This window comes from Myotis nattereri (genome assembly GCF_964212035.1).
Source record: "Myotis nattereri genome assembly, chromosome: 1".
In the NCBI taxonomy this organism is placed as follows: Eukaryota; Metazoa; Chordata; class Mammalia; order Chiroptera; family Vespertilionidae; genus Myotis; species Myotis nattereri.
In genome coordinates, this window is record NC_138075.1 from 41,256,030 (window position 1) to 41,400,208 (window position 144,179).

Consider the following 144,179-nt stretch of genomic DNA (forward strand, 5'->3'; position numbering starts at 1 on the left):
ACCAGATCTCACTCCTGGTTGGAGAGTGGTGGTATCACTGAGGCCAAGGGCTGCTGGCTGAGAAGCATAAAGTTGTGGGGACACAAAACTGGTACCTGCTGGGGGAGGAGAGGCCTCAAGCTCCCCAAGGCTTGGCCCATTGTTCTGTGCACAGAGCGACTGCTAACTGTTGTGCCAGAGGGCTGGCCTTGCAAGCCCACAAGTTCAGCTTTTACTAGTTACGCCTCTGCCTTGCCCCATTTCTCTGCAGGCATTTGTCCTGTGCTCACGATCCATGAGCAATCATTGCTGAGTACTTACTGTGTTCCCAAGTGCTATGCTGGCCACCAAGGAAGATGAAAGAGAGCCCTGTCCAACTGATGTTCTCCACTCCCTAGAAGATTATAGTGAGACACAAGGTTCTCATATAATGAGCCATTAACTTCAACAGCACCTTCTCCGGTTGGCAATGCACCTGTGTCCTCCAGCGAGCTTCTCGCTGGTAATTGACAATTTACTTGTCTACTGCTCCACGAAGTCAGGGACCTCAAACACCATCAAATACTAAACTGAGGCTGATAACAAGGGAACAGGAGTTAAGAGAGGAAAGAGATCATATTCCCTGAAGTCATTCAGAGGCAACATGGAATTCAGACTAGGCCTTGAGAAATGGGCAAGATTTATCTATGCAAGGAGTTGAGCAATGGCATTCCAGCAGGGTAACATCACAAGCAAAGGCATGCAGGAAGGATTATAAATGTTATACTAACAGGAGGCAAGATGAATCAGAAGAGAGTTTAGAAAACAAGGTAGGATGAGCAGGGTGGGCCTCGACAGCCAGGTGTTTGAGGGGGGACCCATGTTATGGGGTGATAAGAGCAGAATGAGCCAGACTCTCTGTGCCTCTGAGTGTAGTGAAACCTGAGTTTACATCAGCGGGTCTGGCCAGATGTGTTTGGCACCACTTGTTTTTGCCTTTAACCTTTGATCTCTCCTCCCCCAATAGGAGCAGTTCAATGTCCTGAGACCCACCAGTGGGCTGGTGTGGCACAGTGACCTTACTTCAATGCCTAGGTCCAGGGATAGATGGGCATGCGTCTTAGGAAGCGTTTCACAGTCACAGATACAGTCCGGGACTTTTGCCGGAGCTGTTATCTTTCTTCTTTGATTGTTAAATCAGTGAGATGTCAGACTGAGGCTGCTGACTCTATCCTGATGCTGCAGGGAAAGAGTGTGTCTGAGAATTAAACCAGCACAGAGGAAAGCAGAGCCAAGGACTGAGAGAGACACCTGAGGACATCACCTGAGCACCTGGATCCAGCTGAGCCTGAAGTCGCACCTATTTCAGAGCTCATCAGTCATTAGCCAGTTTCAGTTAGTTTCCTGCCACTTGCCACCAACAGGGTCCTGATTATGGTAAGTGGGGTGGCTTAGAGTGGAGGAGAGGAGAGTGAGAGTGGCCACACCAGCCGGTTGTGGCTGGAACTCAGACATGAGGCTTTGAGGGTCTCAATCAGGGGCCATGGAGGTAAAAAAAAAAAGGTGAGTCAAGAGTTGAGAAGGCACTATCTATCTGTCCCTCTCTTTGAAAGCTATACAAGCGGTGTGTACCGTTTCTTCATCATCTCTTCCTTCATGGGGCCCTTGCTCTTCCATTTGGTTTTGAGGCAAGTGAATCTGATATTCTTATCCCCATTTTATAGCATGAGGAGGTTAAAGAACTTGCCTCAGGTCACAAGAGAACTCTCGGGTATGACTCTGACTGTCTAGCTCCTGCTAGAGGAGCTCTTGTTTGCTTGTGTATGGTAGGGACTGAAGTCACCAGGCACGATCTTTCTGTCCCCTCAGAGGGAAATGTATCCCCCCGCCCCACACACTTCTCTCATGGACACAGAGAAACAGTAGGCATTCTTACCGAGGAAAGGCCTGGGAGCCCGTGACCCCCTTCATTAAAAATAAACTCTGCTTGAGTCTCCTGGTTCTAAATAGAAGAAATGTAGATTTGGGGCAGAACCGAAGGGAAAGGGATTTCCCTTGGCAACTTATTTGCAATTTGTGGATTGGAGCTGACCCAGCTCCAATTCCCACGTCATTGTGAGCGCTGAAATGCGATCTAAAGCTTATTAAAGAACCAGAGCTGGAGGCAATCCCCCCAGGGGGCTCAACCGAACAGGAGCAGAGTGAAACCCACCAGCTTCCTCCTCAGTGTCTCATGTCCAGGCGCTGCCCACATTCTCCTCCGTGGTTACATGTTCGCTCCCAGGCGCCACTCCTCGCGCTGTAGGAGTTAGAGCAAGCATATTCAAATTGGCTGTCTTTCCTTGGATGTTAGGAAAAGCTACCTAGTACAGTTCACCCTTGAACAACAGGGGTTTCAACTGCAAAGATCTATGTGGGTTTTTCCCCCCCAATAAATATGTGCAGTATTTTCTGTTCCTTATGATTTTCTTAATAACATTCCTTCCACCCCCTGGCAATGGGCAAGGAGACACCTGATTGGTGGTGTTGCTCTTATATCAGTCAGGGGCAAAGCAGATGCACAGTCCTTAGTTCATCCTAGCTTGATGCCTGTGTCCGGGGCCAGAGCTGCTTCATGCCTGAGGCACATAAAAAAACAACAACATTCCTTCCACCCCCCCCCCCGCCCCCCACGCTTACTTTATTGTAAGAATACAGTATATAATACATATAACATACAAAATATGTGTTAGTTGATTGTTTATGTTATTGATAAGACTTCTAGCCAACAGTAGGCTATTAGTAGTTAAGTTTTGGGGGAATGCAAAGTTATATGTAGATTTTGACTGCATGGGGTGGGGGGGTGGTCAGCACGTCTAACCCCTGTATTGTTCCAGGGTCAATCATAAATAGCTAATGGAGAACAGCACTTTCTGGTCTTTTTATATGTTTTTATTGATTTGAGAGAGAGAGGAAGGAAGAGGAAGGGAGAGGGAGAAAGAGAGAGAAACATGGATGTGAGAGAGAAACATCCATTGGCTGCCTCCTGCATGCCCCCTACTGGGAATCGAGCCCACAACCCAGGCATGTGTCCTGACTGGGGAATCAAACTGCAAGGGACAATGCGCAACCAACTGAGCCACACTGGCCAGGGCTTTTTTTTTTTTTTTTAAGAAAAATCCCCATGTGGCATACCTTCAGCCTGTTAGAGTAGGAATGCAGCTCATCTGTCTTCATGGTCTAGCCCAGTGGTTCTCAACCTGTGGGTCGCGACCCCTTTGGCGGTCGAATGACCCTTTCACAGGGGTCGCCTAGACCATCCTGCGTATCAGATATTTACATTACGATTCATAACAGCAGCAACATTACAGTTATGAAGTAGCAACGAAAATTATTTTATGGTTGGGTCACAACATGAGGAACTGTACTTAAAGGGCCAGAAGGTTGAGAACCACTGGTCTAGCCCAGTGGTCGGCAAACTGCGGGTTGGCAAATCACGGCTCGTGAGCCACATGCGGCTCTTTGGCCCCTTCAGTGTGACTCTCCCACAAAATACCGACTTCTGCCACGAAGTTTCAATCGCACTGTATGTGCGCGCCTGCACGTGGTATTTTGTGGAAGAGCCACATAGAAGGGGCCAAAGAGCCGCATGTGGCTCGCGAGCCGTGGTTTACCAACCATGGGTCCAGCCTATCAGAGCCCTGATGCATCCCCATCCCCTTCCTCTATGCCCATGCCCTGTACCTGAGATGTACAGGGAGAAAGGCTTGTAAAGAGCCTCATGTGTGTTTTTTGTTCCTTAGGGCACCTCTACTAACAAAACCCTAAAGAAAATCAGTGAATTCTCATTTCCACATTCACTTTATGTGTCATTATCCTTCTCAAATTAACCGATGGGCGAGGTGGTTCATAGGCCTTTGCAATAAAATTGACTGCATTTGAATTGAGTCTGAAAATTCCATTTATTAAAACAAATAAATGGTCCATGTTGGATGAAAATGTACACATCGCATTCAGGTTTCCCTGCTTTAACATTTCTGTATTTCCCTCTCGTTGAAAGACACACTTCCATGGATCTTATGTAGGAAAAATGTGAACAATTTTTAGGCTGGGAAAACATTGATGTATATTCACAATGTAACAATTCACCATTGCCAGGAGCAGCTAGAAGCAAATATTTTTTAAAAGAGAGAGAGTACAAATATTCCTTAAGACAGCATGCTGATTTCTCAAAATTCTATTTGTGAATGAGTGTATGAAGAAATGGTTTAAAAATTTTCCTTGGTAAGCACTCTCTTTCAAATATTGTTAGCAAATTAGCCTCTGATCAAAGTACTTATTTACAACCTCTGATTTAAATAAAATAGTATTTGGTTTAAAATGGAAAGAAATGAAACTGGAGTTAATATTGAGAATGATGCAATTTTTCTTTTTTTTTTTTTTTACTAAATATGAGGGTTATTGTTACTGGCTAACTAATTCTATGGCAGATTTCATTACTATCCAATACATTAGACACAGAAATTAGGACCTTTAATAATTAAACTAAGTTTCCCCTTCAGATAAAATTATGCTGGTGAAAATGATTGTTGAATTTCTAAAAGAATTAAAGCTCTTCAGAGGCATGAGTAATAAAAAAAAGCTTCCCCCCCCTTAATAAGTAAAACTATCAATAAGCCAAAACTCATATAAAAACTCTGGTATTATAATTCCATGCTGTGGGACGCGCCATTATGAAAAAGCCAACACGCTTTCCTTAAACTTAGATGGGCTGTGTATTTGCTGCCTTCTCTCTCCTTTCGGAACCAAGGTCACATGAAGTTTGGAACTTCCTTTACTTTGAATTCCCAGAGCTGTGTTGTGGTGCTTCCTAGAGTTTTCATTCCATTTTCATTGCTCCAAAGATCTAGATTTACGTGAAAATATCAATAGTCCTTCTGAGAAAAATAAATGGTGTGGATTATGAAAACCATCAGGGTCTCATAAGGATGCCATCCCCAGCAAAGAGTGCTTATTCACACTTGTTTTTATGTGACTACATATTCAGTTCATGTTTTGATTCATATTACAAATGGATATGGTTTTCGCTGATTCCACAGTATTACTCAGCTAATGGTACAACAATGCAGTTGAATACATACTCCGCCAGGGTTTTTCTCCTCTAAATCTTCATCTGTGTCCTACTGACTATAACAAAATCCCAAAGCTTGAACAGAACAGAAGGATCTGGTTACAGAAGTGCATTCATTCCTTTCACAAATATTTCTGTTTTCTCTTTGCCCACTGCAGGTGTGAGCTTTAATTGGATGCATTTATGCTTTTACCAGCGTGCCCATAAAAAGGAACTAAGGGAAATATTTACCAAGTCTGTTTCAAAATCTGTCCTTGGCGTAGTAAGTCTTTTTATCTTCTCTTTTCCTTCCTCTCCACCCTTCTTTGTTTTTTAATGGGGGTAAGGAAAGAGAGCAGAATACAGTTCATTTGGAAGTGGTCTTTTGGGTTTCTGAAGCAAGCAAGAAGATGTAAGAGAGGCTCTCTTTAGTCTGGAGATGGCACAGAAAAAAAAGTGATAAAGGCTTCCAGGGCCTCCCATTACCGATGGAGGCCAGAGCTGCCATGAAAAGTCATGTTCAACGCCACCTCTTGGGATGAGAGGGCTCTAGCTGCAAGGAAGTGGTAAATAAATACTGAGAGACTCTAACAAACAAGATGGAGAACAGAAACAAAGAAAAGATTCTAGTGAGAAAAAAAAAATAGGCGAGTGGCACCCAAAGACCATCTCAGTGGAAAAAGAAGCCAGGCCCTCCCTGGTGGAGGTGGCTGCTGAGGCCACACCCGCCCCTTCTCCCAGGAGGGCAAACAGCAGGGATCCTGAGAATGGGTTTTCTCTGGTGCCATGGGGTCATTTCTCCTGATACTTGAAAAAAAGAGGGGGGCAGGTTTTTCTTAAGAGCACAGAAGGAGTTCTTTTAATCTAGAATTTCTGAGATTCAGGGAAAGAAGGAATTTACTCTTACTCTATGGCAAACGCACCTCCCAACCATGTTGGATTCTTACCTCTCCTGCTTTGGGTTCTGGAAATTGTGTTGGAGAGGCGTTTACACTGAGAGGAAAACTAGGAGGTGTTTTAGGCATGGCTAAGGTGCTAAAGTAATCTCAATTTTCAAGATACTGAGTTTTTCTCCTTCCCAGCTTCTTTTCTCGCTCATTCCTTTTCCAAACGTTAGAGAAAAACAACAAAACTTCTGAATGGATGTTAACACGGACATTTTCATGCAATATTACTCAAAAATTGTCACAAATATATGAAAGCACCAGTCACAACACATGATTTACTTTAACTTGCAGAATCAAAGCTATCATGTACAAATGTTAGGAATAGTGATACGAGAACACAGACAGCCGGCCTTGTTTTTGTTATCGCCATGAGGATAAACCACGGGGAATATCTCCCTGTACATTCTTGGAGTTCAGTCTCCCAGACAAGTCCAGCCTTACCTCTGTCCTACTCTAATGGGAGGGTTGAGAGGGAGGGTCAGGGAGAAAGAGGAAAGGAAACGGAAGGCACACAGACTAGACATCAACGCCATTAAACCGAACCTCGGTTACACCGGACAACTCAGCTGATCAAAGGGTATCTAAAGGCCATATTCATTCCAAGAAGGTCATACGTATCTTCGCTCAGTTCAGCTATCTGTTTGATTTTTTTTTTTGATTTTTTAAAATATGAAGCAGAAATAGAACATTTTGGGAGGGACAGCAGGAAAGAAATGACGCGGATTTTAAATTTACACAGTCCCCTCCTCCAGGCAGTTCTGCAGACATCAGAGCTCTTAACTCAGGGTGTGGATTGGCTTTCATTGTCAAAAAGGGGACCAGTTCTTTAAACATGCATAGCCTGGAGTTTCCGGGGTGGTTCTCCTCCCTCTATTTAAATGCTGTGGGCTGGAAAGGTGCCCACTTTGCTAAAAACTCTACATCAGTGTCCCAGGAGCCCCAGGGCCCTTCAGGTTCCTTATGGAGACTTAAAGGATGGCGCAGAAAAACTTCTTCTCCCGGAATGGGTTCTCGGAAGCCGGAACAGGAGTCAGGAGGGGGTCTTCCTTGGCATGAGCTTCACAGTAGGCCATCAAGTCTGCAGCTGCCTTGGATACCTGGAAAGGAAGACAACAAGCGAAACTTCAGAGGAGGCATGGATGCAGGTGCAGCCCGTCAAGGCCCAGGCTTTGCTGTCCAACTCCCCTCAAGAATTCAGGTTCAAATCCTAACTCCACCACTTACTAGCTCAAGTGAAAGTGAAGCAAGATACTCAACCTCCAGAAGCCTCTGTTTCCCACCTGCGGAGAAGGGAGTTGGTGATCTTGACCTCACAGGATTGTTGCAAGCAGGTCCAGGACAAGGGTGCAGGGGATAAGGCACTTAGGGCACAACATTGAAGGAGACGCTCGGGGTCAAGGTCATGCAAGTCTCAACTCTGCATTTGTACAGCCCTGAGAGTGAGTTATCCAACTTATTGGCATTTGATTTTTTATAGTATTCTCTTACGATTCTTTTTACGTGGTATTTGTGTGGAATCAGTTGTCTCTTCTTTCGTTTCAGATTTTACTCATTTGAGTCTTTCCTCTTATTTATTTGTCTGGCTAAAGGTTTGTCAATTTTGTTTATCTTTTCAAAAAAACCAGCTCTTAGTTTCACTGATCTTTTTTCTATTGTTTTTCTGGATTCCATTTCATTTATTTCTGCTCTAATCTTTGTTTTTTCCTTCCTTTTTGCTAATTTTGTGTGTAATCTGTGTTTTTTCTTAATCCTTACTTGAGGATATGTCTTTATCAATTTTTTTTAAGAGAGAGAGAGAGAAAAATGAACCCGCAACCTAGTTATGTTCCCTGAGACTCGAACCTGCGGCCTTTTGGTGTACAGGACGATGCTCCAACCAACTGAGCCACCCTGGCCAGGGCTATGTAAAGTTAGGTTATTTTAGTTCTTTTTTCCCCTAATGTAGGCATTTATCACTGTAAACTTTCCTCTTAGAACTGTTTTTGCTGCCTCCCATTAGTTTTGGTATGTTGTGTTTCCATTTTTTGGTTTGTTTCAAGATACTTTTTAATTTCCCTTTTTATTTCTTCTTGATGCATTGGAGGGTTGTTAGGAGTGTGTTGTTTAATTTCCACACAGTTGTGAATTTTTCAGTTTTCCCTCCTGTTATTGATTTCTAGTTTCATACCATTATGGTTGGAAAAGATTCTTGGTATGATTTCCATCTTCTTACATTTGCTAAAACTTGTTTTGTCACCTGTTATTGAACTTATCCTGGAAAACGTTCCCTGTGCACTTGAGAAGAATGTCTGTTCTTCTGCTGTTGGATTAAATATTCTGTATACATTTGTTAGGTTCATTTGGTCAAATATGAAGTTCGAGTCCAACATTTGCTCTAATTTTCTGTCTGGAAGATCTATCCATAGTTAAAAGTGGGGTATTGAAGTCCCACTATTATTGTATTGTTGTCTATTTCTCCCTTCAGGTCTATTAAAATTTGCTTAATATATTTAGGTGCTTCAGTATTAGGTTCATACATATTTATGATTGTTATATCCTCTTGATGAGTTGACCCCTTTATCATTATATAATGACCCTCTTTGTCTCTTGTTATAGTTTTTGGCTCAAACATCACTTTTTAATTGGCATTACATTGCTTATAAAATATTTTTATTGTGCTTCTATTTTGTTCCAGACATTGACTTAAGTTTTCTCTTTTGATCTACACAATAATCTGAGGTAGAAACTGTTATCCTCCTTTTATAAATGAAAAATTGAAGCTCAGCACATTGCATGGGTTATTCAATGTCATATAGCAAAGTGCACAGCAGAAGAAGAACTTGAACCCTTATTGTTTGCCATCCACAAACAAACTACTCAACTGCAGGGTTAGTTCTAAAGGTTGATTAAAATTCTTTGCACATCTTTATGAAATGCTACTATGACAGAATGAAAGGAAACATGCTGTTCTTGTCTTAGCTCCTCTAAATGAAAGCAAAGAACAGACTTTCAGAATCTTGATTACTTTTTTTGTGTGCCTTTTACTGTCTGAGCCATAGTCATTATTACACCAAACAGGAGCTTAGCTAGAAGCAGCAGAAACTGGACAAAATCGAAGGAGATGCTCATGGTCAAGGTCATGCAAGTAATATGTAAAACTCATTTGTTAAGAAGAGACCCAGCACCATCATTACTTGTTTGCAATTCTCACACACAAATATGTGGCAGAAACTCTCAAAATCTTGTTATGAAACAAAGTGCCATTCTGGGCAAGATTCATAGCTTAGGGTTGCTCATCTCTTGTATTTGAACATTTGAATGATTTCCTTCTCAAAATATATTTTGTGTTTTATCTTGTTTCCTCAACTAGATTGCAATCTCCTGTGGGTGATAGTCCAAAACAATGTCAAAATTCTAGCAGTAATTAGGATAATTGCTAATATCTATCTGCCCTTGTTATGTGTCAGAACTGTGAGAACCACTTTACCTATAGTATCTCATTTAATCCCTACAACATATTTTCTAAAAAATATTCTGATGAACCATATTTCAATATAATTAGTTTCATTTGTAATTTGAAAACATTAATCTGAGAAGGGGACCATATTCTCCAACAGGCAACCCAACAGGTTTAGGGCACAAAAAATGTTTAAGAATTTTAACTGTGCCAGGAATAGTATTCTCTATATGCAGCTAGAAAGACATTTAAAATATATAAATTGGCTCCTATCATTCCCTCTTTAAAACTTTCAATAGCTTCCCATTGTACTTTGTAGAAAACTAGAACATCATAACACAACCTGTGGGTCCCGCCTGCTTTGGGCCTACCCAGTGCTCCAATTCCACGTGTGGCATTCTTCCCTCCTCGCACAGGTCTCCTCTAATTTCACATGATCTCCAAGTTCTTCTCTGCCTCAGCTCCACACATACAATTCCCTGAAACATTCTTCCCATCGCCTCAACAGGCTGGCTCTCTCTCTTCCTGCAGGGGGCAGCTGAAATATTGCCTTTGTGGAGTCTTTACTGAACACTTCACCCAAGAATGACTTTCCTCATTATTCTCTCTCAAAGCACCCCATTCTTTTCCTTCATAGAACATCACTTACCACAGTATATAATTATAATCATGCTTGTTTATTTTCTTTTTAATATATCTCTTTCCCTTTAAGCACGATGCTCTATGAAGGCAGGAACTGTCTGCCTTATTCACCACTGTGTAATTGGTGCCTGGCATGTTGTCGACACTCAAATAATTGCTGAAAGAGTTCTCAAATGTAATCTTATTCAACAAATGTTTCATTCAAATAATATTTACTGAGTACGTAATATGCCAGACACAGTTCTGGGGGCTTGGGATTAGGGAATGAAATTCACAAAGATTCCTGTCTTTGGGGAACTTATGCAGTATTGCAGACTTCCAATTCTGATTCTGATAGAGTCACAGAGACCAATTCAACCTTTCTGCTTAAATGTAAAGATATGACAAAATATATGAAAAATTGGTTTTTAAATGTTATATAAGAGGCATCTTAAGACAGTAATCCCTGAGAGAATGGACACAAGACAAGCCCTATGGTTGCCCTAGCTAACTGCCTGAAAGGGTTCCCAGGCCACAGCACAGATAGGCAGTACCAAACAGAGTTCAGAAATGTCCCTGAGCGGAGGTGAAAGTAACAGGGAAGAAAGATCTGGTGTGTGTGGTGGTGATGGGGTGGTAGTGGTGGGGGTGGGGGTGGGTGGAGAGCACTCATGCTCTGGAGGCCTTCAGAGGATTCCTTTGAGTCTTCAGCTGAACGCTGATAAGCAAACACGTGGGAGAAAACTGCTGGAAGCGGTGCAAAGAATTCCAGAAGGATCAAGTGAAACAACCCCTGATGAGCACCCAAGGCCCACTTAGTCTTGGTGTCCATTGGTCAGAAAAACCTCACAACAAATGGGGGGATGGATAGAGTCCTAAGAAGGGTATTGCTTCAGTAGTGGTGCCAAATGGGCATAGGTTAAAGGCTGCTGGGGACTCACCTATCAAAGTTTAGAAGTAAGCCTTGACTAGATCAAAATGTTTCCAAGTAACGTAACTGCACCCCAGAACAAAATTAAAATATTTAAGGGAATAGAATATTTAAAGGAATACAAAAAAACGTCAGCATGCCACAAGAGAAAACTCAGTGTCTAGGAAAAAAAAAAAAAGACCAGGCATGAAATAAGTAGACAAAAAAATCTCTCCCATAACGAGGAAAAAAATTAATACAAAGAAAAACCCCAGAATTGACATTGTAGTTAAGGATAATGTTAAAATAGTTATTGTAAATATTGTCCATCTAATAATAAAGATAAAGGAAAGAAAACATGGTAAAAAGAGGCATGGAAGATATTAAAAAGACACAAATCAAATCCCTGAAGGTGAAAACTACACTACATGAAATTAGCAATAGATCAGATGCTGCAGAAGAAAAGATTAGTAACCTTGAAGGTGACAAAAGGAACTCTCCAAAATGAAGCAGAGCAAAAACAGACTGAAAAGACATAAACAGCACACTGAGCAAGGAGACAACTCCAAGTGACCCAAAAATAGGTGTAGTTGAAGTCTCTGAAGGAGAGACGAGAAATGGTGGGTAGAGAGGAGGAAAGAAATATTTGAAGACATTATGGTGGAAAATTTTCCAAATTTCAAATTTGATGAAAACCGAAAACCCATAGTCTCAAGTAACTCAACAACCCCTAAATGAAGGATGATGAATCAAACTACTCCACAGCACAGCATAATCAAATTGCTTACACAGTACTTGAGTGGGAAAATAAAGAGAACAGAAAGTAAAACATGATAAATTGCTATAGATAATGTTAGAAGGTACTGAGTTTTATAAGAAAATGAAAAGTGAAGTAGGGTAAGAGGGATTGAGAGTGTATGTGGTGATGATGGTGAGGAGCAGGTTACTTAATTGAGAAGGTAATCCATTGAGAAGGTAATCAGTCTTTAGGTAAAAACATACAGAATGGAAGTTACAGTAAGAAATAGGGAGCCACTGACATATTGTACAGGAGCACTCTGAATGCTGTGTTGAGAACAGGACTCTATGGAAGTCAAAGGTAGAAGCGGAAACGACCCTGGATGCTATTGCTGATCCAAGTGAGAGGTTGGGGACAGTGGTTCAGAATACTGTAATAGCAGCAGAGGTGGTAAGAAGTTGTATAATTCTGAATTAACAGCATTTCAATGTAGAATCACCAGGATTTTTTTGATGGACTAGAGGTACAGTGTAAATCTAAAAGAAAAATGAAGAATAATTTTAAGTGTTCAGCCTGAGCAAATGAAAAGATGAAGTTGGCATCATTTCTACTGGTTAAGGCTGCAGAAAGAGGTTTTTGTAGGGAAGATCAGGAGTCAGTTTTGGATAGGTTGACATGGAAACATCTACCAGTCAGTGAGATATACAATGTTACAGTTGTGAGAGAGCAAGACTAGAGCTATAAATTTTGGAATTGAGGCCATATAGAAGATACATAAAGCCTTGGGAATGACCAAGATCATCAAGAGAGTAAATTTAGATAAAAAAGAGAAGGGCAAGGACCAAGCCCTGGAACACTTCAATGGAAGAAGCTGAGGAGCCGAAGAGGAATCCGCAAAGGAAATTTAGAAGGAGAGCCTGTGAGAGTAGAGAGTACTGAGAGCCATATGAAGAAAGTGCTTCAAGGAATAAAGAGACGTTGACCATATCAAATGCTGCCAGCAGGTCAAGTGAGATAAAAACTGAGAATTGACCATTAGATTTAGAAATCTGGAGTCATTGGCGATATTGATGAGAGAAGCTTCAGTACAATGGTGGGAGGAAAGGCCTCACGGAAATGGGTTAGGAGCAAATGGGGTTTCCTCCTCCTTCTTCCTAAAAAACTCAATGCAATCTGAAAGGCATTGGGTGGACCAAGCAAGGTAGGTTTCCACACTAGGTCAGGGGCCAGGGTGGATGTCAGAGCTCGAGCGGGGCGAGGAGAGCATACGTGCAGGGGGGCACCGCGGAGGAGCCTGGAGCCTGAGTGGGAGTAGAGGTTGTGGAGTGGGAGAATGGCTCCCTGCAGGGGAGTTGACCAAATCAGTGTCGGTAGTTATAAATACAGAAAGCAGGAAGCTGGAACTAATCCTGGGATGTAGGACAGGGCCTGGTGTTAGTGTGAAGTCATGGTTACATATACACATATATAGAGTAAAATAAATAAATATAGATACAAAAGTGTGTGTGTGTGTGCGTGCGTGTGTGTGTGTGTGTGTGTGTGTGTGTTCTCCAGCTCTGTCCACTAAGATGAAGTAGGAGCAACAACACTTCAGCGATGAGCACACCTGACATCCACAACATGATTTCTAAAGGCCATTCTCAAAGGACCTTGTGCTCTTTGGAGAAACGGATGACTTTAGGGCTGGGGCCGGGAAATAACCAGAGGATCCTAGGACATCCTTTTGTGACAAAAATTAAGAAACACTTCAAGAATGATGGGGGCATGTCAAAAGGACACAGAAGCGAGCTTTCAACATCAAAATAAATGATGATGGTAGGTTATAGACCACTGAATAAAAGAGGAAACCATGGATTCCTATCAATATAATGAAATACAATTTTAAAAATTAGAATGTCTGATGAGGAACGGGATAGTAATAGTCTCAAATTCCCTCTCCCAAACTCCAAATATTTATTAATATAAATGGAAAAGAATAATTTTACACGAAGAAACCTGGAAAACACCACCTTAATCAAGTAATCAAAGTTAACATTACTAATAAGTGGCAATTTGAAATCGTACTCCACTGATAGAATTTAATGAGACAAATGTCCCATCAATTCTAATATACGAATGCCACAGTTTTGTTACTTAAATTTAATCATAAAGAAATATCAGACAAACCCAAATTGAGTTACAATCTATAAAATAAATGGCCTGTAATCTTCAAAAGGGTCAAGGTCACAAAAGTCAAGGACATCTAACAACTAGAAGTAACACATAACTCTGAACTGGGTCCTTTTGCTAAAGGGACATTGCTGGGCTGATTTGTAATACTTACATGGGGTCTGAATTTTAGAAGGTAGTAATGTATCAATGTTAATTTCCTAATTCTGATTTGATTATTGTACTGTGATCATAGAAGAACATTCTTACTTGTAGAAAATACACACTAAAGTATTTAGAGGGATAGGGCATCTGTTGACAACTTATTCTCAAATGGTTTAGGGGTGAAAAATTCTTTCCACTATATTTGAAACTCTCCTGTAACTTTGATATTATTTCCAGAGTAAAAATAATTTTTTAAAAGAAAGGAAAAGGAGAATTTAGAGACAGCGAATACAGACAACTTTTTCAGGAAGTCATGCTATACAGCAGAACAAGCAAATGAGGCAGTTGCTGGGAGAGAAAGTGGGAGATTCCAGAAAAAAAAAAGTACATTTTATTTAAGAGGGAGAATTAACATCATGTTTGTCTGCTGTTGGGAATGATGAAACGAGAGCCAAAATTACTCAGGATGGGCAGGGGGTAGGGTGAACTTTGGAGCAAGTCCTTGATTAAGGAGATGAAACTTAACAGCAAGTGAGGGAATTTACTTCTGCTAACAGCAAGGATCTCCCCAGACCAGGGGTGGGCAAACTTTTTGACTCGAGGGCCACAATGGGTTCTTAAACTGGACCGGAGGGCCGGAACAAAAGCATGGATGGAGTGTTTGTGTGAACTAATATAAATTCAAAGTAAACATCATTACATAAAAGGGTACGGTCTCTTTTTTTTTTAGTTTTATTCATTTCAAACGGGCCGGATCCGGCCAGCGGGCTGTAGTTTGCCCATGGCTGCCCCAGACTGACAACTGCTAAAACCCTGCTATCCAGCAAACTCACCAAACCAGATTGGGGCTAAGAACCAGGAGGAATTGAAGGGGGGACTCTTAGATAGTCCCAATAAAGGCCACCAGACTGTGTTGTTAGGCTCTAAAGAAAAAAAAAGGAAAAAGAAAGGAACCTACTCCAGGCAGACACCCTGACAGCTCTGAGGAGAAGCAGTTGTCTATACGCATAAAAATCAGACCCAAGAACGTAACCGGCATGCCAGGATATAGCTCTGTCTTCATTACACCCTAAAATGGACGCAGGTTTTTTTCTTCTTTTAAGGTGCCTAAAATGATGTAATTCCACCCCAGTCTATCTTTTGAGACACATCTTCAAATTGCTGTTGCAAAATGCTTGCAAGCCATCAGGCAAAGAAGTCAGCACCGACAGGCTGCCACTGCCTGTACGTAGTGGGGAGTTGTTGGCATTAAGGGTATCATCATGCAATAGCTCCTTCTTGAGTTGCTGGCAGTAATGGAGCCATGCAGGTTGACAATTTTAATTTGTTGCTTAAAAGAAGCTCAAAGATTTCACTGAGATGGAGGCTTGAAAATGGGACGTTATACTGAACACTGAACATTGTCACAGGGCTGGCAATATAGGTTTAAGGCAAAGAAACCGCAGAACTTCTGGGAAGAGATGACGGAATTTTCAAAATAGGAGAAATGAGTGGTCTGACTCCAAGGTGATATTAAATTAATGGTACATATCAATAGGATATTTTTAAAAAGGAAATAGAATAAATAATTTTTGAAACAATAGTCATCAAGAGAAAGTACCTTATATTTAATTTACTCTATTTAATAAAAGAAGAAGGACATTCAAAGTTACCCTCCAAAATAGTTATATTTTTTTTAAGAAGGGAGAAACCATCTGGCCTGAACACTAGGCTATTCAGAAAAATTTATTTCCCAGAGATTTCAAATTATCAAAGCTTTACAGTACTATTTCTCTAGCTCCAGGCACAATGCATAACTAAACAAGTACTTGGTACTTAACAAGTACCTATTAAAAATTTAAAAATTATATAAACTCTCATAAAAATTTAGCTTTCTGTTCAATTATTAATGTATACTTGATTGCATTTTTAAATTTTTGCTTCATTTTCAGCAAATCAAATGAATTAGGACTGGCCAGCTTTGAACACAGCCCTTTCCTCTGTAAGTCTCTGATAAACTATGCCAATTTTATTATCCCTTAAAATACTCTCAATTGCCCTTGGAGGAGGCTTGCATCTCACTCTGTCTAACAAGCTGAATGCAAGCACGTTGAGGAAAGAAATGTTAAACCTTTCAATTCAGTGCTGGAAAAATACTTAAAAAGTCCCAAACCTGGGATGTATGTCCCCTCTTTGGTACCAAGTATGATGACTAACTGGTCCATTTCTCAGTACAGCTTTCTGTGAAGTTCAATTCCAAACTGTCATGAGCCAATCACCAGAGAGATGATTTAATCATTAGAAGTGTTCATATTTGGTTAAGTAAGTTACACATATTTGCCAGTTAGGAAAATCAGTCTGTTCGTTTTATGTTGAACTGTTTTAAAAAGAAGACATACTATTAAATCCTGGCTACTTATAATCATACACATGACATAATACCCTTTATTTATCTGTGAAATGGTCAATTCTGCCCTTCCTTTTTTTTTTTTAATATATTTTATTGATTTTTTACAGAGAGGAAGGGAGAGAGATAGAGAGTTAGAAACATCAATCAGCTGCCTCCTGCACATCCCCCCACCGGGGACATGCTCGCAACCCAGGCACATGCCCTTGACCGGAATCGAACCCGGGACCCCTCAGTCCGCAGGCAGACGCTCTATCCACTGAGCCAAACCGGTTTCGGCTCTGCCCTTCCTTTTTACAGTCCATTACATTTTCTCCTATTGCCACAGTTTTATTTGGAAATACCTTAATTTTCAGAATTTCCAAACCACAGATATAATTGGAAATGTCACGTAGAATACAGTTCCTAATGTTTTGTCATATGACACTCTTCGTACAGGAAGTTAACACTATCCACCGAGAAAGTGTTTCCTGGATGCCTGGAGACCTCAGCGCCATGAAGGCAGCAAAGAAATAAACAACATGGTCTTTGGCTTTGAGGATTACATGGTTTAGTTGGAAAAATTTATCTGATGAGGGTAAATTAACTAGAAAATTGATTAGTAAGTATGGTCAGCATAGAGATAAAGATTCACGGACAAGTGAGGATTTGAGGGACCCCACTAGAGCCAGTTAGGTCTATTGGGATCACTTGGGAGAAATGAGGAATCAGTTTGACATTTTTATGTGGGGTTGATTTATGGAGCATCCAGTTAGTGAAGAAGTAACCACTTCACCTACTCTCCTGGCCTTGGCTTTCTTTTGCTCTCACATCTACATTATCTTTCATGATATAACATTTTTTTTTTCCAGTTTACAATGATTCTCTCCCCTCCTTAACTATCCATCCCCTGTCCATCGAGATGGATGGGTTAATTCCTAGGAGCCATGTCTGTACAATGTGGTTCAACTCCAAGGGCAGTTGACTGTAGCTGCAGATGGCTCATTCTTGCTAGAACGGAGATGCCACTCCAAGAATATGGAACTGAGACTAAAAGGGGTTGAATCCATCTCTCTCTTTCTTCATGGAGCTGGAACTGTGACATGGGATCCTGGGAGCCAGGGGACGTCATCTTGCGTCTGCCACATGGAATAGCTAGCCGAGAAGTCTATTCTTCCTCAGAAAAGGAAGAGGCAGACAGAGAGAAGCGGAGACATGTCGCAGAGCAGCCACAGTTCCCGACGGCCTTTCAATCCTCACGTCCACTGCTGACCCAGCTACATGTCTGCTCTTGGATCCTGAGATGCTCTCTGCCTTTTACAATCAATCCCTTCTTTTGGCTTAAGCTAGCTTGGGTTAGGTTCCTATTATTAGAAACCCAAAGGCTCCGAACACAGTGATGAATAAATAGATGTACTAAGTCCTGCTGTCCTTTACTTTTATGCTTGCTCTCAGCTCGCTCTCTCAGGACAGGGTTTCTTTCCCTTGCCTTAGTGTGAGTATACTGCTGTTTCACATGTCTGAGTGGCATGGCCTCCACAACACCCCCTCTGCCCCTTCCCCCACACCCCTGCCCGCTTCCTTTGATTTTAATTTTTGTTCCTGAATGAAATGCTAACAAAGAAACACAGAAAGGCTGGGAGTATAATTATACATGCCGGCAGCTTATGAATAGATAATGGGTTCCTTAGCCCACATCTCCCAGGATCTGTGATGTAAAGAGATAGGAAACAAGAAGGTTTAAAAATGAATATGCTATTGAGATCCTTTTACGGTAGGGCTACTCTATGCAGCCACATGAGATAAGGTCGCTCCCTGCTTAAGGGACCCTCAGCAGCCCCAGGGCCAGCTGTGCCCCTTACTCCCTGTTCCCTGTGGCCTCAGCCCCAGTAGGCACTGACTGATGTATGTAAAGCCCCTGCTGCCAGAAATGATGATTCGAACAGGTCACTCCTCCGACTAGAAAATCACAACCTGGGCTCTTCAGAGAGAAGCCCCTTCCAGCTGACCGTATCTGCACAGAGAGCAGGCAGAGAAGCCTGAATGCTCAGAAGCCCTGAAGGGACCCCTAAAGGCAGACAAGCACACCCTAAGCCAGCTAGCTGACAACTGTCAACACAGCCGCAGTTTGATCCAACAGCTAAACTAAAAATAATCTGACACTTCACCACAGCATACTGGCCTGGCTCTGATGTGCAGAGCAAAGGCTGAGACACAGGCTGCTGTAGCATTTCCAGCAATTTAATAATGACGTCACGAGGGATTCATAGATTTGAATGAGAAGATCACCCAGAAAGGCAGCTCCTTGGTGCTCAGTTGATTAGGCTGATGCTTTGTCTCTCTTTTAACAGCAATTTATTTGGTCCCTTTAGAAGCAGCATACAGAGGGGGTCAGGTGTGCTGTTGGCTTCTTTCTGATGATACTTGGTGATTATGCTCCTTGGATATCTTACTGGCACTACTGATAGGTCTTGCTCATACTTTGTGTAACCCTTCACTAGACAAGGAGATCCTTGAGGGCAAGAATCACGTCTTCATCTGTATTCATCTCTCTATCTCTAGTACCTAACAAGGCCTGGCAGTTTAGAACACTCTTACGAAAATATTTATTAGACTAGAGGCCCGATGCATGAAGATTCGTGCAAGAATTGGCCTTCCTTCCCTTGGCTGCCAGCACCACCTTCGCTCGGGCCGGAGCCGCCTTTCTGCCTTCCCACACTGCCCAGAGGCCCAGAGCGGCTGGGGTGGTGCAGAACGCCTGTGTCATCACCATGGCAAAGAAGCAAGCATCCCACCCCGCCCCTGGCTGCTTGATGCCTGTGTATGCAAATTAACCTGCCATCTTTGTTGGATTAATTTGCATACTCACTCCTGGGCATTGTGAAGGTATGATCAAGTTACATCTTTCTCTTTTATTAGTTTAGATAAATGAACAACTGAAGAAATGCAAAAGTACAACTTTGGGAGGAGGGTTTTAGGAAGTTTCTTGAAGGATATATGATTGGTCTGAGTCTTCCAGGAACTATAAATTCACTGCAGTTAGTAAAACAGTAAGGTAGAGAGGAGGAGATTGAATGTTCCAGGCATTTGAAATTCCCATCAAGGAATGAAGTGGTTCAGTATAACATATGGGCAAAAGGAAGGGGATGAAGCTGAAAGATGGGTACGGTCCAGAAGAACCTTGCATACTCTGCCAAAGAATTTGAATTTTATAATGTGATACATCACATAAGCAAAGTGAAGGATAAAAGTGATAAGATCACACCAATAGATGCATAAAAAACATTTGACATAACCCAACATCTATTGATAAAAACTCTCAGCAAAGTGAGGATTGGGGAACATACCTCAACATAACAAAGGCCATACTGGTATATGATAAACCCACAGCTAAGGTCACACTCAATAGTGAAAAGCTAAAAGCAGCTGATCAATGATTCTCTCTCTTTTTCTTTAAGATCAGGAATAAGATAAGAATGCCCACTTTTACTACTTTTATTCAACATAGGCATGGAAGTCCTGACCACAGCAATCAGACAAGAAAAAGAAATAAAAAGCATCTGCATTGGAAAGGAAGAAATAAAACTGTCATTATCTGCAGATGACATAATATTATATTTGGAGAGAACCCTAAAGATTCCACCCCAAAACTACTAGAACTAATAACTGAATTCAGTAAAGTAGCAAGATGTAAAATTAATATTCAGAAATTGATTGTATTTTATACACTAATAAAAACCAATCAGAAAGAAAAAGAAAACAATCCCATTTACAATTTCATCAAAAGAATAAAAATACCTAGGAATAAATTTAACTAAGGAGGTAAAAGACTTGTACTTGGAAAGACACTGAAAACGGTGAAAGGGATTAATAAGAAGCACAAATTGAAAGTCACAAAAACAGTCATTGGGATGTAAAGCACAGCATAGGGAATATAGTCAATAGTATTGTAATAACTATGTATGGTGCTAGATGGGTACGAGAATTATGGGGGTGATCACATCCTAAGGTATGCAAATGTCTAATCACTATGTTGAACACCTGAAACTAATAGAATATTGTATAGCAACTGTAATTGATAAATAAGTTTTTAAAAAAGAGTTTGAATTTTATTTTTCAGGTGATGGCAATCACAAAAAGATTTTCAGTAGGAGGGGAATATAATGAGATTTCTTATAGAAATTTTTCTTTGGCAACAACAGGAAGGGTAATTGAGATGAGATTTCAGAGATCAGCTTAGAACAGCGGTTCTCAACCTTGGCGGCACATTAGAATCACTTGGGAATCTTTTTAAAATCCTGATTTCTGGGCCTCATCCTGTGGAAATTCTGTTTCTTTGTTACTAATGTTGTGGTCCCACCCCATAACAAAGAAACAGAATTTCCGGAGGATGAGGCCCAGGAATCAGGATTTTAAAAAGATCCCCAGGTGAGTCTAATGTGCAGCCAAGGTTGAGAACCACTGGCTTAGAAGAAACCCTTGCAGTTAATAGTTCAGGTGGGAATTTAAAGGTCTGACCGTTGACTGAAAAGGCCTTTATCTGTCTTCTTCCTCCCACTGTCAGCTTTTGATCACCAGCAACACTATCAGAATCTCCTTCAGGAGCCAGGCCTGGGGATGCTGAGTAGTAAGAGAAAATGCCAACCACAATAGTTCTTCACCAACACTTTCATCTTAGTTGGGCCACCCCAAAAGACAAAGTGGACTTTTCCAGAAGGTCTATGAGCAGAAACCGACCCCCAACCCACACACACAAAAAGAACTGCAAAATTCCCCCTTTAAAAAAAATGATTTTTTTAAATATTATTTTTATTGATTTCAGAGAGAAAGGGAGAGGAAGAGAGAGCTAGAAACATCAATGATGAGAGAGAATCATTGATCAGCTGCCTTCTGTACACTTCCTACTGGGGATCGAGCCTGCAACCCAGGCACATGCCCTTGAATGGAATCAAACCTGGGGTCCACAGGCTGACGCTCTACCCACTGAGCCAAACTGGCTAGGGCTGCAAAATTCCTTTTAATGTCACAATCCTTGGGCACCTCACTTCTCTCAGCAACTATTGTGCCCACCCACCATATTGTACTTTTTCAGCAAGGGAGTATACAAGAAGAGGCAAAGGGAAAAGAGGAGAAGAGGAAGGTGGTAGAGGAGCGAGGCAGCTGGTGAAGGCCCTTTATCTCATTTGGGAATAAAGAAGAAGAATGAAAGCTGTTACAAGAAGAGTAGAAGCTGTTTACATCTTGTGGCCCATTAGCAGGACTCAGATTTTACAAGGAGATTTAGGATAGATGGAAAAGCTCATTCAAGGGAAAACCAGCTCTCCCTCCACTCTCTGGCATAAATCTGATGGGAGTTAAAAGGAGCTAATCCCTTTCCCTAGGACCCAGGTCCTCAGCCTCAGCTATACAATGATATTAACTATTAACTAATAACTAAAAAAATATGCTCATGCCTGAATCATACCCCAAGAGATTCTAATTGAATTGGTCTAGAATGCAGTCTTGGAACTGGTCCGTTTATAGAATTCCCTGGGTGATGTAAATGTACAGATGAGTTGAGAACCATTGCTCTAGACCAGTGATGGCGAACCTATGACATGTGTGTCAGAGGTGACACGCGAACTCATTTTTTTGGTTGATTTTTCTTTGTTAAATGGCATTTAAATATGTGAAATAAATATCAAAAATAAAAGTCTTTGTTTTACTATGGTTGCAAAGATAAAAAAATTTCTATATGTGACACAGCACCAGGGTTAAGTTAGGGTTTTTCAAAATGCTGACACGCCGAGCTCAAAAGGTTCGCCATCACTGCTCTAGACCCAGGGGCCACCAAGTTTTCTGTAAAAGGCCAGAGAGTAAACATATTGTGCTTTGTGGGCCACATGGTCTTTGTTGCAACTACTCTACTCTGCTGTTCTAGTGTGAAAGTAGCCATAGACAATATGTCAATTAATGGGCCCAGCTGTGTTCTTATAAAACTTTATTTATAAAAATAGGCAGTAGGGTGAATCTGGCTCATGAGCCATAATTGATTGCTCCTTATTCTAGAAACACACTCCAAAGGAAGTAAGTCAGAAATAGAGAAAATAGAAAAAAAATATGCTAGTTTATAAAAAAGGCATTTGGAAGAATGCCTAGTTTTATTTTAGTACAATAAGATATGTTTCTGAGGTCCATTTCATAAAATGCTTGGGTCTTCTGAGGAAATGAAGTTTTGGTAGTTGACAAAAATTCACTTTACCAACCCTGCAGTAGCTATCTGTTAATAATGACACTATGTCGGTCAATTTTACATTTAAAATCTGATAACAAAGAGTTTGAATTTAAAGTCTTGGTTCCATATGAGGTAGGCCCAACTTAAGGCAAAGTGTCAGGTTAGATATGGGGAGTAAAAGAAAGAAGAAAAAAAATAGACTATTAACTTCCATTAAACCTTTATGCTGTTTGACTTCTCAGGGAGATCATGTACGATGGATTAAAAAAATACAACAGCCCTGACCGGTTTGGTTCAGTGGATAGAGCATCAGCCTGCGGACTCAGGGGTCCAAGGCTCGATTCCAGTCAAGGGCATGTACCTTGGTTGCAGGCACATCCCCAGTGGGGAGTGTGCAGGAGGCAGCTGATCGATGTTTCTCTCTCATCGATGTTTCTGACTCTATCCCTCTCCCTTCTTCTCTGTAAAACATCAATAAAATATAAAAAAAAAATACAATAATGACCTACAATGGTGAATTAGAAGAATTAGACATGAAAGATGAACAACTTAAACTTAGAACTTAAATCAAGACAGAAAAAAATTAAAACCCTGATAAGAAGAGAGTCCTACAAGGTAAGGGAGGTGGGCTGGTGGACTGTGTTCTCCAATTTCCTTGGCTAGAATTCAGTTAGGGGCCTTTTATTTCTGTTTTGTTTGGTTGTTATTGTTTTGTTTTTAATTCTACATGCATAGCCAATTTTAATTTATACCATCGTATTATGCTGGAGAAATCTAGAGAAAGCAGACATTAGAAAAATGAACTTTTGCCGAATTATGAAGTTTCTCTTCCATCCTCACTGGTTTCATCACTCTCTATGGAAAAAGTAGTAAATGATAGGTTGCTGCCAAGCATGCTCCTTGTAGTCAGGGCTCGATGAGCGGTGTGGGTTATGTTGTCCTGACCTTTATCCTGTCGATGTTGGCTTCCATCTTCAGCTGTTCCACCAGCTTCCTGGCTTGTGCTATGCTGGCAGTGTTGTTGCTGGCCATTGGAGTGCCGGGTGGGTTTTTCAGACACCCTGAGAAAGAAAACGAGGAAGAAGAATGCATCAGAGACGTCAGGAGCTGCCAAATGCACAAGTTCATCAGAACCGAGGGATCTCAAAAGAGTGGCTGGAGCCAGGCCTGGCTACTCCAGCCCTCCCTCTCTTCAGTCCAGCCCTGCCTCAGACTGCCAGGTGGGCCAGAATATGGAGTTTGCTTTTCCAACTCCCCTGACCTTCTGCCCTTCCATCCTTATTTAGGGGCAAAAAATGAAGTCTGTGACCGAGTCAGCCCTAATAAGATGTGCTGCCACATTAATAAAGCAAGTTATTAACATGATCATAGTTTATTAAATGACTTCAAAATAATAAGGGTGAGTGTATACATTGTTACTGTTGTTATTTATAGGGTACGACTATTGTCAGATACTGTGGTAAGTGCCCTGGGAGGATGAGTGAAAGGCAGGTGGAGAGAGGAATGGGAAATTATGTAATCCTTCAGGACCAAAGACACCGAATTTACCATGTTTCCTTAACGGGCTCAAACACCAACTTTTTGGTTGACTCTAACCACCTAGGCCTATTAAACTGCAGAGACACTGCAATGGGACGTGTGGCTTTGCAGTGCCACTGATCCAGCATTGTTTCAAATAGTCACTTCTCTTCACTCTGTCTGACAGATGGCGTTCTTCACAACTACCCACTTTCCTCACAATTCTTCAGAAACACATCTATAATGACCAGGGGGAGGGATTGCCAGGTCTAAATGGCTAATTATGTCAATGGGTTCACGAATGGCATTCGAAATAAAGTAGAATAGACATTACTTTTTAAAATGTGAAAATAGAAGACAAGTGTTTAGAGAGCGGAGCTCTGTACCTATGTAGCTTGTGAGATGGCTTCTTTGCCCAGGCTCTGTCAGACCCCCTCCTATCCTTGACCCCGCCCCCTTCCACTTCTTATCCCAATTTCATTTTTCTTCTAATTCTTTCTTGGCCCACCGTCTCACTTTATTCTTGTTGTTCATCTCGGAATGCCTCCTATTTTATTTTCAGTGCCCATTTTCCCCGCCTTCTGATCCGGTCTCGCTTCTGCCAAAGTGCCATGTGCTATTTCAGGACCATCTGTGTAAATGTGCCCCTTGGGGTCACCGACCCCCAATAATGACGCACAGTCTGCAATTTCACTAGCCCTGCTGAGAGCTGCATGACTCAAGAAACGCGAAGCATCACAACACTGCTGCAGTCAACACGAGTTGAAGCTTGTTCTGAAGACATTATTTTAAAAACCGTGACTTCTGCTAGCTTTGGGGAGTATTTTTATTTACAGATAAAGTAGGATCAGGTTACCATCTAAAAAAGGAAAGAGCACTTGTATGCATGCGTATTAGCATAACCAGTGGACACAGACACTGGGGCGGTGGGGGCTTGCCTGGGGTGGGAATGGCTGGGGATGGGTGGGTCAAGCAGGGAAAAAGGAGACATATGTAGAACTTTAGACAATAAAGAAAAAAAGAAAGAAGAAGGTAGTTCACAGAACAGCTACAGCAGATGATAAAAACTTCAGTTCCCCTTAAAGAAGTCAAGGGTAAACAATATCTCTGGTATTGAAGGGGTAAAAAAAATAAATATATAAAAAAGGAAAGAGCAAATAAAAACCTGGGGAAGGAAGAATAACACATAATAAGTTCAATACATGTTTTTTTTTTTTACTAAAATCAAGAAATAATTTTTAATAACCAAAAAACCCCAAAAACAAAACAGAAACAAAAGACTATAAATTATTTCGTTAGGTTATCTAGTTCTTCATGACAAAAAAAAATTATGTATGACTCTGTAAACAAAGAAGTCCCTTTCTAGAGAGTGCTATTTTATAAAGAATACTGAAAAATAAACTGGAAGATAAGTTAACTGTTTTCTCAATTTATTTTCAAAGGGTTTGGAGAGAATAAAGTGGGAAGGAAGATGCAAGGAATTTTAAAGCCACAAAGATCTCTGACTCTGCTTTCATATGCTTGAAGACCAAGAAACATGTAAAAACAAACACAAAAATAAATAAAAGGAGGCTTTAACAACTGTGATTTCATCAGCATGGTTAGGGATCCAACGATCTTAGTGCTACAGAGAAATTAAGTATATGCCCCTAAATCAAACAAACATCTCACCAGTTTGCAAAACCTTACAGGGCCAAGATGGAATACTGACTTACCCAGCAGAGTGGCCTAACTCTTCCATTCATCCAGAGTTGGAAGCAGCCATGATCTACAAGCCCCTGGACACTGTTTTGTGAAGCCAAACTAAAATTTATCACACGAGAATACAGACTAGAATACAGACAATCACAGAATTACCAAATCCTCATGGGGCCTGAGGGAGCTTTGAAATTCTGGTCAGCTACTCTTCTGCCCTTGAATATAAATGAGATCACAAAGATCACAGCTTGCTTCCAAATACTCCTTGTTCTTCATCAGTAATATATATATACATACATACATATATATATATATATATACACATATGTGTATATATATATATATATATATATATATATATATATTTTTTTTTTTTTTTTTACAGAGACCACCCTCTTCCCACCTCCCACCAGAATCCTGAATTTTAACTGGGCATATTAAGCTCAACGATACATTCCCCAGCCTCCCTTGCAGCTCAGTCTAGTTAAATGACTTAAGCTTTGCCCAATGAGATATAAGCAGAAGTATCCTTGAAGGGAGGGGTATACCCTTTGCTTCCCCTTCCTCCTGCCACTGGCCTGGAGGGTAGTCATGTTGACCATAGAGCTCCATCTTGAACCTCTAGGCTACACTCCAGGGTGAGCAGGGAGGAGCTGGGTCCTTACTGACATGGTAGAGCCACCAGACCAGCTGTGAACTGGTTACCATCTATGTGAAGAGAAATGAGCACTGATCTTGTTTCCATCACCATTATTAAGGGTTTCTCTGCTATTGGCTAACAGATCTGCCATTAACTGAGTACATAACCCATTCTTTTCATTTGACTATCTAAGAAAGTCTATGTCTTAATGCCTGCTCATGTTCCTGGGAAAGCTGTGGATGTCCTGAGGAGACTGAGCTAGAAAGTCTATTGCTCTTGTAATACATTCCTATATATTTAGTAACGTAAATAATAGAAGTTTATTATCCTGTAGTTTTGGAGGTCAGGGATCTTAAATAGGTCTCCCTGGGCTCAATTCTAGGTGCTGGCAGGGCTGCATTTTTTTCTGGAGGCTCTGAGGAAAAAGCTCTTTCTTTTCCTTTTCTAGCTTCTGGAAGCTACCAGCATTCCTTGGCTCTTGACCTTTTTCCCCATCTTCAAAACCAGCGATTGTGAGTTGAGTCCTTCTCCTGTCATATCACCATAACATCTTCTCCAGTCACATTTCCCTTTGACTCTCTTCTGCCCCCTAACTACATTGGGCCCACCCAGATGATCCATGGTAATCTCCTGATCTTTAGGTCAGCTGATTAGCAACCTTAATTCCATATGCAACATTATTTCCCCTTTGCCATGTAACAACATATTCACAGGTTCCAGGAATGGGGACATGGACATCTTTGGGGGCCTTTATCCTTCTTACCATAGAAGGAGACCTCTGTGCAGGCAGAGAAGGGAAGTAGGAAGGCTGGGGTTGAGATGGGAAAAGAAGAAGAATGGGCAGGATGCCAGTCTAGACATGCTGGGAGAGAACATGGTGGAAATCGAACTGGACTTAAGTTTTAAGAGAAAAAATAAACATAGGCTTTGATTTGTGCTCCTTGTTTTAGGAAGATACATCCTGAATGTTCTTGTTTTACCATATGACCCAACAGTGGTCTAGCGCCCCTTTGAGAATCGCTTTGCACATTCTCCTTTTTCACATCCAGCTGCTTTCCCATAAAAGCACTGACAAAATTCCGCGCCCCCCGCGCCCCCCTCCCCCAAGACTGAAAACTGTGGAGTCCTAGACCGGTGTTCCAAAGAAGTATGTGTTTTCCTAGAAAGTGGCTGTGGTAAATAAGAAAAGTTGGCCTATCGTTTAAGCTTGAGGCATTGGGACAAAACATTTTATACTTACACACACACACACACACACACACTCTTTTCATCCCATAAAACTGAAACTCTATATCCAATAAACAATAACTCCCATTCTTTTCTCCCTTCAGTCCTGAAAAACACTATTCTACATTCTGTTTCTGTGGTTTTGGCTATTCTAGATACCTCATGGAGGTAAAATCATACACTTTTGTCTTCCCATGACTGGCTCTGACTCTCTTCATGTCCTCCAAGTTCACTAATGTTGTAGCATGTGTCAGAATTTCCTTCTGTTTTAAGGATGAATATTTCATTGTATCTATATAGCATATTTTGCTTATCCATCTATCTGTTGATGGATACCTGGGTCACTTCCATGTTTTAGCTACTGTGAATAGCACCTCTATGAACATGTATATATAAATATCTCTCCATGACCCTACTTTTCGTTCTTTTGGGTATATCCCTAGAAGTGGAATTGCTGGATTATATGTAAATCTATTTTTATTTTTTATTTTTTGAGGAACAGCCATACTGTTTTCCACAGTGGCTGTACCATCCATATAATAAAAGGGTAATATGCAAATTGACCCTAATGGTAGAACTACCAGGACTGCCCCTTGGTGGTCAGTGTGCTCCCACAGAGGGAGCTCAGCTCAGCCACAAGCCGGCTGATGGCTGCTAGCGCAGCGGCAGTGGTGGGAGCCTCTCCTGCCTTCTCAGCAGCACTAAGGATGTCCAACTGCGAGAGGGCGCAGGCTGGGCTGAGGGACCACCCCCCCCCCCCCGCCCCAACTGCATGAATTTTCATGCACTGGGCCTCTCGTTTTACATGCTTATAAAAAGTACACAAGGGTTCCAATTTTTCTTTATCCTCACCAACACTTGTTATTTTCTGTTTGTTTGGTTTTTTGATAGTAGTCACCCTAATAAGTGAGAGGTGGTTTCTCTTTGTGGTTTGATTTTTATTCCATAATGATTAGTGATATTGAGCTTCTTTTCCTATACTTACCAACCACTTGTATATCTTCTTTGGAGAAATGTCTATTCAAATCCTTTGCCCATTTTTGAAATAGTGTTTTTTTTGTTGAGTTTTAGTAGTTCTCTATCTATTCTGAATATTAATCTCTTATCAGATATATGGTTTATATTTTCTCCCATTCTATGAATTGACTTTTCACTTTGTTAATAGTATGCTTCGATGCATACAGCTTTTAATTTTCATGAAGTCCAATTTGTCTATTTTTCTTTTGTTGCTTGTGCCTTTGTTGTCATATCCAGGAAATCATCACCAAATCCAATGTTGTGAAGCTTTTCCCTATGTTTTCTTCAGAGTTTTATAGTTTTAGCTCTTACATGTAGGTCTTTGATACATTTTGAGCTAATTTTTTATATATAGGGTTAAGTAATGGTACAATACCTTTCTTTTGCATGTGGATATCTAGTTTTCCCAGCACCATTTGTTGAAAAAACTGTCTTTTCCCTATTAAGTGGTCTTGCCACCCTTGTTGAAAATCATTTGACCATATGTGTGAGGGTTCCTTCCTGTGCTCTCTATTCTATTCCTAAATTAATTCTATTCTCAGTTAATTTCTAAGTATTTTATTTTTTTGACACTATTGTAAATGGAATTTTTCAATTATTATCCTTTCCAGATTGCTCATTGTTAGTGTATAGAAATGCTACATGACTGTTTTTTTAATGGGGAGGAGGCAGCCTTTTGTCTTTCAATGCTACCTGAGTTGAGAGTAACTGCATGCTGTGAGAAGTGTTGTTGAGCAAAGGGTCCTGCACCTTGTGAACATAATGGGACCCAGAAAAGTGTTGACAGAGCCCTGTTAGAGGCTTAGGCAGTTTCAACAGGGAAGCAGATGCACATCAGATATTCTTGGCGAATGTTCCTGTTTCATTTTACATGTAACCCAAATTGGGCAGAAATGACTTTTTTTTTTTATAAGAGAGAAGGAAATTGTTCGAAGACACCAACTAAAATAGCTAAAAGGAAAAGTAAAATTCTGCCTAAAAGATCAGTCAGATAAAGCTTTAAAACACACATACCTCTTAAAAACAACTAAAAGCTTTTGGTTAAAAATAGAGGGAGCTTCATCTCTATGCCTCGCTCCTCTCGCACCCCATCAGCCCAGTCTTTGGACTGCCTTGTGATGCACTGGAGTTTACCTTTGCCGAAGCCCAGCCTGGCCCTGGAGCCATCAGAGGGCCACTCCAGAGATTCACCCAGTGGTGGACTCTACTTCTCCTCAAAATCGGTGGAGCAGAAGGAAATTGAGTCCGAATCTGGTTCTCTTGGGGGAAACTCTGAATTCCTGAGGTCATTTCTGGGAGTCAGCTGGGTTGATGAGCAAAGGTTGGGTAGTGTAGCTGGAGTGACACTCTGGTTCATCAAGCTGTTCTGAGCCCAGCAACTGGTAGCACTGTCAAGTGTTGTATCACCTGGCAATCAAGTTACGGCATAGAATTCGGGTGGCCACACATCTCTAAGTTTGAATTAGAGGATATGATACTGCACACCAATTCTTTCAGAATTCTATAGCCAAAAGCTCTTTTTAAAATTCTAATAATTTACCCTCTGGAATTTCCAAATAGGATTCAACCTATTCTCCAAGCCTCACTAGATTCATGGCAGTGGTTCTCAGTCAGCGGAGGTACCACCCCTTCAGAGGCATTTGGAAATGTGTGGGGTGGTCTGGGTTACGATAATAACTAGAGATGCTGCTGGCATTTAGGGAGCAGAGGCAGAAGCTCTCGTCCCCTGCAGAGTGCCAGGCAACCATGACGTGGGCTGCTCAAAAGGCCCATGCTACTCTCGATGGGAAAGGACACTGACAACGCAGCCACAGAGAGAGCCATGCATGAAAAATCCGCTCAAAGAAAGTACTCCGCGAGGAAAGTTGCAACCAACTGGGCTTTTATACTTGTGTCTTATGATCCCTATTACCGTTCCAGCGATGAATAAGTGTTACGTGCTCTTAATTCTCATTAGCATTATGCTTTATGGATGTTTGATTCCTGTTTATTTAAAAGAGAACAGTCAGAGGGCAGGCAGGGGAGGGTGGGTGGGAAGAGATCAGTCAGTGAACTTGCATGCATATATGTATATCCTGTGGACACAGACAACGGGGTGGTGAGAGCCTGGGGGAGGAGGGACGGAGCAGGCTGGAAGAGGTTAATGGGGGAAAAAGGAGGGACTATGTGATACCTTCAACAATAAAGATTAAAAATAAAATAAAAAAAATAAAAAAAGAGAACAGTCTCTTTCTTGCAATGTGCTGGTAGAATGAGATTATGCTGGGTTATATCTGCCGGTGAGCAAAAAGAATACAAACGACAAAACCCCCTAGAACAATAATAAAGCTTGTGTAGGACAGATTGGCAGGACTCCTCAAGAATGTCCTAATTATCCCACCTGAATTCCAAACCCAAGAATAATACAGAAGACATTTTTGTTTTTGTTTTCAGCTGATGAGAGGAACACCCCCACCCCCACCCCCACCCCCACCCCAGCAATAGGAGAGAGAGGCCTGTCATGGACTAATAACCATTCGATGAGCTTTCTTTTTCTAATGATACATCCAGCATTTAAGTTTCTTTCAGGAGGAACTTTTCTGTTAAGAAAACACACATTTTCTTGCCACTTAGGCTTAGGAATAAACACACAACCCTTTATTTCTGTGACACGAAGATAAATAAATGTGTTGCTAATGGGATTTTTGCCTTAGAGAGTGTAGGTTAATTGTGGAGGATCCCATTCTTTTAATACTTTAGTGGTGTTCTTTAAGTCAGGCAGCCTGGCACCCAGCAGGCTTCCCTATGGCCTTTCGTTTTAATTATAACTGTGTGTTTCTCAGAACTGCGTTTTGATATTTGCGGTAGGTGCTAAGGCGGTTTGATTTATCTGTTTTGTGTATTTACAGGTTCAGATTACATTGGCAATAACACAAACGACTTTAGGTCTAGAAAGCAAATGAGAGGTTTATAGTCTCTCAGCCACCTGATGATACCTGTCAGTTAGCCCTATCATTCATTGGTGAGGGCTTTTGAATTAGAGGACTAATTTCAAATGATTCTAATTAAAAATATTTCTGAGCTTCGACATTAGTCGCCTAGATAGATATCTTTGTTACCTGTTCACACCACAACCCAAGTTTAGCTTGGTCATTTTGCCACTCATCTGTTTTGATCCCTACACTAATTTATTCTGCAGCAAGCAAGGGCAACCTCACGAATTGATTAGATTACGCCTACAAAGGGTACAGTTAATATCCATTCCTGCGAAGGGCTTTAACAGTCAGAACGCCAGTGAATGTATGCATAGCAGCTGCAATGTGAAGAATAATAATCGTAGGATAGGCTGCCAGGCTTCAGCGTAGCTCTTTGTCAGGCATCTCTCTGTTACCAGTTGGCCACTTTGACTTGATACCGAAATAGCACATTTCAATCTGTACTAATAAGCACACACTAATTTCTTTTTGGTGCTTCAGCCACTAGGGATATTTTCAATCAATAAGGGATTTGTTTGTGAAGCGTGTTGCTGCTCCCTCAACACTTCCAGGCCCCAGAGTCTCAGGGTTGGAGTCCACCTTGGACGCTCACTCTTTCCCAATTATGTTTTAAAAATCGGAAACGTCATTAAGATATCTTTTGGGGGTCACCATGCGCTGGTCTCCTGCCTTACCTTCGCTCATATTTGAGCAGCAGTATGGAGACTGGAGGAGGAGAATGAAAACAGATGAGAATGGGGCAAGTGGGGGGACAGTGATGGGGGAGAGAATATCCACACAGACTTAGGCATGGAGGAGCTTGGTGATAATGGGTATGAAATGATACTGAACTCCACTGGGTGCTGACTGATATTTGAAGAGGAGAGGGGGGAGGGGAGGAGAGGGGAAAGGAGGGGAGGGGAGGGGGTCCAGGGAGATGAAGGAGGCACCAGAAAATATCCTCCCCTGGGAAGCCTCAGGGAGTTCACAGGCAGCCAGGATGAGAGAGCTGGACAACACAAGCTGGCGAAGGGGAAAGATGGATTTGTAAACAAATCAAAACAGGGGCCTTCTAAGTACCTCCCCACCTCCCCCATCTTTTAGTGCTTCTCATTTCCGGGAATTCAATTTTACAGGCCAAAAGCTCTGTTCTTTCACCAGAGGGCCAGAAACTCATATTAAAAATGAACATTAGCTTGTAAACCAGGAGCTTGCCGTGTGCCAGGAAGTGGGCCAAGTGCTTTAAAGCATTATTCTATTTAACCCTCACAATTCCAGGGCAGCAAGTAACCACCGCGTCCCTGGTTGGAGGAAACTGAGGTTTAGATGAAGTCAGAACATTGGTGTTTCTGAATCGTGCTCCCCAGAGAAAGGTTTCCTTCCAGCCCTCTCCATTCACATTTTTCGAGGCAGCAGACCGATCCTAATCTGGGGACTATGGTATATGTTTGGCCATTTCACAAACATAATAGCAAATTTTACCGTCTTTGTAGCTCAGGGAGAGCAAGTGGGAATGAGGCTAGTGTGCCAATAGGGAAGGAAAATCAAGGGAGTGACATCAACTTCAAGTCCACTCTGTACTATTTCTGTGAGGGTTTGCTGGGATATGGCCACTTGCCCAACAGAAGAAAGACAAGATCCCATCTGATTTCTCTCAAATCAGCATGGGAGCCATCAATGGCGTGTAGGTGGAGAGTAAGACACAGCACAGCTCCCCCATTCTACTGGGCTGCCGGAAACCATGGTTTGAGACGGCAGGTCTCTGCTTTCCAGCAAACTGCTGCTTCTGAAACAGCTTCTCTGTGAGACACAGCCTTCCTCTTGGAGAGAGCATCCTTGGTTAGCTGCTCTTAACGACCTTGACAAAAACACATCCCTCGAACAATGTTGACTGAAAGTCATGGATTTTACAGATTATGTAAAATGAAACAGGAATGAACAGGCCATGTTGCAACTTAAAAATGACACATAAGCTTTTCATTTTTATCTGGGCCTTGGATAAGGAAACGGCTTGTTATCCACACATGGGGCTGGCATTCTTAGGTGTTAAATGGGCTTTGTTCACATCAAGGAAAAAGGATTAGTATTTTGTATGGCATATGTTGGATCTTTCTCTTTCTTTTCTTTTTTTCTTTTTGTAAATATGGAAGCCCAGACCATGAACCAGTAGGATTCCAACAAAAGAGAAATAATGAGCTTGTTTCCATAGAAATGGCTCTGTTAACCTCCTGATGTCTAATACTCTGCAACAGCAGGCAAAGGGGATCTGACAGGCTGCGGTCTTCTGCATCCCTGTAGGACATTATCTATTGGTTAATTAATTTCTTAAAAAAACAACAAGGACCTACTGCTTCAATTCTAAATTCTCAGTGGATCTCAAGGTGTAGACAACCCCCGGAGTTTGTCCACGCTTCCCTGCCACTGTTCCAATGGCCCCTTAGGCTTACAAAATGGTAACACCGGAAGTCCTTTGATTGAGCTCCTCCACACAGCGCCCCCCTCGTGCGCCCACCCCCCCAGTAAGAACCGGACCTCCTCCATTCAGGTTTGTTTTTTAAACACTGTGTTGTCTGGGGATATTCCCCGTGATACAACTGACGGGTTGCACAAGAGGAGAAAACAGGCACTAGGCGATAGAAGATCTGAATTCTAGTGTATTCTGACATTCTCAAGCTGTTTTACAGTGGGAAAATCACTTAATCTTGCTGGAGTTCAGTGGCTCAGTTGTAAACTAGAAATAACAACTGCAGGATTGCATGAGTGTGCTTCATGCTTGTAACAGCGTGTTATAACTAATGGAGTGCTACACAAGATGCAGGCATGAATAGAGAATGACCACTACTATTTACTGAGCAACTACTAAGCACTGTGACCCAAGAATATGACATACATAACCTCCAATGCTCACAACAAGGAACCCAGGAAAGGAGTAAGGGACTAAGGCAGTGATGGCGAACCTTTGGAGCTAGGCGTGTCAGCATTTTGAAAAACCCTAACTTAACTCTGGTGCCGTGTCACATATAGAAATTTTTTGATCTTTGCAACCATAGTAAAACAAAGACTTCTAGTTTTGATATTTATTTTATATATTTAAATGCCATTTAACAAAGAAAAATCAACCAAAACAATGAGTTCGCGTGTCACCTCTGACACGCGTGTCATAGGTTCGCCATCACTGGACTAAGGCAAAGGGGAAAAACAAACAAACAAACAAAAACTATGATGATATCCAACTGTGACTCTGTTAAGTGAGAACTTAATAATAAGCAAGAACTCAAAAAAAATAAAAATCCAAAGGGAAGGAAATCTTTTTGGGGAGGAAGATGAGTAAATCTTTACATTCAATTTTGAACTTTCTGATTTGCCTTGACAATCTATGGAAGAGATGGAAATGATTTGAAAATCAATTATGATTTGGAATGAGCAAACAAGGATTTAGTGAGCGCTTCATGTGTGCGAGTCAGAAGCATATGCCCAGGTTACACACAGGGTTTCTAAGGAAACCAGCCACCGAGCAGATGTGCTACCCCAATCATTCTAGGAAGGCACTTTCTTTCATTGGTATCTTCTGGAGGCAAAGGCTCACATCCGCATATAGTAGCTACAGAATAAACCTGCAAGCCTAGCACCTGAGGCTAATTGCCTTCTCCCTCCTCCTCAGGCCGATCTCCTGTATGTAAAGGCCAGCAGAGCATCTGTGCACACACAGCGAGCACTTCCATCAAAATCTCCACTGCCTGCTGCTGCTGGCATCACCCGCCCTAGTCTTCAGCCAAGCCAGCCTTGCTCCCTGTTCTCCCGACACAGCTCATGTCCGTGGCGGCCATGATTTTGCCACATATCTCATCCCCCCTGCACGCTTGTAAGTGACAGCCCAGCTCCAGCCGCCTCTCGTCCTCTGAGAAACCTGCCCGGCAACGACAGAAGCCTCCTCAGTCCCTCAAGCCCACCCCAGCCCGGGAGCCAGTGCTAGCAGAAAACAAGCCATTCCTCTGCCTATTTTTAAAATTGCATGCCGACTGGTATTATCAATTTTTAGTATTCTGTCCAGAGTCCCTCCCATAGATATTTATAAAACGTGCCCTTCTATCCCCCAAATTGCGCTAAATTTTTCTGTCTTCGCTGGTTAGACAGGTCAAGCCAGGCTTTACCCTCGGGCTCCTGTGCGTGCTGCTCCGAGGTCTGCAATGCTCTGCAGGGCTGCATCTTCCCTGGGAGGGGCCGCACACAGCCGCTGCTTCCTCCTGCAGACCTGCGTCAGATGCTGTCTCCTCCTGATCACACTGTCTGAGTGCTGCGTCCGCCCCTGTCATTCCCCAGCACATCGCCCTGTTTATTTCCTTCAATGCATCACAATCACCTGGAGTTACTGAATTCGTTTATATATCATCAGTCTCTTTTCTCCTCTAAATGTAAACACGTCAAAGACCTTGTCTGTTGTATTTACAGAGAGAGCTCAATACGGATTTTAAACGGATGAAAGTCCTGCGCACCCCGGCACCCAGCCTTGGGTACATATATTACTTAGACGCAGTGGAAAATGTTTGTTACCTCGGGGGGGGGGGGGCGCACCTGGCACACAGCGTCAGGCGGGCCCCTCTCTAGCCCCACCAGATGTGTCTGGATGCAGATTGCGAACAATGGCTTTGGTTTGGTAGCAAATGTGCTATGAAGCACGTCCCCGCAAAGGGCACCACCCAGGGTCTAAATCTCCTCTGATCCTCAAGTAGCCCCACATTCTTGGGGCAAAAGATAAGCTTGTGATTTGCACTGTTTCCCTTTTACCATTTCCAGGCTCCTGCAAACAAGGGACACATCCTCAGGTAACCAGATGCATTCTGGGTTGTTTTTGGCAAAATATAAAGCATCAATACCTTTTCCCAGTTGCAAAGTTACACATATGCTCTGTTTGAAAGCGGACACATCAGTCCAATGTTGAAAGCTCCTCTGTAACGTTGGCCTCCCATCCCCCCTCCCTCCACCAACCTGTGACCACTCATCGCAGACAGAATCCCCGCGTGAGGCCACAGCTCGAAAACACAGCATCGAAGGCCTCGTCTCCCTTCTTTTTTAAAAAAATATATTTTTATTGATTTCAGAGAGGGAGAGAGAGCTAGAAACATCAGTGATGAGGAGAATCATTGATTGGCTGCCTCCTGCACGCCCCCTGGCATGTGCCCTTGACTGGAATCGGACCTGGGACCCTTCAGTCCGCAGGCCGACGCTCTATCCCCTGAGCAAAGCCCGCTCGAGTTTGCCTCCTTTTTATTAGTTTAATATCAGGGAAAGCAAAGGCCCATTTCCCCCCCAATTCGCTTTTAAAAAGAGTTTTTCTCATAAAACAAACACATAGCCATTATTGGGAAACGGAAAAACACAAGAGATTTAGAAAACAAAAAGCTCCTATAATCCTTCTGATGACAACCAAGTTAATCTTCACAGTAACTTTTCAAGTGCCTTTTGGGTGTGTACTGTCATGCTGGGAAGATAACATTAACTAACGTACATAACCATTTGCTGGGCCCCGCATAAATGTTGGCCTTCTGAGGTGCTTTCTCATTATCCACACTGCAAGATGGGTTCCTCCTCCGCCCAACATCCTGAAGAGAATGGAGTCATCCTAATGTTTCCCATTACTCACGTGTCCACCTTTTAAGGCTATCACATATCTCTGATATGTCATACAGAGGCGTTTTGTTATTATTTCAAACAGAGCTGTTTTTTAAAACTGCTGCTCTAGGTTCATAACATAAATTGCCAGGCCAGTATCCTTCTGATCATAAGGAGTGAACAGAGAAAAAAATGTAAGAAATTAAAGATGAAGAAACAAGGACCCCCCCTTTTTTTTCACTTTGTCACTGAGTAAGGACGTAGACAACCGCTGCCCACACCGAGTCAGAAGCACCCTGGGTGGCAGGAGAGGAGAGGCAAGGAAAGCGCCCTTCTCCACAGGACAGCTGTTTACTTGCCATCTCCAAAGGGTGAAAGGAACTTGTCTGAAATGTGGACCTGGGGAGGTCATCTTACATGTGCTTTTGTAAAGTGAGTTTTGTCTAAGTATAATTTCTATATACACACGAAATGTCACCGTTTTGGTGTGCCGATGACAGGGTTTGGTAATTGTGCATATATAGTCCCCAAAGCACTTCCATTGCAGACACTTTTCAGGAGCTACTTAACCACCTTGGCTGCTCACTGGCTTCCTTTTCTAACCTGCCCTCCTGGAATGAACACCTTTGAGACCAATCCCCAGGTACCTAGCGCAGTTCTGAGAAAGTAAAGACAATGAACTGGACTGAACTTAATTAATACACTCTGGAATTCAGAGTTATTAAATCTCAGAGTTGAGCAGAACCCAGAAGTTATCTTGCAGAACTACCTAATCACTGATTCAATACCCTTGAATCACTTGTGACACAGTTCAGAAAATACCTCTCAATGTATAGAGCCCAGAGTGGCACTGTGCTTTATTTAACATTTGGGCCAGTTTGGGCAGCCCCTGAGGGGCTCATGAAAGGAGGCCTCTTCCAGGATAAGAGTTCAGGATTTTTCTAGGAATGAGCAAGTTAGGAAATGGCTCCTCTGCAAATTTATGCCACCAATGCTTGATGAGCAGCTAAATATAAGACATTTGAAAGTCACTGAACCAAGATCCTTATTTCACAGATTAAAAAAATTTAAGGGCCAGAGTGATTACATGAATTGCCTTTTAAAAAGGGTAGGGGAGGAGCCAGGGGGAGGGGGACAAAGTGGGAGGGGCGGAATGAGGGACATATCTCAACAATAAAAAAAACAAAAACAGAACAGCTATAACCCAGTGTCAGAATCAAGGACTTAAATCCTGGTTCAAAAGTTAGATGCACTTTTCACTGTTTCTTGAGTATTTCTAACATTTCAGTACTCTCTAAATTGGAAGCATTATTAAGGTTCAGGTTCTAACTCAGTTGTTTCCCCCACCCCCAATGTGTGGTCACTACTAGGCAAAACCTATTAGGAAAATGGGGGGAGGGGAGAAGGGAGTCAATGAAGTCAAAGCAGTAGCCTGCTCTCTCTGCTGACCCCTCCCTACCCTATGCTGATCACTACTCAATAGTGAGACATTCTGATCTACTTAGACTAGAGGAATTGGACTTGATTTTCCCACCTTAGTTATTTTTTGTACTATTTTTGCAAAGAATGTAGATAACCAGCAAATTTGATTACAGTTTCCCTTATTAGTGAGTGAATAGTATTTGCTAAGCAGATCCCTGCACTTTAATAAAATAGGCTCATGTTGTGTGGAAGGAGAAACAGATAATTATGTAGATCCCTAAGGAATTTTTAGAAGACATCTCCTTTTAATAAATGTGGTCCTATTGATGGAAATTTGAAGGGAAAGACAGAGGTCTGTGGACGTAGCAGGGCCATGAGGATGCTCAATGAGCTGAGTCATGCTGCCCCAAGGTACTGAACCAATGTTCATGAAGAAATGTCAGAATCAGTGTGGAGTACAGAGCACTGAAATCTGAGGCTGGAGGTCTGGATTTGAGTTTCAACTTTGCTGCATAATCATAACTGAGTCATTTTACCCCTTTAGGCCCCAATTTCCCCTTCTATAAAATGAGAGATTTGAGGTGGATGAATGCTTGATTCCTTTTATTTTTTTTGCTAGTTGTTCAAGAGATATTAACATAGTTCCTTTCCTGTCACTGTTATCATGAAATCTCACAGCTCTGGGACTCTCTCAACACAGTTAATTCTCAACACAGCCCAAATTCTAAAATTGAATGTCTAAGGAAAGTGGGTAAATATGCAGAAAAGCCCTAAGATCAAGAGGACCCCAGCTGGCTGAAAGGAGAATTCAAACTTTCTATTCTCTCATGTCCATTTCCTACCTTCCGGGATCCCTCCCACTCTACTTCAATTCTAAGAATTCAGGACACCAATCTATTGAGCCTGCTGTTTCTTCAAAACACATAGATTCAGGAAAAAAATTTCCTATAATCTTTCCACCGATAGGCAACCAAGTTAATTTTCACAGTAACTTTTCAACCTGGTTAGGCACGTACAGGAGGCAACTGATGGATGTTTCTCTCACCTGTCTCTCTCTCTCTCTTTCTCTCTCTTCTCTCTCTCTCTCTCTCTCTCTCTCTCTCTCTCTCTCTCAAATTCTTAAAAACATATCCTCAGGTGAGGGTAAATAAATAAATAGATAATACCTTACAGGAAGTTAGCTTTAAAACAGGTTTCCTGTTGGGCCTCTAAATAGTGTTCTTTTTTTTTTTTAATATATTTTATTGATTTTTTTACAGAGAGGAAGGGAGAGAGATAGAGAGTCAGAAACATCGATGAGAGAGAAACATCGATCAGCCGCCTCCTGCGCATCCCCCACTGGGGATGTGCCCGCAACCCAGGTACATGCCCTTGACCGGAATTGAACCTAGGACCTTTCAGTCCGCAGGCCAACGCTCTATCCACTGAGCCAAACCGGTTTTGGCCTCTAAATAGTGTTCTTACCTATATAGGTTAGCTGTGGTCGGCCAACCGTGGCTCGCGGACCACATGCAGCTCTTTGGCCCCTTCAGTGTGGCTCTTCCACAAAATACCATGTGCGGGCGCGCATGTACATTGCAATTGAAACTTCGTGGCCCATGCACAGAAGTTGGTATTTTGTGGAAGAGCTGGTATTTTGTGGAAGAGCCACACTGAAGGGGCCAAAGAGCCGCATGTGGCTCACGAGCTGTGGTTTGCCGAGCCGCAGTTTGCCAACCACGGGTTAGGGGATTTGATGCTAACTTCTAAGTGATACACCCAAGGCTCATTTGTTTCATTTAATTTTAGGCCATCAACATAGAATGGTAGGTATAACTGTGGAAGGTCACCTTCAAGAACTCATACTATATTTCCCTCTGTTTGGGGAAAGCACCTCTGAGGCAAATCAGAAACAGATTTTCAGATGAAGAAACAATAGCGACAGCAAGTGAACTGACCAAGCTCACAGACAGTGAATACAAGGCAATTCTTATGTCTCTGAGAACTGGCACTTTCACTAGAAAACCCCAGAAAGTAGAATCTCTTCTTAGTAGATCTTTTCTATGAAAATGACTAATTTCCTTCATTAAGTAGGACCCAGGAATGGAGCTCAGATCCAGAAACATTTTGTGGCCCTGGAATAAAGCAAAGCTGATTCTGCTGAAGAGGAATAAGACTGTTCAAAACATGTTTGTACAGTGGGCTAACCAAATACACCCCAGGAAGTACACACCAAAGAGCCAGAAGAGCGATTCACGCCTGGTTAGAGCATTACTCGCTTGGCTGAGGGTTATTTAGAGTGTCATGCAGGTTGAGACAAGGTGAACAGGCCACTTCACAGATAGGGGAGGTGATTAGCAGTCTGTATAGAAACATATTCTGGAAGCCCTGGAGAGAGACACTGTCATTATGGGTGCGTTTAAAATGAGGATGATACATTTTCTTCTGGCTGGTGGGAGCAGATATTATCATCCTAGCAAATAGTTTTCCAGAGGCATTGAATCTTCTATAAAAATGTTCATTTATCTGTCAAGCTGGCATCAAAGCAACCCACGCCAATTATGACAGCCAGCCTCTCCTCTCAACGCCAGCCTCACATCCTCCTGTGTTTTCCACCCGGCCAAGCATAGAAGGATCCAGAGAGTCCCTGTGGCAAGTCTTCTCTCATCCTGACGAATATTTCCATGAAAATCAAACCAAAACTGAGTAGGAAAGAGAGGTAGACTTACGTTTAGTTTCAAGACTTGGATATTCATTAACCTCGCCCACACCCAATTGCTTTTGGCTCTGGCACGTAAGGCTTACAGTTATGACAATGTCTGGTATTCTTTCTTTACCTTTGCCTTGCTTGGAGAAGCCAATTCTGCTGCAGTTGCCAGAGAACTCTGTGATGTGTAGACACCCATTTTCAGAAACCTGGTGTGTTTGAAAGGCTGCTTAGTGAGTGACTCTGGATCCTTAGCATCCTCACATCTTTTCCTTCTTGAGCGAATGTTTGATGGGTCGTGCAGCTAGGAGCTGCACCCACCATTGGGGTGGATAGGAATGGGATGAACGAAAAGTCAGTGGGCCCATCGCAGCAGCTATTTAAAACAGCTGGGAAAGAAACAATACACACCCCTGCATCTGAGCCAGCTTACTTGCTGGGCCTGTCATGCAGGTGACTCCTGATGAAGCAAAAGAGCCCAATTCATTTTACAGAGGTCTAATTAATACTCTGACGTTACAAAGTCATTTGAAATTCCTAGAATTTGTTTCTAAACACCCTAATGTCAGTAATCTTACTTGCTTGTAAAATACTTTTTATTCTTAGGTGTTCCACCTATACACAAAGGACAGAACAGAATCTTTAGTAAAAGTCTCTTAGAACTACTGAAGTTATGGTGTAGTGCAAACAAAGGGAGTCCACGGCTGCTATGAGACAATGACTCAGTTCACACGAGGTACTGTGACGGTTCAAAGACGGACAAAAGGCAGACACCCAAGAGGGACTTCAGAGGAGACGTGGTATTTTCATGAAGTGTTTTGGTGTCACAACAAAACCTTAGGATTTTAATTACACAGGAGATCAATCATCTTTTCTTCCCATTGTTTTCAAAAAACAAAACAACCAAAAACAAAACACACCCAAAGACTTAGTTTTAAAAACTGTCCGTCTTTCTTATGTAACAGATCATTCTTCCTAAACACCTGTGTGGCTTTATTTAATCTCACTGGGCAATTAAACAGAATCCCACCACCCTCTGTGTCTACTTTCCTTTCAGAGCTCAGTGTAATCAAGAGATTTGGAACTTGCTTACGAATGAGACAGGTGGTGCTGGGTGCCCAGGCTATCATGGGGAACTGGACACAACCCAGTTTTCAAGGAGCTTATACTCTAAAGGTAAAGACAGACCCAGAAAGAGGCAATTTCAACATGGTGTCTGTGTGCTAAGACAGGAGAAAGTTCAGGAAGTACCTAGGAGGGAACCTAACCCATTTTTTTTTCCAGAAAGAGGAAGAAATAATAAAGTATATTTATAGTACTAAATACAGTGATCTGTTAGGTTAAATAAGAATTTCTCTCCAAGCCGAAACCGGTTTGGCTCAGTGGATAGAGCGTAGGCCTGTGGACTGAAAGGTCCCAGGTTCAATTCCGGTCAAGGGCATGTACCTTGGTTGCAGGCACATCCCCAGTAGGAGATGTGCAGGAGGCGGCTGATCGATGTTTCTCTCTCATTGATGTTTCTAACTCTCTATCTCTCTTCCTTCCTCTCTGTAAAAAAAAAAAAAAAAGATCAATAAAATATATATTTTAAAAAAAAAAAAGAATTTCTCTCCAAGTAAAATGGTGGTTGCCAGGGGCTGGGATGAAGAAAATGGGGGAATATTGTTTAAAAGGTACAAACATACAGCTATAAGATAAGTCCTGTGAATTTAATATACAACATGGTGACTGTAGTTAATAATACTGTGCTATATCCCCGAAGGTTGCCAAGAGGGAAGATCTCTCACACACACGTGCACACACAGTGGTAACTATGTGAGGTAATGGATGTGTTAACTTACCTAATTGTGGTAATTATTTTGTAATGTATTATGTCTTAAACTAGAGGCTTGGTGCACAAAATTCGTGCACGGGAGTGGGGGTGGTGGTGGAAGGGGCAGTGTCCCTTAGCCCGGCCTGCACCCTCTCCAATCCAGGACCCCTCAGGGGATGTTCGACTACCTGTGGGATCAGACCTAAACCGGCAGTCGGACATCCTTCTCTCAATCCAGGACCACAGGCTCCTAACCACTCACCTGCCTGCCTGCCTAATGCCCCCAACTGCCCTTCCCTGCTGGCCTGGTTGCCCCCAATTGCCCCCCCCCCGTCGGCCTGGTCACCCCCAACTGCCCTCCCCTGCCAGCCTGATCTTGCCCCTAACTGCTCTCCCCTGCTGGCCTGATCACCCCTAACTGCCTCTGCCTCAGCCCCTCCCCCCATGGCTTTGTCTGGAAGGAAGTTGGACGTCCAGAAGATGGCCAGTCAACCCAGTCTAATTAGCATATTACCCTTTTATTAGTATAGATAATCACATTGTATACCTTAAACTTACAGAGTGCTATACGCTAACTATATTTCAGTGAAGTTGGGGGAAAAAAAAGAAGAATCTGGTGCACAGAGTCCTCTGGGGAAAAAAAAAGTAAACACTGCTGTAAACTCGCTTTGCAATACCTGTGTAAAGGAAATTGTGGTTTAATCTTGAATAATAAAACAGTGAAGCACAAAAATAATAACTTATCTCCAGCTAATAAATGCAAAGCTCTGAGTGCTCAGTGCACAGGATATGATTTGTTCAAGTCACAGACTTCAAGGTAAACAAAATGTTTCAAGTGACAGTGAAAAAGGCATAAAACTCAATTTAAATATGCGACAAAAGCTGACAACAGAAGCCGAAAACAAAGATACCAACAGTTTTCTCCGGCTTTGGAGAAGAATTCTTATGTGATCCCTGGTCACCTGATCAAGACAGACTTAAATGATGTAGAATCATAATTTGAGCCAATGACATAAAGAATCAGACATGGCTGATTTGGGAAGTTTAATGTTATTTACTGTTATTCACACAGTGGGAGGTGGGTCTTAGTGGAACTAGAGACCCTGACTTACAAAAAATAAATCTGATTTTTAATGCTCTTACCAGTAAATTGGGAGAAGAGGTCAGAGAAAAGACATATGGTGATTGTAATTTAAAATGACATCAGCTCCAGATAAGCAATAGACATTTGATCCCAGGCAAAATTATTTACCATGTTGCTGGATCGACTATGCACTCAAATGGAATTATCTGACCAAATGGGACTGATAATGGTCAGAGACAAAAAATGAGAAGGTCAGCGCAGCCCAGGAAGGAGGAAAGATTCTTCTCCTAATTAATAGCCTGAGAGAAGGAGCCAGTTGAAGCGTGTTTGGCAACTTGCCTCAAGTCAGACAGTTGCACTTGTCTCCAAAAGAGCCTCCTCTCTCTGAACACCGAGGAGAGTAAGAAAGTTGCCCACATCCTGAGTTATTATTGATCAAGACATAAGTGAAAGTCATTTGATATGAATGAGCCTGAAAATGGAGAAATACAGATATCTGGTACCTAGAGCCAAGTATTTTTTCAAAAAGATTATCTTATGGTAATATTAATACCTAGACGATGATGAATGTTAGTTTATTTTACTGACTTTTAAAAAATAAGAGTGGGTAAAGAATAACACAAATAATCATTTAAAAAATTAGAAATCTCGGACAGGGAACGGTTTTGGAGCCACCATTTTCCTGTGTCAGTGGTAGTTTGGGGTAGGTCACAGCATGTGGAAGCATCAACCTTCTGTCTGCGTTTCTACCTACTGCACTCCCTGCCCCTGAGAAATTAGTCCAAAGCTCATTCGAGAGTCAGATATAAACCTTCTGCCTTTTTTTAAACATATGAATGTACTTTCTATGTCATATTTAGAAGGGAAGAGACAGGATATTTTTTAAAGGTAAGATGGAAAAGCCACTATTTTGCTTTGCTTTGCTCTTCCTGACTTTCTCCAAATAACTTAGATGCACTTTGGTGAAGCCTGGTGTTAGAAGCAAACAATGTCAAACTGATGATTTCAGGGGGATCTGGGAGACAGCAGAACAAATCAATGTATCTCATCATGGCCGACAACAGATTTAAGAGCTCACTAAACACTACAGATCCCTTTTAGAAATGACACTCTGTGTTCTCCATGTCCCTACACCTCATTCTTCTCAAACCCTTATTCAGCTTAGAAAACAAAATAAAAACACAACCGACCACGTCCTTGGAGTCTTTTCCTTTTGGGCCTACTCTGCCCTCACCTGTCCAAGTACATTTAAGGTTTCAAGGTCGAGTCTTGCATAAGAGAATCTGAGTGCTGGTCCCAAAGAAGGGCGTGTCCTCTGATGGTCAGAGGAGCCGACTCTGAGTGTTTCCTGTCTTCTGCTCATTGTAATTATCTTCACCTACAATGGCTACGCCGTGGGTTGGGAGGAAGTACAACAAGGAGACACAGTATCTACTCAATCCTATAGTTGCACTACTTAGTATTTAAGTAACTTGGCCAGTTAGTATATGGCAAATATACTAACTGGCCAAGTTACTTAAATACTCAGCCTCAGCTTTGTCAACTGTAAAATGGGAGCGTTAAAGTATCTAGTTCTTAGGATTGTTGTGAAGAGAAAATAAGACGACTCATGTATAAGGTAGAATAGTGCCCCATACCTAGTACTTGCCTAATGACTGCTGCTACCGCTAGGATGATGAACACCACAGAAGAGATGGCAGGCAGCATCACGAGAAGCAAACAAGAGCGTTACAGATGTTGAAAGGTAAGTGGAACCAGTGTTTACCTTCAATTCTTTACTCTTTTGATAGATCATTGCTTTGAGAACTATTTTACTCAGAACTTCATAGTCCGTGTCCTGGGGATTGCCTAACAATTTAAGATGAATCTCATCTATGGACTTTTTCCTTTATAGCAACTTGGGCAATCAGGAGTCTACCTCAAGGTCCTCTGCTGAATTGCAGGGCAGAACTTTGTTCTGGCATTTACTCACCTCTTTCTTCTTCCTTCTCTCATCTGATTTGCAATACTTTCAAATACCAGGTCCCTCACTGAGATAATGCTGTAGGCCTGATCTTCCTAAATGTTTCATATTTCAAAATTACCTCTTCCTATGCCATTCTTCCTCATCTGGTAACTAGTCTCAACTAAAATGATAAGTAGAGATAATGATATTTAAATAGTACTTCATAATTTGAGAGGACTTCTATGCACATTGTCCATCATTTTGACTTCATAGCTGTTCTATGATGGCAAAGCAGGCTTTTGAATGCTATCATTCCTATTTCCAGATTAGGAAACTCAGCCTCAGATGAATGACGTGGCTAGATCTGTAGTCCACAAGACTCAAGTGATCTTACATTAGGAATTCACAGCTTCTGATTTGGTCTGTAAAGCCAAGCAGAACAGAAAGCTAGTTGTTTAAAGTAATTCATACTAAGATGTGGATGACCAACTGCTTAAACCTATCAAGACATTAAAAAAAAAAAAAAAAGCCTGAAAAGGCTAATGAATTTAGCTATAGACTGAAAGTAAGGGTGGGGGATTTAGATGTTTTGAGTAGAGAGTCTTTCTGACCTTTGCTGCCCATACCTGCTGACCTGCATGCCAGCCCTAAGCTGAGAAGTCTCCAGGTGTCTGCTGAGGCTGAAAGGAGAGTAAATCTATGCCCCTAGGGAATCTGTGCGCCTTTCCTATCACAAGCAAGGGTTACGCTCCATTTTATCTTAAATTCATATACATTTTGCACTCTATTCCATGTTGTTTTTTTAATATATTGTATTGATTTTTTACAGAGAGGAAGGGAGATAGATAGAGAGTTAGAAACATCGATGAGAGAGAAACATCGATCAGCCGCCTCCTGCACACCTCCTACTGGGGATGTGCCCGCAACCCAGGTACATGCCCTTGACCAGAATTGAACCTGGGACCTTTCAGTCCACAGGCCGTCGTTCCATTCACTGAGCCAAACCGGTTACGGCTCCATGTTTATTTTTATGTAAAATTTAAAAGAATAAAATAGAGTGAAACATTTACTGTATTAATCCTGGTATATAGTAGCATTATCGCAGTTTAAGAAGGTGCTATGAAGTCCACTAAGAGTCCCACAAACAGATGTCTGTTCATTTAAATTTATGTCATATAAATATATATATATGTCACATATATAATATAAATCATATACATATATATTTGTGCATATATGGGGGAAAATTTAACCTTCTGATTTCATAGCTTCAAAAATAGTTGTGGATCACTAAGTCAACCCTCTCTTTACCGCCACAATTCAGATTCCAATGTTCATGTAATTCCTCCCAAGACCCAAGACCAAGCAGGGACCCTCGGAATCGCCCCCGCTTCGCTCTGGGCATCCTGGTGATGGCTTCCACAGGAAACGCGCCCCACTGGCTGACCCTGGCTGCCGTAGAGAGACACCTTAGGCAGCTTCCACTCATTTCCGACTTCATGCCTATTATTTTCGCTGCTCAGTTGTTACATTTCAACAGGGGGATTTTGTGAAAAAGAAAACCTCCTGTATACGGAAAGCCACAAAGAAAGGTATTTGGCAGAACGAACTGCTCTGCTGACAAATGCACGCCGGCCTGTTGAAGGCAGAGCTCCGGCCACTGGTGCGAAGCGTCCCGTCCCGGGGCCTGTGCACCCTCCGCCCCCCGCCCCCGCCCCCCGCCCCCCGCCCCCGCGCCACCCTGGAAATGAGCAGTTGCATCTCTGACTGGGCTCCATTGAGCATCCCACCCGCGGCTGCCCAGGAAGCACATACCACAAACAGAATGAAAGGGGCCTTTATGAACAGGAGCCGGTTACTCCTTAAACAGACTCCCACATAAAGACATTTTTGTTTCTGACTCTCGGGAAAACTGAGCTCCCTCTGAGCAGTCTTTGCAGCGGGAGGAGAAACTGACGGGGAAGGGGCTCCCTGGGGACGGGGGAGGGGCGGCGGGAGGTGCCAGGCCCTTTCTGCGGTGAAAGCTCCAGGGTTTGGCGGCGGGGAGGGCGTGGGGTCCAGGTGGTGGTGTCACTGTGGAGCGCGGGTGGCTGGACAGCCACTTCCCCCCAGAAAGGGATCCGTCCACGCAAGGAACATTTCCGAGAAATCTTAGTGCTCTGGGCTCCAGAAAAATCTCAGGGCACTAGCTAGGTGCTCTCTGAATAGACTTAATTTTTTATCTGTTTCTTCTCCGTTTCTTTTTCTCTAAGCAGCTACCATTTATACTTTACAAGATTCAAGCAATTTTCTGCCCATCATACTACCCTAGGTTTTTGTTTTTTTCCCCTAGAGAAGCAAAATCTCCTAAACCATTTCAGACATCCCAGAATCTGAATAAGTAGTATACAGAAAAAGGCTAGAGGTTCACAATTTGACTTATTTGGCTGTTACATGATTCAACACCCATGTGTACCTCACCCCTCTCCTACATGCAGAGAAACCAAAGATGTATAGTACAGGCTTAATTCATCCTTCATTTAACTAAACATTTAACAAAATTTTATCACCATCTCACTAAATCCAGGTGCTACTACCACTTATGAAGAAAATGCCCAGGAAAAATTAGTACAAAGAAAAAACGGTGGGGTTTTAGAGATTTGGATTCATTAAGAAATGGAGAGAAAATGATGCTTGTCGCAATTCTTTATTAGCTTGATTAAAACAGAATCTCTACAGCAGGCAGGCATCGGCTGAAATGAGTTCTTATCATTTTTTAAAGAACTTCTCATGATTTGAAAAATCCTTCCCAAGTTTAATTTAGGAGGTCTAATTATGTTGCTTAAAAAGAACAAAAACTCATTGCCCTGAGAGAACCCACATCTCAGCACCTCTGGTAATGGCATTGATCTCCGCTGCCCTGTGACCCTGGCCGCAGGCGTAACGACGGTATGAAGCAAGCACTAGTTTAATATCCTGTACACATCCCATACTGAGGGACTTAATTACCTGCCTGTGTTTGAAGGAAGAAGAGAGTCCCTGTGGATATCAAATAGTTATTGCCCCTCTATCAGCAATAAAAAGTTGTCCCTTTAAAACAAAGGGAGGTTTGGTAGGAATTGTGGGGTTGTAAATCTTGGTTCCCACACATTAGTCTGTCTGCATGTTTGCTCCAGTGTCTTGAGCATTCTGCATCTATTGGAATCCCATCCTTTCAGGATATTAATAATAGTAACACTTCTTACCTACTTACCATGAGGCAGGCACTGTTCTAAGTATTTTACTTAAATTAACTTGCTGCATTCTCACAACACTATGTCGTGGGTACTAATATTACCCCATGTTACATATTTGGAAATAGGTGCACAGAGAGGTTAAGAAGCTTCCCCAAGGTTACACAGTCAACAGGTGACAAAGCTGGGATTTGAACCCCCCCAATCTGGTTCCAGAGTCTGTACTTTTTGTCACTATACCATACAGCCTTCGAGGACTTTGGATCTAAAAAGACCTCAGAAATCATATCATCTTAATTCTCTTGTTTTATAGGAAAAAGAATGAGAGTCAATGGAAGTTAGGTGACTTTTCTTGGGACACAGAGCTAGTTCTTAGAAAATCCAGAGCAGAACCCAGATCACAAGCCTACATAAATGTATGATGTCTTGGTTAAGAAAGATCAGTAAAGGCAGTGACAAAAGCAAATTTCATGGTTGGGGCATTCTGGTCAGTTATAAAGGATGAGAGGGAAGGAGGGACTAAGAACCACTCAAGAGACACTATTCTAAGAGCGCAAAATCCCTGATGCTCTCCTGGACCTTTCCACTTACAAGTTCTATCCAAAGTAAGTCCCTGGAGACTTGACTTGGGCTGGTGAACAGACAATACAGTGTACAAATGCCGTGTTGTAGAACTGTGCACCTGAAACCTATATAATTTTGTTAGCCAGTGTCATCCCAATAAATTCAATAAAATGGAAACAAACAAAAACAAAGGAAGTCTTCCCTATTGCATCTCATGGCACCCTGTCCCTATCCTTCAGAGTCCTTCTATGTCACCATGTGTAATTGTATAGATAGTGGTATGTGTCTGTCTCACAGCCTAACTGTGAGCTCCAGGAGGTCAGGGGCTCAATCTGTTTTATTTGCCAAGAACCTGGTAAGTGATACATGCGCAATTAATATTAATTTGTTAAATGAACTTACACCGAAGACTCAGCAAACACAGTGTGAAAGATGATCTTAGGCTGCTCTACATTTTGCCTAATAAACCTCTGTTCTTCACTGCTCATTACCTGGATCACATCCACTACTCAAGCAGAACATGTGCAAATGGACAAAGTCTCCATCAGCAGAAGTCTAGTTAGCTTACAAATCTACCTTTCATTCAGGGTCAGAAACCTACAGGGTTGACTGATTATACTGTTAAATCTTGATCATCAAACTAAGTAGACGACCTGTCAGAAACATGTAAATGAAGGAATACGTGAGGAGGAAATGAATTACTTTTAAATTCTGAGGGTAACTCAAAGTAGCTGAGCAGAGTTTGCCAGAATACACTTCTTTGGGGACCTGCTTGAAAGATTAGAAAAAATAATTTGTGTTTGGCATGTCCCCATTTGGACTACACGTTTATACGTAAAGAGCTATTTCAAAAGACCTTCAGGATGCTCAAAAACAAATTATTCTTTTAACATTTTAAACATTACTCTTACAATCTTGTTTACGCATTAGTATATTATAATCACTTGCATTATTATTCACAGAGAAAAGGTCTGTTGAGTAAAATTAACTTCAATCAGTCGCCATCTGAAACAAAACGAACTGTGAATTAATGGAATTGAAATTAACAAATTTTTCACAGTAGCTGAATTATAAACAGTTTTCTAAATTCTATTTCCTTGAATTTCTTATATAGAATTTCTCCCAAAAGTGTAACACTTTTAACTCTTTCACAATGAAGAAAACATTCAAGTCAGTAGCATTAACTTTGTGCCTAAGTGATCCTCTGCTTTAGTTTCTATTCTATAGCTGGATCCAAGTAAAATCTGTCTTATTTTTGTGTACACATGTTACTTACACTGAGTGGCCAGATTATTATGACCACCCCATCAGTTCTTCATTGACAATTCCAAAAATATTGAATATTGAAAACTTCCTAAGCAAATACTCTCCAGGTTTTATCATTATTATTATTTGCATAACTAATTCACTTCATTGTACTGATGGGGAGGACATAATAATCTGGCCAGTCATAATAATCTGGCCACTCAGTGTATTTTGAGAAGCATAAATGATCAAAAAGAGAGCTCGCAAAATGCAAAGTGCTCTCTCATGGGGACCACGCCAGAGATGAACAACTATATTTTTATTTGTAGAAAATACCTTTGTGTAAGTTAGGATGGACAGATATTTTTTTTGAAATTTGGATTCAGCACTTAGCCTCATCTTATCAAAAATGAAACTGAAGAATCTGTTCCTTTTTAAATGAAAGAGATAAAAGCCAACTTTATATTTCAAAAAGGCTCCCTCTTGGGAATTTCTGTTTATGTAAGGACAGCTAAGCAGAACTGCGGGCAGCTGCTCTGTGCAGTGCGGACACTGCAGTGCTCAACAGCGTGCGTGACCACATCTTGGTGTCACAGCCAAATCTTATTAGGCCCCGAGCTCAGCAGGTGTCTGAGACACTGTCAAAAATGCCCGGCCAGTGTGGCTCAGTGGTTGAGCATCAATCCATGAACCAGGAAGTCACAGGTTCGATCCCTGGTCAGGGCACAGAGCACATGCCTGGGTTGCAGGTTCGATCCCCAGTGAGGGGTGTGCGGGAGGCAGTCGATCAATGATTCTCTCTCATCATTGATGTTTCTATCTCTTTCTCTCCCTCTCCCTTCCTCTCTGAAGTCAATAAAACTATATTTTTAAAAAAATGCTCTGGGGAATCGCTTCTATCCCACTGTTTTCCCCTTCTCACTCTGCCTTATTAGTCTGAAACTTAAGTCTTCTTCCTTTTTATTTTTGGAGAGGGAGGTGGTGGTTGCTTGGTCGTGTTTAAAATAATATAATGTGTCTGATGATTGATAAGGAAATGATCAAAAATTTAGATTTGCTTTTATAATTAAAATAATCATGGCTAAATATCTCAATGGTATGTCTTTTTTATACATATATTTAAAAAAGCCCAATTTTTACTTTCAGGGAACAAAAAAACTTTCTTGATTAATACTGAATTCCTTAATCGGAGGAAATTCTGATTTTAAAATACAGCACTTGCTAGATGTTAAGTAATGAAAAAGACACCAAATAAGGTTTAGGCGCCAATTCCCTAGAGCATGTTGCATCTTGAAGGAAGATTCCAGAGGAGATTGCAGGACAAGGAAACCAGTCCTGTCTTGGCCATTTGACAAATGGGATGCAATTTTCTGATGCTTTCCTCCCAGAGCTCAGCTAGTGCCTCTATGGAAAAATCACTCCTTCTTTACATATCTTCTCAGCAGTGGCTGGGTTTTGCTGGGAAGGGTGGTGACTGGGTGTTTTGATGCCAGAGCATTTGGGGACTGTCTCTACTTTGATAGAAGAAATTTTGGAAATGAGAAATCATTTTGAAAGCTTGCGGGGGCGGGGGCGGGGGATCAGCTGGAGATGCATTCCCATGCCTGGTGCTACCAGAGGTTTAGGGAAAATCATTAGGCCACGTCTTTCCTGGACACCACCTCCTTCTCTGCAGTAATACCTTGTTTTTTTTTTTAGCAGGCTTTGTCTCTAGCCAGTACCTGAGTTGGCCCTGAACAAGCCTGCAGTGCATTTAAAATCAGATCTCCATTAATGGGTGAGTTATGAAATAGATTTTGCTTCTTAAGCCATATAGCCAGAAAGCTTGGAGCACCTGGGCATCCAGGCCATGTTCCCTGCACTCTACCTATTTGGCTGGGCCTTCTGCCAGGCCTCAGTCCCCAATGACCAGGCCTTCCTCCCAGAATCTTAAATGCTGTTAGATAGGAGGTAGCTTCAAAGCTGGCAGAGTGGTAATTCCCTGTCCGTGGCACTGCACCCCTGGGATGCCTGCACGAACCTGGGTGTGGTCCGAGGCGGCCGGCCACACTGCAGGCAGCTGGGTCTGAGGTGCCCCCCCTCTGCTCCAGGCTTCCTCCCTTCTCACTGGTCCCAGGTAAGATGCACCAGCTACAAACCCTGATCTCCCCAGGAGAGTGTGCTTCATTTGATTAAGTTCCATTTTCTTTTTCAGAATTATTTTCGTGGTAAAATTTCAGCACTTTAAAATGTTATAATATTGGCATCCTAGAGACCGAAATATGAAATAACAGCACAAAATAGGTCCTTGTGGGAAGCCAATGTGCAAATTTTCCCACCAGGTTCTGCCAATTGTGCACAATTCTCAACTACTCCATTTATCTCCGGGGGGCAAATAGTGGGTCTATCCCAGCATCCATTCAATTTGTGTTTTCTCCTCCCTAAAATAATACTAGATCTAAAATATGGCTTTCCATCTAAAATTAGCCCTTCGTTAGCCACTATCAGGTACCAGTTAACATAAGGAAAATTCATACAGAAATAAAATGATTATGTCGCTAGAATGATGTATGATTGCATTAATTGAATCAACAGTTCTTTATTCATTCGGTGCTTGTTCTATGTTGTGTGTTGTGCAACAGGGGACAAAGAATTAAACAGGAAGAGGTCCCATTCTCAAGCAATTTATCTCTGAGGTTGAGTTTTATAATATTTTATAGTCCCACTCTATCCTTTGTATTCCTAATGCCTCTGTCTCTGAAAATGACAGTAATTATAGGTTTAGCTATAATAAAAAAGTGTAATATGCTAATTAGGCCGGATGACCTTCTGGATGAAGCAGGGGCTGCGAGGGAAGCCTGGGTCCCGGGTGCCAGAGGGAAGCGGTGCCAGCAGCCAGGGGAAGGAAGGCCTACTCTTGCATGAATTTCATGCATCAGGCCTCTAGTCTTACTATAAACATTGTTGTCACCTCTCATCTACTGCCACACTCCCAGGAGAATGAAAAAGCCTGTATGTGGTCTTCTGTGCTGTTTCTGCTTGAGAGAAGACCACAACATCTGTTACAAAGTTCTGAACACATATCTTAACTGCCTATATGTAGGCCAAAAGGAGTATTTCCCGCTAAGTGCATACTCCTTTCAAATAACTAATTTAGAGCAATACCACCTTTTTTTTTTTTTTTTTTTAAATAGCATTTTCTCACAAAACATTTTAGAAGAATATCAATTTACCGTTGTGGAGAAATTCTTTTAAGGGCTTACAATTTATAGAGGAAGGTTGTTTTTAAAATAAAAAATACACGTTAACTCTGATTGGGGATGGGTGGTATCAGCAAGAATTGGGGTTTGTTTGAAAAGTTGTGTGAGAGACAGACCCCATACTGACAAGTCTACTGAAGGTAACTGGTGGCTTCTAATGTGCCATTTCCCCCTAATTATCCATTTATTCCAAGTTCTTTTACCTGCCGCCTCTCTAAATCTGTCCTGTATCTGACAGCAGTTTAGGTGTCTTTGGTGAATTCATTAATGCTCTTTATTCTAATTCATTTTATTTGAGGCTCTGACAGTTGACAAGAACAAAACATTATGTTATGAGTCAGTCATAATTCTTACACTCAAATGTGTCCTTTCCCCTCATTACAGAGCAGAGGTTCAATATCATAAAATAAAAATTTCTCAACCGAAAATTATTTTTATCCGCTGTATTTACAAGGCTCTTTTCCTTTAAAGATGATGCCCTTATTCTAAGGAAAGAACAAAAAAGATGAAAGAGAGAATAGGGAACAGATAATTGAACTGATGAATACATCTGAGTGCTAAACATGACTAAAATGTCTTAACATCTGGGGCAAAATGGTGAATACTTTGGGTTACGTTGTTTTCTGACAAGATAAAGGCAAAGCATACTCATAAGTAGACAAAATGTCCCTGAAGTTAAACCCAAGGGAGAATTCCTGTAGTGACAGGCTCTGTGGCCCTTCCTGGTGGCAGTGTGCAGTACAGCAGGCCATCAGCCACGCACATCCGTTGTCCATTTGCCCTGCTTTATCAAGAGAGCTCCCAATCATACAATCTTCCGGTTTCTTCCAAAGCCCTGAGTACATGAGTGACTCTGGCCAATACTAAAGATAAGTTTAAGCCTATGTTACACTAAACAAATAAACTCCCTTCACATAAAATCTGATCAAGCTAACTAGCCCCATGGGAATACATCCAACAAGCTTCGTCAGCCAAGATCTCTCTCGGTTACTGGACCCACCAGATCAGGACTGCAAAGGAGCTTGCTTGGACTGCTTTAATTAGGTATTTCACTTACAAATGAATTAATTAATTAGTGATAAGCACCTGAAGCACATTACTCATGTGGTCTATGTAAAGCCTTACATAGATAAAAATTGCTGACATTTCATTACTATCAGAAAACATTACACGGGGCTTAGCACCCAAGATGATTTACCAAACCTTTTGCCCAAACAGTGTGCATTTATTCTAATCCTTCCTCCACTCAGGGCACTCTTGGCAGGAAGGCTTTTACAAGAAGATTCAGGAAGAGAGGGTGAAAGCAGGAGCTAGGGTTACTGTGGTCAGTGTTTCTTCAGCAGCATTTCCTGGGGCCTAACACCAGTGCCCCAGGTGTTGGTCCTCTCCTATCGGCCTTGATCTGATGTCTGTTATGTTGCCTGGTGATCCCTATGCAAGGGCACTGCCACGTCTGGCAGCCTCTAGCTGGAATAAAAGTGGAGACACACATACACATACACAAGAGCCAACATGGAACCACTACATTCTCAAGAAAGAGACGATCATTGCAACTTAAGTCCCTTCTGCAAAAGTATATACAAAGCAAGCCAGCAAAGGAGCAAACAGAAACCTTGAATTGTATACTTGATGCAGTGACTCCTAGTATTAAACACACAAATGGGAAATTCCTATCCAAGTAGGCCTAGTAAATATGGCAAATAGAATACAATTTTTAAATTAGATCAGAAAGAGTTTTGTGTGTCCTTTATAAAACTCATTCATGCAAATTCAAAAACATCATTTGGTTACTTGTGGACATAAGATGGGCCTAGGAATAAAAACACGTTTATCAAGACACTAAATGAATTCTTGGCACTGGTCTTTACTCAGGAAGCTACTGGAGAGATTCCCATCTGAAAATAATCTTGGGAAACAGAAATGTCTGAGCAAATAAATCAAGCCACGGTAAATGCACATTGCATTCTTGAACAGACTAACTGCATGTAGATAAGTCACCACACACAGGACCGTTCTACTCAAGTTTTAAAGAAAGTAATACTGAAATTGTGGAACTATTGGCCAAAGCACTTTTCAAATCAGTACATGTGAAAACTCAAAATTAGGCAAATCAAAAGTGTGAATAAAATCCATCGAAGGTTTACTCATTAACTTCTGTTAAGATATAGGACATAAGCCCTATTAGATATGAAAATGTCTAATGTCAATTTCTGGATAAAAGGAGTAAATTCCATGCAATGCAGTTGTTAATATGGTAAATACAGAAAACAAGTTAAGTAGAGATACTATGTACATTTGTTTCATAAAATACTGCCTTTTTCCTGACTATAAAATATGTCACTTGAAAAAGAAAGAATCTGGAAAACTCAGAGAGGTAATATGAAAAATATAAAAATCATTTGTAGTCTACTTTTTAGAGAAAATTTTAGGAATGTTTTTTCCATTATTTTTTATATACATATGAAATGAAACATGTGGAAAATATTTCATATATATGTGCAACATTTCTGTTGTTATTGTTGGATCAGTTTCAAAGGAAGACAGGGGTTCCCTCAATCCTAATGTTAGACTTACCCATGTAATTTAAAGGCTGTAACCTTCACTCCCACAGTAACCTTGAGCTCTGCAGTTAGTGATGCCTATTTCTTTATCTGGAGCTCCCCTTCCCCATATTCCCATGTTGCCCTTTCCTCCCACCTCTCCCGCTCCTGTGGCTGATGACATGGAGAAAAGGACCACTAATCCTATACTGCACTCCCATTGTACAGATCCCATCCATAGCAACTGTATCTTTAAAATTCTTCTCCTTAACCTTATTCTTAATATTTTTCTTTCCCCTAACTTATTATTTTTAAAAATTGTAAACATACAGAAAAAAAGTTGAAAGAATCCTATATAATAAAGAGCTAATATGCTAATTAGACCAAACAGCAGAACAACCATCTGGAAGAAGCCGGGGCTGCGAGGGGCTATGAGGGTCAGCTGAGGCTGCGAGGGGCTGCGAGGGCCAGCTGAGGTAGCCGGGGCTGCGAGGGTCAAGCCTCTTGCACGAATTTCATGCATCGGGCCTCTAGTAAAACAATAAACACCGATACACTAACCAAATAGATTTAACAGCTGTTCCTTCTGCTTTCTCTGTCCCTCTGTCTCTCTCCACCATGTGAAATTAGGTAGCAGACATCGTTAGACTCCATCCTGAACATTTCCGCAGTAGCATCCCTTTAAAAGCAGAGCACTACCATTACAGCCTAAAATAATTCCCAGGGAGTTAGTGAACTTCAGCAGCTTTACCTAAATATTTATTTGAGCTTTCCCCAGGCAACCTCCCACCTCAAGGAAACAACGCACAACAAAGCCAGGTGCCAGAGCCCCGAGCTACAGCACAGTTCCTGGCGTAAGGCTTTTGTAAAGGACTGCCCACATGATGCTGTTCCCTGGTGTGGTGACTTATTAGAAGAAAGAATCTAGGCTGGTAATCCTGCAGGGAACGACTCTCCTCTAGAATGTCAGATCTGGTCAATCATGTAACTCTGTTCTGAGAATGCCACCCCTGAGGATTTCTGGTGCCTGAAGAAGCCAGTGGTAATGGAAGTGAGCAGGACTCAACCCCCAAGAGCGCTTCTGCCTGCGATGGTGGCAGGCGCCCTGCAAAGACCCCTGGCCGCCCGCACTAAGCAGGGCACGGGAGCAGCAGCAGGAAGCGGCCATCTCCCTCATCTCACTGGGACCCGGCGGCTTCAGTGAGGGTGTAATGGTCTCAGGGCACACTCAGCATGTCCTCTGAGCCATGGGATAAGGGTTGGGGCGACAGAGTTAGGGAGGCAGGAGTGGGGAGAGGAAGGCAGAGTGGCTCCCAGGCTGCCCAAGATAGAAGGGAATCTTAGTGCTTTTTTCCTCCTTTTTCTGGCCATTCCTACTATATTTCTTCCTTTCTTTCTTTCTTTCTTTCTTTCTTTCTTTCTTTCTTTCTTTCTTTCTTTCTTTCTTTCTTTCTCTTTTGTTGTTGTTGTTAATTTTTACCTGAGAATATTTTTCCCATTGATTTTAAAGAGAGTGGAAGGGAGGGGGGAGAAACAAAGAGAAACACATCATTGGTGCCTCCTCTATGCACCCTAACCGGAACAAGCCTGCAACGGAGGTGCGTGCCCTTGACTAGAATTGAACCTAGGACCCTTCAGTCCATGGGCGGATGCTTTAACCACTGAGCCAAACCAGCCAGAGGCCCCCCGCCTAATCTTTCTTCCCCCCTCTCCCAGGAATAATTAAAGCTAACATTTCTATATGGCTGAGAGGCAGTGTAGCAAAGTGGTTAAGGCTGAGCCCCACTGTCCAAGGCTGAGTTTGAGTTCTGGCATGTACTAGCTGGGTGATGGTGGGCCAGTTACTTAACTTCTGTGCCTCCCTGTCCCCATCGGGAAAGTGGGGATAAGAACAATCACACATCCCTCCTGGGATCTTGTGGAGATTAAATAAGTTAATATGTTTAAGGCACCTAGAACAGAGCCTGGCCCTATTAGCTGTACTTTAAATCTACTAAATAATTATGTTCTACAAAGGCCTGTTTCTCCCTCAAGTCTTCTAATCCTGACAAAAACTCCATGAGAGAAGACTATCATTACTCCCATTTTAAAGCAAAGGAAATAAAGCTCAAGTAAGTTCATTCACTCTCCAGAATTTCTCAGAGAGTAAGTGGTAGTACCAGGTTTTGAGCCAGGGGTGGGCAAACTTTCTGACTCGAGGGCCACAATGGGTTCTTAAACTGGACCGGAGGGCCGGAACAAAAGCATGGATGGAGTGTTTGTGTGAACTAATATAAATTCAAAGTAAACATCATTACATAAAAGGGTATGGTCTTTTTTTTTTTTTTTAGTTTTATTCATTTCAAACGGGCCGGATCCGCCCGCGGGCCGTAGTTTGCCCACGGCTGGCTTAGGCAGTGGGTCTCCAAGGCCAAATACTCAGCCATTCGGCTCTAAGGCTTCCCAAATCTGGACACAGCAACACCAAGTTCATGCTCAGGGACTATTTCATTCTCACATCCTGCTCCTTAACCAATTTACTCTCATGCATCTCCCCCTCCCAAACACACACACACACACACACACACACACACACACACACACACACACAGTTTTCATCAAGCCTGACCTTAAGGGCATGAACCATTAAATCATGGCACCAGGCCATTTGCATTTTTTCTTTCACATGATTGCAAAAGCTGAGCTGACCGACTTGGTGTGTGGCACTGACAGGGCCCTGCCCCAGCTCCCAAGGCCCTGACCCGGTTCCCTGCTCACTTCCCCAGTGGCACTGCTAGGCACAGTCTGAAGCGAGGAGCAAAGCCCTCAGCTGTACGCCTCTTTGTTAAATAATGGCTCAGAACTGACTTGAGCAGCAGTGATGTATTAAGCTCAAGAACTAAAGGCAGAAGGGAGGGAAAGTAGGTTGTTCTGGAAGCTCCAACGCTAATTCCATGTAGACAGGTGACCCATATTATGTCAATTAAGGGCCGCCGTAGAGGCAGGCCGCAGGGGGCTTTTTAGAACATTCAACATTGAAAGGTAATGTGGAGATGGAGTACGGTTTGCGGAATGCACTAGGGCCTTTTCCTCTGTAATTCAATTAACAGAGTCAGGCATGGACTTCTGCTGGAATCCCCCCAGGCGGCTGAAAGGCAAAGTGGGGCACGGACTTTCAAGTCTATGAGGGGAGAAAGGTAGGCCTTGGCAAGGCTGTGCGGGCCCTGGAGTGTGTGCCGGTGCAACAGTGGGTCCCAGCCAAGGCCATTCTGCCCCAGGAAGCTCAGGTGGATAATGAGGGGAAGGAGGGCCGTGGCTAATGAAGCCGTTGGGGGTGTCTTACCCAGCTGACATCTCATCCCTCCAGCCCAATGTCCACCACTTTGCACCCAGCCCTTTGTACCTGCCCTTTTGAATATTCCCAAATCCTGAATTCCTTTTTTACAAACTGCTTCTTCCAGCAAAATATGTAGGCCCTGACTGATCTGGCTCCCAGCCCCTTCTCCAACCTCATTTCTTGCTAGGACCCCCTCTGGCCACACTGGCTTTTTGCAGCATTTCTGAAAAAACTGATTCCCACCTCGAGTCTTGGCAAGCGTGCTGTTACTTTATTTTCTGCCTGGCCTGGGTCTCCCAGCATCTCTCTTACTGCCCTCAAACTCATCCTTTAGATTTACACTTTCCTGGTTCCCTAAAATACTGCTCCTTTGTAGACATAATTACAGTTTGTAACTATGTATTTGTGATTATTTGATTATTGTCCCTCTCCCCCACTAGACTGGCAGCTCCATGTTGGTGCCTGCCTGGTCTCACAATTATATACCCAGAGCCTATGATAGCTTTTAGCCTACCATGGGTATTCGATAGTTATTATATATTGAATGAAGCCATGAATTAATGAATGGTCTCATCAAATAATGTGAAATATTAACCTTGTTTACATATTAGTGGCTGATGTCAATGTACTACTTCTCTCAGACACTAGGTGTGCTATTTAAAGGCTCTTGAGTCCAAGGTGTCAGGCAAAGGAATCGTGAGATTTTCAGGAAGGAGTTGTGCAGGCTGTTGGAAAGAACTGGCGAAGCTGGCTTGCTGTAATGCACTTATCTTCACGTCCAGGCTCTGAGTGCCTTCACTGATGCATAGAAACCGGAAGACATCAGTTATTTCGTTAAGAGGAAAGCTGGGTAAACATCCCAATGTTCATACCGAAGGCGAAGAAGCAACCCCTGGGCTCTGGAACTGCCTGCAGAACTCTGGGGGTTGGTGGGGTGCAGCCGCCTAGAACCAACCACTCACAGGGTCCTTTTCACTCTCTCTGATGTTACTCTGATCTCACCACAGGCCTTTTTCCCTCTTCTTTTTAAAAAAATACATATTTTATTGATTTCAGAGAGGAAGGGAGAGAGAGATAGAAACATCAATGATGAGAGAGAATAATTGATTGGCTGCCTCCTGAACGCCCCCTACTGGGGATTGTACTGCAACCCGGGTATGTGCCCTGACCAGGAATCAAACCGAGACCTCCTGGTTCATGGGTCGACACTAAACCACTGTGCCACACCGGCCATTCCCCTTTGTTTTGTTTTACGTTTCTCTGCCAAGTACAATGCCATATGCCTTCCTACAAAATGGCAGCAAGGTGTATCATTAGAAGCCAGGTGTTTGGGGCACTTTCATCACCACTGGAAAGAGTGTAAGTACAATATTTTTAGCAGACAATTCAGCAATATCTCGTAAATTTTTAATGTGCATACTCTTCACTCAATAATTCACTTTGAAATTTTACCCTGAAGAATTCTTACACAGCAGATATACTTACAAACATGATTCTCATTTTCTCTAAAAATGGGAGAAAATGTAAGTGTCCAACAGTATGGACTGATCAGACAATTCTGGACAGTTATTCTATTTGCTACCATCATTCAATAAAAGAATATGCAGCTAGTAAAAAATTAATTTATATACTGACATTGAAATATATCCACAATTGCCCTAACTGGTTTGGCTCAGTGGATAGAGCATCAGCCTGCGGACTGAAGGGTCCCAGGTTCTAGTCCAGTCAAGGGCATGTACCTTGGTTGCGGGCACATCCCCAGTGGGGGTGTGCAGGAGGCAGCTGATCGATGTTTCTCTCTCATTGATGTTTCTAATTCTCTATCCCTCTCCCTTCCTCTCTGTAAAAAATCAATAAAATATTAAAAATAAAAAAATAAAAAAGAAATATATCCACTATATACTATTAAGTTAAAGAAAAAAAGATTTGGGATAGTGTATAGTGTTCATTAAGTATCCTATATAATAAAAGGCTAATATGCAAATTGACCGAACAGCGGAATGCCGGTCGCTATGATGCGCACTGACCACCAGGGGGCAGATGCTCGACGCAGGAGCTGCCCCCTGGTGGTCAGTGTGTGGGGAACAAGACTAAGCTGTCAGTTGGACATCCCCGAGGGGTTCTGGACTACGAGAGGGTGCAGGCCAGGCTGAGAGACCCCCCCCCCCCACCCAGTGCACGAATGTTGTGCACCATGCCTGTAGCATTTTATAGTGATATATAGATATGTTATTAACTATGGTTATAAGCTTACATGAAAATTTAAATTTCTACATTGTACACTATTACCTATTATTTACAGGCTTTGTGACTATATTTTATTTCAATAGACTAATATTCAAGTTTATAGTTTTAAGCAAAAACATAAAATTTGTTTTGAAAAAGTCATTGTTATCCACTTGATCAACAGGCTGTCATCAGATACAGCACCAGACTTACAAAGAATACAGCTAACCCATTCCATGGTTTCTAGAAAAGCTGGTCAATGGGACTGTGGGAGCCAGCCTCCAAGATGACCTACAATAATTCCTGACCCTTGGTATTCACACCCTTGCTTGACCAATACAATGTGGTAGAAATGATGGCTTGTTATTTCTAAAATTAGTTCTAAAAGTCCGTGGCTTTCATCTCGGGCTTTCTCCCTCCTAGACCACTGGCTCTGGGGGAAGCCATGTGAGAGCAGCTGTACAGAGGCCCCTGTGGTGAGGAACTGAGGCCTCCTGCCAACGCCTTACACAAATGAGCTTTGGAAGCAGATCCTCCCGACAAGTCAGGCCTCCAATGACTGCAGCCCCTGCTGACATCTCAACTGCAGCTTCATGAGAACACCTGAGCCACAGCCACCCAGCCGACTCCGGGACCCACAGAAACTGTTAGAGAATAAATGTCTGCTGGTTGAAGACATTGTTTGGGTTAGTTTTTTATGTAGCCATAGATAACTAATATAGGACTGGATCAACTATATACTTTTTAATGCCTTTTCCCCAGTCTGCACATATAGCCTTTTACTATTTATTTTTATTGTTCACACTATTACAGATGTCCCCATTTTCCCTCCCTTTGTCCACCTCCACCCAGCCCTCGCCCCCTCTTCCCTCTGGCCATCACCACACTGTTGTCTGTGTCTATGAGTTATGCATATATGTCCTTTGGCTACTCTCTTCACCTTCCTTCATTCAGCCCCGCCACTCCCCTCCCCTCTGACAGCTGTCAGTCTGTTCCATGTATCCATGCCTCTGTTTCTACTTTGTCCCTCAGTTTATTTTGTTCATTAGATTGTCCATACAGCCTTTTAAAATTACCATCTTTATGCTCTAAACTCAGTCTCACACTGGTTCCTGCTTTGCACCAACCTCAAACGGGTAAACACCAGCACCTAAAGTCACGCTAGGGCACTGTGTTCTGTCCTCAGGAGGGACCGCCAATGAGGAGGGGAAGGGACTGAATCCAAGGGCAGACACCAGAGACATGGGCGCCTGGAACTGATTTGGCCTCAAACTTTCAAATTGAAATCATGTGCCTTTTAAAAGATGTCTGCCTTTTTAATCCGACCCAATAGAATTGCAGCTTTACTGATCCAGGCCGTGGTTCATATTCAATGTCACAAGAGAACATCCATAACAAAGACAAAAGGACAGATCAGCTGAAAAAGCAGCCCATTACTCCTTGCTAAGTGGGATCTCTGATGAAAGAAGAAATGGACTCCTTTCATAAGTAGGTTCATTCTGCATAACGTCGAGAGGGAAGTCAGCTTCCATTGTTGTTCCAGTCTTTTCTGCTATTAGTGTTTGTGTGTTGCCACTCGAGACTCATTTTCGATAGCTTTTCATCCAGCCATAAGCATCTGTTCCAGTAGTTCTAGGAAAGGCTTTTATGTTCTGTTTTAAAATGGCTTGCACATGTACGGTACATTTTGTATAACTGAACACAACATGGGTATGAACCACCACCTGAAAAATCAATGAGAGGTCAGGGAAGCATGGCCAGCATGTCCGGGGGAACCAGTCTCTGCCAAGGCACCATGGACTCGCTGCCCATGTGGTCCAAGGAGCCTGCGCAGTGGCTGCCAGCCAGCACGCAATGTAGGAGCTGTCACCCTGTGTCTCCAGTGTGGCTTAGGGAAAAAACCATGAAGTCCCTGCAAGGGGTTCTCAAATAGGCTCCATATAAACCATAGTCAATACATATGTGTTCTTCTATTTTGCAAATATAAGTAGATGACAGCATGATACATCAAATGCAAATTTGTTCAAAAGTTCTCTTCAATTAATAGCTTTCTTAATCAATGGAAATGAAAAGTATAGCTCCCATTATTTAATATTCCATTACTGAGATTTGTAAAATTTTATTTAAAGAAGACTTTCTCTTTCTTGTTCTCCACTGAAACGTAACTGCAATCTAATTCAGTTCTACCCACTCCCTGAATGTGAAAATTCAGTGCATTGATTAAAGCAAATCATGCTTTATGCATAAATTTACATTACAGAGTATACATTTTAAACAAAAAGAGCAGACTCATTTACATTAAGTATGGTACATAAAATGTACTGTATTGTTGTAATTCCTAGTCTGTCAAAAAAGTGATGTGGAATAGTAAATAAAGAAGGAAGGAAGAGGAAAGAAGGAACAGAGCAGGGCCCTTCAGGGCCACATGGTAGGAAAGGCAGAGAATAGAAACTCCTGCCTCATGTGGAAGAGTCTAGAAACTTCAGTGGACTAGTGACAGAGACACAGTTTACTTAGGAGGCTGAAGGAAAATGTTGTCTGTCTTAAGTCTCTGTCATACCTGAAGGCACCCTACCAAGGAATACCTCCTCTATCGCTAGGGGTTACCCATTTCTGTGACATATTTGGTTTCTGTTCTTTCTGAACTTGCCTATGGTTCAAAGTGAAAAGGTAAAGGTAATTAAAATGAATCCAATGTCCCTAAGTCTTCTCTAGACCAGCTCTGTATGATTTTGATGTTATTTCTTTTAAAAAAATATATGTTTTTATTGATAAAGGAATGGAGAGGGAGAAAGAGAGAAACATAGATGTGAGAAAGAAACATCTGTCAGTTGCCTCCTGCATGCACCTGGACCAGGGATAGAACTCACAACCTGAGTATGTGCCCTGACCTGGAAGAGAACCGGTGACCTTTTGGTACACAGGATAACGCTCAACCAACTGAGCCACACTAGCCAGGGCTGGATGTTATGTCTGACAAACCATCCTCCAAGATTCTTCAGCTCTCCCAGAGATTCTGTCAGCATCACACATCCTTTTGATACATTTCTTCTATGGAAAAACTTGACTCCTGGTAACTAATCATGCCCACAGTGGGTAGAACTAGGGAACAGAACATAGTTTTGAGTCTTTATGTCCAGCATGGGCTATCTGATTAGGATTTGGGTCACAGCCATTGTATCACTATCGGAGTTCTTCCCAAACCATAGAATTGGTAGTAGTTACTAACCTCTGACCTTGTGGGGACGTAAGTAAAAATATTGGATGTATCAGGTTCCTACCATTTTCTTAGGATTTATTGTGCTGATCTCCATTGCTTAAACAATAATATTTTTGTTGTCTTAGAAGAAAAAAGGGAATAAAGGATGTGAAAAACTCCACAAAAATTGAAAATCTTGAAGGTCTGTTCATTGCAACGGGGTAGTAAAAACAAGAGCCTATAAAAACAGTTTTTTTTTTTCTGCCTTGCCCACGGTTTTGAAGATCACAGAGATACTCAGCCAGATGTGAACACTTAAGTCTATGCCCCTACTGAAACCACATATGGCTATTCTCATTACTCATGATAGCTACGTTCTGTAAAGTTGCTGCAGACACTGAATTAACAAAACTGAAGCATTGCACTTAGGAGAAATATAGAGTTAGGTTCCTGGGAGCCTTTTGTCATAACTTTTGGTTAATGAATCAATACATAATCTTGCTTTATGTGTGTTTCTGTTTAAAGACACCTTATTTTAATACATATTGTTGATTCATTAACATTGACCTAGGGGTCAATTAACATAGCACTATAACTCATGCCTGAATGAAGTTTATCTGTGAGGAGGCAAGTAAATTGCAGAGAGAAAACAATCTTTGGTTTTGAGAAAATAAAATTTGGGTCAAATTTTAATGTGTTCATGATCTGTAGTGACTTTCTAAATTAGCAATCTGAAGGGAGGTCAGTTTTTCTTTAAGGATATCTATTATTCATTAGCAAGGAAACTTAATAAAAATTACATCCAACAGCAATTCATCCAAGAGGTAGATGTGCTGTTTTTAAACATGGCTGCAGCCAGAACATGCATTTTAGTGAAGATTTCATCTAAACTTCTGTTACATTCACATGCATCATTTTAAACAAGTGCATACTATTCCACTGAGCTGACAGATATTTTGATTGCTTCCCATTTTTGCTATTATACGTAGCTCTACTATAAACACTTTTAAAGAAAGTTTTCATTTTCCTTAATGTTGTTTCCTGAGGCTAAGTCCTCTAAATGGGTGAAGAAACTTAGCACCCTGATTGCTAGTAGTAAATTAACTAGGTCCTTACAGAAGTGGTGACACCTTTCTCCTTTCCCCAAAGGCTCTCCAGCACTGGTTTTACTTCTTAAATTCACTAACTTAATAGGATGACATTATATCTCATGATTGGTTTAGTTTGTATTTACTGAAGTATTGGTGAGGATAGAAAGTTTTTTCATGTATGGATTTAGTCATTCACTTCGCCGATTAACATTTCGCAAGTCTCTTCCAGGTGACCAGGAGGCCAAGCTCACTTCAAATAGTGTCCCTGCCCTTTGGGACCCTCTCCTCTGCCTATCTTTACTTTTACCTGAACTGCCTTATTAAAATTCAATTGGAGGTATATGCTGTCTTTTTAGCTTTGAATAAACACTTTATTATGTATATTTAAATAATAAATCTTTACCTATTATATTGCCATTCATTTTTTTCTTAGTTTTAATGGTTTGATGGAATATTTTTAATTTGTATATAGCCAGAAATGACTCATATTCAAAATATTTTAACAAATGGCAAGCTAAAATATTAATAGGTAATGTAATAAGCCAAAATATTTAACCAAAATATATTTAATATTCCTTCTATTTTATGAATTAATGACATCCTAATATATTCACAAGTGGTATATTATGGAGAAAATGATTCATCAAGATATTCTAGAAATTTCCAAATCACTTGTTGACTTTTACATCACTTGTTGTGATGATGCTGTTACCTAGTTAAGTGATGCCCCATAAGAACCACATCAATGACTTCACCCTATATTGACAGACATTAAATATTTAGTATCTTTGGTGCAGCTGGGCATACTGACGGCTTTTCACAAACAACAGGTGTATGTCTGGCTCCCAGTGCCACCCAGAGGGCCTGGGCCTGCTTTGCTGCCCTGCCAACTCCAGGCAGCCCTAGGGCAGGGTGAGGAGCTGCACACCCCTCCACTGTTGCCCCCCCAGGTCACTCAGTGGCTGCTGGGGCTACCCCTATCTGTGCTGGCACCCCTCCCAGGTCCATTACCACCTCCAGGGCCACCGGTGGCTGACATCATTAGATACTTGACAATCCCAATGACAAGATAATTTCTCTTTCCCAACTGATAGGAAAACATTTCAGTATTTTAACACATAATGCATGCTTTATATGAAATGATTATTCAGAAATGTCATTCCTGCAGATTTGACACCTGCTTAGATAAGTGATCCTACACATTCTCAAATATTTTAGGTGGTCAACTTGGCAGGATGTGGGAACACATTGAAATCATCCTTAAATGCTCCACAGTTGAACTTTGTACGCACTGGCTGAATATCTAACCTTTATAAACCAAACCCAAAGTCCATTAATAAGAGCATTTAAATACTGAGCTACTCTTCCCAGAATGAGACAACCAATAGATCCAAATCCCTTTAAAGCCAAGTCACTCTGATCGTCCCCGGAACCATCTCTACCCTCTTCCAGAGAACATCAAAACAAGGAAATAGGATTTCTTTCTGAGAGTAAAACTATTAATCTTGTTAAGAAAAATATTCTGAAACTCAGAAATAAGACAGAGAGGCTACTGCGTGCCCTATTGGTGTCATAGTAGGAGCTTGCCCAACTTCATCTGACACTGTAGACAACAAGATTTTTAATTTACTATTGATTAGGGCCCAGACCCTGCAAAGCTAGACTGTCACTTGTAGAAGACTGATAAGTTACAGATTATTTTTTTTTCCTGCTAGAAATGCACATTATTTGATCGAAAAAATAACCCCAAAGGTTATGCCTTTACAACCCCATGGGGCATTAATCAGTTTTGCATGTAACTTGGCAATGTTATTTCAGTGACTATATACATACTCCTTGTATTCTTTAATTAGGTTTTTCATTCACTGTTTCCTTTAACGAGTTCATTAAATCTTTGATGTGCTCACTATGTATCTGTACAAGATTAATGTTCTTAACATTTTTCAAAATTGACTTTGACAATCATAACTTAATGCTTTACAATGGAGATTTGCCAAGTCATCATTAAAGACAAAATTACTTCCAGAGGGCTGACTGGATTGATGGCAGTGACCTGGCTGTTAGGAAGGGGAATTGGTGGACCAGCAAAGGATGCTTCCTTAGTAAATGTCCATCCACCTCAGCGCTGGGCTTAGGGGATGTAGAGTCCACCCAGCAGGTGTATCCTGTTTTCAGTAGGTTAACAGCCTACTGTCACCCACACACAAGCCATATATCTAGCTCCCTTTTTTACATGTCCATGCTCATGGAGTAACCTCCAGATTATACGTTGGTTTCCCAGGCAGAGAAATGATTCAGTGTCAGGCCAACATGAGTAACCCACCCAGTCGGTAGTTTTGTTTTTCCTTGCAAACTGAGAAATTGTCACTGGCTTGTGGGTTTACAGTCCAGTTCTGTGTGGAGCCTGACAGCATGTGTCTGTATTGGGACTCTGGTTCCTCTCCTAGCTCAAGTTTCGAGGCTGACAGGCTGTGGCCTACCTCGGATCACATGATTTCACCAAGGAAATGTCAGCTGGTCAGTGGTTGCGGATATGTTTTCTGTTCACTTGTTTGTTTTTCATTTCCAATCCCTGTGGACCAATGCTTTTATAAAGTTTAATAAAAATATATTACTAGAAAAATGAAATTTAAACAAATAATAAAAAATGTAAACCCATTTTTATGATCAGATTCAATAGAATCCAAACATCCAAACTACTCTGTAATAAGTTTCTTTTAAAAGTATAAATAGTCTCTCCCTTTTTTTACACTTGCAAACTAATTTGTTTTAATTTTAAGTTTTTATTACATTTATTGTGGTGACATTAGTTAATAGGAGTGTATAGGTTTCAAGGGTACATGTCTAGGATACATGATCTCTATACAATAGTCTCTCAGTGCTTACTCTCAATTTATGTACTTATCTCAGGTCCAAGAACTACAGTCCATCTGGGAGCTCGTTAGAAACGCAGCTTCTTGGGCCTCACCCCAGGCCTACTGAGTCAGAAACTCTGAGGGTGGGACCCTGCAGTCTGTTTGACAAGACCTCCTGGTGATTCTGATGCATGCTCAACAGTATGAGCATCCCTCTCCTAGAATGAGTGTACATCAGAAGTCACAGCTTCAGTGGCAAAGGGGCCAGGCAGATACAGAAATGCAGTTTTGACAAGATGAGGATTATAAGGAAGGGTAGATTCTCTGGCAAATTGTAGCCTGGATGTCCCCCACAGAAGTATTCAAATTCAGACAGACAGACAGACAGACAGACACACACACACACACACACACACACACACACACACACACACACCTCTCTGGTCAAACACACCTCTGGCTAGCATGGGACCCTTTGATCTATGACCTTTTTGCAAAGATGGATTCATTGTAAACTCAGCCTTGATAAAATGATGAGTCACTTTCCCCTGATGATTGTGTAAGCTCAGAGTATTATATATGAAAGCCCAAGTGTATGAAGGCTATTCCTCAGGTCTTTGTTCTGCCACAATAATCTGTTTCCCTCTTTAATTCTCTATCATGCCATTTTAAATTGTGAGACATTATAATACATGTGTAATCATCCTTGATTATTTCTCTTTCCTTGATAGTTTTAAAGTTAATTCTTACCAATTAGTTTTAGAATAATCTTGCTATATTCCATGAAGTGTCTGATCAATATTTCAACTGAAATTGTTAACTATTGGTTGACTATTAGTTAACTATTAGCTCACTTGGTGACGGATCAGAAAAAAATAGGCTTTGGGTCCCCATCCCAGCTCTGCTGCTCAGAAAGTCTGTGGTTTTGCGCAAGGGATTGAGTCTCAGCCCGTGACCTGGCAGCAATAATGCCTCCCTTGCAGGCTGACCAAAAAATTAATAAAATAACATATGCAAGTCACCTGTCAGTTGGCAGGTACTCCAAAATACTATCTGTTTCCTTCTTCCCATTCTCAAACGCAACAGACTCCTTCTCTTCTCTATCCAACTAACAGTTTCTTTATCCCAGGGGAAAAAAGAAATGAAGAATAAAGCAATCCTGAAAGTAATGCACTTTTTCTGGTGTACTGCTGGTTTATAACCAAATTATTTTATATACAGTTATTTTTATTACAACTATTTGTGGGTGAGTTATACTATGGTCACAAAATATGACATGATGATATAATTTCTGATTTCTTAGTTTATTTTCTTAAGATTTCTCTTTTTTTTAATTTTTAGAAAGAGGAAGGGAGAGGGAGAGAGAGAGAGAGAGAGAGAGAAACATCAATCAGCTGTTTGATTGATGTTTCACCAGAGTGAAACATCCATCAGCTGCCTCCGCATGTCCCCTACCAAGGATCGAGCCCACAACCTGGCATGTGCTCTGATGTGGAATCAAACTGGCAACCTTTAGCTGCACTGGATGACACCCAACCAACTGAGCCACAGCAGCCAGGGTTAATTTAAAAGTTCTTATTAAAAACTTCCATGTGTTCAAGTAGATAATACATTTTTATAACTTCCTATGAGTGTGTGAGAAAAATATTTTCCACAGCAATGAAGAAAAAACACATATATTAGACTACACCCAAATTAAAAACTTGTGTGCATAAAAGGACACAATAAACAGAAAAGGCAACCCATGGAATGGGAGAAAATATTTGCAAATCATATAAGGGGTTAATATCCAGGATATAGAAAGAACTCCTACAACTGAATGATTAAAAAAAACAACCTGGTAAAAAATGGGCAAAGGACTTGAATACACTTTACTCCAGAGAAGACATACAAATGGCTAATGAGCACATGAAAAGATGCTCATGTCACTGACATCAGGGAAATCGAAACCACAAAATGCTACCTCACACCTGTTAGAATGATTACTACCAAAAAGACAGGAGACAAGTGCTTTTTCGGGATGTGGAGAAAAGGGAACCTTTGTGCACTGTTGATAGGAATGTGAATTGGTACAGCCACTGTGGAAAACAGTATAGTGTTTCTTAAATAACAACACTGAACTACCATATGATTCAGCAATTCCACTTCTGGGTACTTATCAAAAACAATTGGCCCTCGCTGGTTTGGCTCAGTGGTTGGAGTGTCAGCTCAAGGACTGAGGGGTCTCCGGTTTTAGGGCACATATCTCAGTTGCAGACTTGATCCCCTACCCTGGTCAGGGCACGTGTGGGAGGCAAACAAGTGATGTGTCTTTCTCACATCAATGTTTTTCTCTCTGCCCTTCCACCCGGTCAAAAAAAAAAAAATCAATGGAAAAAATATCCTCAGGTGAGGATTAACAACAACAACATGAGAACTGAAAGCAGGATTTTGAAAAGGAATGTGTATGTACATGTTCATAGCAGCTTATTCTCAATAGCCAAGAGATGGAAGCAAACCAAGTGTCCATCAATAGATGAATGGGTAAATAAAATGTGGTATATACATATAATGGAATATTAATCAAAGTAATGCAAAAGAAGGGAAAATCTGCCACATACTACAACACAGATGGACCTTGAAGACATTGTGCTAAGTGAAATAAGCCAGACGCAAAAGGACAAAGATTGTACATAATAAATATACTGTACCTAAATATTTACATGAGGCACCTATAGTAGTCAAATGCATGACAGAAAGTGGAATGGTGGTTGCCAGGGGCTGGGGGCAGAGAGCATCAGGGCATTATTGTGTAATGGGTACAGTGTCAGCTTTGTAAGACGAAAACAGTTCTGGAGATGGGCAGTGGTTGCACAACAGTAAGAAGGCGCTTAATACCACTGATCTATACACTTTTAAATGGTTAGAATGGTAAATTCTGTTATGTGTATTTTACCACAATTTCAAGAAAAAAGAAACCTAAAAAAAACAACACAAAAAAACCAGATGTGGTTTTTCTACTCTTAATTTTGATATTCATCATAATTCTGCCTTACTGTTGGTAACATTCTTGCATCAGTTCCAATGGAGATGTGGGCTGGGGATGGCCCCATCCTGAGGGGAGGGGCTTGCTCAGAGCTTGCTGGCTGAACGTTGGCAGATTCCAGGCCAAATAAGAGCTGATGGGCAGAAATGAACTGGGACAGGGAAAAACACGGGCTTTCCCCCAAAGAGCCCAGACGCAAACTCTTAATTGTCAGCAAGATGGTGAGGACCAGCAGTACGCTGCGGAGATGGGGGAAGGTCTCACAGACAGGCTTGGACACAAATCTTTGACAGTCACTCCCAGGGTAGGGCCAGGTTTCCAGAAAGCTGACAAGGCACTCCCAGGGGCGGAGATTTTATCATAGCACCTCCCTTCCCTTTCTTGCCCATCTCCTCACTGCTGCTGAAGGGGAAATATAGCAGAACTTAAGGGCTTTAGTAAGGAGTGGTCTGGCTCATCCTTCTTATTTTATTTCCACCAAATCCTCGTGATATTGTGGCGGAACCTGAATGTCCCAGTGGGTGCTGTAGTGGACTGTCAGGGAAGTCAGGGGACCGTGATGTGGCCCCAGAAGCAGCTGTCAGGGAAGCTCTTCCCTGTGGTGGCAGAAGCCCCCTATATCAGAGGCGGCAGTGACAGAGCCAGAGGCTCTGCAATACAACAGGCATCTGTATTCAATGCATATCCTACCGGTTTTAGTTATTTTTCATTCAGACAAAGAGCTCTCCCCAGTCCTTTGTGGCTATTTTGTTCCATTGGTCTTTTGCTGGAGCTGTTATTTTAACAATTTTCTCTTTCTTTTTTAAATGTAATCATTTTAGCTTTCTTTCATGTTACTATTTTTTTTTTTTTGTATTTTTACTGTTATTAAACAGGGATGAGGAAACAAAGAACTATGAGGGCAATCTTTTCTCCTGGCCAGGTCTGCAGCATTCATTCCTTCCTGTACCTCAACACATATCTACATCAGAGAAAGAAAGGAAGAAAGGGAGAAAGGAAGGAAGGAAGGAAGGAAGGAAGGAAGGAAGGAAGGAAGGAAGGAAGGAAGGAAGACTATGTCCTTTCTGTATAATTTAAATATTTTATAATCATTTGTAGGCAATAATATCAGTCTCAAAGACAGCTTCAGGAAGTGGTTGGAATAAAAACACTCCAAACTTTTCAGAATATGAGATCTGTAAACTAGAATCTGTGGTCTCTAACATATGTAACCACAGGGCAGAGACAATTCACTTGAGCAGCCCAGGCCACAGATGGAAAAGAAATGAAAAACAATACCTAGAGAGCAAGAATCTTCTAGAAAACAGCCAGAGAGTGGTAACTGCATAGTCAGAGGGTTCTCTGATTATAGAGCCCTGTTCCTACTGGCCCGCCTCCCAGCAACCTCATTTCGAGGCAGGGCTTGAAAAGAATGTGATTATCAGGCAGATATTTCCCATGGCCTTCCTTGAAGACATTGCTCCTCACACATAGAGGACCCGTGGCTGTCATAACCTTAGCTCCATCTGGCCTTTCACCAAAGGAGGTCCCTGCCCCCCAGAACCAGAGAAGAAGGGACCACAGGCCACCGTTACAGATAGGCTTATGTCCCTGCAAAGCAAAGTTGATCACTAATTCACCACCTAATAACTTCTCTATCAATTCAACTCCTCAGTTTATTTCTCCTTCTTGAAGTTGTCACTAGAGATCAGATTCAACGGGCTACTTGGTTCCACCTTCATATCCTGCTCCTCCGACACCTTCCTTCTAACATCCTTTCTACACCATAGGTTTACTCCCACAACTCCCCTGGACTCGTGCAAGGAGGTAACCCTGACTCCTACATCTGTTTCCATCCCAGTGAGCTCTAGGAGCCATCGCTTCTACAGCTGCCTGACCCGAGGAAGCCTCTTTCCTCTTCAGGATCATCAAGCCAAGGAACTCACACATTTCTTGACTCTACGTGGATGAATGCTGGGACCCCACTGTATCTCAATCCAGATAAAACCTGACTGTCCCACTCTACTTGGTGTTAGTAAATCAGGAGTGCACAACATAGATTTCTAAATCTCAAAAGACCAAAGCTCTTCCCTGGCCCTAAGTGTTCTTGGAATACACCACACAATACTAGTAAGTCAACCTTCATTCTTAGAATGACATCCCCCAGAAGAGAGACTCCATGTCCTTATGGTGTTTCATTAATGTACCATAGTCCTGCCTTGTATTTTAATATATGACCTTTTGGTTTAGGTGCATCTGTTTTGAGCCATAATAAAGTTTAGATCTGTTAGGATTATTACGTTTGCGCCATCATTTATCATTCTTTATTTCCTCTTATTTTTACTATTTATTACTTTTGCTTAATACATGTTATTGGTATTAATTAAATGAGATATATATATATATATATTCTCTTCTCCTTTCTTCTGAAATATGTTTGGAGGAAAGCACTGAGTAAACCTACTTCTACTTAACCCAAATCTAAACACCAATAAACACATACACACGATTGTGACAATCATCAAATACATGTTTTTTTCCTGTTGGTTTCTAGTTATAGTCATAATAAGCCCAACATTCTTAGGCTTCTCTCCACGAGTAAAAGGGAACTCGAGTATGGGCTTCGGCCCTTCGCCTTCATATCTCCTTCTCAGTTTCTGGACTGTTATTCTGAAACTTCTAGTTTTTCTTGTAGGTCAGAAAGACATTCTTACTCTACTACGTAACAAAGCAAGTTACTTAACCTCTCTGAGACTGTTTTCCCATCTGAAACAAGGGGATCATACCACCAGGGTTTTTAAAGATTAAGTGAAATAATGTTTTTGTAAAAAAAAATGTAATACATAGTAGCTGCTCCCTAAATATCGGTCCCCTTCCTCTCTTCCTTTAATGCTTTAGATCACAATTTAATTCTGCAATGGGACTGTGATCAGAAGCATTGATCCTTCCTATCTAGTGTTTTTAATCTCCCATCTTGAGAGTTGATAAATCAGCCACCATATAAAGAAATTCCTGTTTTGGACCCAAAGTATCAGATCAGAGATTCTTTAGGGTTGGTGGGATCTGTGAAAATATTTCTTTAGTTTTCCCACATGAATGACATCTTGCCTGGATAATTTTTTCTATAAAAAGAACTGCAGATGTTTCATTTCCTTGGGGGGGTTCATGGTCTCAGTTGTGACTACAGCTGAAAGCAGTGTGTTATCTGGCTTTTCCATCCAGATGTTTTTAGATTTCTTCCTTACTGAAATTTGAAAATGTTATAAATAATGTCTTTATATCTTTCTCTAGATGTTAGTTTCCACTGATAGGCTAACACTTTATACTTTAAATTGTTGATTATTTAAAATTCATTTTTTTCTATTGGCTCATGTATTCTTATTATTTCTAGGTTAAAACACAGTACTCACTTCTAGAAGTGAGTCATTTTGGTCTGCCATTATTTACTCACTTTTACGTAAGCCTTGTAATTTTGTATTTCATTCTGTAGTTAATAAGCATCATCATTAATTAACTATTTAGCAGTTCTCATTGTAAACTCTGTACTACTTGTAGAAATGTTCTTAATTGTGATATTGCCATTTTTACTACATGGCCTTTGTTTCATGGCCCTAGATCTTGTTTCTTGTTTAGAGAAATTTAAGTCATTTTTGAATTCTGACTTTTGGTTGTTCCATGTCAGACAATTTTTTTGAGAGAGAGAGAGAGAAATAGCAATTGGTTGTTCACTGAAGCTTATTTTCCCATGCATTCATTGGTTGTTTCTTTTTTAAAAATATATTTTATTGATTTTTTACAGAGGGGAAGGGAGAGGGATAGAGGGTTAGAAACATCGATGAGAGAGAAACATTTATCAGCTGCCTCCTGCACACCCCCTACTGGGGATGTGCCCACAACCAAGGTACATGCCCTTGACCAGAACCGAACCTGGGACCTTTCAGTCTGCAGTCTGATGCTCTATCCACTGAGCCAAACCGGTTAGGGCTCATTGGTTGTTTCTTGTATATAACCTGACTGAGGATCCAACCCGCAACCTTGGTATATGGCCAGGGCATATTAGACAATTTTAAAGTTTATTATTATTTTTTATTCTTGTATAATCAGTTAAAAATTTGGGGGGTTATTCTGAAAATTCTTCTTTGACTTGTGTTTTGGATATTGAGGTTATGTTATCAAAGACTTTTGTTTGAGACATTTTTACTGGCATTTTTATGAGTTTTAATATGAAGAAGCTACCTACAAGTGCTAGTTTCCAAGGACAAAAATGACTCTACTTGTATATTCTAGTCTTTAAAAGTAAATACATGACCTGGCTGGTGTGGCTCAGCGGTTGGGCATCAACCCATGAATCAAGAGATTGCTGGTTCGATTCCCTGTCAGGGCACATGCCTGGGTTTCGGGCTTGATTCCCAGTAGGGGGCATGTAGGAGGCAGAGATCAATGATGTTTCTCTCTCATTGATGTTTCTATCTCTCTAACTCTCTCCCTTTCTCTCTCTCTAAAAATCAATAAAGGGAGAAAAAGTAAAAGTAAATACATGAATACTATATTTTTTAAAACTGATAATAAAATTTTTCCAATAAATGATATTCCTTATCTACCTTATATCTTGAGGTTTTTATCTTCAAATAAGCCTCTGTTCAACAGAGCTCCCTACAAATCGAGGAGTCAAATAATATTATTAGAAAAATGAGAGGAGAATAAGAGATGACAACTCCCAGAAGAAGAGATGCAAAAGAACAATATAAAGATATATGAAAATATACTCTACCTCACTAAAATTCAAGGGAATGCAATTTAAAATAGAATATCATTCTTCACCCAGCAGAGTAGTAATACCAGAATGATGAGAATATAAAAATCAAGTAGTCTCATGAAAGCCTGAACTGGTACAACTTTTTGGGAAAGAAATCTCTCAACGTATTATAAATGTAAGATACATGTGCCTTTGATTCAACAATCCTCCCTTTTGGGATTCAACCAGAGTGAAGCTTGTATATAGGGACAGGTTGATTATATGAAACACACCACAAACAAGGAAAACCATGTGAATTTCTCTCCGTAGGGGACAGTGGAGTGAACACTATGCATCATGAACATAAGTGAGTTAGATCCACACAATGAGCTGGATAAATGTCTGTGACATTTGCATGTAAAACATAGTTGCATGATAATGCTTATATTTTTTAAAATCCTCAAAGATGTGATATGCATGCAGTATTATTGGACTATCTGAAATTGCTGATATATGTATAATTGTACTTACAAAATGCTGATATTCAACTGTTTTGAAGCTAATAAAATGGCAATCTGATAAGTCTCAATCTAATATAAGTTTATTACATGTGTATGAGCATGAAAAAAAATATAAAATGATATACCCCAGGGCATTAATACTGGTTACTTGGGGGAGCGGAGAGAGGAGGAAAAAAATAGGAAAATAAACTTCATACATCGTTGTACTGTTTTACTTGTTAAAAATTTTGCAAATTATTTGCCTTTCTCTGATTGGCTTATTTTGCTTAGCATAATAATCTCCAGGTCCATCCATGCTGCCTCAAAGGGTAAGAGATCCTTCCTTTTTATAGCTGTACAGTATCCCATGGTGTCAATGTGCCACAGTTTTTTTATCCACTCATCTACTAATGGACACTTGCACTGTGACAATAAAGACTAAAAAAATAAAACTAAAAAAAATTGCAAATTAAAAATACTTAAGATGTTAAAAATTTTAAGAATGTAAAAGAAATGAGACTTTCACTGCAGATATTACTTGAAAACATATATCTAGGGGAAGAATCTATAGCAGTGGTCCATTTAACTTTATCAAATGCAGTAAACAAAACAAACCAAGTTCTTTCCTGGTCCCTTGCACCAAGATAGTTCAAAATAAAAATCAAACCAATTTTTGTTATTTACAAAAGAAACTTCATAACATAGAAAACTAAATTCAAATTCAGAGAACATTATTGACAAGTGAAAATAAAAATTCAGAGAGCATTATTGACAGGTGGAGTAATAGGAACACTTTTACACTGCTAATGAAGAGTAAATTGCTGTAACCACTTTGAAATAACTTGGCATTACCAAATAAAGTTGAACAATGCATATTCAATGACCTTGCAACTGAACTCCAAAGTATATATCCTAGAAAAACTCCTGGATGAGGAATAGGAGGCATATATACCACTGCCAGAGCAGCATTTTCATGAGATAAAAAAACTGCACGTAACCTGAATCCACAAATGGACAGAATGGGTAAAGTGTGGTATATTTCACACAGTGGAAGAATAATACTGTGTACTGATTAATACTAGATAATGGTAAAAATGAGGGACCAATAACTACACATATTCATATGGATCAGTGGTTCTCAACCTTCTGGCCCTTTAAATACAGTTCCTCATGCTGTCACCCAACCATAAAATTATTTTCATTGCTACTTCATAACTGTAATGTTGCTACTGTTATGAATCGTAATGTAAATATCTGATATGCAGGATGGTCTTAGGCGACCCCTGTGAAAGGGTCATTCGACCGCCAAAGGGGTCGCGACCCACAGGTTGAGAACCGCTGATTTGGATGAATCTCAAAACATAATGTTAGGTAAAAATTCAAACCAGAGAAAAAGCATGATTCCATTTCAAAAACAGCCACATTAATATAAGAAAAAGCAGGAGAATGAAAAATCAAAAGTCTCCTTTCTAGGAAGGAGAAGAAAGGAGGAAGGGGTTAGGGGAAGGCAAACCGAAGTCTTTAAAAGTGATACCGATCATTGTTTCTATGAGACTGTTTTTGTTTTGTTTGCTTGTTTGGTCTTTAGATTTCGCACATAGTGAAACCATGCAGTATTTGTCTTTCTCTGACTTATTTCACTTAGCATGATACCTTCTAGAGCAGTGGTTCTCAACCTTCTGGCCCTTTAATACAGTTCCTCATATTGTGGTGACCCCCAACCATAAAATTATTTTTGTTGCTACTTCATGACTGTAATTTTGCTGCTGTTATGAATCGTAATGTAAATATCTGATATGCAGGATGTATTTTCATTGTTCGTGACCCACAGGTTGAGAACCGCTGTTCTAGAGCCACCCATGTTGTCGCAAATGGCAAGATTTCATTCTTTTTTATTGCTGTGTAATATTCCACTGTATATACATACACGCACCCTGTATCTTCTCTATTCATTCATGAATTGGGTGAAAAGGGGAAGGGGAACATAGTCAATAATCCTGTGATAAGTTCGCATGGTTTCAGATGATTACTAGAATCAGTGGGGTGATTACACAGTAAGGTACAAAAATTTTGATCACTATATTGTACACCTGAAACTAATATAACCAATATAGGATTTTATATCAACTATATTAAACAAAAATTTAATTAAAAACAATTTTTAAGTAATACTGATTGATAAAACTGGGGGCAAAAAACAGGGAATATATGTGTGTTTGCTTAATTAATAGTCTTTAAGTGTGTGTGTGTGTGTGTGTGTACATGAATGTATGTATAGCAAATTTTACACATGCACATATGCCCATGCCCATACACAGAAAGAATGTAGGTCAATGTTGGCTTGTGCCTACAAAGCCCATCTTATTACTGGAGAAGCCACTTAACCATCTTCCAGATATCCTCTGCATTGTAGATGCTTGACATATAAATGAATAGATGTATTTCTAGAGTAATACTCAAAGGAACATCCCTCAGAGCCATGTTCTTCCAGGCCGGGATAAAACAGAAAGTTCTGTAATAAGTAACATTTCTGAGTAGCATTACCTAGAGTTTGCTCTCATGCTAGGTTAATACCTTTTATTCACTTTATGATTTCAACGAAATTACACTCAAACTCAAACTTTGGCTAGTAAGATTTTCAAGAGCGGGGGCGGGGGGGGGGGAGGGAAGGGGGCTTAGGGCGCATCCAGGGGGGCGGGGGAAGGAGTCTTTTCCGAATGACAATACCTGAGCCCCAGGAAACATGGATTTCTTGGGAATAGACCAGGTGGAGCTCTGTTTCCAGATATGACAATGTGGGTCCTGATTCAGCAGCTGGGAGCATTCTGAACAGGGCCGTGTTTCACCAGGTGAAGGAAGACATTAGAAAGGGAGGAAGTCTGGCCTTGTTCCCACCCCCCACAGCTGTGTGAAACCACTACTAATTCGGAGCCGCTGGCTTCTTTTCCTTTCCAAGGATTATTTTGAGTATTTGAATTTCTGTACTTAACTCTATCTACTGCTGCTAGGATTTAGTAAATAATCTGATTTAGCTAAGATGCTTTACTGACAGGATATCCTGTATCTAGTTTAACTAACTAAGGCTAGAGGAAGGGGCGGGGGGGGGGGGATTGATTAGATAATCTGAATACGTGTTATTTTTAAAAGGAAAGGGAAAGACAAAAAGTCAAGGTAGCTACAGGCCCTTTATCATCTCAAGTAAATCAAAATAACATGATACTAAACTAGCTCCCAAAATACCTTACTTCCTAATGCCAGCAAGTTCCACTTTGTGCTCAAGACCTGGAAAGGCAGGGGCAGCAAATCAATGAGGTAAGCAGCTGGAAGTTTAACCTTTAGCAAACAAAAGGAGAGAAACTAAGTTTACTGCTGCTCTTGGATATTTTTATCCTAGCAAAGTTTCACAGATTGCTTTTTAAAAGTAACAGCCCTGTTGAAATATAGTACACACACTATAAAATTCACTCTTTGAAAGTATACAATTCAGGAATTTTTAGAATACTTACAGAGTTGTGCATCTATCACCACTTTCAAATTCCAAACATTTTCAAGAGAAAACCGTACCCATTAGCAGTCATTCCCCACCCCCCACTTCCCTATCCTCCAGCCCCCTATCCCTTATTGCCTGCAACCAGTCATCTACTGTCTGTCTCTATGGATTTGCCTACACTGGACATTTCAAGAAATCAAATAATAATGTGGACTGTTGTGTCTGGTTTCTTTCATTGAGTATAATCTCCTCAAGGTTTGTCCACGTTGCAAGCATGAGTCAGTATTTCAAGCATGAGTCAGTATTTCATTTTTATGGCAAATAATATTTTATTATAGAGATTCCCCATAATTACATTCATTCATCGGGCGATGGGCATTTGAGTGGTGGCCCCCAGCTTGCTTGTGTATGGTAAAGAACAAAAGAGACCTAGGAAGCCTGAGCCAGAGATTAATAAACACAATTATTGTTATATCTGCATTTATACCCAATTCTTGTACAATGTGCTACTCCTGAAGGATGTTCATGGAAATGTCGGCTCTGGTAACATGAAATATGTGAATTTTTCCCCTCATATTATTAATAAGAAAAGAAGAGAAACAGAATTAAGACATAATTGAGCAATTTATTCTAATAGGTGAACAGATAGACAGATTGTGATACATCCATCCAACAGACCACGACTCAGTAATAAAAGAAATAAATTACATGTGCCTCCATGTAATTATGCTGAGCAAAGAAAAGCCATTTTCTTCTAGAATTTTATAATACATGACTGCATTTATATAAAATTCTAGAAAATGCAAATTCTTCTAAAGTGACAAAGCAGATCAGTTGCCTGAAGATGAGGTTGGGAAGGAGATCTCGTTACTGGACATGAGGAAACTCTGGACGGGTATGTTCATTACCTTGATTGTGGCAATAGTTTTATGGGTTTATGCATTCAAAATACATCAACTTTAAACACGTACCATTTACTGTCTGTCAATAATATCTCATGTTAATTATAGCCCAATAAAGCTGTTAAGAAACAATATTACTTAAAAAGTGAGCACAAAAGTGCTTGAATGACTACTGTGTGAAAGCCACTGTCTTCATTTTGCATATAAGGTTTCAATCAATTTTATAATAAGTTGAAGTATTGTCATTTTGCACATGAGGAGACCCGAGATTGAGGTAGTTCAGTAATTTGCCAAGGTGGCTGCAGTCCGTATTAAGCTGAGACCTCTTATTCTTAACAACCAAATCCATGTTCTTTTCACTATGCCACACTGCCTCTCACAGTTTCTATTACAGACACAACTCTTTTGTCTGAAATCCCTGGGTCTGAAGTCCCTGGGTCTGAAACCCCAGAATTTCCAAAGTCAGGGAATTTTCTGGGCCATAGAAGAGTTTTACAATTTAGGGTGTGGCATTCCAAATTTGTTTTCTTTTGCCCATCATCATGCTGCCACAAATACCTCTCCAATTATGGCCATTTGCTTGATTCAGTTGACTTAATCACCTTCAGCGGGACAGAGTGGTTAATCTGGATTAGATCAAGGCAAGTTACCCTGGTCCATGGGTCAAAGGACTGACAACAGTTAATCTGAGATGAAAAGCAAGCTGGACAAAACAACAACAAAAAAGGCCATTCAACCCACTCGCTGGGCATTGTACTCCTTTGGAACAATAGTCACTCCTTTGATTATAGGAGACCCAGGGATGTGGACTACTCAGAGCTGCTATCTACTTTTTGCTGCCCTTTTCACCAAACTTGAACTTTAAGTTGAAGCTGTCAGCTCATCTCTAAATAGGTCAAGCATGAGGGTGGTTTCCCCCCTCCAGGTTATCTTTCACAAACAACTGAACTCCACCCAAATGCTACCATTGTGTTGAGGCCCATTTGAACATCAGCTATGACTTGGATTAAGTACAACTAATTAAAAAGTGAAAGTTGGTTGAAACAATTTCTTTTTGTAAGAGAGTTAGATTTGGGGGAGGAAAGAGTGCCATTTCTTTCACGCAAGACTTTCATAATGAAGGTTAACTGTGCCGGGTATTGTATGTTCCACTTGCCCTTCTAGATTCAGCCCCCATTCTGCTCCACCCAGTTCTACGCCCTAGGAGACTAAACAGTACGGACTCAGCAGCAGGCTACCTTGTTCCTCGTCTTCCCGTTGGGTTTGGTCAATGGGAACACAAGCAAATCAGGAGAGAGGAGAATCATTTCAGGGTATTTGTTTTCTGGGATCCCTGCCTGAAGTGTCCTTATAATCCAGCTCCCCCCTTTTCCTGGAGGCTGCAGCTCCACTCAGGAGGTCCTCTCCTCCCTGTCCTCGTCCCTTCAGGCCACCTGGTGGGAAAGGAGGCCTAGAGACGTGCCCTCACTCGCACTTTCCCTTTACTCTCCCCTGTGTTTATAAGCGTTCGCTTTATTAAGCTCTGCTAAAATCAATCAACTTGAAGTTGTCAACTGTTTCCAGTGCTGCTGACATTTTCTGAGGGCTATTCAGAAAATGAACTCATCCCAAGTCCTCAGTTGATATGAAAGCACTGACCTTCATGGGGTTGATGTCACACCCACACAAAGATAAACAATGGATGGGTAAAGTGCGGTCACACAGCAGTGACTCAGCCTTACGGCACTGGCCACTGTGCGAAGGCATATTCACATGGATGACAGGAACAGTAAAGGTAGTGGATACGTTTCTCAGATTTTAAAATGTAAGCGAGGTAAAACATGTTCAGGTTGCTATATCATGCTTCCTCACGCTTGTAAATCATATTTCCAAGGTGATCATATTTCAAACTTTCTCCATATGCTGTTCTACTTAGATTGAGACTCTAAATCCACTTTGGGGGGGGGGGGTCTAATGATCAAATATGAAGAAAGAGACGTTTGCTACAGCAAAAACTGCCTAGTGGCAAATCTATGAGAGAGAACAGATTCAGAGATACTATCTGTTTACCTTCACACAGAGGTATTTCGTATGTAGTACAAATGCTATGAAAGTGACAGATGCTCCCTGTTCATGAATACACTATGATCTCAAGTAGATTTTGATTACTTAGAGCTTGTGTCAAAGATATAGAGCCTGGCTGGCATGGCTCAGTGGTTGAGTGTTGGCCTGTGAACCAGGGGGCCACAGTTTGATTCTGGTCAGGGCACATGCCCAGGTTGCAGGCTTGATCCCTCGTAGGGGGCATGCAGGAGGCAGCTGATCAATTATTCTCTCTCATCATTGCTGTTTCTATCTCTCTTTCCTTTTCCCTTCCTCTATGAAGCCAATAATATATATATATAAAGATATAGGTCCTTTAACAAAAACAATGGATCTTGAGCCCATCTAAGCTCAAAACAACTAACCTCCCATCCCTGGAATCACCCCAACTATAGCTCTCCCAAATGAAGTATAACTAGAATAGCTACTTTGTTTTATTTTCTTTGATGACTTTTCTCTGATGAAGCCAAAATGTCATTTAGCATGAATCTGTGAAGCTCTTTTAAGTAAAAAAGCTAAACTATTAAAATATTAATATGATGCCTTGTTTATTTTTGTTTGGTGTGTATGTGTGTGTGTTTACCATAGATTAGGCCAAAATAGAAAAGAGAAATTCACTGAATCAACCTGAGTCAGCAGGTAAGAGTCATCCTTGTATTCATTATGAGAATCTGTAAGAACTTAAGAGTATTTCAAAAGGAAATCTGGGGAATTCTGGCAGCTTCCATTTAATTTTGCATAGCACCAGATGGCTCTAACAAGGCTCTCCTTATTTTCCAAATGAGTGTTAATTTCATTCTTTCAATTTTTCCTAACTCAGTGCAACATATCAATGAATAATACTATCTTGTATTTATACAGCATTTTACAATTTACAAAGTGCTCTCCTATTTATTATTTCAACTGATCTTTACAATGCAGCAACCCCCCCCCCGCCATTATCCAGTTTTGCTTTCCACAGTTTCAGTTACGCCCAGTCAACTGCAGTCTAAAAATATTAAATAGAAAATTCCAGAAGTAAACAATTCATAAATTTTAAATTGCATACTGTTCTGAGTAATATGATGAAATCTCATGCCATCCAGCTCCATCCCCCCGAGACCTGAATCATTCCTTTGTTCAGAGTATCCTCGCTGTATACCTGCCCACGCCTCAGCCACTTAGTAGCTGCCTCAGCTATCAGATCAGACCGTCATGGTGTCACAGTGCTTGTGTTCAAGTCATCCTTATGGTAGCCTAGCCCTGTGTCCCAATGCCCATGTCATTCACCTCACTTCATCTCATCACATAGGCATAGTGTCACTTCATATCATCCCAAGAAGAAGGGTTAGTGTAAAGATATTCTGAGGGAGAGAACACATTCAAATAACATTTACCACAGTATTCTGTTGTCATTGTTTTATTTTATGATTATTGTTGTTAATCTCTTACTGTGCCTAGTTCATACATTAAACTTTATCATATGTATAAGGAAAAATAGTGTACATAGTGTTTGTTACTCTCCGAGGTTTCAGGCATCCACTGGGGGTCTTGGACTGTGTCCCCTGTGGGTAAGTGGGGACTACTGTAGTTCAGATGTAGTCAGGGCAAATGTTATACCCCCCACTTTACAGATGAGGAGACAAAGGCCTGGAGATATTAGTTAAGACCCTTTTAGTTGCAACTTCAATTCGCTTAGGCAAAAATATGGAAATGTGTTGGCTCACATCAACTGGATTCGTGGACTCTCACTGTTACTATGTTCTCTGCTTTTATCTGTCTCTGTCTTTCTGTCTGTCTCTCGTCCCCTCTGCGCATTAGCCTTCATTCTCTCAACAGACTGAAACATGGTCTTACGTGCTTCTTCCTGTCTTGGAACCTCTCTTCCCTCAACTTGAGTTGGAAAATTCCAGCGGAAGAACCTATTGTCCACCCTTTGAACCAGCTCCTGTGGTTGAGGCTTCCCCTCTTGGGTCAAGTCCCCACCCCTGTGGCCCGTATTACCCAAACAAACAAACAGGAATAGTCATAGCCAGGGAGGAAGTTGTGGGGAGAGAGCCAGCCACCCTAATTTGCATGTACTTCATTAAACAATCTGCCCAGGGGACAGAATCAGAACAACTGCGATCTTTCATCTTTCAACTGCAAACCGAGCTCAGTTCCCCTTTACTTTGCAGCTTGTCACTGCTGGAGCCACAGTGTGTTCCTGGGCCTGGCGCTTCCGGTTCCCGGTTCCCACAGTTACCCGTGTGGATTGTAGGAGTACAACCTGGAAAGGCTCCTGTTCTAGTGCTGATCCTGTCACTCTTCAGCTGTGCTTGTGGGCAAGTTACTTAACCTGGAACCACAGCTTCCTCCTTGGTAAAGTCAAGTAAACAATTGCTGCGTCACAGGGTCATCAAAAGGATAAAGGCAGCTAATGTGCTCTGGATGCCTTGGAAAACCATAAAGCACTACCTTAAGGTTTATTCCTTAAGTTCTGCATGCAAACTCTAGGGAGACTAAAATTCCACATTGGCATTTTTCAGTTATGGTTCTCTCTACCACCAGCCCTCTGAGAGCATCACGTTGGTTCTGACATTTTTACTTTTTTCGGTCTTAAAAGACACATTTCAAAAAGAAGTCTCCCATAGAGTTTCCAAATTAAAAGATGTCGTTCAGAAGAGAAGCTCAGGAACAGATGGTTTAATGGCACTTATCACAGTCACTTTTCCAATACGGATTAACCAGGAGTTAAAAAATTTCTGAAACAAGAAACTATTAACAGTGGTTACCTCTAGGGAGTGAGGCTACAAGTTGGTGCTTGGAAAGAAACTTCCGGTTTTCATTTATTCCCATGTCTACTACCCCAATTTTTAAAATCTTACACATAAATTCATAATAAAAAACAATTAAAAAAATTAAAAGCATGGTTATCAGAGAAAAGAAATATAGTATATAACCAGTATAGTGTCTAACATCAAACACTTTCAATACATTCTTGTTTGTTGATCATACTGGGTATTTCTACTTACTACCTATCCAGCAAAGTAAAATCAACTTCACTAGAATAAAAGCCAGCTTGCATCTCTGTGAATGTATGTTTTCCATTAATCATTTTGTTAGGAATGCTCATTACCACCTGCTGAGGAGATGGTTTTAAATTCTTACACCTTCACACACTAACCATGAAACCTACCTCCTTAGTTCCCAGTTATAAAGCACAGCGCATGCTGCTGCCTCTCAGTTCTTGCCACTATTCTTGGAAGCTCACTTCCTTGCAAATAGTAGAGGATGCTGGGCTTCTAGGAACCATGCTATTTTATAGCTGGGGGTTTGCATGATATTTTCTAAGAAATTAAAGGTTATACAGCAGCATAGGCCAAAGCTAAAAGACAGATTTAAATAGTATTTTTTCAAAATGATGCAATGGCTATGAAGTTTGGATGCTAAGCACTGGCTAAGTGCTATACTGGTTGCCTAGCTACATCTCTGTAGAAAGGTCAAAATGGTTGTCTCTGAATCTAGAAGGAATCAAAAACCTTAACATTTCATCATTAAACCAAAGAGTGTGTGTAGAAACCCAATAGAGTTCATCCCTTAAACAAATCGCCATCAGACTTTGATCAGGTGACAGCCCTGGAGGCTATTTAAGGAGACATGTTCCTAAAAACATTTCTTTAAATGAAATTTGTTTTCATGCTCACAGTTCACTAAAGTTACCACATCTTTCTATCTTATATTCAATTGTGATCTGCTACTATAGGATATTAAAAAACTTTCCAGCTTCAATGATATAACCTCTATCCAAAGAGAGGTGGAAGAAAGTCCACTGTTTTGAATTGTTTTACTTAAAAAACAAATTTTTATTGTGATCAACTTTGTAAAGTATAGGCCAGTCTATATTCCAATAACAAAAACTATGCATCTTTATTTTTATACTCTCCTGAGGATATGTTTATTGATTTTTAAAGAGAGAGGGTGTGTGTGTGAGAGAGAAACGTTGATCAGTTGCCTACTGTATGTACCCTGACTGGGAATCAAACCTGCAACCTAGGTATGTGCCCTGACCAAAAATTGAACCTGTAATCTTTGGTGTATGGGATGATGCTCCAACCAAATGAGCCACCCAACCAGCTATATATCTTAATAATAAACAATCAATGTCTTAATTCTCAGAGATGTTTCTCTTCTACCTCCTTGAGATTTTCTGCATTAGTTCTGCCTTGCAGACATGCTGAAGTCCAAATATCTCCCAGTAATGGGACAGAATAGATAACAATTTTGGTCTAGAAATTTAATGTGAGGGAATTAAAATGGGTATAGACTTCTTCCAGAATTTTAAGATAAGGAAAAACAGTTTCTTACAAAAAAAATCCCTTGAAGTTCAATTGATATTTTTTTAATTGGAAAATTCACATAGTATTTACCATCTTAAAGTGTATAATTCAAAGGCATTTAGTACATTCACAAGGCTGTGTAGTCATCACTTACATATAGTTTCTAGACCTTTCCACTGTCCCTGTGGTTGGCAAGCTGCGGCTCACGAGCCACATGCGGCTCTTTGGCCCCTTGAGTGTGGCTCTTCCACAAAATACCACAAGCGGGCGCGCATACAGTGCGATTGAAACTTCGTGGCCCATGCGCAGAAGTCGGTTTTTGGCCTGGGCGAGTGTATTTTGAAGAAGTACTGTTGATTTTTGGCTCTGTTGACTATTGAGTTTGCCAACCACTGCAAAGAAACCCTGTACCTGGAGTAGTCATTTGGATCTCATTTACACTTACTCTCTAATTTCTCTTCAGAAAAGAATAAAATATTCAGTTTAAATGACAACATCATGATTTGACCTGCTTTCATTTCTGCTACAACTTGTCACAAAAAAACAGCAGAAGTTCAAAGATGAAATGAGACTGGTATTAAAATAAAACCAAGATTGGGAGTCCTACAAGAAAAGAACCCCAAAAAGGGATTGAGGAGAATATCAAATTAATTCACAATTCTAACCAATACCTACCTTTGTCAGAAACCCAGATCCTACCCTCCATGACTGATAGTGCTCAATCTTCTTGTGGACCAAAAAAAAGAACGAAAAATTGAAAGAGAATCCTTTGTACCTATCAACTAGGACAGTTTGGAAGATAGGGGACAAATACATACATACATACATACATACATACATACATACACAAACCACAACCAACTCTAAAAGTCAAATGTCTACTCTGGAAAGAGCTAATTTATTGCTCTTTCAGGCACACTTACAGTCCTCTGCTTAGTCCCTGTGGCTTAGAGAGCAAAAACCTCTATGGAGGCCATAGAAATGTAAGGGATGAGGGCCTCGGACCTTTAGTATTCCTGTTTTCTCAAGCTGACTTTGCTATGGATACAGCCACTTACATCATTAAGTAGTTTATGCTCTACAACTGGGAGGTCAGAAAGCTCCAAGTTCTTGGTGTTGGATAAGACTCCAAGACATTATCCACTCCAATCCCTTCCCCTGGAGCATTCAAGTTAAACTTCCTAATATTTGTCTATTCCTGAATGAATAGTCTATGCTGTCTTTTAAGGGGGGGCGGGAGGGGAATTCTACAAAAGGCAGAATTCAAACTAAGAGAGCATTGTGATGCTTTGGGAAACTTGGATTGTATAATTTCCATACGTGCTGACTTGCTGAGAAAGCTTCAACGAGGTCCTGTGGTCACCCCAATAATGAAATCATCAAAGCTGTGAACATCAGAAACATCATGCAGGAGTTTGCTGGTGACACTGGAGAATGGCAAGGGCAGGCTATGGCATATAATATTTCAAAAAATGGTGCTTGTTCTTAGCTGTGAATCTTAGTGTTGTTGTTGTTGTTTTAAGTTGATATGGACAAACACATATATGGATACAGATTTTCAAAGAGTTAGATTCACCGTTATTGTCAACCCAAATCTTGAGGGTTGTTGTCATTGTTTAATTCAATCAACATTTCTATTTTAATTCATCAACATGACAGCCACTTTCCACCAGAGCCATTTGTTAGGCATCTGGGTTGACCAACTGTTCCGATCTGTCCCGAGATTCTCTTTGTTTCAGCACTGAAGGTCCCACGTGCAAGGATCACCTCAGTTCAACAAACAAGGATGGTGTGTTACTCTACTGCGAGCCCTACCTAGCTTTGGCCTTCAGATCTGCATTGCTGAAGGGTCTAGAAGTGGATAGAAAGGGGATTGCTACAAAAAATAGGTGAAAAACAAATTAAATTTCCATAAGAAAATTCTGACTACATTCTATTCCAGAGATGTCTTCAAAAAAACTTAGATTCATTTCATTCACTAGGTTAAGAAATGCTTTCTTACTTTGTTGGGGATGACCTGCCTAATGTATGGAGGAAATGAAACCATCCCTAGAAATTAGTAAATACTGCTATAGTGAGGTTCTGAAATAGTATGTTATTTTTTCCTTCAATTTTCACATTTTAGAGCCTAATAAATAAAGTATAAGGTGGCAGGCAGACATAACAGCATGAAATAAAAATCTCACATTTCTTTGCTGCTATTCAAAGACCTTGGAACCTGCACACTGTAGGCAAACTTTTCCGAGTTGGAGAAGTGCCAAAAGCAGCACTCTCCAGAGGCCACACCGAGAGTACCAGAAAGTCTGGCCAAGAATGGAGCCCTTGGACTTCAACCTGTCCACTCGACCCCAGGCCAAACACTCCAAGAAAACCAAAGCCTTCAGTGTCTCTATCTAGAAAACAGGATTTGCAGAATCAAGACAAGGACCTGCTTCATCAATTTAGGAACCCTAAGGCTTCTCAACCCAAACAATAAAATGTTAGATCATCTTATCTCTGCTCCCAGAAGCATTTCTACCTTCTAAAGAGATTAGAACAATTAATTACTTTGGAGTAGGCAGAATAATAGCCCCCAAATAAGAACATGTCCTAATCCCTTGAACCCATCAATATGTAACCTTACGTGGATAAAGGGACTTTGAAGATGTGATTAAATTAAGGACACGGAGAAGGGGAGATTATCCTAGATGATCCAGGTGTTCCAAATCTTATGACATGGGTCTTTAAAATAAAATAAAAAACTTTTCTGGCTGAGTTCAGAATTAGATGTAATTATGGTAGAAAGACACAGAGATGCAATATTGTTGCCTTTAAAGATGGGGGAAATCAGACCCTAAAAGCCATAAAAGTCAAAGAAATGAATTCTTCCAGAAAGGGACTCAGCTCTGTTGACACTGCTTTTAGCCCAGTGAGATCTCTGCACAACCTAACCTGCAGAACTGTAAAATAATAAAATTGTCTCGTTCTATATCAGTGTGTGACAACTGGTTACAGTAGCAACAGGAAGTAAAAATATTCTTCATCATTGCTGCTATTTAATTTGCACGATGCCTTAGTAGTATTTTGCTTTAAACCCCAATATTTGACTGCTGCTCACCTAGTGTTTCATTTTTGCTTCTCTGCATAGACTTAAAAAACAGATTTTAGTGCTAGAGCAATTATGCTCGCAATCCCTATGACAGTACAAAACACCACTTCCTTTTACACGTCTTTCTTCCTTTAGTTTGTTAGCACGGAGACCACTTACATAAGGAACCACTGAGCATAACTGAAACCAATAATTTTGCAAGGAGCAAAAACGCTTCTAGGTGAGAGTAGAAAATGCCAAATCACCTCTTTAAAGTTGTACGCTAACACGCAGTAGTTCCCAATGAACCTGACTATCACGATGACTGGAAGATGCCCCTGGCCTTATGTGAGCCAAGGACAGGATCATGAAGAGCACAGTGAAGAATTGTCCCATTCAACATGCCTGCAGCCCCCATTGAGAAATTCTGCTTGGATTGATTTAACCTATTTTAAAACATGTATTAGCCTGGAAGAAATCAATCCCAATATTAGACATAGAATATCAAATACTTATGTAACAGTCTTCATTATTAGTAATATTTGGTAGAATGTAGGGACAACTCAACCCTCACCTGTAAGATACTAAATACTGAATTCCAAAAGAACCTCCTTATGGAATAGCAAAAGCTATACATGGTCTTAAAAGCAGACACACACACACACAGGCCTTTTGTTTAATAAGCTCTAGACCAGAGATTCTCAGTCCTGGCTGGGAAGCTTTTAAAAACTTCAGATATCCAAGGCCCCACCCCCAGAATTCTGATTCACCTGGTCTGGGGAGGGTCTGCACCTGAACTTTGAAACTCTTCCCTGGAGATTCTGATGTGCAGCCAGGATGGGAACCACTGCTCCGTCTCCACCTATGAGCAGCCTCCGGACATAGCTACCTAGACGTGGCCACTCCATGGAGTTGAAGCCTCTTCCTGTATTCGTAGCCCAGTTATCATGACCCATATCATCGCCCGAAAGGGAGATCTGGCCGTTACTCCAGATGTCTTCCTTCCTTTACTTCTCATCCTTAACCAGCAATTCCATCAGTTCTCCCACATCAGCCCTTCATTTCCAAACCCAAGATCTACTGGCCTCCCTTCCATTAGTCTCTCTCCACGGCTTTATACGTTACTCTGCAGCCTAAGGAATTATCCTTAAAAAGAATTATGTGCCCTTCTCTGTCTTCCCACCCAAACTAGAATCCACTCTTGAGCTTGGCCCTAGAGCCCTGCCCAAGCTTCATCGGCCTGCTTCTCAAGCCACATCTCTGTAGTAGGCCACTTCCCAACCATGCGTGGCCATTGCAAACTTCTAAAGGTTCCACTGTGCTCCTCGGGGCCTTGTACTTTCCTGCAATTCCTTATTCCCAGAATTCCTTTCTATCTCTTTTCTGATAGATGGCACTTCATGTCCTAGCTCAAATTAGTCCTCTCCTCTCTCACCCAGAGCACTCTGCTCAGAGACCTCCTATTTGCAAGCTTCTCTCTCCTATGAGACTGAGCAACTCTAGGCCAAGGCCTGTGTGTTTTTCATCTTCACATTCCCAGCATCTGCCATTCACTCATATGTTCATTCATTCAACAACTGTATTAAATATATAACAAGTGCCGGACACCTTGCTAGACACGAAAGGCAAAATGCTTTCTCAGAGCTTATATTCTTGAAAGGGAGGCAGGTAACTGAACAAATATTTATGTTAAAATAAGAAAGTACATGAGAGGGTTGGGAAAAGTGTTTTGTGTTTTTAAGTTTCCAGTACATTCAGAAGTGAAAAAATGGCAAAATAGGTTTTAAAAATTGTGGCATATTTTACATGTTTACATTTAACAATTAAAGTTATGAGTGTCATCTTTTAATTTTGTCAGAGTATCTCTGACAGATAACCTCATTTGGAGATGTCAGAAGTCCAAATTTGAGGACTTCATAAATGTGAGGTGGGGAAAATGGGCTCTCTTATTCTAAGAAGGTTCTGACACTAGTAAATAATAAATATTTACTGAAAGAATAAATGGATGAATGACTAGCTCCAGTAAACTAAGTCAGGTTATAAGTAGGTTTTATTTCTTATTAGTATTTTACTGTAGCCACTAAATAATTATGTAAATACATATTAAAGATTCAACAACCAAATTCAAGCCACTGTCATATAATCCAATGGGAAAAGAAGAGAAGTGGATGGGGTATAAATAAAATTATACTGGCTGTGAGTTGATAATTATTAAAATTAAATGAATAGGGCTATGGATGGTCATTATATTATTCTCTTGATTTGGGTATGTGCTTGTAATTTTTCATAATAAAGTGAAATTTAAAAAGAGAGGATGGCAATCCAAGTCACTGTCTAGAGGAAACTGTATATCTTGGTTGGGAAGAACACACACATTATTACCTGTCTCAGCAACCTGGAGACCCGAAGATTACAATGGCTTTAGCTAGTCTCAAAGCCAAGTCAGCTTCTTCAAGGAGAAATCCTGCCAGCATAAGCTGCCCTTTTAATGTAGTTGCTGTTGTTGCTTCTGGAAATGTCCTTACAATGTCTACAGCCAATCTGTTAAGAACAGGGCTCATAATCTCTGATCTACCTAACATCTCCCGTTCACAGGGCACATTCTCAACAGCTGCAACCACGTAGCCGTGTTTAGTGCCACGGGAACACATTTTATTAAGCTAGCGACTGCAAAGGCTCTCCCACTCGGGCGTTAGAAGAAAATCGGGGAATCTGAGTGAGAAATCTGGTTTAAACTATCAAGGGGAGCCATTTTTCCCCTTTAAATCCCGAAGTCATGTCAATATTGCTACAGAGGCTATGAATGTTTGATAAATATCACATGTTCAATGCTTTCCTCTCTAGCATCACTTCAGACACTTATTTTCCCTTGAACTTCTGGTGCGATTCAAGATCCTGGAGGAAAACACTTCAGAAGCCTTACCTTTTCAGTGCCCGAAGCCTGAGGCTCCCTGGACGATCCTGGCTGTCAAGAAAGCAGAGAGGAAAATGTGTTTAGAAAAAGGAGAAATAACATGACACATACGAGCTGAACAAACAAATGAATGTTTCTGTAAGTGGGATTTGGTGGTGATGGCCACATGGCTCGAAGAGCAGGAAGGTCTGATAGGTTTATACTTCTGAGTCAAGAAGCAGACATCTTGTTAACTCTCTCTCTCTCTTTTTTTTTAAGATATATATTTGTGAAAATAGGAGTTCCTTTCTTTGTGAACATCCCTAGCCTGCAAGAAAACATGAAAGTGCAAAGTTGGGGGTCCTGGGGGAAGCAGAGTTCTTCGTGACAGAGGCTGTGTACCAGGGAGATGAATAAAATCAAGCTTTGCCCCTGACCTAACCCGATTGGCTCCCGGCAGGACCCAAGTGGCAGAGATGGAGCACACTCCTTCTCCAGGTGTTGGGGATGGAGTTGGAGTTCCATTTGTGTGTATCTAACACTTTAAGAGGGTGGATGGACAAGTTAGTGGTTATAAAAGCACCTTTAGCGGCCAAAGCTTCTGGGAGCTGTTTGAAAGTAGAGATTCCTATACACCAAGGCCCTAGTGACCTCTGAGGATGGTGAGCAGATTTGTGGGCTAATCTTGCCTACTGCCCAAATACGGTGCATCTCTAAGGCAGTTCCTACGTTCAGGAGCTTCTTTACTGCTGAAAAGCTCCCCAGGACCCAGCTCAAAGGGAATCACCTCTGCCCCCGGAAGTGCTTTATCGGTTCTCTTTTGTTGTGTCTCAGAACAAAGAGGTGCCTCACATCTAAAGTACTGACTAAGGGTGAAAACCCAATTCACATTGCATCCTATTGAACATCAGTGTCTCTAGCGATCTCACATTGCTTAAGACTGGCACATGTGCTTTAGTCTCAACCCAACCAACCATAGTCCCAGATGACTTTCAGGAATCATATGTTTTTAAATAAACCAACATTATTAAGAAACTATTACCATGATTAATGACAGCAAAGGAATAAAAAAAAAAAAAAGCACAAGGTAAGGGCAAAAACAACCTATTTTCAGAGAATGAACCCTAGAGAGAACAGTGATTAGTGGACTAGCAAAATGAGCCTGTGCAGGGCGCTGCAGCACTCTCATGTGCTATTGGCAATAGCATGAATCAGCACAACTTCTTTGGAAAGCAGTTTGGCAGCATTTTGCAAGATCCTCAAATATATTCTCAATCATTTTCTTAGTGATGCTACTCCTTAACTTTATTCAAAAATAAATAAAATCCAAAATGTAGACAATAAATTATTACCATGTGTTAAAAAATAGACTAAATATCAAATACAACTAAATATCAAATATTTATTTATATTAAATAAAACAAAAACTCTACATGATAGAACTTTAAAACAGTGAATAAAAAAATTTTTAAACGATGAAAAAAGGCACATCTTATCTAATAAAAGAGAAGCATGCAAATTGACCATACCTCTGCTACACTCACAAGCCATGCCCACCAGCCACACCCACCAGCCAATCAGGAGCGAGTATGCAAATAAGCCCAACCAAGATGGCGGCGGCCATGGAGCTGGAGTGAACAGGAGGCTTGGGTTGCGCCTAGTGATGGAGGAAGCCAAGCTTCCTGCCTGCCCTGCTGGCCCTGAGTGCCGCTCAAGGCTACAAAGTTTCAATTATAGAAGATAAATAAATCCCAGATACCTGCTTCCAGCCGCTGTGGCCTCTGCTCAAGGAGGGTCTGAGAGCCTGGGTTGCCCGTGGCTGTGGCCAGCCTGCAAACAGCCATCAGCCCCTCACCCAAGCTGGCCAGGCACCCCAGTGGGGACCCCCACCTTGAAGGGGGTGTGGCCAGCCTGCAAACAGCAATCAGCCCCTCACCCAGGTTGGCCACGCCCCCCCCCCAGCGGGGACCCTCACCCCATGGGGGTGTGGCCAGCCTGCAAACCACCACAGGCCCCTCACCCAGGCTGCCCCATGCCCCAAGAGAACCCCCACCCTGATCCAGGACACCCTTCAGGGCAAACCAGCTGGCCCCCACCCATGCACCCGGCCTCTATCTATACTAATAAAAGAGTAATATGCTAATTAGACTGGGAGACCTTCCAGGAGACCTTCCAGACATTTTTCTGGACAAAGCCATGGTGGCAGGACTGAGGTAGAGGCAGGTAGAGGCCAAGAGGGGAGGGCAGTTGTGGGTGATCAGGCTGGTGGGGGACGGGGCCACTGGGGGTAAACAGACCAGCAGGGGGGCCAGTTGGGGTCAAGCAGGCCATCAGTGGGGGTCAGTTGGAGGTGATCAGGACAGCAGGGGGGGCAGTTTGGAGTGAGCAGGCCAGCGGGGGGAGGGGGGCAGTTGGGGGTGATCAGGCTGGTGGGGGGGCATTTGGGGGCAAGCAGGCTGGTGGCAGGGGGCAGTTGGGGGTGAGCAGGCCGGCAGGCAGAGTGGTTAGGGGCAATCAGGCAGGCAGGCAGGCAGGTGAGCAGTTAGGGGCCAGCAGTCCCGGATTGTGAGAAGGATGTTCAACTGCCAGTTTAGGCCTGATCCCTATAAACCGGCAATAGGACATCCTTCGAGGAGTCCCAGATTAGAGAGGGTGCAGGCAGGGCTGAGGAACACCCCCCTCCCCCATGCACGAATTTCATGCCCTGGGCAACTAGTTTTATATATAGTATAACCTCAACTAATTTTCTAATATACATATTTATAAATCATGATAGCTCTAATACATTTTATGTATTTTCATATGTAATATTCATTTAACATATAATATGTAATATTTTCTAGTAAATTTTATACATAATCTTTCTGATATATAGTTTTTTTCTAGAAAAAATATTTGAAAGAGATACATACAAATGTAAACCGTGTATTATCTCTTTTGTATAGAATAATGGAAGTAGCAGATATTGCTAGATATGCCCCAATATCCTCTCTCTTTTATTCCATGCTTCTACTGAATTCTAAACTAGCGCATACCATATACATGTCAAAAATAACTACTTTCCCCAGCCTCCCTTGATGCTATGTGCCCATGAGTCAAAGTTCAAGGGGATGGCTACAAAAATGGTATGTGCAACTTCTGGATCATGCCTTCCCCTTTCAACTTTCTCCCTTCTTGCTAGTTACAGTGGGGTCCTTATGGCAAGCCATGTTAGACCATAAAGCAAGGGAAGCGTGCTAGGAATGATGGAACAAGGTGATATCAGAAGCCTGGGTCCCTCGATCTTGTGGAGCAGAGCTATCTTACCAGCCCTGGACCACCCACCTCTGGATTGTTATGTGAAAGGGAGAATACTCCTAGCATGTGTCAGCCACTATCAAATCAGGTCTCTTACACACAGTTCAACCAACAACCTAATTAATAGAAAGGGTCATTCTTATTTTTTCTTTACAATTTAAGCATTTTCCAATTTTTTTTCCCATTTTCCAAATTTTCAATAATCACTGTGAATTACTTTGATCCTCAGAAGAAAATTATAAGTTAAGCTTTGCTTACTAATGTTAAGAAAATTAAGATAGCACAGAGTAAGTTTGGCAACATGTGCCTTCTCCCCACCTATGAGAAAAAATGAAACCTATAGTTATGAGAAGTAGGTATTACATCCTATGCCAGTGCACAGATTCCGTACAAACTCCTTGAGTTTGTATGATCCTTAGTCACACCCCAAGGCACTTTATTTGAAACCTTTTGAAAAATAGTTTTAATAGGGAAAGTTATTTAACTCCAAATAAAATCTGCTTTAAAATCTGCTTGAGGAATACTCTAAAAAAATGAAATTGTAGTATTATAGTACTTAACCCTTAACCATGGTTTTCTTTCCACGGTAAACCATGGTTCAACAATATTGAATGAACAATCCCAGAAACGAACATCTCATTAGTTTTAAATTACACGCCATTCTGAGTAGGGTGATAAAATCTCACACCATCTTGTTCCATCCAGCCTGAGATGAGAATCATCTCCTTGTCCAGTGTACCCATGCTGTCTTTGTTACCTGCCCATTAGTCGCGTAGTAGCCTTCCCAGTTATCAGATTGATTGTCACAGTAACCCAGTGCTTGTGTTCAAGTAACCTTTATTTTACGTAAGAATGGCCCCAAAGCACAAGAATAGTGATGCTGGCAACTCAGATATGCAAAAAAAAGATGTAAACATCTTCCTTTAAGTGAAAAGGTATGTGAGTATAGGAGAAAACATACATGGTTCAGGCATCCACTGGGGGGGTCTTAAAATGTATCCCCCACAGATATGGGGGATTACTGTATATCCATTGAAGAGGCTACATGGACTTCTCAAAGTGAACTAAGAAACATTCTTTTAAAAATATGCACTAACACACACCTTTACTTTAAGGGTGTTGTTTGTTCTCCATAATGAATCATAATGAATCACTCTTGCAGCAATTCCACCGGCTCAATAACTCTGTTGACTGCCCATCAACAGTGTTTTTTAATTCACTTTCCCCTGGAGAGGGGACAGATCTGGCAGAGCTCACATAACCTTCCTGGTCTCCTCTGTGAACAAGGGGGCCTGCATTATAAGATGACTGTCCAAGATAAAGGACTCACATCTACTCCACAAAATACAGGAAAGATACTTGGTCTACCTGGGGATCAGATCTGAAACTCACTAAGACCAGTCTCTAACCATATTAGAATAATGCACTGAGGATCCTTTAAATCTGCAATAATGTTATGCCAGTGGCATTTCGTGCCTTTTAGAAGATCACTAAAGCCCTGTGCACCTGCATACGAGACAGTTCACCAGGAAGACCTTAGAGATTTATATGGAATTATCTATCAGATTAAAAACCCTATCTTTCCCCCTTCTTCCCAAGAGAATGCCAAATGGTCCTTTTCTCACCTGTGACTCACAACACCCAACACTAATATGGCTAACTCATATTCAACAACAAAGGCAGGATGCCAGGGTTTCTTTACTTCCCTCTGACGATGACTGTGCCAATATGCTCTCAAGAACACCCTATATTCTTTCCTGCAATAATTGAAGCTGATAGTCAAAGCTCTGAACTCTCAGCTTCTCTCCCCTTCCTCCCTTTACTGGAACACAAGCAAGCCAATGCCACAGGCCTAATCACCATGGCAACAACACGCACTGTGATGATGAGTGTGTTTGTTTTTTAAAATGACTCACAGATTGTTCCCCCAGAAGCTCTCTAGACACACAGGTTTCTGGCTGGTTTATAAAATCTAATCCAAAGTTTTCTGGTAAATTTCTTACTCCTATTAGCATAATGGGGATGATGGAGAGAGTTTCATCAAGTCAAATATGCCCTTTTCCTTAAGGATGGAAAAAAAAAAATTTCACCTGGTTCCTTAAACACTCCAAGATTAATCAATTTAAAACTCAAGTTAATAGTGAAATTAATTTGAGTTTGTACACTGGAGATAATTAATCTGTTCCCAATTTAAATAATTAAGGGATTTCATAATAGAGTTTGAGAGACCCAAATGGAATAATCAGGAGTAAAAAATATCAAATAAAATAGCCTAAATCTGTGGCCACATGGTCGGTCATATGTAAAGTATTAAAAAAGAATAAACACCTTAATACTGAGATGTTTTAAAATTATTGTCCAAAATAAAGACATTTATTTTTCAAATGCAGACATGAAAGAGTCCAGCACATTTAGAAGAGCTGTGTACTTCCATTTATTTACTCATTACATAGTATTTAAGACCTTCTATATACTACGCACCATTGTTTATTGGAACACTGCAATAGTGGTTAGGGGTTAGAGAAGACTATTTTATTACCAGAGACAAGAGCCAGGACATGGCTGAGTGCATTATCTCCTCTCAGAAAGCCCTTTTACGTCACAAGACACCATTCTGAATAAGCTCTCAGCGAGAGAGACCATTACCTACTGATTCTATCAGGCCTAGAATTCAGAGTCCCGACTTTAGCATCACGGTGGACTCCCTTGCAGAACAACAAAATGCTGGTAATGTTAGTTTCTTGATTGCCTCTGAATGAAGTGGAGATAAATCTTATTTTACAAGAAATTTAACTAGAAATTTTAATATAAATCTGTTTAACTTCAAAGTCTAAGTTTCCTGAGGCTTAAGTGTAATACAACATATAATATGCATGCACACACAAAATAGTCACTAAGAATTACTATTTCCAAACAGCTATATATTTTATTACTGTTACCAATACTATATTTTTTTCTCTAGAGTTTAAAGGGATAACCTGAGTGTATCTAATAGGATAAGCTAGGTTATACTGCGGTAACAACAACAAAAAAACCCACAACCAAAATCTCAGTGTCTCAAGAGAACAACGTTTATTTCCCACTCTCACTACATGTCCATTATGGGTCCATGGAGGGACTATCTCTGTGTTGTCTTCACTCTAAGACTCAGGCCTCAGAGAGCAGCCACTCTTTCTGGGCCTCTATAACTGCCAGTTACCAAGGAATGTGCTTATACTCTGGTTCTTAGAAGCTTCTTTCTAGAAGTGATGTGTCAGTTCTGCTCACATTTCATTGACCAATGTACGATACATGGCGACACGTAACTAAGTGGACAGAGAAGCAAAAACTTATCACGAGTTGGGAAGGAAAACTGGAAATATTTATGACTAAGCGCATGGATTACTGAGCAAATAGCACATGCTTGAGACTGAGGCTTGACTAAGTCAGAACATCAACATGTGACCGTCCCACACAAATAGGCTCCCTTCGATGATTCCTTACCCCAAGTTCTGAGCACCTGTGACTGATTTTGGGCGATAATCATTTCTGCTAGAATTTGGTAAGAATTTCTTTGAATAGAATAAAAGACACCCCCCTCCAGCTTGTGGTAACAGTACCAATTGTACTAATAACAGCTACACTTATGAAAAATTACCATAAGTCAGGCACTATGCTAAATAAATATTCTCTATACATGGTATCATTGTCTCCTGACAATTTTGTGAAGTGGGTATTGTCATTATAATCTCCCATTTAATAGATGAGGAAACAGGTATATAAATTTTAAGCAACTTGCCCAAGAAATTCTGATTCCAATGTTCTTTAATTTCCATGTTCTCCTGTGTAGGAAGCCTTGGGATATTATTTTTCTACACTATAGTATTTTAGAATTATTTTAAGATATAATAAAAGACAAGTTGCACCATTTTTTCCCCCTAGGACTTCTCACATTTACATAGTTAAATGTTTTATTATTTTTTAACAAATCTTGAGGCTGTTCCATGTCAACACACTGGCTATGGGACTTCCCTCTCTGAGAGGTCTAAAACTGTTAACTAAAACTGTTAGTGAAGTGTCTTTAATGCCTATACATAACAGAGTTCCCTAAGCACAACCATCATTCATGAGGTTTAAAAAGAGAGCAAAGGACGAACTGAGTTTTCCAAGGAAAGCCTCAAAAATGAGAGAATTTTTTTCCCTGTTTAAAATTTTCACATTTTTTTTTCATATGGTTCTGCACAGTTCAGATAAATTCCCTTCTCAAACAGAGCTCTGTTGGCAAAGCCTAAAAATTAACTTTACTTTCTGTTTTAAAATGCAAATATAAGAGTAGGAAGCACTCAATCATTTATTACAGAGCAGGTACTCCTACCATGAATACTTAGTCTGTAATGATGAGGATGCACAGAAACACACTAGAGATGAGCAGTCAAAACACTGCACTGATGTCAATTCCACGGAAATTTCCCTTTTTCACTATCGCTGCTTCACATATTCAGCCTCTGAAATATAACACCAGAGTGGAAGGTAGGAACCAAGAAAAAAATGTAACAAGAATGAAACTGCAGGTTGCCTCTAGAGTTGGAAAGTGAAAACCTATTTGTGAAATAACTCATAATCAAAAATTCTAGAGATGACTCCTTCTCTTACAGGTGCTGCAATCAACAAAATGCATCCCTGTTTAGAAAAAGCAAGGTTTTCTTTTTAAGTCCGGCAGACACTGTACACAGAGCCTTGGCTTCTCTAGCTCATTTCTTGGCCCAGGTGGATTTTATTTCAATCAAATTGATTTAATTGACCAGTCATAAAGACTCAATTTAATTATATATTTTTTCAATGCAGACATGCTGGGCTGGTTGTCCAAGTTAAATGCTGTTTTTATTGCTGTATAGAAGCTGATGTATTTTCTTCTGGAGTAATTTGTTTAGAAGGGTCTTCTTGACTTAATCTGACATCAGCCATTTTCTATTTTCTTCCAGGATTCTTTCTCCAGTCTACTTACATCATCTCCATCAACCAAAACAAGTTTTGGGTATGTGTATGTGTGTGGGTTTCAAAGAGAAATGCATGGAAACACTATTGGACTCAAGCTTATGTGATCTTGATAAGTGACTTAACCTTTTTGAGCCTTGATATCTTCACTTATAAAATGGAAATAATATTATTGGCAGACTCTGTTGACTATCACCTGAAAACATCAACCCCTTCTTCCCTGCGAATAGAATCAATCCTTTATTCTGGGATTTGGTGACTGTTCTTAAGAAAGGTGGACTGCTCCATGGCTTCAGGAGGAAAGTCGTATATTAGCCAATCACAGCAGCCATCTATCTGCCTACCCACTAAGAGACAAGCATGTGAGTTGTGAGGGGAATGCTGCTGGAGATAGCTTTACCCATAACCTGGAAGGAAGGAAGGAAGGAAGGAAGGAAGGAAGGAAGGAAGGAAGGAAGGAAGGAAGGAAGGAAGGAAGAAAGGAAGAAAGAAAGAAAGAAAGAAAAACTAGTGACTTCACTGTGCCTCTAGGACATTGAAACCTGCCTGTAATTCTGACACTGTGGTAGCTATCTCAGCACCACAGGGTGGGCCTAAGGGGGCGAACCAACCTGCTGAGGATGTCAGAATGGGAGGAAAAGCAAGAATTCAGGTTGCTAAGAACATTGTTCACTATGACTAACTCTGGACTTATCCTCCTATCAGGAGGTTTTGAGATACGTTCCCTATTGTTTAAGTCATTTGGTAGGGTGTTCTTTTACTAGCAGCCAAAGTGTCCTGATAGAAAGATACTCTTCTCGTCACAAACGGAATGTACAACAAATGCTAGTTGGCAACTTGATTCTTGAAACGTGTTGATCTTCACTCATTCAAACATGAGTGAGAGGTGGATGCTGTGCGAATGACTCCTCTGAGTGTTTTCCCTGGTCCCCCCACCACACACACACACGCAGAATTAAGGTAGAAGTCACTGCTTTCTCTATTTACTGAAGTGACAACACCAAGTACCTAAGTTTATTTTAAACAAGGAGATTGGCGTTGAATTCAGACAGCAAGCTCTGTAGTACTGATTGCAGTGTAGAAAAATATAATTAAACAGAGTCATCTTCCTAACTGGGTAAGTCAATGGATCCACAAAATTCAGCCCAGACCAAGTATTCAATAGAACAACCAAGTTTCACATTTGCAGTCAGCCTCGTTTAATTGAAAAGCTTCTTTCGTAGATGGAAGACATTATTTTTAGATTATCGTACATATATGCGAAAAGGCCACACTTCCTCTGAAATTTCACCTCATCTTTATTTTAGAACCCAGCACTTTCTGCTTGGGAACTCTCTTCCCCCAGATCTTCATATGGCTGACTCCTCACCATAATACAGGTCTCAATGAAAATGTCACCTCCTCAGAGAGGCCTTCCGGTATTACCCAATAAAAGTCAACTCCCCGGTACCACCATTGTCACAACACAACTTCTATCATTCAACCTATTTCGATTTGAATCCAGCTCAGCACTTATCATTACCTGATACAATTTGTTTCCGTCAATGGGGTCCAATCCTGGCTGATTCTGATCTAATGAGTCTGGGTTGAGGCTGGGACACAGGTATGCTTTTTAAAGTACCCCTCAGTGATTTCCAGTGTGCAGCCAGATCCAAGAACCGCCAGTTTACACTGGTTTATATGTTTACTGCGTCTCTCCCAACATTATAATGTAAGTTCCAGGAAAACGAAGGTCTGACCTGTTATGGTCATTCAACTCCCCCTTGGCCCCCAAAGTACATGTGAAACATGGCAGACATTCAGTTAAGACGTGTGGACAGACGGACTGACCGTTTTATAATTATGTCAGTTATTGTCTGTTTCCCCAGTACTTTATGAGTGGGCTCCTAGACTAGCCCACTCTGCATCACACAGTAAGTGGCTCAAGAGAGTTCATTAAGCCTAACTGGTTTGGCTCAGTGGGTAGAGCGTCGGCCTGCGGACTGAAGGGTCCTAGGTTCGATTCCAGTCAAGGGCATGTGCCTTGGTTGCGGGCACATCCCCAGTGGGGAGTGTGCAGGAGGCAGCTGAATCGATGTTTCTCTCTCATCGATGTTTCTAACTCTCTATCCCTCTCCCTTCCTCTCTAAAAAATCAATAAAATATTTTTTTAAAAAAGAGAGCTCATTAAATGAATGTGTGATAAAGAAAACGCTTTTGAGGGGTTAAATGTTCTCACCAAATAAAAATAAATAAATAAATAGATAGATAGATAGACAGATAAGGTGATGGATGTGTTAATTATGTAATCTTTAACAGTGTGTATGTATATCAAATCACCATGATGTACATTTTAAATATCTTATAATTTTATTAATTATACCTCAAATAAAGCTGAAGTTAAAAACAAAAGAAAACGCAAACTGTTTTGTGTGCTCTAAGGAAGATTAAGATGAAACTGGGTGTGACCATTCTTCTCAAAGATCTTGCAAAAGAAAAAAAAATCAGATTGCCATTATTCACACTAGCATGTCTGTGATGAAAGAACAAAAGATTTCTAGGGAGGTAAACACTGCTGCTTATTGGGGAGGGGAAGAAAGAAACCAAGGAAGGTTTCATGGAAAAGGGAGCATTTGAACTGAGCTTTGGGGGGAAGGTGAAATTTGGCTACTTAAAGAAGAAAGACTGTGGGGTGACATGTGGAAGGAGAAGCAGAAAAGTCATTCTACGGCAGTGGTTCTCAACCTTCCTAATGAGTTCCCTTTCATACAGTTCCTCAAGTGGTGACCCCCAACCATAAAATTATTTTCGTTGCTACTTCATAACTGTAATTTTGCTACTGTTAGGAATCGTAATGTAAATATCTGATATGCAGGATGTATTTTCATTGTTACAAATTGAACATAATTAAAACATAGTGATTAATCACAAAAACAATATGTAATTATATATGTGTTTTTCGATGGTCTTAGGCGACCCCTGTGAAAGAGTTGTTCGACCCCCAAAGGGATCGTGACCCACAGGTTGAGAACCGCTGTTCTAGGGAGAGGCAAGAACACAAACAACAAACCAGTCCAGCAGGGTGTTAGGAGGGCCTGAACTACAACAGGGCTATCAACATGGAAAAGAGTAGCTAGTGTCAAGATATATTTTCTTCGTTTTTTGCTTTTTTTTTTTTTGTATGTTTTTATTGATTTCAGAGAGGCAGGGGCAGGGAGAGAGAGATAAAAACATCAATGATGAAAGAGAATCATTGATTGGCTGCCTCTTACACACCCCACACTGGGGATCAGATCCAGCCCGCAACCTAGGCATGTGCCCTGATCCAGAATTGAACTGTGACTTACTAATTCACAGGTTGATTCTCAACCACTGAGCCATGTCGGCCATGCAAGATATACTTTCAAAGACAGTGCAAAGTGCTATGCAACTGACTACAACTTGTGTTGTTGATGAGAAAAATAGTGAAACTGAATTTTTATAATTGAGGGCTGAGAGAATGAGTGGCATTAATAGTCCTGGAATCAGATGAGAAGCTCATTTTGAGGCATGGAAAAGGGTGATGGCCAGCACTGTTTGGGACATGTGAGTTTCACTGTCAGTGGGTTGGATGTTCTGGGAAGTTTGCCAGGAGCTTGATGTGTGAGTTAGAGAGTAGGTGAGAGATTGGGATGGAGAATCACTTTGGGGACTGACCACACAGAAACAATGACTGAAGTCACAGGAAGGGATTTGATTAAAGGGAGAGAAACTAAATGGCAGAAGAATCAAATCTGAGAGCAGTCATAGTTAGAGGAAACTTTAGAGTTAATGGAGAAGTTGGGAGGCTTCAGAGAGGAATGAGGGTGGCAGAATATGCACCTCAAAATTTGCCTTTGTCATAAGGATTATTTTGAGCATATTATTTTGGGAAACAGCATACACAGGAGAAATTCTGAAAACAGATGAGAACTTCCCTCTTTTATAAGGAAAATTTACATTTATAAAGGAAATCTCCATTTGAAAGGTGTCTCCCTCTCTGAGACAGGCAGAGGAGGAGAACTAAATAACTAGAGACATTTGTCTATGGAGAGGCAGCAACTTAAATCTGCGTAACAATCTCACTCTTACTTTTCCTGATCACCTCCCCATAACTGTCTCCCTCTACTTCTCCTCCTCCCTCTTACCATTTAGCTGAAGATGTTATTTAAGATGAATTCTAAACCACCTCTGAGAGTTACTCATTTTTCCCTGGGTATCTCCCCTGTATATGTGAGGTATACCTGTTAATAAACATCTGTTATATATATATATATATAGAAAGAGAGAGAGAGAGAGAGAGAGAGAGAGAGAGAGAGAGAGAGATCTGTCTTTCGTTACAGTGTGCTCAGCTGAGAACTTAGAAGGGTAGAAGGAAAACTGTTTTTCCTTCTCTACAGGAAGGAGGAGAACAGGTTAATAGAGGTTAAAAAAGTCCAGGGGAAGCTTGATGGCAGCAGGGTTGTTTAATTAATGCCCGTGGTCGGCAAACTGCGGCTCGAGAGCCACATGCGGCTCTTTGGCCCTTTGAGTGTGGCTCTTCCTAAGCCTTAGGAGTACCCTAATTAAGTTAATAACAATGTACCTACCTATATAGTTTACGTTTAAAAAATTTGGCTCTCAAAAGAAATTTCAATTGTTGTACTGTTGATATTTGGCTCTGTTGACTAATGAGTTTGCCGACCACTGGGTAAACTAAGCATGCTTGCAGGTAAGGAGGAAAAGGCCAATAAAGAGAGGAAACCGAATATGTAGGTGAAGTATGGTACCTATTTGCTTTGTTTAACAATGGACAGGTTATTTTGATTTTCTGAATTATATAAATCATCCCATTCAATTAAATGCCTTATTGATTGTAATGTGAATATCCCATGGGTTGTGGTCATACCGGTCTTAGAAAGCACATTTTTCCTTCACCTGGGAAGGACAGCACAGTTATCCCAAGGTCAGAGGGCTCTAGACCCAAAACTGTAATTTAGATAAACCCAGGTTACCCAAGGGCTCTAGACCCAAAACTGTAATTTAGATAACATGCCCAAGTTTAACCCAGGTTACCCAAGGGCTCTAGATAATGTGTTTATAACATGCTGTTTAAACTGCTTTGTGCAAACTAGGTTCCTCATTCCAGACCCGAGGGCTCTAGATAATGTATTTCTGTCAATTCAGTGACCCCGAGACCCAAAACTATAATTAACATGCTTAATTCTGCTTCTGTAAACTGCTTTTTGCGAGCCAGGTTCCTCATTCCAAACCCTGGGATGTAATCAATACCTTTGTGATTTTTGGCCTATATAACCTTGGAGCTGCGACAATCTTGCTACTATGAGATTTGGGGAATGGCCCCTCATAGTCCCGGATTGCAATAAATGTGACTCTTTAATTCGACTTCTTGAGGCGTCCTTCTGTGATTCGCGGGGTACATTACAACATAGGAAGGAGATAGAATTATTGTCAGAACATAGTCCTCCTAGAAAGTGAAAGGAAATGGCATGGAAAGTCCAAAAAGAGAGTTTACTCTTGACTTGAAAGAAAAAACTATGTTAATTTGACCTACGAAGGAAGGAGAAGAGAATGAATGAAGACAGAAATCTTGAAGTGGTAAGGAATAAGGTTGAGGTGGGTGGGTCATCTGTAGTGAATGAAGGAAATAGAGACTCGCGTTTAATGGTTTTCATCAAAATGCACAGGGGATAAAAAAAGTGAAATAAAAAAGAAAGAAGAAAATGATTGTAAAAAGAACAGCAATGGTCTTGCTGTTGTTGTAGTGAATCTGGAGTAGAATCCATCAACCCAGTTCCCAGGCCCTCTCCATTAGCTCTGATTGCCAGCACCTGAGAGCAAGGATCATGGGACTGTCTGACCCTGACAACCAGGCTGGCAGGGCGGCAAGGGAAGGCCAAAGGAACTCCAAAGGAACAGGGGTAAGTAACTGGTTTGCCATTAAGAGCTTGACTATTTACACATATTTGCCAAGAGATAAAAAGGTTGATTCTGTCTTATCTTGAACCTTGGTATACAGTGGTACCACTTCCAAGAAACATGTTATCACTTAAGTTTGAGAATTGAACTCCCTCTTTTTTAATGTTTAATGAAGTCCTCACACTGACTCTCATTAAAAATAACTTGTTTCGGTAACATAAAAGTTTTAGGGGAAAAAAAAATATATATATATATATAGAGAGAGGGGGGGGGGAGGGGGGCGGTGCACAAAATTCATGCACTGGGGGGTGGGGGTCCCTCAGCCCAGCCTTCCCCCTCTCACAGTCCAGGAGCCCTCAGTGGATGTCCTACTGACAGCTTAGGCCCGCTCCCCATGGGGAGGGGGCCTAAGCCACAGTCTGGCAGCAGATGCTCAGAGCAGGCACCCCGTGTGTGTGTGTGTGTGTGTGTGTGTGTGTGTGTCCACTGGGGGCCTGCCCCAGCCACACCGTGGAGGCTTGGAGCAGGTGCCCCTCTATGTTGCTCTCTCAGGCTCCTGGCCGCGCCTGCATGTTGTTCTCTCCCTTGAGCTGTGGCCAGGGTGGGCTGGAAGCTCGACTTCCTCCATTGCTGGGGGCAACCCAAGCCTCCAGTTCCATGGCCTCTTGGCTTCTCTGCTGCTGCCGCAGCGAGGCTTGGCTTCTCCGCTGAGGCCTCAGCGGAGAAGCCAAGCCTCTTCAGTCTTCAGTCTTCAGTCTTTCCTTGGGCCAGAGCCTTCATTCTTTGCTCCACACCTGTGTATGCAAATTAACCACCATCTTTGTTGGGTTAATTTGCATACTCATCTGATTGGCTGATGGGCGTAGCGGAGTGACACCAATTTGCATGCTTCTCTTTTAATAGTGTAGATGTATTACTCTTAGCTGATATATATGCTAGAGGCCCAGTGCATGAACTTGTGCACGGGCGGGGTCCAGCTGGCCCAGCCCCAATTGGGGCATGTCAGGGCTGGGCCTGTCAGGAGGAGGAAATGGCAAGGGCCTGGCTGGCTTGGGGGAGAGGCAACGTGGGGTGGGGCCAGGTGGGAGGAGGGGCTGAAGGAGGTTGGCTGGCCAGCCCCACCCCCTATTGGGGTAGGGGTGGCCATCAGGGGTGGGGCCAGATGGGGAGAGGGGCTGCGGGCAGATCAGGGTGGTGGAGGCTCATAGGGGGCAGGGCAGGCTGGGGGGAGGGTCTACAGGAGGTTGGCTGGACAGCCCCGCCCCCTATTGGGGTGGGGAGTGCGATCAGGGGCGGAGCCAGCCAGGGGGAAGGGCAAGGGGGGTGTTTGGCTGGCCAGCCCCGCCCTTGATCAGGGTGGGAAGATCCGATCATTAGCAGGCCAGCCGAGGGGAGGAGCAGCGGGAGGTTGCCTGGCCGGCCCCAACCCCTGATCGGGCTGGTTCACTGGCCACAGTGGGCGTCATAGTGACCTGTCATTCCAGTCATTATGGTGTTACGGTCGCTGGCTTTTTATATATATACTAGAGGCCTGGTGCATGAAATTCATGTATGGGAGGGAAGGGTCCCCTCAGCCCAGCCTGCACCCTCTCCAATCCGGGACTCCTTGGGGGATGTCCGACTGCTACTTTAGGTCCGATCCTGGAGATTGGGCCTAAAGTGGCAGTCGGACATCTCTCTCACAATCCTGGACTGCAGGCTCCTAACCGCACACCTGCCTGCCTGCCTGGTTGCCCCTAACGGCCCCCCGCTGCCGGTCTGGCCGCCCCACGCAGCCTGATGCTCAGTCATTTGGTCGTCCCTCACTAACTCCCCTCCCAGCCTGGTCGCCACATGCAGCCTGTTCGGTCGTCCGTCTAGTTGTTCTGGTTGTGAGGGCCCCTGGCTTTTTATGTATATGGATATATGTGTATGTATATATCTCTTACCTGAAAATCTGAATTTCATTTCCACAGTGGCATCTTCACATTTGAACAATTTTGAACAAAAATTTTTTTATATTTACATAGGGTATTAAATGTAGACATTGTGCTCTTCTTTTTAAACAAAATAATTTGGTCTTATAAACAATTTTAAAAATGACAAAGTATAAACACTTTCTCTATTTATTGGCCCTATTATGGAAGAAAGTGAACTAGAGATAGAATTGGGAAGTGAGGTGTTAATCAACTGTGCAACTTTGGACAGATAACTGAATTCTGAGCCCATTTCATTACCAGTCATGGGGGGTTGATACAGGCTAGGTTGCTTCCCAAGTCATTTTCAGCTCTACTGTTCCCGATGTCTTAGGCCAGGGACTAAGCCTTAATATAGCTCTGCAATTCCTCTCTTCCTTGGATATCCGTAGAACCAGAACTTGTGAAATGAATAGATTTAGGAAGTAAACAAACTCAGGGGTCATTATCTGCCAGCTTTCTATCCCCCACCCCCAAACACACACACAAAGTGCATTACAAAAAGTTAACATACAATCATCGAAGAACTCTTCAAACCATTCAAGGTCAGTGACTGCAACCACAGCATAAAGCTCAGATAGTGTCCTTGTTAATTGAGTCTTCCCTAATCTTCTTGCCCAGCTCTCCTTGGCCCCATGTATACCCTACTTCACTAGTTTGGGCATCAGGAGTAAAATGTGTAGTGGGAAATTAAACACAGAAAGAGTCTTTATTTTTGAACAAGAAATTTAGATGAAAATCACATTTTATTAGTAGAAACCTGTTGTCTCAGAAACCTATTGTTGTTTACTACAGCTCTTCTCTATAGAGTTATTTCTGAGAGAAGTGTTTTACTTGGGCAGGAATAATACTGATGCATGCACAAGATTAAATACAAGCATTATAGTCATATCTTTATGACACACTATGTTAAGGGATCCCACCATTTAAAAATGTCTCTTCCAAAACAATCCAAGGGAAAAATGGGCAAAGGACTTGAATAAACATTTCTTCAAAGACTATATATAAATGGCCAATGAGTGCATGAAAAGAGACTCAAAGTTACTAATCCTGAGGAAATGCAAATTGAAACCACTAAGATCAATTCACACCTATTAGGATAGCTACTATCAAAAACAAACCAACAAACAAATAAACAAAACCTTCAGAAAATAACAAGTGTTGCTGAGGATGTAGAGAAAAGGGAACCCTTTTACACTGCTAGTGGGAATGTTAAAGCTAGTGGGAATGTTAAATCATGCAGGCAACTGCTATGGAAAACAGTATGGTAGTTCCTCCTCAAAAAAAAAAAAAAATTAAACATAGAGTTAACATATGATCCAACAATTCCACTTCTGAGTACCCAAAACGAGATGAAAGCAGCGACTCGAACACATATTTGCACACCCATGTTCATAGCAGCATTATTCACAATAGCTAAAACATGGAAGCAACCCAGTCCATTAAATCCATAAATAAAATATGGTATATACATACAATGGAATATATCCAGCCTAAAGAGGAAGGAAATTCTGATACATGCTATAACATAGATGAACCTTGAAGACAAGTGCTAAGTGAGTTAAGCCAGTCACAAAAAGACAAATACTGTATGACTCCACTTATATGAGGTTTCTAGAATAGTCAAAATCATAGAGACAGAAAACAGAATGGTGGTTGCCAGGGGCTGGGGTGGTGGGGCAGGGAGGGATTGGGGAGCTACTGTTTAATAGTAACAGAGTTTCAATTTGAGAAGATGTAGTGGATCTAGAAATTGGTGGTGGTGGTTGAACAATATCAATATACTTAATGTCATAGAATGATACACTTAAAAATAGTTAAAAGGGCCGTAGCTGGTTTGGCTCAGTGGATAGAGCGTCAGAATGCAGACTGAAGGGTCCTGGGTTCGATTCCAGTCAAGGGTACATGCCCGGGTTGTGGGGCTTGATCCCTAGTGGGTGGTGTGCAGGAGGCAGCCGATTGATGATTCTCTCTATTCATTGATGTTTCTCTCTCTCGCTCTCTCTCTCTCTTTCCCCTCCTCTCTGAAATCAATAAAAATATATTTAAAAAATAGTTAAAATGGGAAATTTCATAATATATATATATTTTATACAATAAAAAAAAGTCTCCTAGAACCTTTGTGGTAGTGACAAAGATCAAGCATATGCTAACTTTCCCTTATGCCACTTAGGGAGAAAAAAAATACCATCTGAACACCTACCATGTCCCAGGCACTCACATATCCACAACAAAAGCAAAAACAAAATAAAAATCAGCCGAAACCGGTTTGGCTCAGTGGATAGGGCGTCAGCCTGAGGACTGAAAGGTCGCAGGTTCGATTCCGGTCAAGGGCATGTACCTTGGTTGCGGGCACATCCCCAGTGGGAGATGTGCAGGAGGCAGCTGATCGATGTTTCTCTCTCATCGATGTTTCAAACTCTCTATCTCTCTCCCTTCCTCTCTGTAGAAAATCAATAAAATATATATATATATATATATAAAATCAATGAAACCAAACAGAAAACCCCACCACCTGGATTAGGTACGATTAACCCCTCGTTACGATGAAGAAACTAAGGTTCGTAAGTTAACATACCAGGTCAAGTAGTGAAAACCAGTGGCAGGATTCAAAGGCAGATCTGCCAACTCTGGAAGCCTGCATTCCTTTCAGTTCATGACATTATATTCTTCTGCCCACAACTGTCTTTTTGAACAGGCTTTCTGCTTTGACCATAGAGGTTTTATACTGAAAAGTTGGGCCTGCCTTCAGAAGTAAGCTAAAAAAGTCAGTCAACCAAATACATTCACTGCGTGCCTACCATATGAGGCCCAGGGCTGGCTATGAAGTAAGAGTCATGTTTCCTCCCAGCCATTGGCCATATGGCAGAAAAAAAACCACACCACACATTCAATTAAAATTTCAGTGTTGGGCGACTCCCTCAAAAGCCACTGAGTACCCTGGGCTTTTGCATTATGTCTTTCAAGAGTCCATATGGCCAAAATAAGTGGAAACAGTCTCATTTGAACAGCGTAGGAGCGTTTTCATCTTTTGCCCCTAAACCTTCTACCATTATAATTACTGATCTGCTGTTACTCACTATTGTTGTGCTTCAAGCTGGAATTTAACAATGAAGGGAATGTGTGCTGTGCAGAAAACAGGCACCTCTTCATTTTCTGAAAGAGAGCAGGGGGCTCCCTAGACTCGCCAGTGCCTATGGAACAAGGTTTTATTTTCTTACTTTTGTGTGAAACACCCAAAGAAGAGGAACGCAGATTGTCTACACACCCCCAAACAAAGCAGTGTTGGCATTATCTAGTGAATACAGCCTATAGATGAGTAAGTACCCGAGGGTGAGGCTCATATTCTTTCATCCACGACTTCATTTATTGGCAGGCCGCTTGATCAGAGCACTCCGGGTAGGGGTCTTCTGGACCCCAGGTCCAGCCTAGATCCCCTCTCCGGCAGATATCTCTCTGTTTGCCATAGGAGGCAAATGGGAAGTGGAACTGCAGAAAGCGTGGCGTGACTTGTTTTGATTCAATGCAGTGAATCAGGGAGCTACGTGGTTTTAACAGCAGCAATATTTTGCCTCTTAGATATCGCACAGGTTTCATGTAATGAGGAACCTCAGAAAAGTAGATATTTTTCCTTCTCTCTCAAAAATGTGCTGTTACACCACAAATCTTGGGAAGCCAAATCCATTTCCTAAAATGGCATTTTAAAAAACCCTATAGCTCCTCATAATTGAGAATGGTGATAAATGGGAAGACATATACACTCTCAATGACTTATTTAGTATTTAAAAACCTATATTTTAAGAATTTCTTAGTGTGTAAATGTGACCTTTATATTATTTTTACTCTACTATAAGCAGTTCTTTCTTTCCTTTGAATATGTGTCTTCTTTCATTCTAATAATTCAAGAAAAACCTTTTATCAATGACCATTTATTGCTTAACTGCACTTGCTTTTGGAGACAAAGCATAATTTTTAAAACCAGCTACACTTTCTCCAACATATGATGCAAACAGAATCCACAATCTCATTTCTTATCCCGTAGACCTAGTTACTGCACGTTTACATATCATTCATAAATATGTGAACAAGTCATGATCACAGACTCTCATTAAGAGCATCCGTTACTCAAGAAAACCAAAGAATAAAAACTGCGTTCCGATCTTACTATCTCAGCCTGTATGCAGGTAAGGAAACAACTCAGAAACACGTAGACATTTAATCTCTCACTGAAATTAATATGTATCTTCACCTAGAGATTTAAAAAAAAATCCATAGAAACATAAAATCCACGTATACATTTGGGGCAAGTTAAACCTGCCACACTCCCCCGAGAAAGGATGCAACTTTAGGATGAGACCTACTGGCAAATGGTAGCTGTTTCTGAGGTTATCCTGAAAGCAGCGATACCGAGCAGAAGGAAGACACGCTTTTTTTTTTCTTTTTCTTAATGGTAACTACTGTCCCTCACATACGCAATTCCACCGCCTTTGTTGGCAAATTCTGAGTACCAAAGGATCTAAACCCCATCCCCCCCAAAAGCCAAATCACAGTCATTATGCTGCAAAACAAAAGATACGCCAGCGCAATGTGTAGGAAAGATAATGCAATTAACATTTTACACCACTTACACCCCTAAGGCAGGACTGCGACGCGCAGAAGATCAGCGCACAGCCCCACAGCGCCAACTGATTTCCAACCAGCCCTGCTTCGCTTCCAAGAGAACTATGCAAACAGCTTCTTTCATTTACTGTGTTTTCTTGACCAGTCACCGAAGCGAAGCACTAACAATCTTTGCATAAAAAAATGGCAAATGTGGTCATTCAAAAAAAGCCCTTCTAAAAGGACCCATCCTAATCATTTCCCCCAGTCCTGAAACAATGTCCCGTCTGCCCTAAGAAATCTGCCCTTAAAACCACAGGCGCCGGTCCTGTTACTCGTTTCAAAAGGAGGCGCATGAGAAGCTTTTCTTTTACCTTGGCTGCGAGGTGGTCAGAGGAGAGTGGCTTCTCTCCTCTCTCCGCCGATGTGAGCAGCGAGCTCCGCGCACCCGCCCAGCCCAGCCCAGCCCGGCCCAGCCCAGCGGCAGTAGTAGGAGCTGCCCACGGAGTGGCGGCTGCGCGTGTATGTGTAGCAGCGGCGCCTGCAGCCCGGGGACTAGTCCCCACCCAGCTTTGTCTTCAGTCATCGCTTTTTCTACAGGAAGCAGCACATCTCCCACTTCCTCCTCCTCTTGGTAGCTGTGAGCTGCTTTCTTCTTCCCCTCTCACTCCATTGCAGGGCTCTCTAGGGGTCTGCCTTTTCCTGGGCTCCTGACACTCTGTGACTAGAAGAATCCCCCTTTACCTCTTTGTTCCCAGCCCCTTTGGCGCTCTGCTCCTTCTTATCCCTTTTGTTTCCTCACCCTCATCTCCACAACCGCCTTCAGCAACTGCCTCATCTGCGGACCCCCAGGCCGGCACGCAGTCTGCTTTCTTAGCCTGAACTTGGCTTGTTTTCCTGGCTGTTGGTGCTGCAGCTGCAGCTGTTCTTTAAGGAGGGTCAACAGCCCCTGGCCGGGTTCTGGCCCTGAGATCCAGCCCCGGCCTCAATGGGTCCTTCTCATTTGCTGTAGTCCCCTTCACATGAGCTGGCGGGATGCTTGCAGCACATTGCTGCAGCATTTTTCTCTGTTGCCAATATCCAACGCCCAATTTCCCCAAGGCCCCACTACCACTGAAGTCTTGCTTAACCCATATACTCAGAAAAGAATGGCCCTGATAAGTATTCCTTGTGGGGCTTTGGAGCTAAACCAAGTCCTGCAATGCTACCTGTAGCCTAACAATGAACACATGTTCCTAAGATACTTGATGGTGGGAAGGAAGGAGGGGGTCATAGGTGCTATACAGTCCTGGCCCAGAAAGAGAGCTCTCTCCTGCACACCCCGCACCCCCCTCTCCCGGAGCGCGTGCACACACACACACACACACACACACACACACACGCTGGTAGAACTGAAAGGACCAGCAGAGTCCTTCCTGTCACTTTAGAAGGTGGTGCAGTGTTATGGACAAGAGTAGAGACTGCAGGAAGTCTGTTCATCCACCAGGATTTGAATCCAAGCTGTCATTACTGACTGCATGAACTTGGGCAAATTATTTCAATTCTACTTGCCTCGATTTCCTCACTTGCAAAAGGGAAATCACATTTTGTCACACCCCACAGCAGATATCTGAGGATGAAAGGAGATGGTACACAAAAACAATGTAGTAATTCCTGAAACAGAGGAAGTATTCGCATTCGGCACATATTAGCTCTTATTACTTTTAGAGGAAGATGAAGCTCAGAAACGGCAAGTGACGTCTATAGTCAGCAGCCAAACCAGGACCAGTACTTGGTTTGTGGATTCCCCACCATTAGTATATTCACGACTACACCCTGAAGCTCTTGGTGGCAATTTGTTCAGCTTGCAAGTCATTCTCTTCCAAAAACCACATAGGTGTTTTGCAGAAGCTACAGATTAACCACAGGCTGGGGATGGGTGGGGGTAGGGGTGGGGGTTGGGGCTCCAGTGTCCAGGTTGCTCTGCTCAGAAATCTCTCCTTAGGAATTAGTGCCTGGAAAGTTAATTTTTTAAAATATATTTTTAAAACTGATTTTTAGAGAGAGAGGAAAGGAGAGGGAGATAGAAACATCAACAAAAACTGGCTGCCTCCTGCACACTCCCTGCTGGGGATCAAATGGGTGCCCTCTTGGTGCAAACCACTGAGCCACACCAGCTGGGCTGGAAAGTTCATTTTCCCCAGCAACAGAGTTAATCCCCCAAACTCCACTGTTTAAATCCAGTCTCACCTTAAACATTCCAGCAAGTCAACTAACAGGAAATGGTGGAAATCCAGGGCTGAGGCAGGATAACGAGATCATCAGGTAAGTCACCAAGTAAGTCCTCCCAAACCACCTTGGGGACGATGGCACACTAACCCAGAAGAATTGAATTTCTATGAAATGTGCTGAGATAGTCCTAGGACACCCTTTGTTTTCCTTTGATGTCCCATGAATGTTGTTTCTTTATTTCTTCCTGGAAATCTTTTTTCAAAAAGGACCCTGGTGACAACTCACTAACATTAGAAAATTACAAATGAATTGTTTTAAGATTAACAGTGAGGAACTGCTTTTGAACCACCAGCAAATAGAGTTGAGGTAGTGGGAAAGGATTAGATATGGATTCCCACAGCCTCCGGCAACCCTATGAAAATCAGACATGAATTACTTCTAAATCAGGAATCTTGGTGCCAAGGGTTATCAGAAGCTGTTATACAAAAGTTTAAATATGTATATGTGATACCAAGTCTAAGAAAAATGAGAAGCACAATTATTAATGGTTGGAAAGATTAGAGAAATAGCCCTAGCTGGTTTGGCTCAGTGGTTAGAGCGTTGGCCTGCAGACTGAAGGGTCCTAGGTTTGATTCTGGTCAAGGGCACATACCCAGGTTGCAGGCTCGATCCCCAGTGTGGGTCATGCAGGAGGCAGCCAATCAATGAGTCTCTCTCATCATTGATGTTTCTGTCTCTCTCTCCCTTTCCCTTCCTTGCTAAAATAAAATATATATTTTAAAAAATAAAAATGTAGTTATCCTTTAAAAAAGGAAAGAAAGATTAGACAAACAAATCTTTGGTGAATTTTAGATAGTGGATTCTGGCATTAACTCTGGATTCAAATAGGTCTCTTTCATTTTTTTTAATCCTCTCTCCCTTCCCTTCTCACTCGCCTCTCAGCCATCAGAGAGTGGTTGGTAGCTATTTTTCTGTCACATAGGAAAATCTCTCTCAGACAATAACACCGCTAGGAAGTTGCCTGCCTGCTGCTTGTTTCTTCATCTCTGGCCCTTACAAAACTCTCAGTAGGTTAACTTGACCATTGCTGGGAAGTGAAAACTAGATTTTAAGATCTTTCTCTTCCTGTCATTAACCTCATTGCTTTCAAGTGATCCCAATAGCCTGTTTTTCTTGAGAGGAAACAAAAATGTGGGGGTATAGATTGGCTAAGAGAGTAGATTTAATCCAGGTCAGAGCTCTTAACACAAGTGTGGTAAGCATTCATGCTGTCTGCAGAGAGTTCATTTCTTAGGAGATAAAATTGCATTTCACCATTAATAGTTCATGCCATCAGTAACTAAATATGAACCTATCCTAAGTACATTTCATCAATGCATAAAACAAAGACCTGTAAAATCTAATAGTCATCAATGGCCCTGTTTGTAGGCATTGATACCTTGTATTTCTTACATCTACCTGATAGAAGAGGTGGTGGTAATAAAGAGAAATCATCTTGGCCTGTTCTCTCTCCTGCATTATTGAACATTCTAGCTGGATGTTCCTTAATATGAACATTCCCCCAATTATAGATATTGTTTCATCTGAAGCTTGTTCCCCTCTCTATATCATCATATAACCCAGTTGCCCACAGCAGAAATATCAGAATAATATCAGCACCATTACCTCTGTTACCCTATGTCTGATTTAAAGTTCCTCATCCTTTCATTCCCACCACCAGACTATCTCTTTGACCACCGCCCTCCTCTATTACTCTGCTATTGTCTTAATGACAGAAATTGCTTGGCTTTCCCTATGTGACTGCAATACTTCCTCCTGCCTCCAGCTTTTCTTCTTAGCCAGGACCACTAGAAGTATGTACCTGAAATGAAGAGTTGAGCATGTCACTCTGCCCTGATAAAATTTCTCAGTACCTCCCCTCCCCACCACTTACAGGATACAAATTTTAATCCCTTTGCATGGAATGCATACAGGCATTCTGAAATATTACCCAACTACCCTCTAAGGTTATTATGTAGCCTGTTGCAACCCCATATCAGCACAACCCCCATCCACTTTTAAGGCAGATTTCTTATGAAGCCATGCTCTTTTCTCCTCTACTTCTTGCTATACGCTCTTCCTTTTGCCAAAAATGCCCTTATTCCTCCCTCTACTTTGTCTGCTGGAAACCCCTCCTTATCCTGGCAGACTCCACTCCTCTCAGAAGCTTTCCCTGATTGCATAGGGAGAGCCCATTGTGTCCTCCTTTGTGGGTACATGGTCCCTTCCCTCTATCTCCATTTCTGCACTAACTGCATTGTTTTAATGAGTGGTTATATCTCCACCTCACTCATTAGTATTTGAGCGCATCAAGGCTAGGGCCGTAGTCTATTCATCCTTGTTTGTCACACACTAGTTAATAGTTTCATTATACTGGTTTACATAATAAAAATATATCATTGGCAGAAATTCCAAAACTGCTTTTGTATTCCTTTTGGTGACTAAGGAGAAAGCAAAAAGGAAGTTTATGATCTGAGAAGTTGGTCATAGGATAAGAAACAATAGCCCCCCCCCCTTTTATTTTGGAAATTGTCTGGAGAAAACCATGGCACATGCATACCAAATTCTAAATATTTGTTATCTAGGTAACCATTCAATAAAATGGTGCTATTGAAAGGGGAACAAGCTTTAGGTGAAACAATATCTATAATTTGGGGGATGTTCATATTAAGGAACTCCAAGGAACATCCAAGCTAGAAGGTTCAATAATGCAGGAGAGGGATCAGGCCTAAAGAATCTGAATCAACTCCTGGTTCCATTTCTGTAGTGAATTGTTTATAAAGAAGCAGAGTCTGGCGATTAAAAGTAATTTTAAAAAATAGATTTTTAAAATAAATAGAAAGAAAGCTATTCTTCACTTGCATCTGTGGATGAACTTTAAAGAGATGAATTTATAAGCCAGAAACACTCTTCACATACCCTCCTGCACTCTCCAGCTTTTGCCACCTCACAGCTGTCCCAGAGCTTCTCATATGTCAAATCCTCCTACTCGTCCTCTAACCTCTCTATGACATTATTCCTCTCCCCTCCCCCGCCTTGCCACGTCCACCTAGTCCTTTATCATTTTGACTGAGTTGCCTTCTCTGGCTAAGACCGCCCTACTTTTCTGTCGATGTCTCAATTCTGGTCTCTCTTTATCCTTTCTTATTCTATTGATGGGAGAGGAGCTGCAAACTACACCAGCAATGCACTCCTTGAGCATATGTGTGGGCTGCGATGAACAGGGGAAAGTGAAATGGGAATAAGGTGACTTCATATACTAATAAATCTTGTCCACTCATATACATTGATGATACATTTAATGGCTTGCTTAATTGTGCCAAGTAGTCATTAAAATGAATAAGTAAATCATTGGGCTATTATCACAGAAGAAAACAACAAACAGAATTCCAGGCATTTCTTGGATCAACTCAAGGGAATAGAAGTCTCTCTGAAGACTTCTTCAAAACGAGGCATAATTATGATCTGATCTGTGTGTCATAGAATCATTCCCTCCCCCAGACATCTGAGCCAATCCCAGCTGTTAGGAGCCAGGAAGACGGAATCTTATTTGGTTTAAAGAGGGTCAGGGGGTAGGGTGAGCAGAATTAATCTTTCTTAAGAGAGAGGCGCTGACCCTCACAAATGAAAACGGCCAATCTCTGTCTCAGAGCCCAGCATAAAAGCTAGTAGGTCAAGGGGTTTGCAGAGTGATGGCCAACTCTTCCTCCAGAGAGGGCAAAGTGCTAGAGGCAAGAGTTCTTCTTTCCCTTGGCCCGGGGCAGGCTAACTAGGGGATTAAGTGGAACGGTGTGAAGCCCCCCCAATTCTCTGATATTGCCTGAAATGTCACCAAAATTGAACTCATTGGGGTTGTTAACCCAAATGTATATATGTATGTGTCACATACATGAAGCCTTGGGAGGTCATCGGTGATGAATGAGCTTGCTAAATTTGCTTTCCTAACACCTCAGGAGAAAAATACAAGTGTTGATGGGAAGGAGAAGGGAATGGACTCAGAGGCCAAGGGTGGGCAAAAGCTGGGAGGGCTGGAGGTGGGCTCATTGTGAAGCACGAGGTCTTGTCAATGATGAATGCCACTGAGTATGTAAGGACACAAGAAGGAAGAAGGCAGGAGATGGCGAGGGAGGCAGAACTAGAGCTGGAAGTAGGTAAGAAAGAGCCATAGAGGTATGGATGTGGATCCAAACAGCCATGCCCAGGGGGAGTTTGGCCAGCTTAAGTAGGAACAAAGGCTAGACACCCCCTGAGTGGAGACTGCCGGCTGAAGTTCTGGTCTTCCGCTAAGTAGGAAGTGTTCCAAACCCTCCATGAGCAAATGGTGGAGCTGGACTGTCACCAAGGTTAACAGAAGAATTTAAACCACATGCATTATTACCATAAACACAAAAGTAATTCTGCTAAAAGTAATTCTACATGTCCCCTCTAAAATGGTTCTGAAGATCCATCCACACAGAATATCAGGGACAACAGGAAACAAGCAATGAGATCAAGAACAGGGAGTCAGCGCCCAGCCAGCATGTCTCAGTGGTTGAGCTTTGACTTATGAACCAGGAGGTCACAGTTGATTCCCTGTAGGGGCATATCTGCGGGTTTCGGCCTTGATCCCCAGTGTGGGGTGTGCAGGAAGCAGCCGATCAATGATTCTCTCTCGTCATAGGTATTTCTCTCTCTCTCTCCCTCTCCCTTCCTCTCTGAAATCAATAAACATGTATTTAAAAAAAGAAGAAGAACAGGGAGTCAGCAACCAAGCATGACAGAGATGAGGGAACACTGTGCACGAGCAAAGCCTTGGAAAAACAATCCTTTGAAAGGAATGTCAGAATGAAAGGGTACGAATCAGTGAGCTCAGTATCACAGGAGTAAATCATTTTTGAAGTGCGTTGGGAGAAAAGCTATAGAATAAGAACTCCAGTCATTTGTATGCAAGGCAGAAAGGCAAGACTTGATTTTTCTGTGCCAGATAATGCCGAGCAGACAGGGTGATCTATTTCAATAGTAAACAGGTTGGCAAAAGTCTGGAGAATGAAAGGTGTTTGGAGACATCCTATCTTTGTTGATTCCCATACTATACAGAATACCCACAGGTTTGCCTATGATCCCCACAGCTCTAGTTTCTCCCAACTTTTAAGGTCCTCACTTTGACTTTTCCTATGATAGAATTTCAGAAACAGAACCATAGGCGTTGGGGAGAGAACCGTGCTGAGCGTGGGGTGGTGAATCCCACTGGGCTGAGTCTAGTAACTAGTCTGAGTGCTCCCTGAGGACAGGAGTCGTATCTGACACCTGTGTCCTCAGCACCTCACTCAGTGCCGGCATGTTGTGTGTGCTCAGTATGTGTTTGTTAAGTTTAAGTGAACCTAAATAATTAGGCTCCATGGAAGAGAGTTGTATTACCGACCGCTTAGAAAGGACAAGAACATACACTTTACAAAATTCTAAGCGAGCAAACAAACCACCAAGGCTCCTTGAAATATTACAAAAATGCCCTTGGGAATCAGAAAAAATGAGGAGAGGATGTGGCAAGGAGGAAAATGTAATATTGAATTTGAAAGAGGGAAGACGCTGAAGGAATAATATTAAACCAGGAGGAAAAATCTGTTATTTACTCAGTTATAATGAAGACCCACTATATGCAGAAAGCTCTTATAAAGTTTTGGCAATTGATTGTTCTTCTTCCAAATCTGTAAACTAGGAAGGTACATTTTCGGTAATGCAAAACATTTGATATAACTTCCTATAAAATGTTACAAAAATGACTTCAGTTGCTTTAGTAAAAATTTATTCAACACTCTTTAAGTATGAATTGTATGGTTAGACAGGGAAATTTCAGCAGAGAAGAATTGTGAGGGATATAGTAAATTTGGAAATCTCAAACTATTGACTTGGCAAAAACAATAAGATTCATTAGCAAATTGCTATTTTTACTGATATGATTTTCTAAAAGAAAATGACTGGGCTATGTGTTTCTCCCCTTCTCCACAAATCACGCCTTACTTATTCTGGTTATAGCTCTTATCACATGGCATGGTTATTGCATGTTTCCCATTCTCTCTCCTCTACTATATGTGGGATTCTAGAATACACAGGTGATGTCTTACTCAGTGCTGCATCTCTAGTACCTCTCACCATGCCCAGTGAATAGCACATAGTAGGTGTGCAGTAAATATCTGTTGCATATATGAATAGAAGCAAAAGCATGCCAGGTGAAACAGATTAATTTTAGGAGGAAAATTATAAGCCAAACACCTGTAGGTTTATTTTTAAAATATATTTTTATTGATTTCAGAGAGGAAGGGAGAGAGATAGAGATATAGAAACATCAATGATGAGAGAGAATCATTTACTGGGTACCTCCTGCAGGCCCCACACTGGGGATCAAGCCCGAAACCCGGGCATGTGCCCCTACAGGGAATTGAACCGTGACCTCCTGGTTCATAGGTCGACACTCAATTACTGAGCCACTCTGGCCAGGGCATTTATTTATAATTTTAAAAAATCCTATAGTTTGTTAGTAAAAAAGTTTGTTATTCTTTATACATCCTCATGTATGGTCGTGTTTTCAAATGAAAAGAGTAAGTTACTTGCACAAGATCAGTTATTATCATTGAGTCCTTCCCAGCTCAAAATACTGGAATTCACCCAGACCACAGCAAGTCATTTGCTTGCTATTAAAATATTTATGTACATTCCTCACAATTCTCCACCCCCAAATGTTTGCATCTAGAAAGTAGAGTTATACTAACTGAAAATTGACAGCATAAATATGACTTAAAAACCCACCAATACACTCTAAACACACTTGGTACACTGCCTGAGAGTGGAAAACTACATTACCTTCACCGTTAGTTAAGGATTACATAAACAAATGGTTTTATAGCTGAAGAAGGTGAGAGCAATAATCTCAAATAATACAGTCAAGAGGGAAAGAATTTGTACATGTTATAGCTGAGGAGACAGCACTAGAGAAAAATGAGTTTTTGAGGAAGAAGTTAAAGTGTTCAGAATGAATGAATTTGCTTAATCATTAGCAAGACATTTTATTCTGCAATAGTTTAAGGAAATTCTTCAAAGACCCACTATCCATAATGACCATCAGATGGGACAATATAAACATCTTTCTACCCCTAAATTTCTGAGAAGATAGCTGTGTGCTTATCTTCATTAACTGAAATTGGGTATAACTTATACATTCAAATATACAAGTATTTATTGGAAGCTTATTGGGTGCCAGCAGGAAACAAAATAGACTAAGCCTCTTATCTCATGGAGTTTATATGATAGTGAGTAAATAAAAAATAAAATAGTTGATACATAAATATGATGTATCAGATACCATTAATTCCTGTGAGGAAAAATCAAATGGGGTAAAGGGGAACAGAGTGGTGGGTGTGCATGCAATATTTTTTATTATGTTTTTATTGATTTTTTAGGGAGAGAGGAAGGGAAAGGGAGATACAATCACTGATGAGAGAGAAACATCAACATTGATCAACTGCCTCCTGCATGCCCCCCACTGGGATCAAACCAGCAACCTGGGCATGTGTCCTGACCAGGAATTGAGCCAGCAACTTCTTGGTTCAAGGGTCAACACTCAACCACTGAGCCACACTGGCCAGGCTGCATGCAATATTTTAAGTAGGATGGTTAAGGAAGGGTGCTGGTTATTCTCTGATTTCCACCCCTCCCTCACCATTTCAATTCATTCTCCACCTTTCTTTGCTTTGCCCTGTACCCCTTGGTATCTCCAAAATAGCCCCCAGTTATTCTCCACTTCTGCTGTTAGCACCCTTGTGTGGCCTCCTCATGGATATTAACTCAGAACTGATCTGTGACTAATTGAGTGAGGCTGAGGTGACAGTGTGTAATTTTCAAGGCTATGTCATAACAGGCATTGTCGTGTCCGTCTTGGCCTCTTGAATCATTCACTCTGGAGGCAGCCAGGTGCCATATTGGGAGGACACTCAAGCAGCCCTGCAGAGAGGCCCAGATGGGGAGGATCTTTGGTCTCAGGCCAACAACCAGCAACAGGCTCACCAGCTGTGTGAGCAAGCCTCCTTGGAAGTGGATCCTGCACCCTACACAAACCTTCAAATAACTGACCTCTTGACTGCTATCTCATGAAAACATTCAGATAAGCTGCTTCCGAAATCCTGACCCACAGAAACTGTAAGAGATAATAAATGTTTATTGTTGGAAGCCACGGTATTTGGGGGTAATTTGTTTTGCAACAATAGATAACTTGTATGGCACCCAACACTACATTACGCTGACTCCCCGGACTCTGGTTCCCGGCTGTGTTTGGCCGGAAGTGCAGAAAGTGAGGTCAGTGTGTTTATTCCTCCGTGTGTTTATGCTGCTCTGGCCCCGCTTTTCTCCCTCAGTCACCACAGCTCTTTCTGGGCAGGCCCTTGAGTCTCTGGGCCTGCTCCTACAACACTGTTCTTCCCTCTGTCCCTTCAAAGCCTAGACATGGCGTTAGATTTTGCTGTTAGCTTCCCTAATCCTACACACACCTCTGTAACTAGTCCCTTCATTCTGCTAAAGATTGTGTAGCTTCTATTTTATACCAAGATCCACGCTGATATGAAGGCGTTCTGTGGGAGAGGGTATTTGGAGACCTGAAGGAAATGAGGGGGGAGGGAGGACTCCTAACATGTGTGAAAGCGTATTCCAGCAAATGCAGCGACCCTGAGATGAAGGAATGTTTGGTGTGTTCAAAGAACAACAAGATGGTCAGCGTGGGTAGAGTGGTATGCACGAATAGGAAAGTGTTAGGGTAGGAGGATGGAGAGGTGGTCAGGGGCCACATCAGATAGAGTTTTGCGGGCCATTGTTGTATTCGGAGTGTCACGTACAGCCGTGGGGTGGGTGGGGAGTGGCTGAACAGGGCATGCCATGATCTAACTTACATTGTGAGGTAGAACTCATGGAAACTGGGTGACCAGTAATGAGGCTCTTTCAGAATTTAGAGAGATGATGGGTAATAAAGGTAGAGAGAGGAGATTGAATTTGGAATGTATTTTGAAACCAGACCTGTAAGAATTGCTGCTAAATTGGATGTGAAGGAAATAAGAGTAAGGAACACCTAGAGTGAAGGATGAATGCAGAGCAATTTACTGAAATGAGCATAAGGGAACGGGGGGGGGGCGGGGGGGGGCGGGGGGGGGTGTAGTTTGGAGGAAAAGGGAGTGGAAATCAAGAATTTGTTTATTTGCCGAAACCGGTTTGGCTCAGTGGATAGAGCGTCGGCCTGCGGACTGAAGGGTCCCGGTTCGATTCTGGTCAAGGGCATGTACCTGGGTTGCGGGCATATCCCCTGTGGGAGATGTGCAGGAGGCAGCTGATCGATGTTTCTCTCTCATCGATATTTCTAACTCTCTATCTCTCTCCCTTCCTCTCTGTAAAAAATCAATAAAATATATTTTTTAAAAAAAAGAATTTGTTTATTTTATCTTCAAAAGAGAAAAAGGGTAACATTCTGCTGTTTAATAAAAAAAATAATAATTTTTAAAAAGGAGGAGGAGAGGATTTTTCTCACTTTACGAAGAGAAAGATCTCCATCACAGAATAACATTTCTATCTCTGGCCCATTAGAATATTGTCATTAGAAGACTTAAAATCAAGTAGAGTGCTCTCAACTTTGCTGATAAATATGATCAGTTATGGGTCAGTTCTGACTCCCCAAAGGTCAGACTAAATAAATCCAGGGGCCAAGTCTGTTTCTGGGCCCACGGACCCTATTTTCTGTTATAAAACACAATCTGCCTACCGAGTGAGGGTTCTAAGGATCATGCCTGTAAAACACAACCTCACTGGCCAACCTCACGTGACTTTCTTTTTTTAAAATTTGAATTTTGACAACCTTCAGCTCTGAGCAGATGTGGCAGGAAACAAGACTTAACAGACACTTCCGTTTTTCTTGGGACATTACCCTTTGTCCTACTTCTGCAGCTCAGGGCTTCTTCTTACCTTAGAAGGAGAGCTGTGCCCCCACCCACACTGAGACGCACTCTCTTGCACATCAGTGGTTACCTGCTCTTCCTCTGCAGACCTGAAGCCTCAGGCAATGCAGCCTGGAGCTTATGCTTACAGACTTCCGGCTACAACTTGCTAGGGACCAAGCAGCAGCCTCTGTGCTCTGTTGGGGGAGAAGGCAACACCCTTCATCTTGTTGTAATGTTTGCCACCCGCTCACTCACACCCTCATCTACAGCATGCTGTGAGATGCCAGTACACAATGGTCTTGATGCCAACGGGCATCTTCGTTGTAGTTGTGTTCATCGTAACCTCTGGCTAAATATTCTGTAGGCTTCCAGGAAAGGACACAGCCTGCTCTGATAAAATGGACTTCTCCTCCCTTCCCCCTCTTGTTCCCATGGCAACTCCGCATGACTGATTTCCTGGTTGCCATGTAAATGCAGTGGGATCCCATCCACTGCACCACACAAAGACGTCAGTAAGAATGGTGAGAAAACACAAATCATATTTAAAAAGACAAAGGATTTCATCTCAAGCCTTTTTTTCCCCCTCACACAAAAGTGGAGGAAAGGAAACAATTGTAATTAGAAATAGAGCTCTTCCTAAGGAAGGATTGAGTGTCTCTCCCTCATTAGAGGGAAGGCTGGAAAAAAACAGGGGAAATCCCTCGTTTGTAGCTGGAGGAGTTGGCATGGTGACAGGGAGACAGATGCCATTCTCAGGTGGCAAGAGCCCTTTAGCAATCAGCCTGCGTCTCACTGAGAGGAAATCTGAGATATTTAACTGGAGAGGGAGAACCGAGTTAGATTGGAAACAAAACAAAAAAATCAGGCCTCATGGATATTTTTAAGAATGTCTTTTATTTGTATAGTTTAATAATTTTATAATGAAGTTTCCAAATGCTCTAATTTAATATTTGCTTGATGATGAATTTTTATTTCTAGCCAACAACTTTTGAATTTTTATTTCTACCCAATACCAAAATGCAGTTGTTTTTCCTATTTCTTAAATTGGTTCATAACACCCTGATAAATCCACATGCCAAAATTTGATTAATCCAGATTGCTATGGTTTTCATAGCCTGGGTATCCACACTAATAAAAGAGAAACATGGTAATTGGCATACGACTGCTACCCTTTTCATTGGCTAATCAGCGAGATATGCAAATTAACTGTCAGCCAAGATGGCGGCCGGCAGCCAGGCAGCTTGAAACTAACATGAGGCTTGGTTGCCTCAGTGATGGAGGAAACCAACGTTCCCCGCCTGCGCCTGTGGCTGCAGGCCTCTGAGCAGGCAGTTTAAGAAACTCTGTAACAAATACCGCCCGGACTTCAGCCAGCAGAATCGCAACATTGTAAGCAAAGGCCAGAAACCTACTTTCAGCCGAGGCCTAAGAGCTGGAGCCAAGCCTCAAAGCTAAAGCTGGCCTAGAATAAAAAAAAGAAAAAAGAAAAAAAGGAGCAGTTGGGAGCTTCAGTCACCCCCAGCCTGAAAACAGCCCTTAGCCCCTCACCCAGACTGGCCAGGCACCCCTGTGGGGACCCCCACCCTGAAGGGTGTGTGACCAGCTGCAAACAGCCATCATCCCCTCACCCAGGCTGGCCAGGCACCTCAGTGGAGACCCCCACCCTGATCCAGGACACCCTTCAGGGCAAACCAGCTGGACCCACCCTTGCACCAGGCCTCTATCCTATATAGTAAAAGGGTAATATGCCTCCCAGCACCGGGATCAGCGGAGCCATGAGGCCTCCCGGCACCGGGATAAGCGTGACAGGGGGTAGCGCCCAAACCCCTCATCGCCCTGCGGCTCTGTGTGTGACAGGGGGTGGGGCCACAACCTCCCTATCCACCCTACTCTGTTCGTGACAGGGGAAGGCGCCCCAACCCCCTGTTCAGCCCTGCTCTGTGCCTGATAGGGGGGAGCTCCCCAACCTCCCCCCCCCCCACGGGCCCTGCTCTCTGTGTGATGGGGTAGAGCCATAACCTCCCCATCGGCCCTGCCCTGAGTGTGAGTGGCGGCGCCCCAACCCCCTGATTGGCCCTGCTCTGTGCGTGACCGAGGGTGGCGCCGCAACCTCCCCATCGACTCTGCCTTGTGTGTGACAGGGGACGGTGCCCCAACCCCCCAATCGGCCCTACCCTGAGCATGACTGAGGGTGGCATCACAACCTCCCAATCTTCCTGCTCTGTGCATGACAGGGGACGGCGCCCCAACTCGCCAATCGGCCCTGCTCTGAGCCCGACCAGGGGCTGCACCTAGGGATTGGGCCTGCCCTCTGCCACCCGGGAGCAGGCCTAAGCCAGCAGGTCGTTATCTCCCAAGGGGTCCCAGACTGCGAGAGGGCACAGGCCGGGCTGAGGGACCCCCCCCCTCCCCCCCGAGTGCACAAATTTTTGTGCACCGGGCCTCTAGTTACCTATATTTAGTAATATCTATAAAGAACACTGGCACGTAAAACAATGTAAAGCATATTTTGTATTACCCTCTATGTATACAAAAACTAAATTGTTGATAGTTGATAACTTATCTTCTTGACTTGTCATCAAATCTTAGAATCAAGTGGTTTAAAAATGAATGTGTTGTTTCAGTCTTTGGACAAATGTTTCTGCCTTTTGACAGCTGTTTCATATAAAGGTTTTTAGAAACCTAATCAAGAAGAATGTCCATAGGTTTGCTGAAAAACTGACACTATTATTTTTCACTATTAATTGTATTGTTGATTTCGGAAATTGAATCACGAGGTCAATTTTGAACACCTACCTTGTGGGAGGTTGGAGCTACAATGAGCTAAAGTAGCCCATGTTTTATAGATGCCAGAGAATGGCCCCTAGAGATAAAAACTATGGTAGTCTCGGGTACGAAGCCGACGGATCTGGGCAATGTAACTGCTATTTCTTAATATTCTTTCTGGCATTTAACATTGCCTCATCACAAAAGCCAGCATGTTCCAAACTGGGTCAATAAATGTCACACAGGGTAGAAAGTTGGGGCAGGAAATTCAGAGCTCAAATACTTTTGCAAAACCTTAGGTTTAAGAATGTTAGGTTTATTTTCTGCAGAACTTCTCAGAGCTTTTGATATCTAAGGTGACACGAGGAGGAGTCTCGAGAATATTGACCACATTTCCCAAATGTCTCTGATCACCGAGCAATGTCTTGACAGAACATTCTTAGTTTTTCTGAGCTTATTTTGAGAATACGCTGGCCAGATTTAATTTAAAGATACATGGACTTTTATTTATGATTTAAAATTATAAAATTTGCCCAGCCAGTGTGCTCAGTGGTTGAGTGTTAAACCCATAAACCAGGAGATCACAGTTCAATTCCAGGTCTGGGCACATGCCTGGGTTTCTGGCCTGATCCTCAGTAGGAGGCGTGCAGGAGGTAGCCAATCGATAATTCTCTCTCATCATTAATGTTTCTGATTCTCTCCCCCTTCTCCCTTCTTCTCTCTGAAATCAATGAAAAATATATTTTAAAAAGGAAAATTATAAAAGTTTAAAAAGTGATTGGGTCCATATGACTCTCCTGGGAGGAACCACCAAAGCTTAGGGGACCTTCTTGGGACTGAGTGTTCTTCAATGGGGATTTTGGAGCTTCCATCTGACTGGGCTGACTCTTTATACAACAACCCAAAACCAACTGTGAAACACAACTTAAATGCCAGCAACCTCACCACCACAGAAGCCAATAAGAAAAGTGAATCCTGTTTCTCCACCTCACTATAGTCAGAGAGAAGATGTGCCCTAGTCGAGTCTGCCCAGGGGAGATGAAGAGAGCTTTGAACCAAAGAGGAGATGGTTAACAAGACCAGGTTGATTTAACAAACAGAAGTGACTGAAGAGTTATGGGATAGAATGAAATATCGGCCAGGGAGCTTGCTGCCTAGGGCGAGCTGACTTGAACAGAGTTGGTAGTAGTCATCTGAAAGATAAAACAGGTCCGTGTTTTTACCTTAACAAGTTGAGTGTCTGCAATTAAACCGGTGAAGTAGCTCGGTCAGCCATGTGAGAGCACAGATGGGGAAACAGAAGAGGAGGCATAGCAAGGAGATCAATATATTTTGCCTGGGTTACCAGGAGAGTCTTTAGAACAGCGGTAGCAATTGAGATGGCAGCCTAGGGCCCAATAAGAAAAAGGGGACTTTGCAGGCTGAGGTAACTGCCTGCTCAGAGGCATGAGGGTGGGACAGAGCATGGCGTATTCTGCAAACCATGAATGGTGTGGCGCAGTGGGAGCACAGGGCCAGGGTGTGTTGGTGGGGTACACTGTGGACTGAAGGGGTGGGCAGGTGTTGGTTTGGGAAGTACTTCCATAGCATTTCAACCACCGGAGATTTTAGTCAGATATGACCAGGTCTGCATTTGGGAGAAAGAGTTCCATGACTGTAGGGTAAGCTTTGAAAGGGGGCAGGGTGGAAGGGGAGAGCATAGTAGACACAAAATATTGGAGTGGTTTCCATAGCACTGAATAGTCAAGTGTCTGGGAGAAAAGCAAGAAAGAAGGGATGAGGATTACCCTCAAGAGTAAAACAGCCAGAGTAGATGGCCTGCCTTCATCTGCCCACTCAATCATGATTCCTGTGCATGAATACAAAAGCAGTATCTCTTTTCTCTCTTTGCCCCAAAGACCTTCCCTGTGGTTGACAGTCGGAATTATATTGATTAGAAGCACCTGAAATAGTTCAGGTAACTATAACTTAGGTTGGTCTCACCCGCTTTACAATAACATGAGTGGGTCTTTTGCTGCAACATCTCAGTTTGCTACTTTGGTGGCATCAAGATTAGCAGCAGAGTTCTGCAGAGGAAGAGGAATTGTTTTCCTGTCTTCAGTTCTGGTAAATACTGTGCTCTGTGAAAGGAAGGGCCACCTGTGGGCCCTCCTTCTGGCCATGTAGACTGAGTTGCCATCTTATTAAATTAAGTTTGGACCCTGAATAGGTCCGTGACTACTCTGGTGGGACCTCAGGAAACCCCATGCCTGTGCTGCAACAGTGAGTGGCCAGCTTCTCAGCACTTCTGTTTAGTTGTGCAGAGCCCTGTGACAGCTGCAAAAGAAATCCTACCCCCCCCCCCCCCCCACACACACACACACCGGTTTGGCTCAGTGGATAAAGCATCAGCCTACAGACTGAAGGGTCCCAGGTTCGGTTGTAGTCAAGGGCATGCACCTTGGTTGCGGGCACATCCCCAGTAGGGGGTGTGTGGGAGGCAGCTGATCGATGTTTCTAACTCTCTATTCCTCTCCCTTCCTCTCTGTAAAAAATCAATAAAATATATATTTAAAAAAAAAAAGAAAAGAAAAAAAAGAAATCCTACCTGCCAGTCACAGGCTCAGTTATTGACGTGGACAGCTCTCAGAGACTCAGACAGAAGGTACACCATTAACTGCTCTGGTGAAGACCTGGGAAAGATGTTTGCTCTCTCACTTTCTCTCCAAAAAGAACACATATAAAATCAGATTTTTAGAAAACGTATTTCAAGACATCAGCTCCAGGCTGAAAATTCTAATGGTACCTTCTTTCACGAGTCCCTCTGTCTAGACTAGATGTTATCAGGCTAATTGTCTCATATCTGAATAAGCTTTTATAGAGTCCTTGCTCTGAATAGGAGGGTTTTCAAGGACCTCAGTTTCATTACCGTTTAGGTCAGGCAAGGGCAAATCAGCATGATGTCATGGTGTCCATCTAGGTTAGACAAGAAAGGAAGCCGTGTAGACAATAGGAAAATAACATCCAGTGGAGTGAAAACTCCCCTCAGCAGAAAGATCAGAGATCAGCATGTTTTCCGCCTGGGACAGTCTGGGTGCTAAGATGAAGAGTCAACTCAGATTAAACACCTTTCTCAAATATGTTAGCATATAGTTCATGTATAGTCTCCTGGCCGTAATTTATTCCTTTTTCATGACAGAGTTTGCATTGTCTGAGGGTTGTCATTAAGGCCATTGTACAGCCCTGAAGAAAAGTATTTCCTTGAATCTGTACCTACTCCTTCAGGCTGGAAGTCACATGTGCTTTTCACAATAACGTCCTAATTCCTAGAGAATGATTTTCTCATTTACTTCCCATTTCCTCCCATTCTTTTTCTTTCATGTGTCCTAATATTTTGCTTGCTCAACTTATACCCTTTTATCTTTTTATTAACAATAATTTATTATATAGATATGTTTATTAAACATATTTAATGTATAATATAATAATTTGTTTTATTTACTATCTCCATAATAATTGTGTTTATTTCTATAAAAAATACTTATTATAGTAAGAAAATACAGATATCATTGAAGATCCCCATTTCCCATGAATCTAAGCATTTTCCTTTTGAACTAAAAGTTGGCCCATTGCTCTGGATACTACATATTAATTTCCTTTTAATAGTGCTGTTGAAATACTATCTTGGACTTGAAGCCAGATTACCTGGTTTGAAATCCAGGGTCCATTACCTGCTAGCTGTGACCTCTCTGTGCTTTGGTGTTCTTATCTCTAAAATTGGGTCAATAATAGTACCTTCCCTATAGGACCACAGTGAACATTATATGAATTAATATAGAATAGTGAGGGGCTCTTTTCCTGGTGGAGTCTCTATGCATGGCATCCCAAACCTGGGTGAAAGGTTGAATTACTTGGGGGAGATATTGTAAAGGACAGACTCTGATTCAGTACATGAGGAGAGAGGCCATTGCAGCTGATCCATGCAGTAGCATTTAAGAATCACAACTTGAAATTAAAATTTTGGCTCCTACACTCATGAGCTTTCCCTATCATGTGTTGTCTCAAAATGGCAAGACTCAGATTTTGTAGATTTTGGTTGGTTTGCCTACTAATGGTGGATCTGTCTGGAGCTGCCCATCTTCTTACTTATTAAACTGGTTTCATATAATGAACTTGTGGTCACTCCTCAGGGTCTGTCTGTAACTTCTACTCTTGGAAAAAATTATCAGCTACATGAGGGCTGCAATGAATCTGTTTGCTATGGTGGGAGGTAATATGTTTCAGGCACTATACGTGTGTGCAACTGAACCTAGCTTCAGGGCTCACCGAGTCTGAGAACTCTCAGGGACTTGTTGATATAATGCAGTTTACATAGAAGAAAATGGGGGGGGCTCTCTTCTAGCTATAAGCAAAGGAGTCATGCTAAAAGCCAGTCACTAATAGTGGTGAGGAAAGTCAGCCTAGTCTCCTGGATGCTTGACCTGAGGGCAGAAGAGCAAAGACAGCCTTCTTCTTTCTTCATCTACTCGCTGGATCCAAAGCTTCTTCAGCTCTAGTCCAGAAAAAATCCTGAGGCAATGGAATGAGTGACAACCCAGGAACAAGGTTGAGGAGTAAAACTAAAGATGCAGAAGCTTTGAGAACATTGGGAGGCAGTGGATGGGGGAGGACAGAGGAGGGACACTTACAGAGAAAAGGAGTCCCTCCAGAGGTCAGGAACTGGGAACAGCGGGGTCTGCATCCAGAGTGGAGAACTCAGACTGTGCCCAATAAGAAGGGACAGACTAATGGGCTCAAGTAGCCACTTCAGATTTTCTGTTGCAGGTAGATTTTGTGAGGAGCATTTCATGGAAGTCATAGAGAACATGATTGATGGAGAGATGTCAACAGACACAGTACAGGAACATGAAGTTTCTTAATGATACAATGATAAGGGATAAAGAAAGATCTGGAGTGAGGAACAGCAGAAGACACGGTGGCATGCTCCTAGGCTGGTACAGACTCTGACAATGATGCACAGCCACTGATGAAGCCACCCAGGTGGAGCAATGATTTAAGCAGATGAGATGCTCACCTTGCCCATTCTTACAAGTATTTTATGACCTTCTGGAGTCCTTTATAACTTCCTGAATTATGGAGTTCATAAGTTCTTCATAACTTACTCACTAAGTAATTAATGCAAAACAAGTGCAGCACATTTCTATTGTCTCCTACAGATAATTAAGCAAAGACCAGTCCTCCCAGAGTATCCTTCCACTGGCCAAAGTTTCAGGACTCTTGGCAATCTAGTCTCAAAAATTGAATTATTGGCTTGTATCTCAATTCAGGCATGGTTATGCACATATTCAGACTCCTTGTGTATAATTGAATGACAATGACAGTAAAGGGCTTTTTTGCTGTTTTGTTTTGTTTTTGTACAAGACTGTGGTACATCTCACTGTTTTCTGTCTTTAAAAAAAATTAAGGTATAATTTACATATAGGAAAATATACCATTTTCAAAGTACAGTTATATGAGTTTTAACAAATGCATATAATCGAGTAATTGCCACCACAATCAAGACAAAGAACAGCTGCATCACCCTCCCCCAAATTCCCATTCCCCTTTGCAGTTAATTCCTCCCCTGACCTCTGGCCCCTGTCAACCACTGATCTGTTTTTATTCCAATGACGTTGTCAAATAAATGGAATCATACACTTGTAGCCGCTTGCATCCAGCCTCTTTTACTCAGCATAATGTACTACTGGAGATCCACGCATGTTGGTGTGTGTGTTAGTGTGTCACTCATTCCCAACAGACACATGGAAAGATGTGCAACATCGCCAACCTTCAAGAAAATGCAAATCAAAATCACAATAAGATGTCACCTCAGACCTGTCACAATGGCTGTTATCAAAAACACAGCACAGAGTAGGTGCTGGTGAAGCTGTGCAGGAAAGGCATCCTCATGCACTGGGGGTTCCTCTAAAATGAAAAACAGGCCTGGCCAGAGTGGCTCAGTTGGTCCTGTGTACCAAGAGGTTGCTGGTTCGATTCCAGATCAGGGCAGATGCCCCAGTTTTGGGCTCAATCCCCAGTAGGGGTGCGTGTAGGAGGCTCCCTCCATCGGTGTTGCTCTCACGTGGATGTTTCTGTTTTCTCTTTCTCTCTTTCTGCCCAGAAGAGATGAAAACGATTAACCCCAAGATTACACTGTTACTGCCTCTGGGACATGAACCAGATTTGTATTTAAATTACAAGTTTTATTCAAGCATTTCTTTTTGTTTTTTATAAATACTTCCACCTTTCTAATTATTTTTGCACCATCTTTCTGGCTCCCTCATTAATGAGTTAAAAAGCCTTGGACATGTGCTCACTTTATAGTTGAATGAGTCATGCTTTTAACTGCACAGCTGACAAGAGTTAGCAGAGTGCTTTGCTCACAGTAAGTGTCCAATAAATTTTAGCTCTTAGTCTCATCCAACTTTTTTTCATTCTTCCAAGTCTAGGCATGGGAAACAATATAAAATGGGGTATATTTAATAACAGGTTTCCAATTAATTTTTGTTTTATTTCACCAATGTTAAGATGAGATCACTTAACAGAATAATACTGGTAATATCTTGCTATGTTTATAAAGACAAGCTTTTATTATAGGTCGGCATCGAGACTTTTCTTTATTGGGAAGTGGTGTTTTTAGAGGCAGGAGTGGATAATCCTATAAATTTGCCTTCCACTGCTCTTCCAGGGCCATCTATTCAAGATCCAGAGACATAGATCCAGAGACATAGATCCAGAGACATAGATCCAGAGAAATGGGTGCATGGAACAGAATGTGGAATCTCAGAGGGAAGGCAGGGGTTGGTGGGGAATGGGAAGAGTCAACCAAAGAACTTGGGTGCATATATGCATAACTCATGGACACAGAATATAGGGTGATGAAGGCCTGGGGTGGTGAGGCAGGGGTGGGCTAGAAGGGATCAATGGGGGGAAAAGAGGGACATATGTAATACCTTCAACAATAAAGATTAAAGAGAAAAAAAGAGGGTGGTAGAGGAGCCTGCACTCAGAGAAGGAGAAACAGGTTAGAGTTGATATGTTTTGGTCAGGTTACCCAGAGTGAGGTAGAGGATATTGGTGCTTATTAGAGTTATGGAAGAGGGAGGAGACAGGGGATATACTGAGGTAACCATAACAACATAGCTGTATGACTTTTTATCACTCTAAAAGCATTCTCACATACATTATCTCATTGACTGTCAAAGTAATCTGGTAAAATGTATTCTTTCATTTATTAGAAAAGGAAATAGAGCTACAAAGGATTCAAGGTCACTTGATGAGTTCATTAGTGACAGAGCTGAGAGCATCTCATCCTGAAATTTCCAAGGTTGGACATTAGTGCTTCCTTTTAAGCACCTGTCAGCAAGAGATCTGGGGATGAGCAGCAAAATGGATACTTACAAGGTGGCAGGAAAAAGGAAACTGCAGCACTTTGGCTAAGATGTTCTACTTTGTTATATGTTTGTATTTACTCCCAATTCTGAAAGGAAGACATTTTGGGGGGGGGGGGGCTCATCGATGTGGGCTTTTCCTTTATTGGGAAGTTGTAGGTAAGCAGCAGGTGCGGATGATCCTGTGAGTTTGGTACATCTGTGTTAGTGTTTGTAGAGAAGCATGGAGCCTGGGAAGGAGGCGTGGGCTAGAGCTTGGGATGCCTGGACTAGCACACTGCGAACGGGGAGTGGGGTGGCGGGGGAGGATTCTGGTGCTGTGGGGAGGAAAGGGGAACAGAGCGCAGTCTGAAAACAGCTATCCTACCTACCCACCGAGCCTCAGAGCTCTGAACTCTCCCAGGTAAAGAGAGCTGGAAGGTCTGGGCGTCTGAAGGTAACAGTTAATTTTTCTCCTTCTTAGAATAAAAAGAATGGGGTAAGAAGGTAGGTTTAGATGTTGAAACAATGAAAAAACCGGATGCCTCGTCGTTCTCTTGCTTCATATTTTCTGATACTTTCTGTCTCTTATCCAATATGATTAAGACAGTGTTCCTTCCTGCTTCACATGGTAATTACTGAGTCTGGCTTCCCTCTTCCCCTCAGCTGAGCCAGGCCATTTATAAACATCAGGTTAGGCTGGGAGCTTGCTCGCGTCTCCTTTGTTGCTAGTTCCTCAGAGAGAGAGGAAGAGAGAATCAAAAAGGCTGAGCCTTGGTAATAATTCGGGGGCTGAAGCCTAATTCTATAGCAATCACCCTCTGTTAATTTGCATATTACTGCTTTGGTGAAGTCCCTGCTGACCATCAGAGTCCCCAGCTCTTTTTAGCACAAAATTTATCCTTATTTGTATATACAGTAACTGGGTGGGCATTTGGGTATCATTACACCAGGCATATAATAAAGAGCTCAGACTCAGAGCGCACAGAAAAATGGGTCTCTCTGGACATAGCACAAATAAACTGCATGCCTAAAGGGAATAGGAAAGAAAATCTTTTTCCAGAACATTTGCATCTATTAATGAGCACTTCAGGCCATGTACCGAATAACTTCGCATTTATGACAGCCCTCATTGTGTTCCCAGAATCCATTTAGATGTCATCCCTTATGCTCTCCTCTCCCCTCCCCATGAAAACAGACTCTCCTAGAAAATGAAAGTGGCTTTGACAACCCCAGCATTCAGTGGCATGTTTTCCTTACCTAGGACCCAGTGGCAGTGGCATCCACAGGCCACGGGAGCACATGCCTGTATTGCACAGGAGAGGGAAGGCTTCCTTCTGACTTGCTACCCTCTGGAGGGAATAACATTAGCACCTGATTTGTCTCCCAGCTGGTGGACAGGCTCTGTGGTCATTCACCAGGGAAGTTCCAGCTTCCATGTGGCTCTGGCCTCAACAAGGAGCCAGGCCAGGGATGAAGGCCAGCCAGGGGATGGAGACCATCTCAGCACTGGCACTCACAGGGCGATGCAGGCCCTCCATGCCAAGGGTGGGTGCACTCTGGAGGATTTTTTATACACAGAAAAAGAGGTATGCTTGCATTCTTCTACTTAACAGAAAAACAAGGATTTTCTGAGAGAATTCCTGCTTTCCTTTCTCCTCCCAGCCCTGAAATGCCCGTCCTCTGCCTTCTCCACAAACCTCAGTGGGGTTTTTGTTTCATGCACTTTCTGAACGAAGTCAACATTCTGCAAATCTTCTTGCCTAATTTTTTTTTTAATATATTTTATTGATTTTTTACAGAGAGGAAGGGAGAGGGATAGAGAGTTAGAAACATCGGTGAGAGAGAAACACCAATCAGCTGCCTCCTGCACACTCCCCACTGGGGATGTGCCCGCAACCAAGGCACATGCCCTTGACCGGAATCGAATCCGGGACCCTTCAGTCCGCAGGCCGATGCTCTATCCACTGACCCAAGCCAGTTAGGGCTTGCCTAATTTTTTTGGTCCTCCAATCATTGTCCAGGAGGAGGAGCATGTTTCTAACGCGATGCATATTGCATGATGTGGGTGCCTTAGGGGCATTCTCGTGCTCTTTTCAAGTGGATCTCAAGCCAGTGACTGTAAGCTGTGAAAACACAGCATCTCCCATGCTACCCATATCAATAAAATTAAAAAAAAAGGAAAAAATGGCAGGGAAAGTTGTGGCTGTTGTGATATGAGGGCGATTTCATTCTTCATCCCAGCAGATGGCACACAGAAATGAGGTGATAAATTGGGTACAGTGACAGGGGAGTAATATTCTATAGAATGTGTGTTCCTGGTAGCTTTTCTAAAAAAAAAAAAAAAAAAAAAAATCAATGTTGCCCTTCAAATATCACATCATCCTCTCATCCTGTCTGCCTGAAATTCCACGAATAGTGGTTTTCATTCCTTTGATTAGGGCGTCCTGACCATTATTAAAAAAACTCCCAGGGAATATATGCATGAAGCTTTACCAGTCATCTCCACTTTAGTATAAAAAAGCATTTGGACTTTTCCTAAAAGTAAATGTAGCCCAGCTGAGTGTGGCTCAGCGATTGAGCATCGACACAGGAATCAGGAGGTCACTGGTCGATTCCCAGTCAGGGCATATGCCCCAGGTTGTGGGCTCTATTCCCAGTTGGTGGTGTTCAGGAGGCAGCTGATCAATGATTCTCTCTCATCATTGATGTTTTTCTCTCTCTCTCTCTCCCTCTCCCTTTCTTTCTGAAATTAATAAAAATATATTTTTAAAAAGAGTAAATGTATATTTGTATTCACAATCTTAGAACCCCAGATTCTAACACACTTTTTTGTCTCTTGATGGGTAGCAAGAACTAAAAGATGACTGGTGAGGTTAAAATGTTTCATCTGAGAAAGACATCAGAAGAAATTCCTGGAGCAAGGAGAGCTGGAGAAGAGTTTGGAATAGGGGGAAAAGAATCAGGGAAAGATGAAGATTTGTATGGAATGTTTAGGAGAGAAGAGAGATCTGGCGGCGGGGGGGATGGGAGGTGGGAGGGAGGGGAGGAAGGGTTATAGAAATTGCCAGGAAGAGGACAAAGGTGGAGGAGATGAGTTTTCCATGATGTTCTCACTAGCACAGTCCCTTTCTAAGTCCCTGGGACCCAAGGCATCTACATGCTCATTTTATGTTCTTCTTCACACAGAGCATCCCCCCCCCCCCCCAAACTGTATAACTTCAGACCTAATAAATCTGAATCTTGAGTGGCCCTAAAGAGAAATACTGTAAATGAGTGATGTTAAGAAAAATTTCCAAACCCCTAAAAGCAAAATGACTTCCTTGTCATGCTAGGGCCCTGACTAATAAGACTTCCTAAGGGTCACCTGAATTCAGAAGGGTGTAAAGTTGTCTTTCTAACTACCAACTGTTTGTTAGACCATTTTGTAATTCCATAAGGGTAGCCTTTAAACTTTTCAGAAAAGTGATACGATGCAAATATTTTGCCTGTTGCTATGGACTGGATTGTGTACCCTCCCCAAATCCATATGTTGAAGCCCAATCCCCAATCTATAAAAATAAAAGTGCAAAAGTGTAATTAGACCAGATGACCTTCTGGATGAAGCCCGGGCTGTGAGGGAAGCCTGGGTCCCGGGTGCCAGAGGGAAACCAGTGCCAGCAGCCGGGGGAAGGAAGGCCTACTCTTGCACAAATTTTGTGCATCGGGCCTCTAGTATGATGATATTTGGAGATAAAACATTTGGGAGGTTATTATAGTTAGATGAATTCAGGAGCACAAAGCTCTCAGAATGGGATTAGTGCCCTTTTAAGAAAGGACACCAGAGAGTTCTTTCTCTGTCTCTCTGTCATGTGAGGACACAGGAAAAAGGTGACCATCTACAAATGAAGAAGAGAGGTCTAGCCAGGAACTGATCATGCTAGCACCCCAATCTTGACCTTCTAGCCTCCAGACCTTTGAGAAAATAAATATCTGTTATTTAAGACACCCAGTCTCTGGTATTTTGTGGCAGCCCAAACTAATTAAGACATGCACAGAGAAGAATTTTTGCCTTATTAAGAGGCAAATTATTTCTCAAAGTAGAAAAGATAATCCTAAGGATAATGGTTTTTTTCTATAGTAAATGAATTAATTTTGTATCCAACTACTAGCAATAATCTTACCCCTACATTCTTTTTTGCATCACTAACCATATATAATATTCTCTTATTATCCTTTGACCTGGCTTCCACAACATTTTAATGAGTTAAAATAAAGCTTTGACACATGTTCACTGTGTATTTGTGTAAGAACTGTATTTGGTTTTCATTTTGAAAATAATAATTTCGACTGTGAAGAGAATCTTTAGGAACTATGCTACATGTTGGAACCTCTTTGTGAGTTCAGAAGTATTTAAATTACTTTTTGGAAAAACAATCCTAATATTCATATGGTATCACAGAAGACACCCAATAGCCAAAGCAACCCTGAGAAAGAACAAAGCTGGAGGCATCACACTTCCTGCTTTTAAACTATATTATGAAGCTACAGTAATCAAACAGTAAGGTACTAGCATGAAAACAGAAATATATATAAACCAATAAAACAAAATTGAGAACCCAGAAATAAGTCTGTGTATATATGCTCATAATATTTGACAAGAAGCCAAGAATACTCAATGGAGAAAAGGCAGTCTCTTCAATAAATGGTACTTGAAAAATTAAATATTCACATGTTAAAGAATGAGACTAGATTCCTATCTTACACCAATCACAAAAATTAACTTGAAATGGATTAAAGACTTAAATGTAAGGCCTGAAACCATAAAACTCCTAGAAGAAAGCATAGAGCAAAAGCTCCTTGGTAATGATTTCTTTTGGCTATGATATCTAAAATGCACAAGCAACAAAATGAAAAATTAATAAGTGTAACTACATCAAATTAAAACACTTTTGTACAGCAAAACGAACAATCAACAAAATAAGAACTGAATAGATAGAATGGGAGAAAATATTTGTAAATCATTATCTGATTATGGGTTAACGTCTAAAATATATAAAGAACTATTAATGCAATAACAAAAAAACTAATTAAAAATGAGCAAAGGACATAAATAGACATTTTATTAAGGAAGATATTAAAACAGCCAATAGATACATGAAAAGGTGCTCAACATCATTAATACTCAGGAAAATGTAAATCAAAACACAGTAAGATATCACCTCACAGCTGTTAGAATGGCTGCATCAAAAAGGCAAGAGATAAATGCTGGCAGGGATCCCTGTCTTGAAGATATATCTGCACCCCCACGTTTACTGCAGTATTATTTGTAAGAGCTATAACATGGAAACAGTGTCCTCATGTACATTAATAGATAAAAGGATAAAAATGTCACACACACACACACACACACACACACACACACACACTTTAAGCCATAAAAAAGAAAAAAGCCTGCCATTTGAAACAACAATAAGTCAGACAGAGAAAAACAAATAATGTACGATCTCACTTATATATGGAATCTAGGGGGGGAAAACCACCAAACTCATAGAAAAAGAGATATAATTTGTGGTTGCCAAGGTAGGGTTGGGGATTGGGAGAAATGGGGAAGGTGGTCAAAAGGTACAAACTTACACTTGTAAAATAAGTAAGTCTTGGGGATGTAATATACAGATGGTGATTATAGTTAACAATACTGTATTGTGTTTTTGAAAGTTGCTAAGATAATAAGTAGATACTAAAAGTTCCCATCACAAGGAAAAAAATTTTTTGGTAACTGTATGAGGTGATGAATGTTAACTAAATTTGTAGTAATCATTTTGAAAAATGTAGGTGTGTTATTATGCTGTACACCGTAAACTTATACAATGTTGTATGTTAATTCTATCTCAATAAAACTGGAGGAAAAATGACTTTTGGATGTTAGACTGTGATTTCTTTTGAACGTAATGCAACATTGGCCCTAGCCATTAGGTAATTTAATTATACTAGGGCTTCTCCAGATGATGTCAAATCCGACTGTAGGTTAACATCTGAGAACCACCATCCTTCATAAAATATTTTTCGGACACTTTATATGTGACCACATACTGTTCTAATGACCAAGAACAACATAGTGAACTAAACAAGTAATCACTCCTGTTCTGTCCTCATGAACATTATATTCTATTGAGGAACACATGCATTAAACAAATAAATACCCTAGGCTGGATGGTAATTAGGTGTTGGAAAAAAATTAAAGTGAAGAGAGATAGAAAGTGGCCAAACAGAGGGTGAGGAGGTAAGTTGAAATATTAAGTACAGTGGTCTCTGGAAATATGACTTCAAAGCTATTGGAGTTGAACAATGTTTGGTGTTGGGGAAGTACAAGCAGATGTCAGGCGGAAGAACATTCCAGGCAAGTACAAAGGCCTTGAGGATAGAACATGTTTGGCATATGTG

At 41.6% G+C, this 144,179-nt stretch overlaps 1 protein-coding gene across 2 annotated transcripts; it reads right to left on the reverse strand.

Annotated features, from left to right (window-relative positions):
• Positions 1-4,381: 4,381 nt before the first annotated feature.
• GNG2 (G protein subunit gamma 2) lies at positions 4,382-115,931 on the reverse strand. 2 transcript variants are annotated; one of them, XM_081093499.1, is made up of 4 exons: positions 115,780-115,931; positions 94,695-94,736; positions 23,538-23,653; positions 6,251-7,091 (listed from the first exon to the last, which is right to left on the reverse strand). In XM_081093499.1, the coding sequence occupies exons 3-4, from the start codon at positions 23,622-23,624 to the stop codon at positions 6,963-6,965; spliced, it is 216 nt and encodes a 71-aa protein (XP_080949625.1). In that variant the 5' UTR covers positions 23,625-23,653; positions 94,695-94,736; positions 115,780-115,931; the 3' UTR covers positions 6,251-6,962. The 2 variants fall into 2 exon arrangements, with proteins under 2 accessions (XP_080949624.1, XP_080949625.1); XM_081093498.1 differs by lacking the exons at positions 94,695-94,736; positions 115,780-115,931 and adding an exon at positions 35,798-36,060 and having other exon boundaries at positions 4,382-7,091.
• Between the last annotated feature and the right edge of the window lie 28,248 nt (positions 115,932-144,179).

Excerpts from the sequence above, each read along its gene's own strand:
- GNG2 (XM_081093498.1), bottom strand. The coding sequence starts at position 35,852 with ATGCAGCCCTGCAGAGCATTGCAGACCTCGGAGCAGCACGCACAGGAG. Across the intron at positions 23,654-35,797 it reads GCACGCACAGGAGCCCGAGG|GGTGTCTGAAAAACCCACCC; the intron begins GTAAAGCCTGGC and ends TTTCTTTCTCAG. Across the intron at positions 7,092-23,537 it reads CCAACATCGACAGGATAAAG|GTATCCAAGGCAGCTGCAGA; the intron begins GTCAGGACAACA and ends CTTCCTTTCCAG.